Source organism: Periplaneta americana, chromosome 9 (genome assembly GCF_040183065.1).
Source record: "Periplaneta americana isolate PAMFEO1 chromosome 9, P.americana_PAMFEO1_priV1, whole genome shotgun sequence".
In the NCBI taxonomy this organism is placed as follows: Eukaryota; Metazoa; Arthropoda; class Insecta; order Blattodea; family Blattidae; genus Periplaneta; species Periplaneta americana.
Genome location: NC_091125.1, coordinates 85998105 through 86142283, shown reverse-complemented (window position 1 = coordinate 86142283; position 144179 = coordinate 85998105). Strand labels below are relative to the sequence as shown.

General features: G+C 34.9%; 5 protein-coding genes and 1 long non-coding RNA gene across 13 annotated transcripts in view; 3 read left to right on the top strand and 3 right to left on the bottom strand.

The window, feature by feature from the left end:
• The window catches only part of inc (BTB/POZ domain-containing protein inc), a 45856-nt gene extending 7291 nt beyond the window's left edge, over positions 1-38565 (bottom strand). Inside the window, exons 1-6 of one of the 3 annotated variants that reach the window (XR_011333922.1) lie at positions 38364-38565; positions 38169-38277; positions 37897-38084; positions 31383-31511; positions 3465-13724; positions 1063-3431 (exon numbers count right to left, since the gene is read on the bottom strand). Coding sequence is in view for 2 of the 3 variants with exons in the window: in XM_069835200.1 (XP_069691301.1) it covers positions 13695-13724; positions 31383-31511; positions 37897-38084; positions 38169-38277; positions 38364-38555 (648 nt within the window). In the remaining variant the exon portion in view is untranslated. Of the gene's footprint in view, positions 1-1062; positions 13725-31382; positions 31512-37896; positions 38085-38168; positions 38278-38363 lie in introns of those variants that run through there. The other 2 variants (XM_069835200.1, XM_069835198.1) reach the window with 2 other exon arrangements.
• Positions 38566-38803: 238 nt separating this feature from the next.
• Positions 38804-47120, top strand: LOC138706183 (glucose-induced degradation protein 4 homolog). Of its 3 annotated transcripts, XR_011333923.1 has the most exons (5): positions 38805-39064; positions 39155-39322; positions 41623-41855; positions 42688-42818; positions 46375-47120. XR_011333923.1 is itself a non-coding variant. In XM_069835201.1 (4 exons), the coding sequence occupies exons 1-4, from the start codon at positions 38918-38920 to the stop codon at positions 46436-46438; spliced, it is 657 nt and encodes a 218-aa protein (XP_069691302.1). In that variant the 5' UTR covers positions 38804-38917; the 3' UTR covers positions 46439-47120. The 3 variants fall into 3 exon arrangements, 2 of the variants coding, with proteins under 2 accessions (XP_069691302.1, XP_069691303.1); XM_069835201.1 differs by lacking the exon at positions 42688-42818 and having other exon boundaries at positions 38804-39064; positions 41623-41900; XM_069835202.1 differs by lacking the exon at positions 42688-42818.
• A 14334-nt stretch (positions 47121-61454) lies between these two features.
• Positions 61455-87034, bottom strand: Rab40 (RAS oncogene family member Rab40). The gene is made up of 4 exons (XM_069835197.1): positions 86645-87034; positions 86311-86504; positions 85160-85382; positions 61455-67096 (listed from the first exon to the last, which is right to left on the bottom strand). The coding sequence occupies exons 1-4, from the start codon at positions 86793-86795 to the stop codon at positions 66777-66779; spliced, it is 888 nt and encodes a 295-aa protein (XP_069691298.1). The 5' UTR covers positions 86796-87034; the 3' UTR covers positions 61455-66776.
• A 77-nt stretch (positions 87035-87111) lies between these two features.
• On the top strand, positions 87112-104808 carry LOC138706178 (AP-4 complex accessory subunit Tepsin-like). Of its 3 annotated transcripts, none has more exons than XM_069835193.1 (9): positions 87112-87411; positions 87615-87687; positions 90270-90361; positions 90448-90609; positions 93136-93304; positions 93920-94108; positions 95646-95766; positions 98204-98314; positions 99351-104808. In XM_069835193.1, exons 1-9 carry the CDS (start codon positions 87337-87339, stop codon positions 99622-99624), a joined length of 1266 nt encoding a protein of 421 aa, XP_069691294.1. In that variant the 5' UTR covers positions 87112-87336; the 3' UTR covers positions 99625-104808. The 3 variants fall into 3 exon arrangements, with proteins under 3 accessions (XP_069691294.1, XP_069691295.1, XP_069691296.1); XM_069835194.1 differs by having other exon boundaries at positions 87339-87411; positions 87615-87708; XM_069835195.1 differs by lacking the exon at positions 90270-90361 and having other exon boundaries at positions 87339-87411; positions 87615-87708.
• LOC138706180 (developmentally-regulated GTP-binding protein 2) lies at positions 97805-121081 on the bottom strand. Of its 2 annotated transcripts, XR_011333921.1 has the most exons (9): positions 120881-121081; positions 120613-120770; positions 118167-118337; positions 116095-116238; positions 113364-113471; positions 108657-108814; positions 105636-105837; positions 104844-105026; positions 97805-99655 (listed from the first exon to the last, which is right to left on the bottom strand). XR_011333921.1 is itself a non-coding variant. In XM_069835196.1 (8 exons), the coding sequence occupies exons 1-8, from the start codon at positions 120942-120944 to the stop codon at positions 104940-104942; spliced, it is 1092 nt and encodes a 363-aa protein (XP_069691297.1). In that variant the 5' UTR covers positions 120945-121081; the 3' UTR covers positions 104779-104939. The 2 variants fall into 2 exon arrangements, 1 of the variants encoding a protein (XP_069691297.1); XM_069835196.1 differs by lacking the exon at positions 97805-99655 and having other exon boundaries at positions 104779-105026.
• A 7263-nt stretch (positions 121082-128344) lies between these two features.
• On the top strand, positions 128345-130789 carry LOC138706177 (uncharacterized). The gene is made up of 3 exons (XR_011333920.1): positions 128345-128490; positions 130160-130275; positions 130769-130789. It is a non-coding gene; the product is annotated as an uncharacterized lncRNA (long non-coding RNA).
• Positions 130790-144179: the final 13390 nt, after the last annotated feature.

The following is a 144179-nucleotide window of genomic DNA, read 5'->3' as shown; positions in this document are numbered from 1 at the left end:
CAGACAAAATAGCAAAGTGGAATGAAGAAAATGCTAAAAAAAATGCTCCTCTTTGCTCAAAATGTAATCAAATTTTTTAAATTTTTCTCTGAAAAAATGATTCCCTGTGCACAACTCCGAAGTTGAACTATCTCTGTATCTTCCTGGAAGTAATTCTTCGGTCAAGAAAGTTTTTTCTTTTGTTAGCATTATGTGGAATGCCAAAAATGCAGAATGAATTTAAAAACTGTTCGAGTCAAGAATGCTATCACAACCAAATTCAACGTGACCTGTTAAGGATTTTTGCAAAACCGGAATCCAGCAAAGATCTGCTTAAAAATTCACTCTTCTGAAAAACAGCAGTAGTTTAAGTAGTATAATTAGAATGAATATTATAGTATGTAAATAGAATGAGTATATTTTAATTATATAGTGTTTAAAAAACAATAAAAGTGAATGGCAAACTAACGGCAGTGTTAAACATAGTTTTTCATGTCGATATCTGTCCCCGGAAATTGGGGGAAAAAAATCTGGTAACCTTAGTCTATGTAGATGTAATTAATATTTAATAAGTTCACAAGAAATAGCTATTCGGATACTGTAATTGCTTCTTATACTGTTATGTTATTTATGTAATCTAGACTTTAAAACTGATTAAATTATTTAAAAATTATTAATGGTTTATAATACCATACTGGTACATTACTAATTGTAACTAGATCCAGTATAAACAAATGTCTTTTCTAACTTGCCAAGGACAAATCATAACAATATTCTATTATCAGCATTTGACAGCATTACAAAATGTCATACGTGAGAGGGCATGGTAATCATCTAAAAAATACCTCTTACTAGGAAAGGCTCTGAATAGTCCTGCGTCACTTTTGAATTCCTTGTGGGGAGACATAAATACGAATTCTAAGAGTGCATTTAGGAATTTTATGGGGAAAGAAAGTCCCTTTTTTTTTCTTTATGCTATGCTAATTTTACACTGTAATATTCATGAATACAATAACTTCTCTGAAACAAACGATTTTGAAAATATATAGTTTACAGTCTGAGAATCATTAGAGCCAGTTTGAGTAAACTGTCATTATGTATCCTTTATTAAAATAAAGACCTGTTTTTTTGTGACGATTATATTTTCACGGAGTATTCAAATCAATTTGAATATGCTTACTGCATTGAAATCTTCATCAAAATGGGAATTCAAAATGATGAGTCTCAAGGTTGATACACCTAAAAAGTGTGATCAGATCGTATTCAATATGGATTGAGTTGCATCAAAATGGGTATCATATTCAAAACGATTTCAATACACTAAGCGCATGAAAGATCATCGTGTTTTACCAGGAGCGAGCACAATATTGTATGTTGAAAAGTCGTGTTATAATATACAGTAATTATTTTGTATTTTCCTGAAAGTCATTATTACCATTGCACATGGACACACTCAATAGTAAGATTTAATGAGCTTCATTTAGAAAATACAACGTTGTTCATAGTCAAAGACAGGATAACCAACAAGCTACGACATGTTAACCAACATTATTGCTTGTACTTTCGAAACTTCAGCTTCCGTATTCAAACCCATTTCAATATGTATCGAAAATTGAATGAAAACAGGAATTGAGGGAATTGTATTCAGTATGGTAAACATACTCAAATCGATTTGAATACTTCATGAAAATGCAGTAAATGTTTATATTTCTTGTATTATGTCCAACAGGCAGGAGAAAACGCTGTATACAAATGTTAACAACTTTTTCGACATGAAGAATGAAAATCTCGAAATTAACTTTTCGTATAATGAGAAAGTAAAATAAATTAACAGAGTTGTTATTATTAAGATTTGTTAGCAAGGAAATGTAGGAATATCTACTGGTTTTTAAGTACTGGTATGCAATTCCACTTACTTTCAAAATAATAAGGGGAGAAAACATGTTGCTTTAAATACATCTATTCTGAGTGTTATTTATTATACATCTCTCATCTGTCCACAAATTATTAAACCTTTGTGCACATTTAGAGGTAATTCTGGCACCAAGCCATTTGAAAATAACACCGTTTCCAAGCAAATATCTCATATTATTCTAACCATAAAAAGACTTGACATTCTTTCAACAAGAGAACACTTTCACTAGGTTAGTACTATAAATAAAACATCATTAAAAAAACATATACCACTGTCTTGTGAAATAACATTCAACATACCATAATATAAATATTAAAATGGCAAGGTCATGACTTGCATAGTCTTTGTCATATCCACATTTTTATACGATATCTCTTATTAACATTGTTAAAGGACACTGAACAATGACCACTATATACATAAATTCAAATTAATGGTATAAAAATTATTTCCAACGATTTATATAATATATGACTAAAGCTTGACAACAAATTGAATACTAATTACATTTACCCATAAATAATTTTAAATACGAGAATCAATTATAACCAGATCTAATATTTCAATGATGGCACAAGTGTTAACTGTAGAAATTCTTGAGAGTTCTTCCTGCAAACAATTGACTGACCTAAGCCGGATATTTGGTTGTAATTACTATAAGGACATCTTGTTCTAAGATTCCCTTTACAAACAGAAAGGTCTTAAATTGAAAATTAGATTAGGTTCTTTCCGCATTTTTTATTAATAAAATGAACTTGCATGCTTCTTTAAAATGTGCAGTTTGCTTGGTCTAAACAGATTCTATTATAAACTTAGAAATTATTACATACAAATGGAATGAACATAAAAAAAAAATACATCTCATAAATATTGTTTTGAAAACAGCTCAATATTTCTATCATTTGTCACGCAGGAATCTCATTTCTAACAGAAAGGATGTAATAACACATATCTTAATTCCAGAAACAGACGTCTTGATTTGAACGAGATGGTTTTTTTATGAACAAGAAGGAAGATAAAGTAAAGACATTGCTTTAAGAGTTGAAACAAATCATACCAATAGGTTTATTGATATGTAAGGGATACTGAAGTAAAATCTATAACACTTCCCATCCAAATCTTATGCCAATTATACCTTCTGCTTTCACAATTGAGGTTTTAGAAACCGAATCACAATAGCTAATTATTCCACCTGGTAAAGAAGAAATTCTGCATATCAAGCCTGTTTAAAGGCTTGAGATGGTATCCCACAATTTAAATTGTACTTTCTTGGTCAGGAAAGAGAACAACTTTTATTTCTCTGAAATGTGAACATAAGAAAGACTGAATGGGACAATTAGAGAATTTGTTATACAGGCTTCAGTACATAATGACTGAAGAGATTAAGAAGAAAAATATATGTACACATACTTTGTGCATTTTTGGACAACAAATATGGACGAAGTATTATGAGTTGTATAATTGAATTATGGGTGACTTTTATTGTTTCGAGGACAATAAATAATAACAAAAGAGAACTAAGGCTTTGTATGGCAGCCTACAAAAGAGAACTAAGGCTTTGTATGGCAGCCTTCCAGTAACAGCTATGCTTACCTGACGATATAAATTTGAGATGAATATTTTTTTACCAAGTTCACATACAAAATGTTAATTCATCCAATCATTTATATACACATACATGAATAAAAATTAAATAATAATATGCACTACCCAGGGGAAGACGAGACATGTGCTAAAAAGGAATATTTGTAATACAGTTTATTCCTCTGCACTTCACTTTGTAAACAACTACTGGACAGTTTCGTTATGAGTGAGTTCAACACTGAACAATCCTTGTATTCTAGTATGACAATAACACACACACAAACACACACACAGAGGACTTCAATTTGCAGAAGTTGTATGCAGACCAATAAATTTTATCTTAAAAAAACCTCTTTGTATATCAATATTCAATTTCATTTTCATGAAACTGGGTTATATGAATCACAAAAAAAATATTTAGAGGGAGGAGAAACTTATTTTTTATTGTCTAAAACATGCTTTCAATCTGAAAACAGGTTCTTAGAGATGGTAGTTTTTTTTTTTCATAGCTACAAAAGGAATCAATTCTTGATGGGAGGGGGGGGGGATCACACATTCAGAGTTCCACTCAGTATTTTTCTAATAATCTGTGCCATCAGTATAGCCCAGATATGTATGCAAAAATAAAATGTGCACACAAAAATTTATGAGAGTGATACTTAAAGAGTTAAAACACATTTAATATAATAGAACAGACATCATACCAATATGAATTTATCTTACTGTTTGCAGTTGCAATGTTCTAATGTATCATCTATATAATCAAAATGTTCTTTGTACATTACAAGGCATTACTGATACCACGCAGTATAGAACTAGAAACGAGCAGCCCATGTAGCTAATGGCTCCATAGTAAATCTCAAGTTTTAAAAAGTCAAATACAAATAAAAATACGTATTTTCTTATATTAAATAGTTATATCAGAAAATTATAGTTCAATTTTAATATGCATTTATATGCACAATTATTAAATTATGTAAAATTGCTGACAAAATCATAACTGTCGAAAAATATTACTGTTATACATATGCTGCAGAATATTATACTCTACATTTATTTTGCACATACACGCGGTTCTACTCATGAGATATGAAAGAATGAAATGGAATTATCAGAAGTTTTTCTTAACCACAAAGAAACTTCATGGAAATTTTTGTGACGTGAAACAAAAGAATATACTTGAGACAGTTTGTATATAATTTATAAACCATTAGTATACTGTATTTTACGTAATTTGTTGAAGTTTACAATTAAAATACAAAGTTAAAAAAAAAAAACATCAGATTCGTTCAGAAATCATAATCAAATATGATACACTACTCCTGTCATTCAGCTCCTAATCCCTTACTGATTCCATATTCTTAAAAAAAGACTTCAAGAAAGGATTATATGAAGCGTCACTTCGATGTTCGTAAATGAGAGCTTCCCTTCTATTGGATCTTCGATGGTATCACAAGGACTCTGCTTATTTCCTGCCCTTGTTGCAATGATTTTAGAACTTACAAATAAAAACCGTGAGGCTAATATCTTGGTTGAAGTTGTTTAGTCAACTGTCCGAAGACAGGTTTGAACCTCGTAAATGACACCATTATGGCATCACTAATGAGGCAATTAAGCCAGGAGATAATGGGGTAGAATGACCAGTTCCTTTCCCCCACCACTGCATACACATCGCTGACTAGTAATATATTACACTAATCTTGGTTGAAATAATGATCTAAAATATTAGCTCAATATTTGTTATACTAATTTATAGGCAGTGCAAACTATTAAAGTGATACTGTACATTATTTGAATTTCGAACATTAAAGTTTTTAAATGTTCAATGTTTCTTTAATAACGTTGTGTGTGTCTATATATGTAAAGTGGGAATCCTACCTAGAAGTCATGGCATGTATAAGTCAGTACTAAGGAAAGATTTGAGTAATATGCAATAAATGAAAAATATTTTCTTAGCTCTACTTAATGCACATATTGTCAGTGTCCAATAACAATGTCTGTTAAGTGCAGACTTCATGATAATGACATGGGAGTGAACAATTACATGGATTTACTGAGTCTCAAAAATAATGAGTAGAAACGTAAAAAGTCTTTGCAGTTCATTATTATTGCTCTGCTGCCAAAAGCATCAGTAGGGAAAAAATTACTGATGCTAAACTCTCCTTTCTTTTTTTCATTTTTGTTCTTTTCAAAACACTAAATCACACAATACACTAATAAAAGGTAAAATGTTAAAAATGCTTTACTTCTATATCATTCTGACATAGTAACGGAAGTTGCCAGAGCAATTACTGACTGTGGGTCATCTGCACATAGGGGAACCACACAAACAAGGGAAATCCACACTATCAATACAACAAACATCTCAAGATATTTGTGCTTACAATCAAGACAGAGGAGAGAAATGATACGTGTTGATTGCCAAGCTATAAAAACAGAGGCTCCCTAAATAGTAAAATACAAATGGACAGCAACCAACATTCAAAGAAATTTTCTCGGACTATGAACCATATCATGACAATTAATTCTACTGCAGTATCAGAATGGAATAAATATGTACAAAGGAAGAAAAATTTGGTTCACCTTATAATACTCCTTACTTCTTGCTATGCGTTTTCATTTTCAAGCATAGAAAGAATTACATGCTCGGAGGCAATTATAAAGTTTGTGAGGCCTTCAGTGAAAATCATACAAGACGTCAATGTAGAGAGAAAAGAATTAATTTTAAGCTAATTAAATCACTGACAAAGAATATAACAAGACACTTACTTTTTAGGTAGGTTAATTTGTAAAAGAGAATAATTCCAAAGACAAATAGAATCACCAAATAACAACTGGCTCTTAGGTACGTTTTTATCCATTTAAATTTCGTAAAATTCTTTCTGCTGAAGCTATTTTAACAGAAATTGTTAATAATTCGGAATGCTATTGTGTATATATAATGATACACTTTAACCTTATGTATCCTAGTGATCCACAAATACCTGAATTCTGGGATATAATCTTTGTAAAAATTGTTAGTTTCTCAAATAAAAATAATTCTTCCCTTTACATTAGACAAATTATTATCAGACTGCAAAAGTAGCTCCTGTATTTTGCTTGCATAACTATAATTGTTCAAGTTAACGAATTTGTAAAGTAAAAAAAAAATCATTGATTTGATTATAGTTGAAATAATAATATACATAAATTGTGCTAAGCCTCTACTGGTACAGGTCATAGGTGGCCTTGTTAATCTTACAGTGAAGCTAACTTTGCATGATGCTAATATAGTCGACCCTCGATTCAGCTTCTCCTGGTTGTAATGGTTTTCAGAAACAATGGGGCAAAATCGCCATGGATGAGGGGAGACTATGTAACTTAAGATGACACTCATAATAAGTTCTATGAAACTGAAACAGATCTAGGTTACCAGAGGGTGTTAAGGGACAAGAGGAAGAAGAGGAGGAGGAAAAGATGATAATGGAAACCGAGATATCTCATGTTCATGAGTGCACTAACACCCATATCACACTGCTGTACAAGACAATCATTTGATTAAGTATTATTGTTGACATCTGACATCTTTACGAGAGATTGTGACATGGAAGAAATAAATGAAAGACCTCAAACTTCAAACTATAACCTTTGCTCCTCTGTCAGTGTAAGCAGTCAAGTGAACCTGAGAAGCTGCAACTATCTTCTAACTCAGTACAATTAATTATCCAGTTCCATTACATGATCACGACAGCATATCTTCATCTGACTTCCACAAAAAATAAGTACATCATTTTAACATTTATTTATTCTACATTGAATTTTATATATAAATATCCACATAGTAATTTTATATTTTGAATATTCAATTATTGGTTTATTTTGCTATTTTCTATTTATTATTTAGACATATTTTAGGAACTACACACAATAGGCAATTACAGACACATATTCTCTCCCTCTTAGCCTACATAATCAAGGGTCAACTGCTACTATTGTTCAGAGTTTCGAATTGGTTAAGATTTCGGTGAAGATAGTTTATTCACGAGATTGTCTAATTTTCTTTGATAATGAAATGGGACTTTATGCTAAATATGTTTGATGAATACTCAAACTCACTGCAATTTAAGTCACACAGTGACTTTCCTACAAAGTGTGTGTTGTAACATGAAAGGTAACTCTTTAACGACCATTTTCAGAAGCAGTAAGTTAATGATATGTTGAGAACTTTGGCAATGATGGAACGAAAATAATACAAGAAATTAATGCATCATGAAGAAATTTGTACTTAAGTCGCTTTATCCATCACACATCTCACAGAACCTGTTGGAAATCAAAGGGAGGCCACACAGTTGGCTTATTTATAATCAGACTTCGAAGTTGAGATCCTGGCCAAAGATATACAGGTTAACTGACAACGGAATGTTGGACCAAGGTAGTGAGAAACAGGATAAGCCATTTTTACTTTTTCCATCTACCCATGTACGTACTAGCACTGAAGCTGGGACAATTGGGCCATTGCGATGTCAAAAACGAAATAAATATAAAAAAGAAGTTACAAGAAGAAATAAATTATATATATACACAGTAAAATCCCTCGTAACCAGCATCCAAATAACTGGCAATACCAAAACAACAGCACTTTTGTCTGGGGGAAAAAAAAAAAATTTAAATTTGCCACATTGCCACAGTCTGGACCGTCAGTTTTGTCACATTAGGAAGTTCGCACGAACTTTTATTTTCAGTGAATATTCGAACCTAAAATTAGTGTATTATATGGAAAATCCACACAGTTTTTATGTTTATTCAGTTACGAACAAGTGATAGAGAAATAAGCTTCACATGGCTGCAGTTTCAACAGTTGGCACCATGAAATACCAACTATTTTTTTTGTATATACCGGTATTTATTCAATTATCTGGCAAAATCTCGTATCTAGAACTAGTCTGGTCCCTTTGGTGCCGGATAAGAGGGATTCTACTGCATTTTTTTTTAAATCGACCTACCAAGAGGAGGGCATGATAAGAGGATGATGACATTTTTTGAAGAGGCAAAAATGCGTCACAACTGCTAGCAAAAAATACAGTCTTAATTATGGACTAAAAATGTATAAGGACATAATTTTGAAGTATCTATATTAAAAATTGTAACATGTAAATTCAAATTAAAAATAAAAGCTATATTTAGAATAGACCTTTTAAATTATTAATATTTTTGACTGATATACTCTAATTATCTTGTGATTTGGTGATACTTTATTTTAATTCATTTGATTCTCAGTTTACTCTTTTGTTATCAAGTTAACCTAGAAAACTTTCATTCTGACTTCTTATTAATATTACATTCTTAATAAATACAGTATTTGAGTTATTTTCATTTTCAGTACAATATTATCTTCCTAAAGCACTAAGGAAGACACTACTCAAGTGTTTTGTGTGGAATGTGGTATTGTATGGGGCAGATACATGGACATTATGATGAAGTGAAGAGAAGCAAATAGAAGCATTTGAAATGCGGATATGGAGAAGAATGGAGCATGTGAAATGGATAGACAGAATAAGAAACGAAGCTGTGTTGGAAAAAGTGGGTGAAGAAAGAATGATGCTGAAACTGATCAGAAAGAGAAAAAAGGAACTGGTTAGGTCACTGGCTGAAAAGAAACTGTCTACCGAGGGATGGACTGAAAGGAATGGGGAACGGGAGAAGAGTCTGGGACAAAAGAAATCAAATGATAGACGACATTAAGATATATTGATCATATGCGGAGACTAAGAGGAAGGCAGAAAATTGGAAAGATTGGAGAATACTGGGTTTACAGTGAAAGACCTGCCCTTGGGCAGGACTCTTATGTATATATGTATTACCTTCCTTTCTTCAAAATAATTTATTCAGCTATTGTATGCTCAATTCCCTCCGTCCCCCTTCCCTGAGCATGAGTTTTATTCATACCAGGGTTATTTTTCATAATGAAAAGAACATAATGTTATTTAAATGTTGCTTTTTAATAATAATCTTATTACACTGGTCAAAAAAAGTTAAGCATATTTCCAGTTTACCCAATAATACCTGATATTTATGTTTCTTTTGGTTTTATGTGGCACGTATTATGTTTACCAATTCAAACTCTTTCATTTGTTTTATTCTGCATCACTAGGTAACGTCCAAATCACGGCTAGTAAACAAAGCCTGTAATTCGAGCAAAGTTCAATCAGTGTCGTTTTGCTTCATAGTGCAGTACAATGGCTCGGAACACCCTTACAATGGCAGACCGCATCAAAATCATCACTTTGATGGAACAAAACATGAGACAAGTTGATGTTGCTAACATCCTTCATGTGAATCAGAGTACAGTATTGTCTCCAGACTGTGGAGAAAGTTCCAGGAAACCCAGTCAATAGCAGATCGACCTCGCGAGGGCCGTCCACGCAAAACAACACCAGGTCAGGACCGGTATGTAAGGTTATCTGCACCCTATAGCCTCAGCTACAACTCTGCGCCATGACCTGCGCGAAGCCACTGGTGTTGTTGTAAGTAGCCAAACTGTGCGCAATAGACTTCATGACATAGGGTTGTATGCTCGAAGACCACTCAAGACTCCAGCACTCCATCCACATCACAGGGGTGCTCGTGCAAGATGGGCTAGAGCACATGAGAATTGGACACAAGACCAATGGACCAGAACTTTATTCTCAGACGAAGTGAGAATGGGCCTACACCCTGACAACAATTCTATTCGCGTATGGAGACGAACAGGGGAACGAAATCATCCCTCAATGACCGTGGAACGTCACCAACAGTTTGGTGGTTCAATCTTGTTTTGGGCAGGTGTCATGTTTGGCCACTGCACACCACTGGTTTCAATAGAGGGAAACATGACTGCTGCCGTGTATGAGAACAACATCCTCCAACCCATAGTAAGTGGTTTTGCAGAGACTGTAGGAGAAGGGTTCACTCTACAGGACAATAATGCTCGGCCTCATCGTGCTCATAGTGTGCAGCGGTATCTGGTAGAACATGGGATCTGAAGAATGGATTGGCCAGCATGCTCACTGGATATGAACTGCATAGAGCATGCATGGAGCTTTCTCAGGAGAGCCATTTCCAATTGTCCACATCACCCATTAACGATTCAAGAACTCAGGAATGCTGCCTTGGAAGAATGGGACAATTTGCCTCAGGAGAGCTTAGATGCGTTGGTACTGAGTATGCCCCATCGCATACAAGAGTGCCTCAGGGTTTGTGGAGGACCAACACGTTATTAAACAGGGTACTGAAAGCACCATTTCCTTTTCTTTGATAATGTACGAATTTCAACTTCCCTTATCTTTTCCGTTGTTTCCAAACAATGCAACTTTTTCATTTCATATTGAGTCCATTGTTAACAAATAGTGTATTTCTACTTTTAAGTTTATTCTGTGGAACCAAGAAATCCAATTATAATTTATCTATTTTATTTTAATTAATAAAAACCGTTATATGCCTAATTATGTTTAACTTTTTTTGACCAGTGTATTTTAGACAAGTTTAATTTCTGTGACTTATTTTATAATTACTGTATTTATGTCACTTGTTTTTCTTGTACTGCAATTCATACACAGCTAAAAATGCATGTTCTGATAATAAATTATTATTATTATTATTATTATTATTATTATATTATTTTTACTTGGTTATTTAACGATGCTGTATCAACTACTGGTTATTTAGCATAGATGGAATTGGTTATGCCGAGATGATGACCGAGGATTTGCCATATATTACCTAACATTCGCCTTACAGTTCGAAAAATCTCGGAAAAAATTCAACCAAGAAATCAGCCCAAGCAGGAATTGAACCCACAGCCGAATGCAACTCTGGATCAGCAGGCAAATGCACTACTGCCTGAGCTATGCTGGAGGCTATTATTTATTATTATTATTATTATTATTATTATTATTATTATTATTATAAGAAGGTACTTTTGTAAATAGTGCTGCTCTGTATAACTGTTTATCGACCTAAGAAAAATGTTATTTTTCTACATCTGAGAAATGATAATACATTGTATTCTAGCGAACATACGAGTAATATTACATTTGTCCTTCAGGCAAACATTTATTTTCTTTTCCTTGCTGCGCCTGTATTACAATTGCTCCAACTGACATGGTGTGTGTATGAGGGCAGAGGACTACCTTGCCAGTTGCTTTCTAAACACTGTTCTATCTACTTATAACTTGTCTTGCACAAACTTCAGCTTAGATTACAATATTTCGATTAGGTTACATTACACATTTCTTAAGCGTTAAAAATATAACTTATCCAATCCAGATGAGATCAACGGATTTTTAAGATTGACATTACAGGCAAGTGTGGAACTAGTTAGTGATATTAAACATTTTGCTGACTGTTTTAAACGTGAACAATTTTAAAGATTTTCAGAATTCAGAAACTCCAGTATTTATGTACAACAATTTTATTACAAACTTTATGTAAATTGTATTAATTAATGACAATACTATGTTATATGGAGCAAAATGCTGATAAAGAATAAAATCGTACAAATTTATTTTTTAACATTAACACTAGACTATTAGAAAAAATGAGCACACTATAAATTATATTAGAGAAAAATGAGAAATAATCAGCCTAATGTGGAGTGGCGGAAACATTATCAATCAAAATAGGCCAGATACGAAAACACCCGATTTTCTAAACAGAGGCAAGAGTATTCAGACAAAAATGATATAGCCTACTGGTGAATTCCAAATCTTGGAGATGGATCTGTCTAGCAAGGGCCAAATCATGAAGATAAATATTTATTCACATAATACACAATAGTAACTCATTGTAAGTATAATTTTTAGTGGCAATTCATAACCACTCACTTAATTTCCTGTTTAATAAAAAGAGATGTCCCTGCTGCTTAACATATTGCAGAGATATCTAGGAAGCATAGTAAGAAATATCTAGGAATTCAAACATACTGCATGATCACTATAGATTTGTTTCTGCAGCGAGTTTGTGATGATTTGACAACTGTTTCAATCTCAACTATCGCGCATGATCAGCAATGATCAGTCTGAAACTAATTTCAAACCATCCCTACAGGAACACTCATGCACTAGTGATCCATTGTACTGAAGACTCAATTAAATTTCACAGTATATTTTAACAATATAGATAAGTATGGAAAAACAAAAGAGTAATGCAAAAAAGTCGTGTCTGCCAGTCCAGTGGATAACTACTGTGCAGCAAATCTATGTTAATGCGCATGCATCAGTGTGATTTCAGATTAGTTTGTGCTTAATCCACAAATCTTTCTAACCATCAGGAAATGATTCGGTGATGGTTTGATATGCTGCAAGAACATGTGACTCTTAATCAGCAAGTAATCAGAGTTTGAAGTTATCACTGCACAAATAGTGAAGTCAATGTGTGCATGCTCATGATGGTTGCAAAGTTGGAAACTGCTGCGAAAATTAACTTTACAGGAACGTCAGTTTTAGGTGAGGGTGCTACTGTTGTTGTTCTTAAGAGTAACAGTGAAGAACTGAAGAGTGATAAAAGGAAACTTTGTAACATAGGTCTTTTCTTTGTATAGTTCTAAAAAGAGAACACTAATCTACTCGCAATTAATTGAAGACTTGCTAGATGAGACCGCAATATATATCTGACAATGTAAGAGCTTGTTTCCATAGGCTGACACCCAGCAATCTTACAGTAAATGCACAGTAACATTTGAACAATACAGTACACCCACGTAATGTACAGCTAAAAAATAGACTACACTAACTCAGACAAGTGAAATAGGCAATCGGCATAATAGCCAAAGGATTGTGAAGAAACTAATCAATCAACCAACCAATATTGTCATGAATTTTGTCATAGTCCGAGAAAATTTACCTGAATAACACTGTTGTGGAAGTGTGAAACCAGGTATCAGCATGTTTACATTGTCCCATAGCTATGATCTATTAACCCATTGCACAGACCCTCTTAAACACAGGACAACCTTGGAGAATAAAATTCAATCTTATCTCACTGTGAACACTCCAACATAAAAAGTCATCTCCAGCAACACAGGTGTGGTTCTCTACAAGCAACTCGTTACCGTCTGGTAATCTCTTGGGGTTATCTTTTTTGTGCCCAACATATTTTAACCATATTTGTTAGACTGAAAGCTGCAGAAATAAAAATTATATAAAAAAAGAGAGTCCAGATTCCAATCACTGAAACTCTGGATGTCTACTCCAACCAAGATTCACATCCGGGATCCTTTCTGCTGCAAAACCTGTTGAAAGATTATCACACTATTCAATGACAGGCTCAAAGAAATACAGAAATCTAATACAGTGCTAACATGTACGTTCTTGAATTTTGTATACAGGGTGTTTCTGAACTCTACAAACTTTAAGATGTTCGAAAGATGAATCTGAATGTTTTGAGTTAGGAAACCCATGGGCAATAAAGTCTCCTTTGTAAGTTATCCAAAAACACACATGCTGGGTTATATGAAAAATCAACATAATTTTTAGGATCCATTTAATTATCATAAGATACATGAATTACAGGATATGTTCAAAATGTTGTCCATGAACATCATGACAAAGTGTCAAGTGTTGCACCATGGACTGAAGTATCTACCTTAGCATCCTAGGAGTAGTGTGCACCTCATAACAGGCAGCAATAATATGAACAAGATATAATTCATCTTCTACAGATGTTGTGTACACTACATTTTTGATGTGTTCCAACAAGAAAAGTGCATCAGTATAAGGTCAGGTGATCTGGCTGGCCATAAGATAGGACCACTCTTTCAACTATGAACCAGAACATGTTCTTTTATACTCAGAGCATGAAAGAGGAGGAGAGATAACATGAGCTAGTGATGACGTAGTTCTCAGACAGACCTCTACAACTCCAAAACATAACTTCGGTGCCCATTGATTTCTTATCTTAAAATGTTCAGATATCTCCGAGTATTCTCTTGAAATGTCAGTGAAGTTCAGAAATGCCCCTTATTCAGTAGAACCCCGATTATCTGTCACCCTATTAACCGATTGGTGGACTATTCATCTGTCTTTCTCTCGTTTTCTTTCTGCAGAAATATATGAAGTACTGTACATTGTATTAGCACGTTATTTTTTTCTAGAGTGTTATTACAAGCCTTTTCCCACACACCATATGATCTACTGTTCGAACTGTCATACTGTGTAACTTCTATATAAAATGTCTTCTGCAGATGTCAAAAGAAATCTTGTTGTGCTAAGTATCGCAAAAAAAAAAAAAAAAAAAGTAAATAATTGAGTGGTTTGGGGAAACAGAAACTGTGGTTCATCTTGCAACAGAATACAAGTTTGGAGTGTATAAAGTATGTAAATCTATAACACGAGACCTCCACTATTCATACATTTCCACACCCAGCCATTACAAGTTTCCTTGCTCCTTAAAAACCTGCCATTGACTACGAGACTTAAATTAGTGAACTTGTGACCCACTACCTAGCATGTTAAATAGGCCTACAAGGCCACAGAAGAAATTACCAAAGTGTAAGTATTATTCACTAAATTTAAGAAAATTTTTTATGGTACGGATTATCTGATTTTTTCGATTAACCGTTCAGCCCACCCCCTTCATTACCACAGATAATAGAGGTTCTACTGTACTTCACAATATTGCATGCTTACACACATGCACATACAAAGTAATTTACAAAGTTACGTATGTCCTTACAGAGCCTTTTTCTAAATTCGTTCTCAGTGAAAAAAGTTCATATGTAACATGCAACCCTGTATTTAGGTAGTGCTATATCCATAAGCCCAAAATAATTTTATGCTCCCCACCAACAAACTTATACAAATCTTCGACTTTTAGCAGTCAAACTGTAAAAAAGTGGCATATAATAACAATTTAATATAAATATGCTACTATCTAAAGCAGGCATCAATTTAATACACATATGCTACTATCTAAAGCAGGCATCTGTGAAGTAGAAAAATATCGAAAATTTATTTTCAGCTCGATTTTTCTTTCCTCAAAATTCTGCCACCCTGGGCCTATGCCTATGTGGTCCATGCGTAAATACGGGCCTGTGAACATGAGTTCGATTCCAAATAGTTAAATAATTTATTTTACACTCTAAATACACTATCACTGTGAATCAGGGTTTGTAGCTCGATTGCTTCTAAATCTGTGAGTCTATGAAATGTATTTTAACCATAAAAATTATATATGTAATATAACGTAGCATCAGTTGATTGGCTGCCATTTCTCTAGAGGTCATCTGACAATAACTGACACACATGGAGTCATGTACAATGAAACACAAAGTTTTGTTCACACAGAGCAAACTCTACCAGATACAAACTTACCACTCACAAAACAATCATTACTTTTTCATGCTTCGTGATATAAAATAATGAGAATATTAATTTTTCAATTAAAATATATTAAAAAAAAAAATTCTACAACTTCAAGAACAAAAAGCATCCAATATTGGATTACAAGTATCAGTACGTATGTGATTTAATTTTTCAGGCCATCTCTTCCAGCACTATTGTTTTGCAAGTGACACATCCACAACTATTACTCTTAAGGTTCAGATTATTAAGATACTGTAATTATTTAGAATCAAACTCACTTTCACATGAACTTGTTCACTCAAAATGGTTTCAAGAATAAGATCTGTAAATGCTGGTGTAGCTTCGTGAATCACCTTGTGTGCACAGCATGTTGATTTATAATAATACTATTGTATAGTAGTTGTAATAACAGAAGAAAGTAATGTTGATGTATCATTGACAAACGATTTTTCTTGAACTGTTTTCATTGTTGCAAAACACATTAAAAAACACTAGATGAAAAGGATGAAATTTATTCACTGGAAATATATCAGATATTTCAACTGATTATCAGCTTCCCTGCTCATTTCAAGACAAATGTTAACTTGATCTATGAATCATTTGTATTTTGAGACATTATTTACAGTAATGAAAATACACGCAAAATAAACATATTTTAAATAAGAGGTTGTTACCAAGTTCAACAATAAAATATGATGTGTTACTGTATGATAGCAGTATATTACAGAAACTCCACTGTTAACAACCGCTTCATTATGAATTTTCTATATTTAGTGAGGATGAGACTTGAGACTTTCATAGTGATGAAGTTGTTAGGTTTTGCAACAAAGTAAAGATCTCCAATTTCTTCAATGTTACATTACTGTTTATAGATTCCATCATCAGTATACTGGTAATGCATCACAAGCCCTGGAAGTTCACATGCTCTGTTGGATTCTCTATGATGTCTAGCATAATGAACTCAACATATTGTCTCCTGCAAGACAAAGTATCGTAAGCGCCACTTTGACCAAAAATGAGTTATAGTGCTTAGAATAAATTGCGCAGCTCTGTGCATCGACTGTAAAAGTTCCGTGAGCCCCAACAATTTTTTTTCCCTCTGATAAGTTGATTTAAACTTTGACTATTGTATTCACCATCATGTTGGGTAAGTATTGTAACTGCCTTTCCTGTGAGGTTAGCAAAATGGTGCTTACAATACTCTGCCTTGCAGGAAACAATATATGCTGCATTTGGATACTACCTATATCAACTACGAATAAATTTTGTATTTTTACAGTCTCCAAAAATACACTACTACATTATTATTGTTACTTCCATACCAACTATGGGACAGTGCAAATATTCACATTATGCAAGAACACTAAACACAAAATAAAAAAGTGCATTCTAATGAAAACCCAGCTATATGAACATCAGTGGCAACAAAAGGAAAATAAAATGGCCAAATTAAAGGAGCAGTCCGCGATAAAATTCCATATTTCGATTATATTATAGGATGTTTACCAAAGTAATCCTTAGATTAACGGCGTTTGTCGCATCACTTTACACCTTTTAGTTTGCGAAATATTAAAGGTCTTACTGCAAGCTCTGACGTCATAAACACTGATCGCTTCATAAGACTGCATTGTAGTTCCGTTTGACAGCATAGAACGAGTAAATATATATTCATACGTTACAGTCAGTTATTATTAACACACTTAGGACCTATCACATGCATATACTATAATAATAATAATAATAATAATAATAATAATAATAATAGTAATAATAATAATAATAATAATAATAATAATAATAATAATAATAATAATAATCATAACTTACCCATTTTGAATTTCTTACTCATAGTGAATAGAACAACTTGGGTCTGGTAAGGGTTCAAACTGAAAAGGTTTAATATGTCGATCCATTATAACCTAATTCAACGCCTTCACTGAGTGAGTGAATGTATGTGAAACGTGAAATATTCGCTATGAATGGACTGCAAATACGTGTTTATCTCACGTCAACAATAAATTAGTACATGGTTTATATTATTCTATTGCATCATAGTTGTTGAGTCACATGGTTTAGGCACGAAGTTATGTTTGGGGGAACCTCTAAAACATGTGGATCATCGAATTGCGGCAATTGATAACCAGAACTACTTCCAAGACATTTTTCTGTATAGTATCTTCTCTCCACACATTTTTCTTCCAGCTGTATGTTTTGTCTTCCACCCATCGTATAGTGGCTTTAGAGTAATGGAGTCCGGAGACAGTTACATCTCTTTTCACGTTGTAGTTATGGTCCATTATTGCAATCATAGTTCTTGTTACCATTCCACCATATGGAAAGTGTTTTCTCTTAGGAGTGTAAAGCAATCTCTCGTTATGGTATGATTCAAATTTGTTGGTGTGACAAAATTGATTAGTTTGATTCAGGTCTTTTAAAAGGGCAGGGTTACATACAACTTTTTTCAGAGCATTGTAATCGCTGGATCCAGGTTCGATCCATTCCCTCTCACTATTGTATAGGTGAATGTGTGCACATTTTTTATTATGTCTCTGTTTCTCCCCATTCGTCTATATTACAAACATGATTTAATACAGAAATGAATCTGTCTTCTAAGTCGTCAGAATCACCTTCACATGTAGCACAAGACCACATAGGTGATTTATGATGCTCTCTTTCCACAGTTGTGCGGCAGCTTTAAGCTTTTTGCCATGTGCCAAATGTCAAATTGATAGCCTATCCATTCATATTTGGTCCTTATCAATTTCCTAATTCCTCTATGGCGGTCCGATAGAAAGAGGGTAATGTTCATTTTTTCTTTTAGGCAATCTAGAACTTTTTCACATGCTGTTTCGCCTACAATTAGACCTTTTTGCAGAACTACGAAGTCTATAATCTTATCTGAATCGAGGTCCATTACCTGTAAGTCACATATTTTGCACTGTAACTAGGTGGCCATCACCGCGATTTGCACGTTTTTATCTTTTAGGGAATTGATAAGTTATTCATGAATCTGAAAATAAGTACATCTGACTGTTGGTCCTACGAATTTTGAAATTATTTTATAAAATGTTGTCTTGCCGATGAAACATAGTTGTAAAGTTTTTGAAAATTTTTCAAACTATTTGTATCTTATATTGCACAAGTATAATGCAGAACTCACTGCTATGCTTTACCTCTGTTCGGACTTCCACTCCCAATTACGGGCATTCTGGCACACTGCATTAACTTTCAGCAATGGTCCTATTGTTTCTACAAAATATTTGTAAAAGAGGAATGACAAATATTACAGACGAAAAACAAAATTTAACACTTTTTAACGTAAGACTAAGTAAATTTTATGTTTTTAACAAAGTGTTAATGAGAACTTTAATCAATGACAAAATCTGTAATGCTGACCAGAATACAAAAACACTTTTTGACTTCCTATTTACTTTCTGTTTCATGTGCAGTGTCCTCGGAACCTATGAATTAGAATTTGAAGTTTCTTCTTCTATTTGAAAATATGTCTCTAAGTCAATTTCTGCTTCTCCATATCTGATTCACCACACACATTTCTTAGCGTCTTGCACCCTATCTCACACTGCACAGCTTTGTTAATATTAGGTTCCTGTGAATTTTCAGCCTCATCGAGACTACACACACGTCAATATTTTCAGCTATAGGTGCATCACTGCAACTTGCTATTGCTTCTTCGACGACCTTCTTTCATATTTTATAAGCAGAGGAGTGCGTAAACTGTCTTGGGGAGATTCTCCTTTCAAAAATAGGAAAGGGACAGAAGTTTTCTTAATTTTAATAGGAGTTCTATTGTCTTTCATTAAACGTCTTTTTAGTAAAGACGATTCTTCAAAATCAGTTTCACGGAAATGACTGGAACACACAACAGTAGCTTTCGATAGTGTAAAACCTTTTCTGTTGATTTTCTTCACCCATGTTTTAAATCTTTGCAGTAACTTTTCTCTGTTCGGAAATACATGAAATGATACCCTATCTTCATGTTCTGTTTTTATTGTTCCCTCTGAACACGAAAAATCACAACACCACGGCATTTTAAACTGTTTTATGATACAATTTCTTCTGTTTAGTCTACTGTAGTTCAAAATCGTTCATATAAAAGAAAATACGTCTACATAAAACCACAAATTGGTATGTGCTGGTTTTATGATTAAATGAAAAGCAAAACATGACTTCACACAATCATAACTAAGTCCGAAATTCTGTTCACGTTTACTACGGCGAGAGAAGATTATTTATTTTAATACAAAGCGCTGCACTCGCCGATGTTCTCGGTCTATTACGCAATCACATCAGTTCAGTGGCTGTGACGTCATAAGTTTTTGTGCGGAGTCAGTAACTCAAGAACCATGCCTCGCATTGACATGCGGCAAATTACATTCTATTTAGATTGAAAAATGTGTTTGATTAAAGCCAACTTAATTTTATCGCGGACTGCTCCTTTAATAATCCTTTTCAAACCAACTCCACAGCCCTTATTCATACTATAACAAAACAATGTAATTCTGATAGCACAAGAATGAAAGAAAAATCATTCCAACATTGAAAAACTATAAATCCAACTAACATTTCATATCTGAAATTATATAAGAACAAAACAAGGCAACTAAACAAATCAGTGGTAACCTCAGTCATATCGTGGCCTTTACAAATTCAGATTCAGCTCAACCCTTCTTTGCAACTTACGTAAATCTGAAGAAGAAATTTTAGAACACAACCTAAGAATAATTCTATGTAGTTTCCTGAATGCAGCAATTATCAACTTATGAAGACATATTATGAGGTACTGCATCACTGGCATTGGGACTTGATGAATATAGAAAAAAATTAGCATTAAGAACTTCTAAGTAGTTCTGAAATGTTTAATGTTGGAGAACTCTATTTCCATACCAGAACCTTCGTCACAGATTTGACATTATTAATTTTAAATTAATTACTTAATGCATAAGCAAAAATTGTCATAATATGTATTTTATAACAGTATTCCTTACTTCTTCTCATTCCACTTTCTTGATGGCACTGGAATTTATGTTCACTCTTGGCAATGTTCTATATTCAATGAAGTAGAGACTGCCTACTGTTTACTTGCAAACAGATGTTCACACTTTTGTCACATACTGCTGGACTTTGATCATACATGTAGCAACATGAAGTGAATTTTTCTCATCACTACATAAGAGACATCATTGCAAATATAAAGTGCAAAAATAAGCATAAGACATTCGCGAAACTTAACCATTTCGAGCTAACATTACCAGTTTTCTGTTTGAAATATATATACTTTATTGTTCTAATATTACTATTAAGCAATACAGACAAATATAACAGCACATTATATTAAGACATCCTATTTCAGGTCGTTCTTTCTAAAAGACCAGAACTTTTAGACAGTTATACTGAACATGACTGACACTTTTGCAATGGAATACAGAATAAAATTCTAAGAAAAAGAGTGTCAAAATCTGCTGACTATACAGCCAGACACGTGACAGCATAAGGCTTAACTCACACAGACCACAGCACAACCACACCACACCACAAAACGGTGGTTCACTTGTGGGAAGTCAGGAATTCAGATCATAGTAACTCACACGGACCACTAACTGAGGTCAGTGTCGATTTCTGTCGCAATGAGTGGTCGATATCACCCACAGAACAACCACAGAATTGTCGCTGTCGGTGGTTAAGTGCAGTGTGACACACCGATCACTTGCTGCCGACATTTTATCCTTGGAAATGACAGTCGCTTAACTGCCGATGGCAAATAGCACATTTTGGTACTAAGCTTGTGGTGTGGTTGACTGTGGTCAATATGGACTTTGAGCGACCACTAGAAAGTGGTCCACATGTGGTTGGTTCTGCTGACAGCACAACAACACAAAACTGCGAAATAATCGCAAAGATGTGGTACGTGTGAATTCAGCCTGACCCCAGATATGTTGAAGTGAGGGCACCCCTACGGTGGATTTCATTATTCTCAATGATAGATCAGGAAGACTAGCACAGATGAAGTGGAGAAGAAATGATAAGTAAATTCTGTCTAATCACTCTCATTCAGGGACAGGGATTTTACATGCCACAAATCAAACATAGACTTCTTGGCTATATTTCTCTTCTAAAGGGAAATATCCCAAGGATTTTTATGATTCTTAAAAATCCACTGTCTTCAACCCATTTTCTACCCACGAATCTCAGATATAAGTATGATAACAATAAAAATAAATTTAAAAATATCATTAAGAGTGTGATTTTATGGCGATTATTTTACCCTGATTTCGGTGAATATTTTGTAAAAATGAACCAAGCAATTTCGTGCATATTTCGCACCCTCATTACTTACTTACTTACTGGCTTTTAAGGAACCCGGAAGTTCATTGCCGCCCTCACATAAGCCCACCATTGGTCCTATCCTGAGCAAGTTTAATCCAGTCTCTACCATCATATCCCTGCTCCCTCAAATCCATTTTAATATTATCTTCCCATCTACATTTCGGCCTCCCCAAAGGTCATTTTCCCTCCAGCCCTCTATATGCATTTCTGGATTCACCCATACATGCTACATGCTCTGCCCATCTGAAATGTCTGTATTTAATGTTCCTTATTTTGAGGTTTCGTAACAAGCTGTTTTTTTACGGTGATGGATTGTTAACCCTTCACCCAACCCCAAGCTGGAGGACCACCCCTCATCGGCTGTCCGCGACTGCTTATTCAATATATTCATAGCTATCTGGAGGCCGTCTCCTCGAGCCGCAATTTCGCACCCTCAATAAACTTAAAGAATAATAAAATAACATTTTCTTAAATTATTATTAAAACAACCCCTTTGAAACTAACAGAAAATTGTTTGCATCATTAATTAAATTCAGAATTCAATTTCATTCGACTCTGAAGGGGTGACGACACTGCCTTCTTGATTACATGAAAACAGTTGTTGCATGAGAGAGAAATGACCATTATCTGCTTGTGCTGTACATTGTTGACAAATACCACACGTATGTAATGCTGAACAATCAATTATGTAGAAATGTTCATGCTTATTTTGTAACAAAGGAAATTTAAATTTTTTATTTGAAAGAGTCATTTTTCGTGTGAATTCTCCATGACACCTGTTTTCTGTCGAAAATATCATGCTTACGAAGTAATTTCGTGGAATTTATATTAATTTCGCGAAAATTTGCGGATATATTTCACTTAATTTTTTAACTTTCATTAAGGTTATGGATTGGTGAAAATAACGAGAAAAAAAAAAAACATTAAAAATGGAAACTTTGTTTTTAACTCTAAAAAATTAAATGTTTTCAGTTTTATAAATCTGTGCTTATTTTGGCCCTACGACACTTTAAAGCCCCTCAGGACGAATTTGAAGGGACCAGCACATACATGGAGCTGTAGCCCTTTACACTGAGCTGTCATTTGATACTGATGCTTATGCTTGTCAGCTGTGTATTTAAATGGTTACTTTAAAGCAATAATTATCTAGACATGAGCTAGTGAATGAGGAAAGAAAATAAAATGCCTCCTAAAAATTCTGGTCCAACATCATAAGCATAACAATGTGACATAATACATTTCATCTGGAGAGGTTACTCCCATTTGTAAGTCTTAATAAACTAAATCTCTATTTTAGACATACACATCTGTTTGACTACTTCATGCATGATACAGTACACAGCGTTTCATCCATTGCTTTGTGGATAGTAGTGAGTTCATGCAATCTAATTGTTATACAGTAACTCAAAACTCTTCCATTTACACTACAACCATGCACTATGTGGATACTGTGGAAGCCTTCCTCTTATGAAATTTGTGTTAGACTACAATGCTTGGGAAACATGCTGAATGAATTTTAGTGATATTGAAAAGTGAAACTAATTAAAATTATAATCAAATTCCACTGTGACAAATGAGATTTTATAGTTACACACAGACAAAAATGTCTGGAAGTTTCAGGGGCTATGTACAATTTTTGTAGCAGTTATAACTATAATTATTATTACAATTCCTATATTCATTACATCTCTTTCTCTCGAGTAAAGTATTTGGTTAAAGTACATTTGAAATTCAACTTTTTTAATCCTAATGTCAACTATGATCGTAGATATAAGTAATGCATAATACTTATTGATTAAAGTTCTCGTTAACACTTTGTTAAAACCATAAAATTTACTTAGTCTTACGTTAAAAAAGTGTAAAATTGTTAAAAAAAGGCATATACCTTCGACAGACGGCCCGTTTCAACGCTATGTCACGTCATCTTCAGTGTCTCTTGAACCACGGGCCGTCTGTTGAAGGTATATGCCTTTTTTAACAATTTTACACTTTTTTAACGTAAGACTAAGTAAATTTTATGGCATAATACTTAATTACAACTTTAGTGGACCTAGTATCATTGCAAAATAGTTATCATTCATTATCCAGGTATAATAGAAAAATGACGTAGATGACTTCATTTCATTCAATGAATGAATGAAATCATAATCTAGTTATTTTTCGAGTGGATCTACCTTATCAGTTCTGTTTTTAAAAATTAGCGCATGCAAACTATAGCTCAAGGCATATGTTAGTACACGTTTTATTCATATACATTACATATCACGTGGGAAAAGAATGTGCCTTTAACAGCATGGTAAATATTCAGTGTGGGAGTGTAAAACAGCTTGGGCGAACTAGTTCCTTCTCACTGTCTATCCATTTCATGACTGTGGCGTGATATGCCCTTGCACCATGAGGTGACAATTGGCCAACAAAACAAACACTCTTACATCAGTCAACTCAGTTGATATTATCACTGAAGAAGTCCTTCAGATTACTTGCATGTTGTCACTAGTGCTAGGTCTGCAACTATAAATGTGCATAAATCTGCATAAGGAGAGTACTTAATATACAGGGTGAAAGTGATATAATTGTGCAGATTGAAGGGAGCAATAAAATACATTAACATAAATAAAAACCTATTATGTGTTTTGTAATCAAGTGCAGGATTAATTACAAAATTAGACAAAGTCTGTGTAGTTTGGCAACAGCATGTACACGCATAAGCACACGCGCGCACATGCACACACACGCACTCTCTCTCTCTCTCTCTCTCAATCTCAATCGGTCTGAACAGCTGGGTTCTGTTCCTTGTCACTAAAGTAGGCTGCCAGACTTCCTAATGGCAGGGAATAATGATGTGTGTTAATCTTTTTATTTAATTTGCAAGAAAACAGTCCATTTTATTTAAAAACTGCAAAGGGACGAATCATTCCTCATCAATATCTTTAGTGATAAGAAGATTCATAAGGTAAGTATTTATTGAATAAGTGTTAACATTTAGGGAATTTTTTTTTTTTCTGAGAAAAGTATTCATTTAGGACTAATATGATATTAGAATTTTTTGTTGTACTCTATCTAAGGACTTGGTTGTTAAAATCTGCACAGTTATATTACTTTCATCCTGTATTTGACTGTAGTTTTAAGTTATTGTATCTTACATATTTGAAACTACATACTTCTCTCTCTCTCTCTCTCTCTTTTTTTTTTGTCAATTACAAGTACTTGCATGGTGTTGTTAAAATGTCGGACAAAGGGAAAGTACATTAAGATCCATTCTCTACTGAAGATCTAAAGAATTTGTGTTTAATATTCGAGATTATTTTTAACAAAAAAAAAAATATATATATATATATATCAAAAGTACTTTACTTCCAATTACAAGTGTTTGATTATATTGGTGATGGGATCAAAATCTACTGCAATATAAGAAAGCTTTACAAAGGAAAAATATGTCAACACCAGTGGGCCTAGTCCAGGCATCAGTATCTTAACTACAAGTCAAATTCTTCAAATTTTTTACAATTGGTGCTGATATTGATTTATCATAAATTGAGTACGAACAAGAAATTTAGCTTATCTACCAATTCCATCAACTAAACCCTTTCCATGTGATGTAGCAAAGTACTTCCACATGAATGTCTTACTGAATTGTTACTGAGTTCTGTCCTGATTCCTCACGGGGTTTTAATATCGAAAACGAGTACCATAATCAATATACTACAAAGTGCAAACTGAATCATTCAAAACTATTAGTTAAAGTAAAATTGGCATTGTCAGTTCGAAGTAATTTATCGTCTTTATTTGATTACATAAACATCGAAGTGTATATTATTGTTCTACAGGGGTGGACTTTAATAGCACAAGTTCTTTTATCAAAGTTAAAATCTCGTCGAGAGTAAACATAAACTGTTGATTGCTACCAACAACAAATGCACCATAAAAAATGGGTCGCTGTTTTGGATAGGTTAGTAAATCGCCATATCAATCAATCAATCAATCAATCAAACTTCTTAATGTATCAGCTGTTTGCTGACAACATAAGGTCCACTATAGTCCACTGTAATCTTTTCAGTTCTTGTTTTTCATTAGAAATGAGGGATATTTTAATCGGTGTTCATTATTGAAGCCTGTTGCTAGTAGCCAGAATTGGGGTGTAGTCAATATATACTGCAGAGCTGTCTCTTCTGCAACTGGTATTGATGATTTTAATTTACTTCTTTTGTGGTTTACGGATGGACAGTATAAAAGAATCTGTTTCAGATCTTCATCATGATTATTACACCACAGGCAAGTAGGAGTATCAGAAAGGTGAAATTGGTGCAGGTGCAATTGTGGGACAATGTGAACTGTTCTGGCGCTTGTTAAAAATGTTTGAACATGTCTGAGCAAGTTTTTGTACATTTCCAAGTCTTTTGGTTTCTTTTGTACGGACTGTAAAATTTTTTCCTTGTCAGAAGAGAGCCAATTGTTGAGCCATAGGTTTGTAAAATGAAAGTTTACTGAAGCAAAGTCATAATGGATCTGTATGAATTTAGAATTGGAAAATAAAATAACCATAAAGAGAAACAACTTATTAAAAATAGAAGTTTGAGAGTTCAATTTTGTCAAGAACGTTCAAATGCCTTTTCCTCAAAAGTAATATTTTTTAATCAATGAGTTTTGCTTGTAAACCGATGTTATGCAAGTTTTATAATCCTGACTTCACATATTAAACATGATAAGAGTGGTATATGCATGTTCAACATCAATTTTCAGTTTTTACAATTCATATAGATTTTAAATACAGCAGCATTCATTTGCTGATAAAATCGCAGAACGAACTGTGCCATCAAAAAATGAAAACAAAAGACTGAACTTATTAAAATGTTATTTAAAAATACTTTATTGTTAAGATTTTGCAAATAAAACAAGTATTGCTGGAGTTCATTAAAAAAATAAAATTAATTTTTTTATCAAGTAATTATACAAATTCACGTCACTTCTCAATTCAGAAGTGCGTTTTTTTTTGGGTTTATGGGAAGAAGATAGTGCAAAAATTAGCAAAATGAGAACAATTTGCATAACTGCATCTTGGAAATTTTACAGAACCCTACACATGAGTCTCTGGATGAGCCGACATCTGATATACCAACTTACGAAAACATTATGCAGTTCATGAAGTGACGAAATATAAAACAGTATCTAAAATTACATAAGGAGAAGCCAAATCAATATTACTTTGAATTATGTGTGACCATTAGGGAGTAACACATGTGACAATGGTGTATCTCTAACCATGCTCTCAGCAAAAATGTGACAGATCTCTCTCCACAATAACTGTCAATCCTAAGGTAATTTTAATATCACTTAGAGAATTCATAGATAACAATTTTACGTGACTATTCAAGTGTTTATACGTCTATAAAAATATTTTAATACACTGATATATATGAAAACAAAAAGCTGCAACATTAAATAGATCAGGGTTAATTCACAAAGTTATATCAACACAAATGGAGATTATTCAATAGATAATTTTTAATTTAAAGAGGTCATGCGAAAATGGGTCTGATTCTCAATAATTAGTGTTACATCAATTTCAGTTTTGAGAAAAGTAATAATAAACATGTTAACTATGGGGGAACCAAATACTTGTAATATTGGACGTACTTTCTTCAAAATTGCACAAAACTTATATATTTATTTTAGTTTGGTGAGAGGAGAAGATGAATTCTTTTGCATCAGTTTATTTCACAAAGCATAAATGAATAGCTGGCGTTTCGTGATTAGAGACCGTGGAACTTCATACAATTGCATGTTTTTACTGATTTGGCATATTGAAAAATTGAATCTTTGCCAATCATGGTTTTTACGTTCAACTGAAGCCAACTTGATTTTGCATAAATGCATATTTCGAGAGTTTTCCCTTTTAAAGGCATATATATTTTTATTTTGCATATTTAAATTCATATATTAACATTTTTCCTGTTTTGCCCGATTTATTATGTAATTTAAAAATTTCTCTCTGATAAAAGTAAGTCCACACCTGTGGAGTAACGGTTAATGCATCTGGCCACGAAACCAGGTGGCCAGATTCGAATTCCGGTTGGGGCAAGTTACTTGGTTGAGATTTTTTTCCGGGGTTTTCCCTCAACCCAATTTGAGCAAATGCTTTGTAACTTTCGGTGATGGACCCTAGACTCATTTCACAGCATTATCACCTTCATCTCATTCAGAAGCTAAATAATGTACGATGTTGATACAGCATCATAAAATAACCTGATAAAAATAAGAATAATTCCCAAGAAATATAAAAATTATGTGAGAAATAAAAGCAATAATCAGTTAATTATTGAAATAGCTGCAACGACAATGGATACTTCTCCTGGTGTATAAGATGGGTTGTTTTTCAATTTAACATGAGACTAGCTGTGTAATATCGATGTACTTTCCTCATTAACCACTGGCAAGAGTCTTTTATTTTGTGATAATGGTCTTTTAGTCCGCCTGCTGCAATAGCAATCGGAGATTTGATCCTCTTTTAGTCTGGCCGCCCCAGTAATATTTTTCTGTGTAAATGTAATGTTTCAAGAGCCAGGGTGAAGAAATGCATCGCCTATATGTCATTCAGACTTTTACTCTGATTCTGTAGAACCAAAAATGTATGTATTTAGACCCCTACGACAATAAAGTCCTGTATTGTTGAGGTCATGAAATTGCTGCAACAACAATGGTGCTAGTAAGCTCTGATTTCATAGAAACAAAATTGAATGTAGTTAAACACCTGCGACAATGAAGTCACACGAAGTGTAAATTTTCATTTCAACAAAGTTTTATTGCACAACCAATGAATAACTAGTGCATGATCGATCTGCTTACAAGTTTAACTGCCAACATGCCGAAAGAAATTTAGTTATAATAACTAAGATGACTAACAGTGAAGTCGAAACTAGTCAACTAAGTTAATTTACCACTTAGTAAAAGGTATCCCCGTCACATGCCATGAAGGCACTTGGGGGGCATGGAGGTAGAGCCCCATGCTTTCCGTGACCTCGGTACTAGAATGAGGTGGTGTGGTCGACACCACGCTCTGACCGCCTTTTACCTACGGGAAAGACCAGGTACTCAATTTTATAGGAGGCTGAGTGAACCTCAGGGCCGTTCTGAAAGTTTGGCAACGAGAAAAAAATCCTGTCACCATCTGGGATCGAACCCCAGACCTTCTAGTCCGTAGCCAGCTGCTCTACCAACTGAGCTACCCAGCCGCCAATTTACCACTTAGTTTTCATTTTAACTCTAGAAACTTGTTGTTATTATAACCAAATCCTTAAGTATCATGCATATTTTCTGGTTTTTTAGTGCATAAAGTTCTATGGTCCAGTGATTAGTATATTTAGGCTATATGCGGTATTTTAGAATTTATCTTTTTGCAAAACAAAATTTAGTGAAGATTAAAAAAATTACTCTTCACACATTTAGATATCTTTCAAAGACATGTGACTAATCAGCTAAATGTACCTGGAGAGAATGCTTCAGAATTATTTATTTTAGCCGCACAGTGGGTTTACTGTATTTAGCACATATCAGTGGTAGCATCACAGAGACCATAATGCACTGTATTTTAGCCTCTACCAGAGCGTATTCCTGTAAATATTGCGAATTACAGATTAGAGCGGAGGTGTGTGGGAATAGGTACATGACATGAGACTGAGGAATGTGATAAGGTTCGAGTGGGTTAGACAATATGATAGCTAAGAGACATAAGGCTGATGAATGTGACAAGTTTTGAGTGGGTTAGATGAGAGGATAGGTATGTTGGTGCTAAAAATACACTTGTTTTCAGTTTGTACTATGAACTGCCTTGCTCTGAACAAACTATTTTTGAAACAATTGTGTAGACCCAAAGCCTTACACAATACCACAGATTTCAAAAAGAGAAATAATTATATAAATACTCAGAATCAGACCAACATATATTCAAAATAATCTTAAGAATAAGCCCTGTAAGTGCCAACATAACTTTGTGAATACCACAATCTATATAATCTAACCAAGGGAACCTAAAAATATTTGTGCACCTATTTTGGTTCAAGATATGGTTATAAATTATAATGTTGAAATGTGTAATGCCATCCTTATTACAATAGAAAAGGTTGCATTGTATAATAAGATCAATACTGAAAGTAGAGGGCAGAATAGCTATTTCTATAAAAGAAAAATAATTACCGGTACTTAAAATTCTAGAGGGTAGCGATTCCTTTTTACACATCCACATGAGTGTATCTTATTGTTTATTTAATACAGAACACCTTTACAAATGGTCAGGACATCATTATGTCCTTGCACAGAACAATTTATGTGCAATTTGCCAGTGCAGTATGAGTGATGTCTCAGATTCTGATGAAATGGAGATAAGAAAATTTTCGTGATTATATTCAATTTACAAATATTCATTGCGAATTTTCATGCTTATAACTGAAAATGAAAATGTTACAATGAAAATATCTTGTAGAAATAATGAATTTGTATTTATTACAACAAAAGAAAAATTGGAATATTTTTAAAAGAACAAGATGTAAATGTAGACATGGGAGTTTCAGTGTTCATTAAAAAAAATTAAGAATGAAGAAAGGGGACATTTATATTCTTTTTATACTGTTATGATTGAATATTAACATTTAAATAATCCGCATTAGATAATGGATTGCTGATACTAATTTAAACTCTCAACTAAGCTAATATGACCTAATCTAATCTACAAAAAATTACATAGTTACAGCAAGAATCATATTAATGGCAAATAATCCATTGATAAAAGTTCACATTTTATTCTTTTCCTTCCTCATATTCCCACGTCCATATTTAAGCAATGTTCTTCCATTATTCTGTATTATTTTTAGTTTCATTAAATATAGCACATTTGATATCAATAAGTACTTTCATAACATTTCTTTCATGTTTATGTTTACAACCGAGAAAATGATCACATCTTCACTTCAACAGAAGCAGAACCCAGAGAAAATGTAGAGGTAAAATAAATCAAGGAAGGCATCTTAAAAGCAAATACTTCTAATACAAATAATACCAAAATGAAAAATTACATATTTTCATTAAATGATTTCAAAAGTGATTATTATCATGCTATGTATGGTCCACATCCATTCTACAGTTATTCCCCACACAGACATGCATTTACATGCTAATCTGAAACATGTAGCACTGTTACACAAAACATTACACCACAATTAATGCTGCTGAGTAGTATTAAATTTCTTCACCTTTGCCCTGTCAGTTGGTTCTGTTTCTTTGGAGTTATGTGCTCTCATTCCATACTCCCTTGAAACCACACATAGAAACTCAGCATGGTCTTCATTCCCATAATTGTACTGCGACCCAATATTAATTAGCTGAAGCATAAAAGAAAACGCTGAAATCAGTAACAATATACACTAGTGCGGCCAGAAAAAAAAAAAAAAAACTTTTACACACAGACCATGTCTCAAAGTTCAAGTCTATACTACATGCTAATGACTCACTAATAAACTATAAGGAGCTTTGGACATGTATGCTTGAATCATGACCTTCTTCACAGCCTATTTTTCCAAACACCATAACATTACGGTACAGCATTGAATTAAGAAGGCAGTGTCCTAATGCAGTGTCATTACGAGTTAGTATGTGGAAAAGATAAAGGTCTAAAATATTACAATATTTAAAAAAAGTAAAGAAGGTATAACAATGTCAATGTTCAAAATTAGCGTGTTATTCTACATTATATTTACATTATTTTACTTTCAAGTATCTCTAAATTTCAAACCTTCATTTGCTAATGAGGTATCCATGTTTGTTTAGTGTACAAGTCAACAATCAAGCAAGCACTTTCGTTTACTAGCTAATACGGACTTGATTGCTACGCACTATGTAGCTTTGAATCATAACTTCTGATGTCACATCCAGCTATTTAGTCAACTATCTAATACACTTCAGCTGTAAATGTACCGGTAGCTTTGGAACACGGCCATAATACCTTACTCAGTTTCCCATATGCTCTTTTAACAAAGTACATGTTTTAATTCACTTTTATTAATAGTATTAATAGTGTACACCTTTTATTGGTTCCTAACACCTTCAGACATGGTACCTTCAAAACTGCTAGTCTATCAGTAAGAAAACGGGAATCCCTCACTCAAGTTGGGGACATCTCTAAGGAGGAATTCGTCCACCTCTCTGGAGTAAAAGTTAGCAGGTCCAACCACGAAACAAGTCGAGCCAGGTTCAAATCCTGGTTGGACTAAGTTGCCTGCAGTCGAAATTTTTTTCTGAGGTTTTCCCCTTCAACCAATTGAAGCAGAATTGCTGGGTAACCTTGAGAGTTGGATCTCGGACTCACATCACCTTCATTAATTTCGACTTCATTTATCTTCTTTAATAGTTTCAGGTCGACCAGGAGATGCAACAGACGTGGTGCTGTGATTCGCCTATAGATGTCATCTGTCTGTGGGGTACTACATAGATTTCAGGACGGTGGAGAGGCTTTCACAGTGGACTATGGCAGACCAAGGAGCTCCTTTGGACAGATGGCATGGTGAATCACGATACTGTGATTTTCAGATTAATATAGGATGCAGCAGGATGTAGTATGTGATTTGCAAACAGATGACATTGATCTGAGGAGACTACAGTACATCAACAGGGAAATGGTGAGGCGTTTCTGGACTCCATCAGATCGGGATGCTATAGCAGAATCAATAAGATGGCACCAAGCAGTCAATCACATACTAAAAGGAATGCAGTGTTAAGGACTTCAATAATCACCTCTTAATAAGGAGGTCGACACAATAAGCCTCAGTCTGTGGTACAAGCCTGGAGATCCTCCTCAAATCAAAAAGGGGGGAGGGAAGGCAGTGGGGAAGAAATTTAAGTCCTGAGGGTAGTATGATAGGTAAGGATGATCACTAGAAAAGTTGAGTTTGTTGTAAGCAAGATATAGCATGTAAATCTTGCTTGAAGCGTCTTCAATCACAGAATGGGTTTTTCATGCATCAAGCTGCTATGGATGGCCCTGTTTTCAAAAGAATGCAGGTTAGTCCTCCTTTAATGCCCTTCCAAAAGAAACCATGTTGAGAATGTTTTTCTTTCAAAATCTATTAGCCTCAACAAGACTCCAATGGACGACTACACGTGAAGAAATGTTTGTTTCCAAGAGATACCACTCTTGTGGTTTTATTTTCTGTCTGGTGTCCCAACATAAAGATGTTATATCTTACCCATTTTTAGTTACACCATCATATGTTGTCAGGTGACTATTGTTCGTTACATTAGCTTTACTACAGAGGTGAATGCAAAATTTTTTATTTATTTTTTTTTATAGATGTTTAAGCAAGGCAGTTGTGTCCTATTGGCAAACTGCATCTTGTTATGTTTTCTTTCTTGTCTTATGTACATTTTACAGCTATAATTCTTGTACTGGTACTGGAAGCTTGTTTCGTGTATTTGATAGCTTATCTTTAAAGGTTGTGCCTTATATTGCTCATGTAAGATGTTTCAAGGATATTAATGATAGTCTGCAAACTCCGCTTCTTACATGGATTTGAATAATATGAATAGTTAATCCCATTGCTATAAATACATTTCAAATATACATTACACAGACACATTCATTTCCATGTAAGGAATATTTATTTGGACTACTATAACTGCTCTAATTAACTAGCATCGTTAACCAGTAGGTTCTATCCTAGATCATTTACAGATAGATAGGTCGGCCTTATAGGTTTCGAAGTTAACAACTTTTGTCAGGTTTACTACGCTGCCATCTAGTTGTTACATAAGGAGTCACGTCATAATTCCCATTTGAATTGCATTAGTGACTGTACTGCCATCGGGTGGCGATCCTGGCGGTTGTTCTCTTCAAAGTGCAAACGATTTTAATATAGCAATGACTTATCTGTTACATATATGATCTAGGGTTCTATCCACCCAACTGAGAAGGAAGGCAAATAAATCATTAAAATGTTGTGAGATTTGAGATATTTAAAAGCAAGGAAATTATATACATGAAGAGTTTTATTCTAAAAAGATGTAACTTTGGAAAATGTACACCTATACAAGATATTATTATTCCTATTAGGCAAAATAATGTAATGCAACAGAATGAGAAGTAACTGAAACAGATAACATGTAACAGGAAATTTACAATGCGAGCAAAATCGCGTACCCAGAAGTTTTATTTTACGATGTACATAAAATGATGTTCTAGTGCTTAATATACGACTGCATCCCAAGATATAAATACAGTAGCGTGCAAATTAATCCGAACAATGTAATTACTTATGCAAAAACACTCAAACGGGATAAAAAAAAAGGATCTAAGACATACCTCAGTAATCTATGTGGCCTCCCTTGTTCCTAATAACAGCTTTGAGACGATTTGGCATGGATTCCACTAATTTCCCACAAATATTCTTCATTTCTTCACCGCGAAACCATACACCAATGAGGGCAGAAATCATCTTCTCCTTTGTAGAACAATCCATTTTTTGCATTCTTCTTTTGCAAATTGACCACAAGTTCTCAATGGGGTTGATGTCGGGTGAGTTGCCTGGCCAGGGGAGTACCTGAATATTCTTCTTGTTGAAGAATTCTGTAGTTTTTCGAGATCTATGGCATGGTGCCAGGTCTTGTTGGAACACACCTCTGCCATCCGGAAATGATTTTTGCAGCTGGGGTACGATTCTGGTTTCCAATAAGTAAATATATTTGTCAGAATTCATCATTCCTTTGATAGGTATTAATGCTCCAGGCCCTTCATGTGTAAAACAACCCCAAAACATTACTTTAGGGGGATATTTGGGTGCTTGTTGGAGATGAGCTGCTGTTACTTTTTCGGATCCTTTCCGTACATAAGAAACACGGTGGCTGTGCACCTCGAAATGAGACTCATCGGAAAAAAGTACATTCTTCCAGTCATTCACTGTCCAGTGTTGATGTAATTTTGCCCACATTAAGCGTTTTTTGCACATAACAGCGGTTAGCAGTTGCTTCATAATAGGCTTACGAGCCCTTCGTCCAGCGTCACTGTTGTGACGTGAATATTCGCCCCAGTGGTAGCCATTAACTCGCGGGTTAAGTCGACAGCAGTTAGTCTAGGATTTAATTTACTTTTCCTGACAAACTATCATCTGCAGGTGAAGTCTTCCTTTTCCGGCCACAGTTTCCTTCTTTTCTGGGGTGTAATGGATCCAGTCTTCCTGTATCGTTTTATGATCGAATTAACAGTAGCCAAACCGATGTGACATTCTGCAGCAATTTGCCTCTGTGTCATAGAAGAATGCTCTGCTAATGTTATAATTTTAGACCGTTTTCGTGGAGTTGTATCCATTTGTGAAGACGAAAGAATGTACACAGGATTGCAGTATTAAGTCTTCAACACAACTGAAATGCTTATAAGTACAAAACGACAGGCAAAATGTCACATATTATAAAAAAAAAAAATGACAGATCTTCAACAATGGAATTACAAGTACTACAGATGTCAATTAAAGCGGTATGAGCAGCTGTGAGGCCAATAATGACAGAAAATGTAAAAATATGTCGTGTTCGGATTAATTTGCACGCTACTGTAAACAGAGAGTGCGGACAAGTGTGCACGAATGATAATTTAATTTCTGTCACTGAATCGTGTCACAGTTTTGGTGCATCTGCTATGGTTCAGAACGTGGTAGTATTTGTCGCACTTTGAACTGCAAAATTTGCAAATGCACTTGTCATTTGCCAATCTAGTAATAACATGTCTCATTCGTTCATTCATACTGTTCAACTCGTCAACCACAGCACTGGTACTATAGAATTCTTCCTCAACTTCAATATTGTTCTCTACTTTCTTGGCACGTAGATTCTTAGGCATTAGTAGAAAGCAGGAGTAGGGTGATTCGCAGGTCTTCTATAAGGAAGAATTCTCAAGTTAATATGTAGCCTATACCAGTCTGGAAGACGCAAATTTCTAAACACTTAGTGCTCTCTTTAGGTACATGGATTTGACTTTCTCTCAAGCTTTTAGGCCTTTCTTCTTCAAGTGTTCTCACACCACATGTACACCGTAGGTCACGATCTGGACGATTTTTACTCGGAAGATCGTCATTGCTGTTTCCAGCAATATCACCTGAAGGTGAATTACGTTGTTCTTAGCTTGAATGGCTGTGATTGCCTTCTCTTTCACATGGTATCCAAAAGTCGTTCTGATAAGTTGGAATGTTAGGCCTACTTCCAAGTAAAAAAGAAGGTGATAATGCATAGGTTTTCTTCTCTGTAGAAGGTATGGTCATGAGCTTTTACACTGTCTCCTTTTCGGAAAAGTTTTAAAGTCCTATGTCATCTGTCTAGGTTACTATCAGTTGAAGCTTGGTGTTGAAAATCTTATATTTTTTTCGCAGTCATGACCATACTGTTGGCGTAAATGTACACTGTCATTGAGGTATGCTGGTATTAAAATGATGTAGTAGGCTTACAGCTCATGGCTGTATGTAAGAAGACCAGTTATGAATAAAAATGAATATAGGCCTAAAACCAGAACTCTTATGTTCAGGCCCATCTTCATTCCAATCTCAACTCTTGACAGCAGATGTTACCACATTGAGGATTGTGAAAATTCTTTAGTAGAGAATTATTGGAATAAACCAACTTTAAAATCTCATTGGTTCACACTCTGTGAATCGCGATACAGTAAAACTAGCGCTGAGGTAGTTCTGGTGATTTTGTAAGTGAAAAGCGTTGAATTTATCTGGACATTCTAGCATGTCAGTATGTGAGATGTATAAATTGAAAATTGGTATTAAATGAACAGAGATCATTGGCGTTGGAAATTAATCAACTAATTGGATGTAAATGACACGTTTAGAATTTAATTTTAAAGCAGTTTTTGTGGTGAAAATTAATATACAGGCCTAGAAATCGTATGTGAAGACTATGAGGAAGGCAGAAAAGGGGGAAGATTGGAGAATTCTGGATTTACAGTGAAGGACCTGTCCTTGGGTAGAAAACTATGAATGAAATGAATGTGTTGGAAAACATTCGCCATCGAATACAAAAACTAATTTTGGTGCTTCTGCAGAAATAATCTTAAGTAGATATTGAAGTTCAATACACAGTACAAAAACTGAATAATTTATGTAAAACATCAAATGTTATCTCACAGCTGAAATCAAAGATACTCTTATTGCATAGATTTAATTAAAAAATCATAGTAGGATAACTGTGATTTCACTTTAAAACAGCCAATTACTAATAAAATATCGGTGTGTCACCATAAGGTGAAACTTCGATTTCTCCCCACACTATACACGGGAGAGAAAACGTACATAAATAATTGAAAACTTTTCACATTCCTCAGTCTCATGTCACTTATATACAGTGCCTTTCGCTGTCGAGTCGCCCGTTGCATGGCAGCAGCTGGCGATAGCAACCCTTGATAACCGAACTCCCGCTGTGAGACTGACTGAATGACTTCCACTCCTACGAAGGGGTGAGGATTCAAGTCGGCTGCAGTGCTGGGAGCTCGGTCATCAACGGTTCCTACGCCAGCTATCATGCAACGGACGACTCGACAGCGAAAGACGCTGTATTATTCCCTCAACTAACTCACTAACCTTGTCACAGACCTCATGTCATTTAGCTATCCCCTCATTTAACCCATAGCGAAACACAAATCAAACGTCAGTCCTGTGTGTGGTGTGGGGAGATATCGAAGATTGCCCGACCATAATTATAAATATTATTTAAGATCTCTTATTCTACCTGCTCAAATTTCCATCCATCAGACATTGTGGAGACCATCTGTGTGAGTTCATCTTCATGACACTGTAATACTCTATACACATGCTTCTTTGAATCTCTTAATGGTCTATTATCACGGTGGCATATGCGTTCTTTAACAAGATGAATAAGTTCTGTTATATTATAGAACTCTGCTTCCTCTAGAACTCCTGTAAATTTATGATAACAGTAAGTACATAACAACTTCACAGTCACGAAACAAGCATATGTATTTTCATGTTTTCAATACTTACCTTCTTCTGCTAAATCTTTGTTTATAACCAGCTTTCCATGTCTCAAGTAATTTAAAACAGGACTGAAGTATGTAGGATCCCTGTCAATAAGGTATGCACCTGTTTCATCCTAAAACATTAATTTAACTCATACATAAATCTGTTAACATAAGGTTGATATTACAAAATTTGTGTGCAAAACAGTTGTTACCTCACCCTGTCAGAGATTAAATCTGAATCTTCTTGGCACAGTCTGAATAGAAAAGAGTTAGGATCACGTGACAGTGTTGTCTTTGTTGTTAAAAAATATGTACCCCCAACATTTAAACGGACCCATTGTTTACTACCCCGTACAGTTGTACTATTTTCTTTTACTTCATGTGAATTTGTTTCACTCACGTCCGCCATGATGGTAATCTGTTTTGTGGTATTTTACGAGATTTCTATGTACTTTTAATTCTTTTCTGATATTTAATGAAATATTGGATTATGAAAAAAGAGTAACATTTTATAAAATCTAAATAATATACTACATTTATAAGAACGCAATAACAAGAGAGAGATAATTTTCAAAAATATGGTTTTGACATTTATGTCCGGGTTTGAGATTCAAGATTTAAAAGTCGCGCCGGGTTCAAGTCTACAAAATGAAATCTTGGTTTTGGGCTCGAGATTAAACAGAAGCACAGCCATCTTTAGAGACATTACGTTAGGCGTTTTTGGTTTTTGTAAATTTAGAGACGCTACCAATAGTCAATGTAAATGATACAATGCCGGTTAAAGTAGATATAGTTCCACCACCTCCAGCAAATTCCAAACAACCAGGTGTCACACGATCTTTATTATACAATGGTTCAAAGTTTCAGGGTCACCAAAAGTCAAAAGGAAATAGTTACGAAGTTGAAGTAGTTTTGCAGGTTAGTGTGCTTTAATATTACTTTCTTTTACAACGTATGTAGATATGTATACAACGTGACATACAACTGTCACTGTATTTTTTGTTTTAGCACGTCGACGAAGAAAACTCTTACTTATGTGGCTACCTCAAAATTAAAGGCCTGACAGAAGAATTTCCAACGCTTACCACATTTTTTGATGGTGAGATTATTAGTAAGAAGTATCCATTTTTAACAAGAAAATGGGATGCAGACGAAGATGTAGACAAGAAGCATTGGGTAAGTAATTATGTACGGGTTTATTAAAATACCTTATTTCAAAATAGTGAACAACCATATTGAGTAAGTGAATAGTATTACTTTCATGCATATCAGATACCTATCCTTTGTGTCAGCATATTGACATAGGCTAAATTAGCGCTGAGGTAGTTCCCTTCGTACTTCGCTTATACATCTATACGAATCTGTGGCAGGTTAGGTTTGGTTGTCTTCTACTGTGCTTTGCATAACTTACAAATTCAGCGATTTTCATTTTCGAAATCACCGGAACTTACTTCAGCGCTAGTTTCACCTCTTAGCAGTTCTTGCTAAGTCATAATAGAGCATCAGAAGGTAAATAAACAGATACGTACAATTTTTCATTGAGTTTTGTGATAATTGTGAGTGAGGTATTTATGCTTAATTAATTTAGAAAGTAGCTACGTTACCAAATGTTTCTTAGAGAACGTGAAAGAGATCAGAGATTCTCTACATCAATAGTATATTTGCCTTGTAAATTTGTCCATCACCCGCATGTGTTGTATAAAGTGAACAAAGCAAATTGGAGTAGGGTGAAGCCAGTCTGCCAGTTACCATTGTTTGCATATATTCACTTATTTGAACTTGCAAATATGTATATTGTCTGACAGTATCATAAGTTTCCATGGAGGTATTTCTTTACAACTGCGTTTCCACGTTAAGGTACAAGTGTATTTACGTACTTGGATTCCAGTTGAGTCATATGTATCGTAAACAAAAGAAAGTTGAGTGCCGACACCAACTTCGTATCGAAATAAGGTTGAAAATTTGCTTTGAAAGTGGAAGCTGGCTGAGAGATGCAGGTAAGCGGGATCGCTCCATCGAGATAGATGGGGTACGGCCGGGATGGAGGGGCAGCACATCTCATTTCCGTGAGTTTCTTTACAGATCACAGAAAAAAAGCGAGTTTTCGTAAGGTCGAATCAGTGGCAGATTAAGTTAGGCTAGGCTTTTGGTATGGCTTGCATATAATCACAATTATGTGAATGTCACTATCCCACCCAAACCCCTTTCTCCCACGCTATCCCATAGTGTCTTTGTTGAGGGGTCCTTGCTATCTGCCTTCCTTTGATAATGCTGTTGTAAAGATTTACCAACATGAATTACATTACTCCATTGGTGTGTACAAATTCACATTTAATTTTGCATGATGCGTGTCGTATTGACTAGGGTGTTACCATAAGTATGATCTTATGATTTTTTTTAAATAGGCCACCATTATTGCAAACCTTTAACTGTAATACAAATTTGTAACAGTTCCAGTTCTTGAAGTATGTGGAATTATGTGCTTATAGGTTCACCACGTCTGACCTTGTAGAAGAACATCGATTCATTTCTAGTACAGCCAAAACTTTAAGGTAATAATACAGGTGGCTTCACTCAGCTCCAGATGAATTAGGTTTTCACTTTTCAGAGCAGTTTTGCTTTGTATTAGTAATGTAGAAAAGAAAACTCATAGCATGGCCTCTACCATAAAAAAAAAATTCCCCAATTTTTTCCAGTTTTCAAATGAAAATTAGACTGTATAATAAAGTGCTACTACCGAGGCGATAGTCTCTCAATCCCTCAGTTAGTTCGGTTAGTTTTTTAATATTCCAGTTCTTTCGAGGGTATTTTCTTCGGCCTTATACTTTCTATACTTAATGTTTTTACACTTTATCTGCAAGATGTCACTATTGTTTGACAAAGTGATATATCGATATAGTGGCATGCAAAGACATTTATCCACAAGGCAAAGAAGTTTGTGAAGCTAAAAATAGTTGATAAATTAGCTTGGAGCCCTATGATTTTGGGATAAGTGAGTAGTTTTTTTTTTTTTTTTGCATATTCTAATTAATGATATGAAAATCACTGTTTTATTTTCTTTCAAAGAAAGCCGTGCTAAGAATATTCATTGGAGTTCTCCAAAACTTAATAACCTCCGTCTAGGTATGAATATGTCAGATCTTAATGACAATTTTATTATGATAACCACTAGGCAATCAAAGTAGTCTTCCCCCTTTCTTTTTTTGTGGGGAGACATATGGCAGAGGCCATTCTAGGTTTTCCCAAATTCTCGTCCTTTTCCTTTAGAGTTTAAGGGTGGTATTCCAGACTTAGTTCTATATTGCACAATGAAGTCTGTTTATACTGTATAATGTAAAATTTTTATATTTATAAAAAATAAAAATAAAATGTTTAAATATGCTCGGTTTTATTTATTTATATATTTTTTTTAGTTTGCTTTTAGGTACGTGAATTGTTCTCATTTTAACTCTGAATTTCGTTTTTATTTCTGGCAGAGTAAATTTGGATCCTTCTACCAGTATGCAAAAACATTCAACTCTGACAGTTTCGACTACGAAGGCCTGAAGACTACAGACTACGTATTTATGAGATGGAAAGAGCATTTTCTTGTTCCTGATCATACAATAAAGGATATTAATGGAGCATCATTTGCAGGATTCTACTACATCTGCTTTCAGAAATCAGCAGCCACAATCGAAGGCTACTATTACCATAGGAGTTCGGAATGGTACGACTGTAAACTATGTGATAAGCTGTACCAACCCCAGCTCTGGTGTGTAGTAGGCATATATCGTATCATTACTAAACTGCAAATCACTATCCTGGCCTAGCTTCCTTGTACCAACAAATCATTACTTGAAACTTAGAAAGCTGTGTCATTTTTCATTATACCGTGACATTACAAGCTATCTTAGGGAATCTATAAGTATAATTTATAGTGGTGGCTTCCGTATAGGTTCTTTAAATCCCTTAGAAGACCTGTTGTATCCCACTTGTGCTTTTGTTTCACTGTTAGGGACCTTTGCAGAAACAGTCTGTAAAGCAAGGAAACGTGGTGGGAGAGGAACAGTTGGCTGGTCGTGTAATGTTATGTTATGTGCCATAAATCTGTTATGTAGGAACACGGGTTTTACTTCCGTTTTTGAAGAAGACGGTTAAAGATTTTTAATGCTCCAAATCACGAACTCAGGATCCAGTAGTAAGCATGGTTACCATTGAATGATATAGGACCACACTAATTCTGGTTAAAATTTCAGCCCCTCCCCCAAAGAAAAGTGTTGAAGCTTTCATAATATGGACATTAAAAGAAGCTTCACTACAAAGGAAAGAGCACTGGTATTTGGTAAGAAGTCCGAAAACACGAAAGGAATGTTACATATAATTAATTTCATGATGACATTCTTGTTGTCATCTGAAACATTCAAAATTTGCATATGTACCTTATCTCATCTTGATAAATTACTCAAGGATACAGTTACAATGAGCAATACTTCGTCCATTCAAAATTTGCTGGGTTCCCATGTTGTAGATTCAGAGCACATAAAAGAACACTGTTCCAGATTGAGAGGTTTCCATATGGCTGCAGATGACTCTGCAAGACACATCCCTTGAAACCACATATGCCTATGTACAAAGTGAGAAGTAAATTAGACAAGACAATATGCTGCAGTTATCCAAGACTGGATAGCAGGTGGGCTCATGAATCATGAAATTACTTTTAAAATTAGGAATTATGAAATGGGTATATAATATGATTAATAGAAAAAATTTCTCAGGGATCGAACCTGTTCTTTCAATAAGAAGGTGTATGCATTGACAGCTGGATCCAGTATAGGGAGGGAAAGCAGTTTAATGTAACTGGAACATTGGGGTATCGGACAAGAAAATTAATATCATGACTGTTCTCCCTCAAATAATTACTCTCATGCCAAACTATTTTATCAACAATGAATACTTCTGAAGTTTTAAAATTGCACGAGTATATTTTTAAAAAGAATATCAGTAATTTTTAGTGTGGATTTGGGATAAGTTGACAAATATTTATCAAACTGCAGTTTCACAATAACTAACTGCAGTTTACATTTTTGGTATAATCAGGTTGGTTGCTTGCTTATACCTGCAGATATAGTCAGTGAAGACCTTTCTGAGTTTTGCTAGCATTGCGTTATTTTGCATTTTGCTAAGGGCTTCTACAAGCTCTAATTTGTTATACCCGAGAAATGACAAATTTTTCCTGGAACCCTGTCATTCAAGCACAGTTGTTATACATGCTAGTATTTTTATAATCCTTAAAAACCCATTGTCCTCAGCTATAATTTGAATTCTTGAACCTCAAATCTAACTTCTCGATCATTATGGAGTTGAAAAAGGTTAAAATTTAGAGAGGAAAGATAGGTTGCATGTGTTTTTACTGGATTGTCAAAATAGAATTAAATAAAATAGTTTAACATGAAATTTTCTCATCTTAATCAGGTCAATATGCAAGTAAAGTTTTGAGTACTTCGATTTTTCCATTGTCTTTTACCATTACATACTCCAGTCTTTCACTGTTACTCCATCATCAACTCCGAATAATCTCTGCAGTTTCAAAGGACCAGTAGGTAAAGAATTATTATTGGAATATTTTTATATAATGCTCCTGTCGCTTTGACCAAAAATACCATTTTGTCTCGTCGTTTAAAGGAAATTTGAAATTTGTTGCAAATTGTATTTCTATGAAGATAATTCATTATTAAGAGACCAGAAATAATGCTTCAACACTTGTACACATGTAGGTGCATACATCATAGGGGTTTCTTCATTTGTTGTTTGATATTTATTGAAATGAATTTGGGACCAAAGCTCTGTATAGCATACAAAACAACGTTCCTTAATCAATCCGATGCTGCACTTGTTATGTAGCCAGAAACAAAACGTATTGTTATGCTGAGCTTTATATATTTATTAAATCTCATTATTATTATTATTATTGTTATTGTTATTATTATTATTATTATTATTATTAATTCCATTGGCATAGGGTTACCATGAGAAGAAATTCTATAGGAGGACATGGAATCTAAAATAAGAGGACAATGCTGAAAAAGGAGGACTTTTTAAAAACTGGTATGAACAAAATTAAAGATAAAAACAATGACTCACCTTAGTCAGTTTTCTCACTAGTTGCTGGATCAGTATTACATCTGTACCCTACTTATCGGTGGAGCTCACTTTGTGCATAAGAGCCTGAAAGGGCCAACTTATATCTTGTAACAAATAACTATGCAACTGTTCACAGGACATGGCCTTGAAATTATATTTCACCATGATGATACCTCTGACAGTCTCCGTTAGCATGCGATTTCGTTCTTTTGTCCATTGAGCAGATATTAGGGAAAATACTCTCTCAACACTTCCATTGTGACTTGGGATAAATAAATAGAATTGACATATTTTTTAAGAGTTCTGAGAAAGTTTCAGTACTTGCAGAACTATTGGAATTGAAGAATTTGCACCATTGTTTATCTAAACTTAAACCTTTGTCAAAATCAACTTGATTGGCATATCTTTGTACATTGCAGAATAAAACTGATAAAATAGCTTAGAATCATGAATAGTGACATTTTTAGAGTGTAAGAATTCAATGCATGTCAATAGGTCATCATATTTTATGTTTTTTTATATGCTCCAGCTTCAACCATTGAAAGCAGGTTAATTCTTTGATAGGTTTTCACCATTTATTTAGATATTCTATGCATAATATCGCATATTATTCAATATTCATATTAATTGTAATTGAAATGCGAAATGCTGAACATTTCATTTTTTTTTAAATGCCTGCCGGACAGGATAAAATGATTAAAAAAGAGGACATGTTCTCCTTTTTTGCTGGACGGATGGTAACCCTACATTGCCAAGACCCTTAACTTGTCACTATTCACGCCTATCCTATGAGCAGCTCATAGATGTCACTAACACGGAGAAGCATAGACCACTTAGTTCATCAGAGATTATCCAGAGTGGATCCACATTCAACTCCTAATCAATGATGATGGAGAATAATTGTTGGAATGTCACAGGGGAACCAGAGTATCTCTGTGTTGTCTGGACCAAAGACATGCCTAACACAGGTTATAAATTCAGGGTAGAAACAGAATTTGAACTCTGGCCCCCTGGCTTATAAGCTCAGCATTATAGTATTGAGCCACTGTAGCAGCCATTTCTCATTATCACTTCATTTCATTTACAGCAGTAAATTGAAAGAAATTGTTTGTTTCAAATAAACTATTCATGAGGGGGAAGAGATTTTAGTGCATAAGTATATACCTTCATAATATTTAAAACATACCTCTACAATTTTGAATTACCAGGCAAGAGGAAAGAAAACACTGGGATGACTTAAAAATTTTGACAAGACAACTTTAAATACTAGCCAAAATCTAGTCTAAATTTCGTGGTGGTGGTGATAACGATGATATGATGTATCTTGTCTGATGAGCTTATTTTCAGAAATGAGCTCAGAAAACTGTGATAATGTCCCATTTTTTTAAAGTCAAAACATGGTTACTCTAAGTAATGATTATCAACAAAGTAGACCATGTTCAGTTTCTGGTGAGCAAAGGGGAAATTATATTTAGTAAAATAAAATTCGTCTTGTCCAATGATCTCACATGTTGATTACATAATAAGGTATATTAGTCTTGTGAATGCCTAGCAATGTTCTATAATGTGAAATTGGGTTAGAAAGGAATAAAGGGCACACAACTTTGCAAAGATAAAGCTTTCATCACAATTATTTTATTACAATATAGCTAGTAGCCAGGCAATAGAAAATTTTTAACCAAATGAACATGTTTTATGTGAAATCTAATCTTTTCTCGCTCTGTTCTCTGCTTGCTAAGCAGCCAGAGGTATGAGATACATATAGATTATGTTCCAGGTGCCTTGTGTTCATATGCTTCACTTTTGCAAGATTTTGCATAGAATTCTGCCCTATTGATGAGTGTCAATGTAAAAAGTACACTTCAGGCCAGGCCTTGTTATAATATGATAAGAAGTGTATTATGAAGAGTCCCATAGCTTGTGATGAAACTTCAAAATCGAATATGATGATAAAAAAAAAAGAAGGGTGATATTATCAAGGATCTACAGTGACATTTAAAGCAATACAGCAAGGACATGTAATCCTGAACCTTGTAATTTAGCTCCCATCTGTTGATAAACATTCCAGTTGAACACACTTATGATTTTTCTTGTAATTTTTACAGGTATCAGTCCCTGACTTTGAGTCACGTTCCAGAACATAGCATACAGATCTACGAATTCAGGTGAAAGTGCTCTGAAGATCGAGTCTTTTCTAGACGAGCTACATCACCTGTTACATATTTGGACTTAATTTTGTGTCACAAGGTGCAGAAATCTGGTCAGTGTGTGTTAATTAAGAAAACGGAACAATGCATTGTTTTGCTAATTCTGTATTGGATAAATACACACGTAAATAAGCATTCGCAACAAAACCTAAACGTGTTTTGTAATTTTGATGTTAGTAAAATTGAAGAGTCGTTTATTTTTACTTTTAAGTAACTTTATTTTCTAAGCTGTAGTTTTTTTTTTCTTTAAAATCTCGATGTGTTTCATTTCAGTGTATAGTAACAGCATGTTGCACAGTGTTATGTTTATATAAACGCAGTATAAATATTCCATAAGTACTAAATGTAAAATATAGTATAATACTCAACATGGTGCAAGTATTTTAAATTATATGGTATGTGTAAATAGCTAATAGCATTTAGAATGTCCTTGTAAGAAAAAATGGTGAATTATATTCAAATAGGAAGATGGACAGATTGTGGAATCCTGTTTGCATGCAGTTCAGATCCGAGTGTATAATTTCACTAACCTCCTTGGCTAGGCTTACTTGGAATGTGTAGCTATTGGTAGCTATGGAGAATAAGAGTAACTTTTATTGCAATATCACTTACGATGCCAATAAAGGATTCAGTTTAGAAACAAGTATCTGATTCTTAGTTTCACGTTCCCTTCCCTTTTCATAAATAGAAAAATATTCCAGCACTGTTGGTTATGCAAGTGTCTCTAAATTACACTGACAAAGTTTGGGATCTTATAGATAACTTTTTTTAAAACACTTTTTGTAAGGAACAGAAGGGCTGTGACATTTTTTTCAGTGCAGCAAGGTTTTATGTCATGAATTGGGCGATCTTACAAGCTGAGATTAAGGTAATCAGTTATTTTTAAAATTAATTAGTGAATTTAATAAATAAACCGATCATTAATATTATAGGTATTCATTTGACCCAAAAAATACAGAAATACTTGAAGAAAAAGAAAATCCACTTACTACAGTGTTAAATTAGCAGTCTGAGCCCAATACACTGTCGTCTTTTCATCACCGCAGCAAGTACTGGAACACAAGATGCCAAAGTCTGTCTTGCTCTTTCAAAGACACCAGGCATTTCTCTGATTTGGGGAGCTGCACAGGCTATGCGTGCTACGAAATCTACAGAATCCACAGGAGTGTCATAAACTTCAAATTTCATGTGACCCCACAGGTGAGCATGTCAGCCAGGAAATAGGCCTATCTCGACCTACCCAATGATAGCAGTATGCAGCTGTAAGTGAGCTGGGTGGAAGCATGATACTGAGCTCAGGAAGTAAACAAACTGGGTGGAAACATTAATGATATAAAACCTTGTTGATGAATCAAAACATTTGTTCCTTAATACAAAGGGTTTTAAAAAAGTTTAGCTATCATATCCCTAAGTTTCAGTCTAATTTAGAGACACCCTGTACACTAACTATTTCACTAAAGATTCATCCTTGATGATAAGAGTGGTTCCTTGCTCGTCATTAGATTTGAAGTTTGCACATTCAAATACGACTGTAGGCAAAAGGCTAGATCATAAAGGATGATAAAAATCCTTAGCATAGCTTCCTTTAAACTCTGAGTTGAGTGTCTGTATCATAACTTGCAGCATATGAAAGAACGTCGAGTCTCAAAAAGAAAACCGAGACAATTCATTAGTGATTTCAGGGAAATCATTTCTCATCTCTCCTGATAAAAGAATTCATTATCTACTTCAGAAATGCTATCATAGTAAGTCCTCATGTAATAGAGAAAAAAAAATTTAATTTGCTGGTTATTGCCCGTGACTTATGATTTGTTTTCATTTTTATAGCAGCAATTAGTGCAGCAACAGGCCAAAATTGTGTCTGCGCAGTAGTTACACAATGTGACAATGAATTTCAATTAGATGTATTTTCAATGAATGGCGAAATTATAGTTGTAGCAATATTTATTTAATGGCACTTTGAACTGTAGAAGTTATTCAGCTTCAAAAATCAATGTTGACGAGAAATGGTCAACACATTTTTCTGGAGCCCTCTATCAAAGACTTTAGTTTTTCTTACGTGCTGTAAATCTATAACATAGAACTCGCAGCTATATTTCCCTCCTGGAAGTAGCCATGCTAAGGATTTTATTAACCTTTAAAATCCTTTCCCTATGGCCAGAATTGAACACATTCAAGAAGTTACAGTATCTTAAGTGACAGCCATTTATGAAAAGTTAAAACACAAAACTGCACTTTTGAAGGGTGCTGGATTTTTCTATTTTCTACTGCATTTGCAACTTCAAATTGACGATTACAGTTCTCATTGAATTTATGTAAAACATTTTTTATGCCCGGATTCCATTTTGGAAGCTAGGTAATCGCTCATTAGAACAGTTTTTTTAAAACTATAACATAAATATATGCCAAGTGAATCAACTATATGAAAAACTTACCCTAGTCCTCATTACAATATGGTAATGCAGAAGATACGTGAAGAAATTCTAAGATGATCTGGATCTCAATTGACACGACAATAGAGGCTGCAGGGTATTTCATTGTCAATTCACTGGTCCATTAGTTCCATCAGCAAGAGAAATTACCAACAGCAGAATGCCTGCAAGAAGTAAACAATCCAACTACCATATACCATACAACTATTTATCAGGTCATTCCAAGTTGATATTGCCAGAAGAAGCACATCACAGAAACATTATTTTTCATCTTAGATACTGCTTATATGAAAAATAATAGAAAACCTTTAAAAGCACTTTACCTGACACCACTTGCACTGCAAAAAGACACTACTTTTCAATGTGCAGACTTAAAACTTTCAGCATTTTTTCTTCTGATCCACTTCCCTACCCTTTATGTGGTAACTATTAGGTTACGTCCATTTTCGGCTCCTTATCTAGAACTCCTTCGGTGGAGCAGCAGAACTCTGAGTGAGACAAGTGGCCAACAGGCTTGGAGCTCCATGTTCAGTTTTTCTCAGTCCCGAATTCCCTTGGAAGGACGTATTTTCACATACCTTTTAAGTTTCTCCTCCCATTCCCCTCCCCTCATTCATTCAGCCCATCTTCTTCTGTGTGTGGTTCTTATTCTACTATATTTTTCATTCAGATCCCACATTGCGATCCTCAAGGTTCTTATCACCAAGAACATTTATCATCTGAACAAACATATTTTGGATTCGAAGCAGAACAGTCGAACTGAATCTGGTCACATCAGTTATCAGTAAATGTGCTCAGGTACGAAAACTTGTAACAGGATTAAAAAACTTGAATCAGAATTTAAACCAGCAAAGATATTAAAGCAGGCATATCAAAAAAGATCGCAAAAGTCTTGAAAGAATCAATATTCAAAGAGCAAATAGATTTCAGCTTATTAAAATGCCAAACTCATCACTTAAAATAAGTGTCGGAATATAAAGTACAACAAATCAAAGAATGTTTGTGTGACTGCAACAATTAAATTGGGATATCAAAATTTAAAAGTACAAGATTTTAATTCAAAACTACAAGGTGAAATAACTGCTTAATATTGACTGTAAGGCATTACAATCTTTACACATTCTAAGAGTAATTTCAGTACTGTGGTTTATTGCCTGAAAGAAACTTTTATGAATTGTACACATTTCCTTATAGACTTCCCAAAACTCGCAAAGTAGTGACTAAAATTTTTTCTGCATTGGTATTGTGACTGGGATGTTGACATTTCACTGAAATATAATTTGAAGTTTTCACTACAGACACAATTTATTTTGCGTGTGAAGCACTAGCTAGAGAAGCGTGAACTATACAACGAAGATGGCATGCATGTTACTGTTGTCAACTTGTGGAGTGCTATGCAATTCTTGTGGACTAAAGGACATAATCCCAGTGAAATTCACAGACATGTGTGGTGTGTACAGGGAAGACTGTATGGACCATAGCAACATCTCCAGGCGGTGTGCATTCTTCGCAGACGGCTGTGAAAATCTTTGTGATTCGCCACATTCTGGGTGGCCAGTAACAGCTGCAACCCAGTGGAATGTCACAGGCTTTGAGGAGGCAATTTTGAATGACCGGCGGATCCAACTGCGAACCTTATCTCAGCAGTTCACCATTTCATAAAGCTAGTGCCCGCTGGGTGTCTAAGAACCTGACAGACGGCCACAAGGGCCAGCAAATAGTGACATGCTTGGACCACTTAAGGCATGCTGCAGAAGGTCATGACTTTCTGAAAGAATTGTCACTGGTGATGAGTCCTGGGCATATCACTACATGCCCAAAACAAAGCAGGCCTCTGTGGAGCAGAAACATGCTGCTTCCCCAGTATTGAAAAAATTCAATATGACGCAATCTGCTAAGAAAGTGCTTGTGACAGTATTCTGGGATATTCATGGTGTTTTGTTGATGGACTTGGCTAAACATGGGACCACTGTGAATGCTGCAGCCTGGATTAAAATGTTGGTAAAGTTGTGTTGTGCCCTTCGTGACAAGCTGATGATGTCAAACTTCATGACAATGCTCGCCCCCATGTTGCGCCTTCTGTTCGTGAGAAGATCAACATATTTGGTTGGGAAGTGCTCCAGCACCCACCATACAGTCCAGACCTGGCATCGTCAGACTTTCATCTGTTGGTCCCATGAAGAAATTCCTGGCCAGCCATCGCTTTGCGACCGATGTAGAAGTGCAATCAACTGTCCATAGATGGTTATACTCAACTCTCTTCTGCAGTATAATGCCTTAAGTGGTTCAAGCATGTCATCATTCACTGGCCCTTGTGGTCGTCTGTCAGGTTCTTACGCACCCAGTGGGCACTAGCTTTATGAAATTTCAACGTGTCATGCACGATATACACCACACCATATGAAATGTTGAACTGCCAAGATAAGGTTCGCAGTAGGATCTGCTGGTCATTCAAAATTGCCTCCTCAATGCCTGACATTCCACTGGATTGCTTCTGTTACTGGCCGCCAGGAATGTGGCAAATCACGAAGGTTCTCAAGGCCGTCTGCGAAATGCACACTACCTGGAGATGTTGCTACAGTTCATACAGTCTTCCCCGTACATGCCACATATCCCTGTGCATTTCACTCGGGTTATGTCCTTTAGCCCACAAAAATCGCACAGCATTTCACTGCTCTTCACAAGCTGACGACAGTACCATGCGCGCCATCTTTGTTATGTAGTTCACGATTCTCTTGCTACAGCTGCACATGCAAAACAAATTGTGTCTGTAGTGAAAACTTCAACCTATATCTCGGTGAAATGTCGACATCCCAGCCACAATACCAACGCAGAAAAAAAATACTGTGCGTTACTTTCTGATCCACTCTCGTACATCAGATATCGAAGGAGAACTCAATTATGTAATTTCCCATTAGAATCTATCAAAAGAAAATGAAATGCAGATACAGGTAAATTATATAATAAACTTCTCCCTTTAGTAGTCGCTTCTGTTTACATTCTCCAAAGCATATCCAACATTTTACACCTCACTGACCTATTTCACATAAAAGTAACAATTTAAAATGTTAGCATGCCTGATTGACTACACTGTTACAAATGCCAAGATTCTGAACACAAAGCTATAACGTGCACGAAATTTGGTGTCAAACATCTCCAAATGAGCAATTTGCACACGAAATCATACTGCCAATGCACAAACACTTCGATCGTTCTGTGATGCATAAAGTGAGCAGGAACTTCGCATCAAAGGAGGCAAAAGTGAAGCAGAAATCAGACAGTTTCGTGTTAATGATGAAGCAGTTGTTCATCGATCATGGTTTCACTCCTTGTCAGATTTTCAACACATAATTATATAAAGCAACAATAACAGTAGTAAACTTTTAAACATAGTGTTGATATTACAAATTCAAGTTATTTTTCGCATCTTCATATGCAACTAATCGCTCTGTTCCAGTATTCTCAAGAACTGAAATGCAAAATGACAATCTCTTAATTCAAATTCCTTTCTACAAAACTTAAAAGAAATCCATTCATAAGGGAACTCAATAATACAGTGCTCTAAGTAAAGGATGAACTTGACTCAACCAGGATTTGAATCTGGACCTGCTCCTGATGGCATTTTAAAAGAACAGAATAAAAACCTATAATATTCTGGCTCAAACTGGAGAATCTGACATACACAGCACATGGTTCAGCTGCTGGTATGCAAGTTTGGGACCAGTGAAGCTAAACCGTCAGTCGCTGAAGATGGAAATGTCGTCACAAACCAGCACATCTTCTTATGCTTCCTCTCCTAGAAGAACCAGAAACATAGTCGATAAAGATTTCTGATTCGTTTTTTCAGGGTTTGATAATATGTAATGACATACTAGTTTTATATTCGAGAAAATTAACAAGCAAGACTTCAATCCATTCCTTAAAACATTAGCAATTCTTTTTATAGTAGAAAGTGTAAGTAAAAAAATACTAAAAAAAGTTGATTCTATATATTTATATTACATAACTTGCCTCTGAGACGAAGTACAACATATAAAATACTCGTACGTATATTTCAAGAGAATGGAATAAATGATCAGTTCAGAACATAAAATAGAAAATGCATAACAATAAAAAATTATAAAGATTTGAGTGCTTACAAAAAAAAACACCCCCTCCCCCACCCGGGGTATGATAAATGTAGAAGCAAATATTATTAAAGAGAACATAAATTACTACATGATGTCTGGCTACTACAGCCATGCTTTTTTAACAAATTGTCAGTGTCATCCTATTAATTTTATCATTTGTGTTTTTTAATATTGGTATCAGCGGAGATTGTTGGAGATTGATTTGTACTCTTGGCGGAGATTAATAGCTGAGAAGTATCCTGATCCAGACTGGTGGAGAGTGTATACTGATAGTTCAAGACTAGAGACTGAAAGAAATGCTGAAGTGGGAATTTACTGTAAAGAATTCGCACATTACATACCAATAGACAAAGATAAATCAGTCTTCAAAGGTAGCTATATAGCATTACTAAATTTAATGACCAAAATCCATAACTTCAGCAAAACACTCATCCTGGTAGACTCCAAAGCAGCTATAGAAGCAATAGCAACAAATACCACACCTAAAAATCCCATCAGGAAACTGCTAACAATGCTTACAAGACAACAAAAATATCATATTTCAATGGATCCCTTCACACATTATACATATTAGTGGGAAATAAATGTGCCGATCACCTGGCAAAATATTGCAACAACCCAAACCAACAAAGTCAACACACACAGTAATACAAGAAATTAAAACAAAACTTGATCAAACTTATATCAAGCACATTAAAACAACATACCAAGGAAAAAACTGGATCAATATAGATACCAAAGAAAAACCCCTACGTTCGTTATACTGCAACGATACCGTACCTGAATTTAGGATTCTAACAGGTCATGACTGCCTAGCATACCATTTGAACAGCACGTTTGAAATATTCGACACGGACATCTATATATTATGCAAGTCAGAAGCTGTAATGAATGCAGAACACCTACTTCAGTGCAGACAGACAAATTGCACAAGATATAACTAGCCTATATTGGGAAACAAGAAGGAAAATGGTTTAACTACCAAGATCCGGATCATTGGAAATAATAATAATAATAATAATAATAATAATAATAATAATAATAATACTTGGACTCTCACTTTGAGAGAGGAACAGATGTTAAGGGCGTTTGAGAATAAGGTGCTTAGGAAAATATTTTAGACTAAGAGGGATAAAGTTACAGGTTGAATGGAGAAAGTTACACAATGCAGAACTGCACACATAGTATTTTTCACATAACATAATTAGGAACATTAGATCCAGAAGTTTAGGGACTAATGGTGGGCTTATGTGAGAGCAGCAATGAACCTCCAGGTTATCTAAAAACCATTTGTAAGTAAGTAAGTAGTAGTAGAAATAATAATATAATAACAATATTTACAAATGGCTTTTAGAGAAGCCGAAGATTCATTGTCGTCCTCATATAAGCTGCCACTGGTCCCTATCGTGAGCAAGATTAATCAGTCCCTAGCATCATATCCCACCTCCCTCAAATTCATTTTAATATTATCCTCTCATCTAAGTCTCGGCCTCCCCAAAAGTCTTTTTCCCCTCAGGTCTTCCAACTAACACTATATACATTTCTGGATTCGCCCATATGTGCTACATGCCCTGCCCATCTCAAGTGTCTGGATTTAATGTTCCTAATTATGTTAGGTTAAGAATACAATACAGTGTGTTGTGTGTTGTATAACTTTCTCCATTCTCCAGTAACTTCATCCCTCTTAGCCACAAATATTTTCCTCAGCACCTTATTCTTGAACACTCATAACCTCTGCTTCTCTCTCAAAGCAAGAGTCCAAGTTTCACAACCGTACAGTACAACTGGTAATATAATTGTTTTATAAATTCTAACTTTCAGTATTTTTGGACAAAATCTTCTCACCGAATAATAGCAGGCATTTCCCATATTTATTCTGCGTTTAATTTCCTCTCACATGTTATTTATATTTGTTCTTTGTTGTTCCAAGATATATGATTTTTTCCACCTTTTCAACGGATAATAATGATATTACTTACTTACAAATGGCTTTAAAGAAACCCGGAAGATAATATCATTACTGTCCAACATTGTCATTCATATGATGAGGTCAATAAATGACGTTGCAAAGCTGTATACAGATTTCTGTTCAGATGTCGCCATGTAATTTGTCTGCAAGATGCACAGATGGTGACGGGAGGGTAGGCAGGCAGACGGAAGGATGGAACTTAGAGCCAGTGCTGAATTTAGGTCTAGGCAACCTAGGCAGTTGCCTAGGGCGGGATTTCTCTCTCTCTTACTTTCTTTTTTCCATTGTGGAAGTCGGATATTGCTTTGTTATCGCACCTGCATGATTATAATAATAATTGTAATGTTGGTATCACGTGATTATTTTATGAAATTGCATAAATTTAACTATTTGTTTAAACAACAGTGCATTATTGAAAATCAAATTGGATATATGTTTATTAGATTATCACTATGAATAGTAACCACAACTCTGAGTTACATTTCCAATATAATAATATATCAACAGTACTATTTAATCACTTTCCAGCATGTCTATTATATAATTAGATATGAAAGGTTTATTCCGTAAAGATTTGGAGTTCATTTTTCAATTTATTTATATATTTCCTACACTGCAGGACTCCCACGTTTACTGGGTCAGGGTACCCTGGGACCACTGCGAGACACCACACACACCTGGATAATGGACAGACAAGTCCCTGTGAAGAGGTCCGAATTAAAATCCCCCCTGACTTCACGACCGGGAATCGAACCCGGGAAGAAATACTCGTAATAATAATAATAATAATAATAATAATAATAATAATAATAATACTTACTTACATACTTACAAATGGCTTTTAAGGAACCCGAAGGTTCATTGCCACCCTCACATAAGCCCGCCATTGGTCCCTATCCTGAGCAAGATTAATCCAGTCTCTATCATCATATCCCACCTCCTTCAAACCCATTTTAATATTATCCTCCCATCTACGTCTCGGCCTCCCCAAAGGTCTTTTTTCCTCCGGTCTCCCAACTAACACTCTATATGCATTTCTGGATTCGCCCATATGTGCTACATGCCCTGCCCATCTCAAACGTCTGGATTTAATGTTCCTAATTATGTCAGGTGAAGAATACAATGCGTGCAGTTCTGCGTTGTGTAACTTTCTCCATTCTCCTGTAACTTCATCCCGCTTAGCCCCAAATATTTTCCTAAGCACCTTATTCTCAAACACCCTTAACCTATGTTCCTCTCTCAGAGTGAGAGTCCAAGTTTCACAACCATACAGGACAACCGGTAATATAACCGTTTTATATATTCTAACTTTCAGATCTTTTGACAGCAGACTAGATGATAAAAGCTTCTCAACCGAATAATAACACGCATTTCCCATATTTATTCTGCGTTTAATTTCCTCCCGAGTGTCATTTATATTTGTTACTGTTGCTCCAAGATATTTGAATTTTTCCACCCCTTCGAAGGATAAATCTCCAATTTTTATATTTCCATTTCGTACAATATTCTGGTCACGAGACATAATCATATACTTTGTCTCTTCGGGATTTACTTCCAAACCGATCGCTTTACTTGCTTCCAGTAAAATTCCCGTGTTTTCCCTAATCGTTTGTGGATTTTCTCCTAACATATTCACGTCATCCGCATAGACAAGAAGCTGATGTAACCCGTTCAATTCCAAACCCTGCCTGTTATCCTGAACTTTCCTAATGGCATATTCTAAAGCGAAGTTGAAAAGTAAAGGTAATAGTGCATCTCCCTGCTTTAGCCCACAATGAATTGGAAAAGCATGAGATAGAAACTGACCTATACGGACTCTGCTGTATGTATCACTGAGACACATTTTAATTAATCGAACTAGTTTCTTGGGAATACCAAATTCAACAAGAATATCATATAATACTTCCATCTTAACCGAGTCATATGCCTTTTTGAAATCTATGAATAACTGATGTACTGTATCCTTATACTCCCATTTTTTCTCCATTATCTGTCGAATACAAAAAATCTGATCAACAGTCGATCTATTACACCTAAAACCGCACTGATGATCCCCAATAATTTCATCTACGTACAGAGTTAATCTTCTCAAAAGAATAATGGACAAAATTTTGTACGACGTCAACAAAAGTGATATTCCTCGAAAGTTACCACAGTTGGTTTTGTCCCCCTTCTTAAAAATAGGTACAATTATGGACTCCTTCCATTGTTCTGGTACAATTTCCTTTTCCCAAATAGCAAGTACAAGTTTATAAATTTCGCTATATAATGCATTTCCACCCTCTTGTATTAATTCTGCTGGAATTTGATCGATACCTGGAGACTTGTACTTTTTCAGATTTTCTATCGCAATTTCGACTTCTGAAAGCGTGGGTTCGGGTATAAATGGCTCAGCAGTTTGTATTTCAATTTCGTCCCGATCATTTCTATATGGCCTATGTACATTTAGTAGTTGCGCAAAATAGTTTTTCCATCTGTTTAGGATCGATGGAGAGTCTGCAAGTAAGTCACCATTCTCATCCTTGATCATGTTTACCCTTGGCTGATATCCGTTCTTAAATTCCTTTATACCCTTATATAAATCTCTAATGTTTTTATTCTTACTATTTGTTTCTACCTCATTCAGTTTTTCCTTCAAGTAACCTCTCTTTTTATTCCTAAGTGTATGACTTGCTTCCTGTCTTTCATTGAAATAATTATCTCTCTACTCCTCAACTGGATCCTGTAAGAATTTCAATTTTGCCTGTTTCCTTCTTTCTACTGCAATGCAACAATCTTCATCAAACCACGGTTTCCTTTTCTTAGTTTCATAATAACCTATGCTCTGTTCAGCTGCAATTTTGATACTATCTCTGATATTTTCCCACACGCTGTTAACATCTAACTCTTTCTCAACTTCGTCGGAACTTTCTAAAGTGGCAAATCTCTTCGAAATTTCGACCTGATAATTTTGCTTAGTTTCCTCTTCCTTTAATTTCAAAATATTGAATTTAGTAATATTAACTTGTTGCTCTACTCGTTTGGCTACTGATAGTCTTTCTCTTAATTCTCCAATTACCAAATAATGGTCAGAATTAGTCTGAACCCCTGAAAGTTCGAATGTCTACTATACTAGTATGTCTCCGTTTATCTATCAAGATGTGATCTATTTGGTTGTGTGTCAATCCATCTGGAGAAGTCCAAGTATATTTATGTATATCCTTATGGGGGAATGTTGTACTTTTGACAATTAAATTTTTCGATGTGGCAAAGTTGACTAATCTAACTCCATTGTCACTACTAGTTACGTGTAGGCTCTCTTTTCCAATAGTTGGTCTAAAAATATCCTCCTGTCCTACTTTAGCGTTGAAATCCCCCAATAAAATTTTCATGTGATATCTAGGGAACTGATCAAAAGTATGTTCCAATTCCTCATAGAAGCTATCCTTTATATGGTCGTCTTTCTCTTCTGTAGGGGCTTGAGCATTTATAACGATGATGTCGCACCATCTACCCTTAAGTACTAAATATGATAACCTGTCACTGATAAATTCGACTTTTTTTACTGCTGATTTTATTCTTTCATGAACAAAGAATCCTGTTCCTAATTGGTGATTATTGTTTCCTTCCCCATAATACAACAAGTAATCTCCTATTTGTGATATGCCATTCCCATCTAACCTAACCTCTTGTACTCCCACGAAGTCTATTCTATATCTAGCTAGTTCTTTAGCTATTAATGTTACCCCTCCTGTTCTATAAAGACTAGTTACGTTCCAAGTGCCAAATCTCAAAACCTTATTCCTTTGCTGTGGTCGTGCCAGAGAATCAGTCCTATTCCGAGGCTTATTGTAGGGATTCGTAACAAGCTGTTTTTTTACGGTGATGGGTTGTTAGCCCTTCGCCCAACCCCCAAGCTGGAGGACCACCCCTTGTCGGCTGTCCACGACTGCGTATTCAATATATTCGCAGCTACCCTCCATATCTGGAGGCCGTCTCCTCTATCCGCAACCTGAGGATGCGCCATGCCGTGGAATAATAATAATAATACCACCAACAAAACCAATGCTTAACCCTCGCACCCTATCAGTTCTAAAATTACGTACAACTTGCTTGGGATCTTTTCTGATCCCAGACAATTGTTTTAATTTTCAGTTATATACTTGTTGTCTTCTTATTATTTTATATATACCATAAGATGTTATATAATTTATTATATTATATTTATTTATATTATTGTAGTGTTGTTTATCTCTTTTCATTGAATACAATCGAGTATTTCTTATGACTGAAACTGTATCCAGTACTGAACGTTATTGGAGCAGCATTCATTACAACAGTGGATTTTAGTATCAACTGCATATTGTAGCAACACCTGGAGCTAGTACTATATATATATATATATATATGTAATTATATAACTTCAGATGAACAAAACGAAATAAAATGGGAAGTAGCGCACAACCTAGCTGGGGTCTTTTGTGACTACAAGTTCAAATATTCGAAATTCAATTACAAATAAATATGTGTGTGTATATATATATATATATATATATATATATATATATATATATATATATATACATATATATACTGGGTGTTCATTTCAAAGTGTGTCATGACGTCACTGTTGTTGGGTCACTGATTTGAAGCGAGTTTCAGCTTATATGTTTGAGAAGTTGCCTATTATTTAAGGCGTTCTTCAATCTGAACTTGAGAACGTGTATGGTATAACTTGAACGTCGTAGCAACAGATGGCGGTCTGTACAGTCTGTGTGCTACCATAACCTCTTTCGAACTGTGTTTTGTGCCGGCAAGTCGTATGCAGGGTATTTGTTATCATCGGTTGCGTACGGTAACATTCCACAACCAATATATATATATATATGTAACACACGAACACAAACTAATTTAAAGAGAGTAATAACTAGAATACTGCATGAATAGAACAAAGTACATTCTGCCAACTTACAAGCGTATGTAAAATGTATGGGGTCAGAAAATAAACAACAGTCTGCCTTTCACAACTCAATTTTGTTTAAACAATGAATAAGTTTGAATATGTTGCTTTGGATCGAGTCTGATGTACTTCATCAGATCAATTTTGATGACATCATCAATGCTTTCTCTGTGAAGAAAGTGTGAAGGAAATATAATTCACAAGTAAGATGAATGTATTTTGATTCCAGTAATTTACAGTTTTCTGACTTGTAATATTTCATTTAAAACTAATTTAAACTAAACATGACCTATATAATAGCTGGTTATATATTTTGTGGGAGTTTGGGGGCAGCAAATTTTAGCACTGCACTATACCTAAATCCGGCCCTGCTTATAGCCTGATCAGTTTACGAGAATACAGCCCCTCTCACTTATTTTCATGCACTTGCAAAGGCAAGAAAGGAATTGGGATGAGATGGTTATCATGCTGATATAATTCCTGCACAAGGCTGGCACATCAGCAGACTGTGTCAGCCGCATATGAGCTCACCATATTGTCTGAGTGGCTGGGAGCAGTATCAAGGAGAAGAGTGTAGAAAGAGGAAGACTCCAGTCACGTAATCTGAAGGTAGGAGTGGCTGATCAGAAATTGGTCTCTGTGTCACTGACAAATTACATGGAGACATCTCTAGCACCATTTTTCTTGACAACAAAAACTATTTCTAGAATGAATCTGTAGTACATGGATGGGATTATATAATTAAGAACACATCCTAAACCACCCACAGACGACATGACTGTGAAAAAAATGATTAACAGCTAAGTAATGAGCAATTTTACTGCACACATATGACTATGCCCATATTAATCAGCTGTAATTACAAACCAGACCTTAATGTCAACATTCCTCGTACTTAACGTATCTTTGCTATTACAGTTCTATTCTGTAGAGAATAATCTCAACTTTATGTAAGTACTTGTGAAAAGCAATCAAAACGCATTCTGATACAGTGTAAATGAAACAATTTCACTATAAATCTTCATCAACCAATTTTATGATATTCAGCTTTAGATGTGCAGTGTTCTGTCAGTAAATAAAGATGTCAATAACATTTCATAAACCGATATTAAATGACACTGAACAAATGTCACATCAATCTCTTCATGATCCAAAACTTTTTCTGAAAATATTTTCAGTTTGGGACAGACTGTATTTTAGCATACTACAGTCATTATCCTGAAGTATATATATTTTAGAACATATATTTTTTCACTCTTCATCTTATATAGAATACAAAAATGAAATGAGTTATAAATGACACAAATTATACTATTACAATTTTCATACAACGAAATAACTACTGTTTTACATAAACCGGCAGATCGTCAAGACTACATTTCTCACTATATGTAAGACGTAGTAGAGCTCAGTGTTTGCAGGGGAAAAAGGAACAGAGGAAAAAGAAAAATTACTCAGCATGGTTTCTTTGAAAATGTTCGTAAGCATTTTACCCAACAAAGACAATAAATATTGCAAGTTGTGTTTAATTAAAATTCATGTCATTCATATTTTACAATATTATTAGCCATTAACTGCAACATGGATCATGCATTTCCTAACTGAAATATCAAATTTACACCCCTGTTAAGGTTTTACACTCTGAATTATATATAAATGTTATAAAAATAATTTTCACAAAAATGAACTATTGAACATCGAAAGAGAAGCTGATAAAAATACTGCAATTCGTATGAAAGTGTTTCCAAACCCTGGTACAGTCATCTAAAAGAAATAAACCAAGAAAACTCAACTTACGACTACCTTCATGTCTAAAATGAGTCAGGTAAGTTCTGCGGAAATTTAACTACAGTTGTTATTTGCAGTAATCAGCATTTGCACATTGTTATAGAAGTAGAAAAATTCTTATAGAAATTGCAATTGCATGCATAAAACACATTAATAACTTAAGCAAAAAATAAAAATAAAATAATTTAAATACAAAAATATTCTTGTGAATTCATTAACTAGAAGAAATAACTGCCTTGTAAAATTGAAACTGTACAGTTCAGAACAAAACAAAAACAAATATCTCCTTCAAATGAAACAGTATATGTACATACAAAGTACCAATTTTCTTACTTACATAAAAAAAAACTCACTGTTAAACAATACTCACAGATATTTTATGCTAATTTAATTTAGTGAATATTACGATGAGGTAGGAATTCACTTCCTATTACAAAATTGCCGAATACATTACAATTCATATTACACAAAAAAGGCTGTTTAAAGGATGATCCACTGAAACTGGCAGTTAAAAAATTTTAAATACTGGTATTCAAACCTGACATTTTGCTATTTATAATCTTGGTTTTGGTTGTCGGTCATGTTGTCAGGCTTATTTCAAACCTATCAAGTATCATACAATGTTTCCCGACAAGGGTCATTTTATTATAGTATCAGTCTCCAAATTTAATGAATACAATAAAAATCCAACAACCTTGAACTGGACTTCAGAAGCCATTAATGCAATTTCAAAATCAAGAATAAACTAAGGTTATTTCAGTTCAGCGTTCATATTAATACATTAACATTATTAATACTTCTTGAGGAATTATAAATAGGGTTATGTCGTCGTAAATATCAGAAATATGAATTATTTTCACGGGACTTCACTGAAAGCAATAACATGTGCTGTGGACTAATAGGAGGAGGAGGGAATTCCACTCAGTTATGCTTTGTACAACATTGGGATTATTCTCCCAGATTAAAAACACATCAACATAGCTTTGCTAAGTCTTCTCAAAGAAGAGCATATGTGAAAGTGACAGTAAAAATCATTACAAATCAACAAGTCTGAACATATATTTCTTAAATTGATCATTTTAGACAATAGAAGACCAGTATAAAAAAATGTATCTGTCTAGTCTTTAAAGAGGACGCGTATAAAAAATTCACTATTAACAATTATTCAAGATAAGCAAGACTTATGAATGGCCACGAAAACAACATGAAAAGTGGAACATTGTGCTATTGGTTCTCGTAACAGTGTTCAACAATCAAATGTCTTATATTCGAGGAAAAGCTGTAACTGCAGAGAACATTTTCATTGACTAGCATTATTTCCATCATATCGCTATAATATACTGCCTCAATACAAATTTTGTAAACTGTTAAGTCCTTGACTTTCAAATATAGTAATTCAGAACACGTACAATTAACTTTCCCTTAAAAAAATCAAGCAAAAGATATGAAAATATTATTCCCATTTTGATTATGCACCATGCCATGATACAGATGAAGATGTTATGTATCTTTCAGGCATTTATCTCAATCATTTGACAAAGACCTGTGCACTTCTGAATATTCAAAAGGCTGAATATTAATTCACGGGTTGGTAACCAGTGGCCCACAATGTATTCTGGCATTAAGAGGTTAAGCAATTAAATTGTGGCAGGCTTAAGAGAGCTTGAAGAAAAAAAAAAAGCTGTAGCGATAAAAAATTAGGACTTTACTTCAGTTTTTTTCTCAGATTTGGCAACACTGGCAAAGATAATATTTTTCCAACATTTCAATTTTAATGACATTCAAGTAAGCCAATTACTAACAATATAAGAATGATTAATAAATTTTCGTGCTTTAAAAAAAATTCCACAATTTTTCTTCACAAGCTTAATACAGAAATATTTGATTAGTAAATGAAATTTAGAGTAGTTCAATAACTATAATTATTGTTACACTTAAGGTACAATCACACATCACTACTTTTGCAGCGCTGCATACAAAATACTGCATAACTTGCATATTGCGATGTGTGATCAACAATGCAAGCTGGGAAGTAGCAGCTACCAAACCAACTGTTCAAAACTTTTTCATGCTTTAAAATAGCAACGTGTGAAAAGAGCTCTCAGGGTTGCAAGCAGTATGGCAATAATACTTTATAATGCATCTATGTATATTAGTGTTTGACATAATTAAAATAAATGATTGTTTAACTTTCCGTAGCAACAGAACAGTTGCCAACATCGTTTACGGCAAGTGTTGGACTTCTTTATTATTAAAATATACTGGCGTTTTTCTGATCACTTTATAAAGTTTGGATAAAAAAATAAATAGTAGACCACTAGATCCACGACAATTCTCTCAACAAAAAGTAAGAGACGTTAGGCTTAGAAAAATTGCTATAGTCCATCCAATTAAGACCAGCTCTTAACATAAACATGGGTATTACTCCACACTAACCCCCCTACTTCAGCCTGTTGTTATGTTGCGTTTATTGGTTTCAAATGTATTTTTCGCATGTTCTTTATTTTGTAAATAAATCAATTGATAAGTAAACAGTAGCTTGCACTTTATCTGAAAATCTAACACATACATAACCACAAAATACTGGTACAGTACAGAATAAACAAAGAAATGCAAAGCTGTACCTAAACTGTGGCTGTAGAGGTAGACCTCTGTGTGTGAACAGGATAGCAACTTTCGCAGCTCTCACGTTGTACAACACAAAAAAATAGCACAACAAATGTAGCGATGTGTCAGCATATCTTTAGAGTGCAATAGTTGTAACAAACTAGAAAAGTAGCAAATAGTAATAAATTTCACTTACATATTCCTTGAATAATAATTATATAATGATAATTTATAATGAACACTCCCGTGCTTCATTTTTATCAAATAAAATAACATCAATCCCTAAGAATAGGAGGATCTGAAATTCATATAATGTATTTACTCAAATATAATACTCCAATGTATGTAAGTGCTACCTCAATGTTGAACAGTCAAAAACAAAAAAAATATTTTGCACTGCAATCTAAGGATCTGGCAGTCACAGCCCAAGACAACTTTTTTTTTTTACACTTAAAACCCAGACAAATCAATGTCTCCAACTTCTTTCTTTAATCTTTTGTCATTACGTGCATGATAAGGCATAGAAATCAATGATGGAGAGATATGATCCAAACAATAAGACAATCGAAGCACTGTGGTTTTGTGGGTTTATCATGTGTAATAAACACATGAGTTGTTATATTTTTAATTGTGGTCTATTTTTGTACGGTATGTATTACACTGTATAATAAAATACCTGTGTTTAACATTTTTAAGTTATCTATAATATATTTTCAATGACTTCCTTCTCTTTTAATATTTAGATCATCATATGTAAGAACCTCCTCACTTTTCGACAATAAAAATCGGATAAAAGGTGTCTTATATACAAGTAAATAAGGTATATCATTTAATTTTCTTTAACACTGTACATATTTTAAAGTTATTAGTTTTCAGTCAAGCTATTAGTCAGATAGAACTTACTGATGTTTAAAAATTGCCCAGTTTTCTGCATCAGTCCATTTATAACATGAATTCTTATGTCAGGCATAAGAAAATTCTGAAATTCTCAGATCAAATCAAAATCTAAATAATTTTTTCTTAATAGAACCCAGAAACCCATTAATGTGACTTGGTAACACAGACAAAGGAAACTTAATTTCTTACCTTGAGAAATAATATTGCTGCTGTGAGCAGTTATTGCACCATTTCAAGATTTATCAGACAGAAGTATGTTTCCACTGTCCCTCAGTAACAAATGTCAAATAGAGAAGGAGAAGTAAGCACTGTTTTAAGGGGAAACGTCAGTTTCTTTCCCTCTCCTACAACTAATTGCTAACTGCTTTCTTTTATACAGAATTTGAACTTCATTCCATCACGTTTGGCACTGCCGTTAGTTTGGTTATCACTAAAGTGGAAGAAAAAATCTATTCTGGTTTGCTAATGACAGAGAATAATAACAATGTGAAATGTTAATTGTGTGTGAACAGTCACTAGTAATTATAATACACAAATATTACAATGGACGGTAATAATGTATTGAAAAAATATGATCCAATTTTGCAAATGCAAGATTGTGAAATGGATGGATTTACAAGTGATAATTTTGGACAAAAATCTCAAATGTCACATATCAATTAGAGAAGAAACACATAACTCTCTTAAGTCTCTTGCAAACTGATAAGGATGCTCAAAGCAACTAAGCTTTCTGCCTAAAAATGGGAAGTCCATTTGCTTATTTATCTACGACATTAAGACAGTGAAATAAAATTATTCCATACTGTAGTGTAGTGTAGACGAGAGGATTCTGTCTTGGATATACATAAAAAGATTAAATGATGATTATCAAAGTTTGCATGTTGGTCCAGACCTGATCCAACTCTGTTCCATCCATCAGACTATCTGTCACTTGTAATTCTGATAAACCACAACTCATCTAACTCTCATTAACTCATATTGCTTACTCTCTGCATAGTTTATTTACAACCTACATACTTTGGTTCTTTTACAAACTCTTTAAACAAGTCTATTATCTCTTTTCAAAGAAGTTGTCAATAACAAATTTAAAAAAAATCTCACATCAACCATTCGATGGACAGAACATTCACTCACACAGAAGACAAAGAGCAAAAATGTTGATACAAGACAGCAAATGCAAAACTGAGAAATAAAACTCACAATTACAAGGGGACACACGCGTTAAGAGACTGGAAAAGTAAAAAAGAAGGTAACCAAATGTGACACAGTCTAATATGCTCTGTTCCTACTCCAAGCATCTCATACTTTACATGACCAGAGTGTACGAGTGGAACCCGGTTGTTGCAAGAGGTAAAACACATTCCATACAATCAGACCATCTATATGAAGGCTTTACACTGACTTGCCTTCACATCACCCCAAAGCATTTCTTGAGCAATGAATTCAGTTACTCCCACCAGAAAAACAATACAACACCAGTCTGTTCCTCTCGTATAAAATAAATAACTTATCATCTGCACATCTTCCACTCTTATTGTTCATGAAATATTACAAGAATTGCGTCCTGTGCAGCTGGTTCGCGTAGAGTTCATGTCTGGAGGGGAGCCAGAGGATGAGGGTGATGTCGCACCCCCAACAAACTTCAACTTTTTGTGATGTGCTGATAATCCAGTCTTATTACCACCTGAACTTCTATTATGGTTTAAGACATAACGATGCTGCATCGATGTAGTGTAGCTTGTCATGGCATACGATTTCAGGTGAGATTTGATTGCAGTTGGAAGTGGAAGTTGGTCGATACCATAAACTGTAGTACGGGCCACAATCGCACGACAGCATAGCTCCTGCAAGCTCAGAACTGTTGGTAGATCAAAGCATGGAATCAAAAGATGATATAATCACAATAAATACTTTGGAAATAAAAACATTAGAGATATCAGAAGTAAGGTTTTTCCCGCGTTCATGCAAGTAACAGCTTTGATGCTATTTTACAAGGTGGATCCTCAGGATAAACTTGTGCACCACTATTACAGAACACTATGCATGTATAAATCATACCAACTTGAGAACTTAAAGCTGTACTCCATGGTACACAGCAAGTGCATTACAACTTAAAACATATCTTAATAATAATAAAAGTGAATGTATGTTTGTTTGTATGTTCTCTATACAAATCTACACGCTTTGACCAATATGTGTCAAAGTTTGCACATTTAACCTTCATAATCAGGAGTAAAACATAGGCTACATTAAAATTGTGCAAATAGACGTTAAATTAATTTTAAAAATTAAAATAAATATGATCAAACATTCATGTATAATATTAAAATGCAATCTTCTGTAGTCAATTGTTCTTTATTATTGTCTGTTGTATTTAGCATCGACTTTCACGAGGCCATGGAAATTATAACGCGAAATTAATTAACATTGTTGATACACATCATGAAGACTAAAACTAGATAATTCATAGAATAAGTATATTTAAGCAGTCTGGGATAGTATTATGAATTTCTCGATGCAGTTGTAGATAGTGAGCAGACTGTGTTTTATCAAACTGAATTCTTTGAAACCACAAGGATTGCTACCATGTAATTTAATACTTAATATTGAATCACCAATAGTACTATTGAGAAATATTGACTCACCAAAATTATGCAATGGAATAAGAATTGGTGTGAAAAAACTCATGCAAAACATGACAATATTAACTGGCAAAACGAAAGGAGAAGATGCTTTTATCCCACAGATTCCTATGATACCCGATGCCTTTCGATTTTAAGTAATAGCAATTTCAGTGCGACCAACATTTGTAATGGCTATATTGAAATAAAGCTCAAGGACAGTCACTCAAAGTTGCAGACATTAATTTAAAAACTCCCTGTTTTTCACATTCTCAACTATATTTTATACAAAGAAATAGGAAAAAAGATTTTACACATATCAAAAAGCAATTCAATTATACTTTTGTCATATTGCTAATGTAGTATGTGAATGTACGTAAGTCTATTGAAAATAACACTGTATTAATTCTAAAATATACGTCTCTCAAAATATTGTTGTTCATGTCAGAATTTTGCAGTAACACATTTTCGGACTGCATAATCACGTTGCCAATGTAGTATGTTACGTGTTGTGGAAATAATCTCTTAATTTCTAAGAAACTAGTATACGGCTCTCAGAATATTAGGCTTTATGTTGAAAAATGACTTAGTGCAAGTTTATATTGTATCTATATTCTGTGTATGTTCTGAATTTGTGAGATATAGTTTCTCAAGTCATATTAAGAAAAACAATAAGCATACAGCAGTCAAGGGGTAAAAAAATCTTCCAATATAAATTAAATTATATACGTATAATGGCAAAAAAATCCGGACTGACCCTTGTCACTTGTTTCAGAGCCTTGTTCACTCCAGAGCATGATAGACTGGTAACTAAGACTTTCGTGGTTCGAATTCTGCCTGGGAAGAAACTTTTTTTGTTCCTTATTCAAATTTATTTCCAGTACTTTTCAATTGCAGCAATATTTTACTGCTTAATTAACTTATTATTCCCAGAACATGAATTTTACCAGCAATCGGAAGTATTGGGAATAAATTTGAATAAGGAACAAAAAAAAGTTTCCTTCCCACGCAGAATTCGAACCACACAAGTCTTAGTTACCAATCTATCATGCTCTGGAGTGAACAAGGCTCTGAAATCAGCTACAAGGGTCGGTTCGGTTTTTTTGCCACTACTGTATATACTGACTCTTTGGTACAACCGATAGAGAGATCAATTTTGGCTCACGATGACACCCCAACAGGTTCAGACTGGGAACAAGGGAATTCCCTGTTTAATGTCAGCTGTCTCTGAAATTCAAGTGAAAACACACAGACATGAAACTACGTGAAATGCGCAGCTTCAGATCAATGTACAGATCTTATAATTATTTTACGTCTGCCTCTGTGCAATGCCACATTTTTGGGGGGGAAGGAAAGAAGATGGCAGAACGGTTTTTAATACATTGACTCCCATGACTAAGATAAGCCATTTGAAATTTAACAGTCACAGACCAGCAGAGATAAAATGCAATATCTGTAGAACATTGATACAATGGTAAGTGGGTGTATAGGAACCAAGGGGTATGTTTTTGTTTTGCTGAACTTCAGGACAATGCTAATTCATTTAAAGTTTGTGTGACTGTAGCCTATATATATTATGTATACATATATTCGTTTGGTTTTACTTGTAGTTTGATTTTTCTATTATTTTATTTGTATTTCTGGTGATGTGGAAGAGAAGGCCTGATGGTCTTAACCACGCCAGAATAAATAAATAAATAAACACAATACATACAGGGCTTTCATTTCAAAACTTCGCAGTCTAAATAACTATTATTTAAATTGAATTCAATTTAAACAAAAAAACACGTCAATTTAGATATTGAGGAGGAAGTAAGAAACCAGGCTTAATTGCATTTTAGATTTCACCCCCATCCCCAGTCACCCCGACTTTGAAATTTCAAGTGGCGCTCCTATATTTTTATACTTAAATATGAAAGAGCATTCAATTGTTTATACACCTCATTAATTTATTTCACATCTTTTGTTTTATATAGTTGCCTGGCAACCTCAATTATTGTTACTGTTGATTAGAGCTGAAGCTACAAATACCATTGAACATTAATTGTAATAGTTGTGTTCGTGTATTAAATTATTGTAAAATGGTGTATACCCTTCAAGAGAGAACAGAAATCATATTCATTTATGGAGCTGCAAACCATTGTGCTAGTAGAACTACTAGAGCTTTCAACAAGAGGCATCCTGAGAAAAATGTAAGTCATCGATATGTCATAGATCTAATACGGAAATTTGAAGAAACTGGTTCTGTGTGCAATAAAGCAAATGGCCAACCTAGAAAACTCGATGAAACTTTGCAGATTGAAAAATTAGGTCATTTCATTAACCCTGCAGTAGGCGCGTGGAGGACACTTGTCATCCAATATTAAAATTACGTTTTATTTGTTATTTATGAAATGAAATAATAACATTTAAGTGTGAATACATAATTTGAAATACAAGAGTGATAATTAGGAACATTTTGAAACAACAATTACATATAACTGTCACAATACAGTAATTCAATGTTATGTTATGTATCAGTGGCAACTTTTATAAACGTTTTGAAAATACATAGTGTCAGCGTGTTTATGAATACATATTTCAAATACAAGAAATCAATTAGGAACACACTGAAACAACAATACGTATAACTACCACAATACATTAATTCAATTATATTTTATATCAGTGGCAACTTTGATAAACGTTTTGAAAATACACAGTGTCAGCATGTTCGTGAATATATATTTCAAATACAAGAGATCAATTAGGAACATTTTGAAAGAACTACTTATAACTATCACAACACAATAATTCAATTTAATTTTATGTATCAGTGCCAAATTTTGTAAACGTTTTGAAAATGCACAGTGTCAGCATGCGTTACTGTCCAAAGCAGTTCACACACACACATCTTTCAGGTGATCAGGACAGGTCCAATTCTCGCACCATCTCCTTGTAGTCTTATTTCTGCTCCGTCCACATTCATAACACCGCCCTCTACCTCCACGGCGTTCGTTGATCAGTGCTGGAGTTGTAGTGTTTCCAAGTAACAACTACGTTTGTTTCCTAATCTCAGCTGAAATTTGAGGAATTGTTGCTCTCCTTATATTCTGTGACTTCACCATTTACCAAGCAAGACTCTGTAAAAAGTCTGTTCTTTTCAATTTCTCCTCGGGACGATGAGCTTTATAAATGCATAATGCATTTATTGAAGCAATATTAAGGAGGTCGTAGAAAATAACCATAGGCCAACGTCTTGTGTTCCTGGCTACATTGTTGTGTTGACAGATTTGGTCTACTAGATCGACTCCAACTTTGATCATATTGTAGAAACTTATCATTTCTGGTTTTCTTTTTTCACTAGTCTCTTCATCTACTGCTTTATCATGTTGCATAGTTGTTAAAAGTATAACAGTTTTATTCTTTTTTGGGCAATGACAAGAGTCATGTCTCTTTGAAATCCAAAGAGAGACGAATGTTGCAATCTTTGCTTGTTGGGTAAGAAATTCAGTGGAATTTCCCTCTTAGTTTTGCGAAGAATTCCCACATAAGTGAGTTTCTTTTCATGCAACAATTTATTTGCAAGAGATATGCTTAAAAACCAATTGTCACCGGTTATATTTCGATTTGTCCCACAGATAGGTTCAACTAAATGCAAAACTATTTCCTGGGAGCTATTGCTCTGCTGATAGGGACCTGCAGGTTGCATTCCAACGTATGTTTCAAGATTTATAGTGCAAGCTGTTTTAGCATCAACAAGAGCAAACATTTTCACGCCATAATTTGCCAGTTTATTTGGAATATACTGCCGAAAGGGACAATTTCCTCTGAAAGCCAGTAGTTGCTCGTCAATAGTGACATACTCGCTGGGAACAAAATATCTCTGAAAACTATCTACCATAAGCTCAAATAGTTCCCATTTTGGAGCTAACTTATCTATTTCCCTGCGAGTGGATCTATCTCTTACATCATCAAATCTAATACACCTCAACAGAAAGTGGAATCGTTTCTCGCTCATAGTCAAATAGCAAGATTCAAGTCCATTTCCTCTTGAGTTGTCCCATAGCTGATGAATGTTTTTCCTAGAGCATCTTAGACTGCCAATGAGGTACAAGAGACCTATAAATGCCCTAATTTCAAGACTATCAGTATGTCTGGCATCTCTAGCATGGTCAAAATTATTTCGTACAGTTCCAATGTATATGTTGATTGAAGTCACTATAATATTGATCACAGTATCGGTCAAAAACAAATCCAAAATTTCAATGTCTCTTTCGGTTTCTCGAGCTTTACCTTTGGGACCAGGTAGATGTTTCACCAAATTATGCGCAAGAGTACGAATATTGACCAGAGGTGTTACTTTGCTCCATTTCGTCTCACTATCCTTACCCAGGTAATAGTCTCCAGGAATATCATCATTAGTTACACTATCCTCACTTTCACTCAATTCTTGCTCAGTCGCTGAATTGTGGTCGCTCTCTATAACATGATCTCAATCGTGGTCACTTTCATCATTACTTTCTTCTTCGTCACTTTTTTCAAATACCCAATTCAGCAATGCATTGGGATCGTTAGTATGTTTCACTGTTCGTTTGTTTTGGTTATTCATTCTAAGTGATTAAAATGAATGCAGATAGCAATTCTATATGCCTGAAATGAAAAAAAAAAAAAATATCACTATAATATTTCAATAATATAGGCCTAACTATCAAGTAACAGACGTATTCTGCGTAAACATAAACATGATAGTGAGTATAATATAGGAATATAGGTATAATTTCTAATAAAACAGTCAAACATACTCGGATCTCATTGTCAGAATATTGCATAATTGACAAAAATCACATTGCAGATGCATTACGAGCAGTGGAAAGAAACATGGCACAGCGATAACTTCCAAAGAATAACAGACATTATAATAAACCAGTGTGTATTTACAATGAATTGTAGTTTGGTGCATGGATGACAATGATCATCCAGGTCAGTAAATCCGCTTCTCACAAGTGCGATGTTCAAGGTCTGCTGTTGGAATTGAACTGATTGGTAGTTCTAAAATCGTCCAAGAGGCACAGAGAACCGCGCATGCGTAGTTGCATTCAATTTCATAAAACAGTTATGAGAAATGGACTGGATGATGCCTGCCACCCACGCGCCTAACGTAGGGTTAATGAACCCATCACCTCCATTCCAAAAGTAACAAACATTTTGGTTGGTTCCATACATAAAGTGCTGAAAATGAACAAATTTTTCCCCTACAAAATACAAAGTCACCAACAGCTCAGCAAAGACTATTTTGATAGAAGAGTAGAATTTTGTGAACAGATGTCTCAGAGAATTGAAGATGACCCAAATTTGACACAAAATATTTGCTTTAGTGATGAGCGACTTTTTTTTAAATGGGTTTGTCGACAAACACAATATTGTAGATACTGGAACATTGAAAATCCTCATGTGTTTTGTGAAGATAATACCGTTTCCTCAGAAGATCAATGTGTGGGGTGAAATTTTTGGGGATATTGTTGGACCAATTTTCATTGAAGAAAACCTGACTGAAGAATTATATCTAAACATATTAGAAAATGAAATTCATCCACTTATCACACTGTCATTAGACAACCAAGTCAATGAAGGAAACCTGGTGTTGGACGAATAAAATTTGCATTTTCAACAGGATGGAACTCCTTCACACTATGCAGTATCTGTGCTGAATAGAAGATTTCCTGGAAAATAGATTGGTAGGAGAGGTGTTGTTGTAGAATGGCTGGTGAGATCTTCAAACCTGACGCTGCTTGACTTCTTCCTATGGGGTCATTTGAAATGAGTTGTTTATACTCCGTCTGAGAATATTTAAGAACTGAAACATAGAATAACCCAAGAATGTAATCGGATTAGTAAGAAAACACACCAAAACGTTTGCGAGGAGTTCCAAAATAGACTGTATTACTCTTAAACCAACAATGGAGCACATTTTGAACACTCGATTTAGTGCAAAATAAACTGTTTCTTGTCAGATTGCCAGGCAAAAGATGTGAAATAAATGAATGAGGTGTATAAACAATTGAATGTTCTTTCATATTTAAGTATAAAAATACAGGGGTGTCATTTTAAATTTCGAAGTGGGATGGCTGGAGGGTGTGGGGTGAAATCTAAAATGTAAGCCTGATTACTAAATTGACGTGTTTTTGTTTAAATTGAATTCAATTTAAATAATTAGTTATTTAGACTGGAAAAACTTGAAATGAAAGCCCTGTATATGTATACAGTATAATATATATATCGGGTGTTTCAGACCACCCGTATCAGCTTTTCTTCTCGAACAAACAGGAAGTAGGCGTACCTGTGGTCAACTTCGAAATTTCAAATGGGAAAATGAGTCACCGAAGGTGCCATTGGAAACTACTTTTAAAAAGAAACAACTTTTACTGAAACTTTTTTTTTCTAACTTTTATTGTTTACCCACAAAACAACAAAAATGGTATTTTCTGAGAAATGCTGTGTGTTGTTTATGTACATACCCTCTTCATAGTACGTGTTCAAAATGTCCGCCACCCTGTGCTAAACAATGTTCTGATCTCCTCCTAACATCCGTGATTGCACAGAGAACTTCAGCATAGCTGAGAGACACACATGGTGTGGCTTGTCTAATTCTTTGTTTCATGTCTTCTCTAGTTGTTGGACGCACCTGGTAGATCATGTCTTTAATTCTCTCCCACAAGAAGGATTGCCCGTGACTTAGGATTGCATCATAATACAGTGTTTAGAATTCTCAAAGACAACAAATGTCATTCATTTCATTCATACCATATTTATTTCCATCAGAAACTTGGGGGACATGACTTCCAGACTCGTGTTGATTTCTGCAACTGGTTTCCAAACATGGACCGTGATTTTGAGCTCAGAATTCTGTGGACTGATGAGGCAACTTTCAAAAGTAATGGTCAGGTGAATCTCTACAATGCCCATTACTGGTCTCCAGTTAATCCACACTGGCTATGTGCAGTGGATTACAAGCACGTGTGGAGCCTCAACACATGATGTGGCCTCCTCGGACATCGAGTCATAGGACAATACTTTTTTGAGCAGAACTTGAATGGTAGAACGCACGCTTCCTCCGAAACATTATGCACCAGTTGCTTCATGATGTTCCCCTTGTGCTTTGGTTAATGATGCGGCTTCAGCAGGGCAGCTGTCCGGCTCACTTTTCACGTAGGGCTCGGTGAGTTATTAACCGGTTATTCCCCTGCAGTGAATTGGACAGGAGGACCAGTAGCCTGGCCTGCCCTATCTCCTGACTTCGCTCCAAATTACTTCTTCTTGTGGGGGAGAATTAAAGACATGTTCTACCAGGTGCATCCAACAACTAGAGAAGATATGAAACATAGAATTCTGTATATCTCTCAGCTGTGCTGAAGGTCTCCATGCAATCACGGATGTTTGTAGGAGATCAGAAATACCTTTTTTGTTGGTTTGTGAGTAAACAATAAAAGTCAGAAAAAAAAAGTTTCAGTAAAAGTTGTTTCTTTTTAAAAGTAGTTTCCAACGGCACCTTTAATGACCTATGTTCTCATTTGAAATTTCGAAGTTGACCACAGGTACACCTACTTCCGGTTTGTTATGGAAAATGGTACTACCACCAATCGATTTTTTACATAGGTTTTGGTTATAAAAATTTTTTATGAACAACCAGTATATAGTTTTCGAGAAAAAGGCTGATACGGGTGGTCTGAAACACCTGGTATATACATACAAATTAAAAAACATTTGTAAGTAAGGCACGTGATGAAATGTTTTCTTTCATTGCCTGATCTGCAATTGTTATAAATTGAGTTAATCCTTTCCGGCATTTGGCTAAGAAGTTAATTCATGTAAGTGACGCTATGTAAAGATTCATCTTTATGGATGTGGAAAGCTTATTAAAGACAATTCGTTTTGGTTATCTATAGTTGAGTTTCTGAGATTGCCAAAAAGTCTAACAACCAGTTTAATGAGAAAAAGAAGCAAAAAGAACAACCCGGGCAATGCCAGGTGCTTTCAGCTAGTATCATATAAAAGTTCAAAAGTTTCAGTATAGTGTGTGGCAATTTCCACGACATATACAGTACATGTATCAAGTGCAGCACAAGATGTGTATATTGAGGGACAATGCTGTTCCCGTTCATAGCACTCCCTTGAGAGACATATGAGGGGGATCCAGGAAATAACGACCGTTTTGTTGTAATAATGAAAAAAAAAAATATTTATTTGAAAAAACAAAGTCTGTTACATAACTGAAGCTTCCTTTACTTCTCTACATAATCACTACCTACATTTAAACATTTGTCGTATCTGTTCACTAGCTTTAGAATTCCCGTGTTATACTCCTCTGCCGCCAGTTCATTAAGGGTGTTCACTGTCTTCTTCAACTCTTCATCACTTCCAAAACGCGTACCACCCAGAAAGTCTTTCAGCTTAGTGAAAAGGTGAAAATTGCTAGGAGCAAGGTCTGGACTATAGGGCGGATGATCCGAATTGATCCAGCAATTCTCGAGTTGAAGCAGCAGTGTGCGGGCTGGCGTTGTCGTGAAGAAGCACAACTCCTCTCGAAAGCATTCCTCACCTCTTGTTTTGAATGGCTCGCCGTAGTTTTCGTAAAGTCTCACAATAACGATTTGCATTGATCGTAGTGCCTTTTGGCATGAAATCCAGCAAAAGAACACCTTTGCGATCCCAAAAGACAGTAGCCATGACTTTTTGTGTTGAGAGAGTCTGTTTGAATTTTCTCGGTTTCTTGGGTGATGAGGGATGATGCCACTGACGTGATTGGCGCTTGGTCTCTGGGGTGTTGTGAGACACCCAGGTCTCATCACCAGTCACAATTTGATCAAGAAAGGCGTCTCCATCTGTGTGATATCGCATCAAGAATGTCAATGCTGAGGCCATTCTCTGAGTTTTGTGTTGGTGGAACCCATCGTGCACAGATTTTGTGGTAGCCAAGATGTTGCGACACAATTTCACCAAGCAAAGAACGAGAAATGTCAGGAAAGGCAATATGCAATTCGTCGAGTGATGTGCGCCTGTCTTGCAAGTCTGTCGTTCACTTTAGTCTTCAGGTCTTCTGTGATGAGTGATGGGCGTCCGGCTCGAGTTTCATCGTGGACATTTGTTTGCCCATTGTTGAACATTTCGCACCATTTTCTCACATTTCTTTCATTCATTACAGTATCACCATACACTTCTTTCAATTGCCGGTAAATTTCTGCAGGTTTCAAATGTCGGGCATTCAAAAATCGAATCACACTCCTCACCTCACAGTCGGCGGGATTATCAATCACGTCGTTCATTTTGAAGTAACACAAAATGCACAATGGCGACTTGTTGCAACCAGTACTCACAACATTATGAGAACACATGTTAAGGAAGCCAGTTGACCTTCAAACAAGGAAGGGGAGTCAGCTGCGCGGCGGGTATGCACGAACGGTCGTTATTTCCTGGATCCCCCTCGTACATGTGTCCCCTGGATGGCACTAAATGCACAACAATATGGGCCAACTTCAGTGCAGCACCCAAAGTGCATAAGATATAACTAGCCTATATTGGGAAGCAAGAAGGAAAATAATGTAACTACCAAGATCCAGGTCACTGGAAACCATTATCACAAAATGTGCATACAGGGTGTAAATGATTTAAATTGCCAAAATTATACAGACAGTAGAGGAAAAGGTGTTAATATGGGAACGTATTTTTATTAGACTGTAAATAAAACATTATTGTAACAATATCATTATTGGATAATAGCACAGCTCTTTAATGTAATATGTTGCCATAGTGTTTAGAAAGTACCAAACTAAAAATATTAAAACATAAAAAAAATATAGCAAGAAAATACGAAGTACTGCAAACTTTATGTCTGAGTAAATCATATGGTAATATGGGAATAGCATAAAGTTCTGTTGAAACATTACAATTTTAATGAAAATATTATACATGAACTGTTTTAATACAAATGAAAAATTAAATTACGGAAACTAGACTAATAATGTTGCTCCTTCTGTAGAAACTGATATGTTGTCTTCATCTTTATCCAACTGATCTTCAGGGACAAAATGTAGTTTCTTTCTCGCCTGGACACTCCTCTTTTTCTGCAGTCTTGTCTTTGTGGAGAATGCAGTTGGTTCTCTAGGCCCTGGAATTGGTTCTATGAAATTTCGTGATTGCCATATTCCCACCAGTCATCATGTTTGTGCATAACCTAAAATATGTTAACCTAACAAATGTGATATTTGGAAAAATAAGTATCTCATTTTAAAGCACTGTTTAAGTACTACATAAAACACTAGGTATCAATATATTACCTCATTTACTTAGTAAAGAAAAATGAGCTGGTCTTACCTTACAAAAACATTTGACTCCCACGAAAACAATTCTATCCTACTGCCTTCGCATCACTCACTACAATGAGTTGCTGTTTGGCCGAGAGACGAGGGTGCACCTTTAGAAGTAGTTCAGTGGGGGCCACCACTAGATAGCATTGGAATGTCAAAAGTTATGGCAATTCCCATATTACAACCTTCTTCCATATTCCACCTTCTCCTCTACATATCTGTCTACCGAACATAATGTCTAGTGAAATTTAATTATTCTTATAATTTTATTTTTAATTTGTAAAATGCCACATTTTTAAGATTGATAGTAGTCCAATTATTATTTGTTTACATTTCGACTCAACGTGAATGCCATTGCCAATGACCTTGCACCCAACACATACCAATACATAACAGAGTAACAAATGTCTGCTTCAGAGTATGTAAGCCTATCAGGCAAAGAAAATAATGACTGTCTATTCTCACTTTCAAAAAAGTTAAGACTCACAAAACACATTTCTGAAAACCTTGACAGTTACAAAAAAAACATTATTTGGCTTCTTCCTACAGTTATTTATACTGTACCACCAGAACTGTTTTGGCAGTTTAATAGTTTACATCCTGTACACAAGTGACTCTTCTTCACAGAGGTGGCCAACATTTGATTTTATGGTGTTCACTTACACCTTACTACTTTCGGAATATTTATATATTTTGCCTCATTCATACTTTTCAAAGCTATCCTTCACCCTGTTCACTTGCTGATGATAAAACTAAAATAATGTAAAACATAAGCAATTGCACTTTCATCATGACCCAACTTGACAATATTCAAAGATTTCTATCTAGAATTTAAATGAAAGCACCACTCCATTCTTCTCCTTTCTGTATACATTATTATTTTAGACCACAGAAGTCATTAGGAATCAGTGAGCCTTCGTCAGTGAATTAATAGTAATCATGTTTACTAACAAACACAACTTCTCTTGATTAAAAATTGAGTCAGATTTAACTTTTAAGAGGTAATAACAATCCTTGCACAACTACCTTCGAAAGGAAAGGAATAATAGTGTCGTAGTGGCATATATGAGAACTGTCTGACCCTGAAAGAGCCAGCTTCAGATAAAATTTACTGGCCAGCTGTTGCTTGTCTTATCAAGTTCCCTGCTATGTAGAAGGAGTCCTTGCAGACCAAGCAGGAAACAAAGTACAGAGAGGATGGACATAATAAACCAATATGCTACAATGAATCTGAATTTGGAGGAAAAACCCTCAAAATAAGAGGAGTCAATAAAATTATAACATGGTGATTATGAAACAATGGTGGATTATTGACAGGGGACTCAAAGTCTTCATTGAAAAGCTGCTACATAGCTGTTTTGTCCACAAATATTAATTTTTCATGAAATGTAACAGTTAACTCGATCCATGGTTGTGTCCATTTAAATAACATTCCTTCATCACAATACAAATTTTGAGAACAAAAGCACATGTTGAAGGAAAAGATCACAATAAAAAAACTTGTGGAATTCTTTTATTTGAACCAATATTTAAGTAAGCTGAAAGTAGACTTTCTGTTAATGGAATTTCTATGCTCCATTAGTAATTAATAAACTTTCGGACTGTTCAATATTAAATATTTTCAAGAGATTTTACAGAACAGGTCTTGGAGGGCCTAAGCTGGATTGGTTTATGATGATGATAAAATATTATCAAATTTAGTGCTAAGTAAATAAGAGCTAGTTACCTTTCAGCAAGAAACATTAACACTGTAAAATATACACGTTGTCAAAACTTGTAACAGTGTGTTTACATAAAATACTCCACACTTCATGCAAATTTTAAAATATAAACATTCACAGTCATATTCTTTTGTTCCTCAGTTTGAACGTAATATTCTTTATTCACTAATTTAGTTTTGAAGCCCTTTCAAAGCAAAGTTTGTTCCTTAATTTGGAGCAAACTGTATTACTCCAGATCACATATAACAGAATGATCAGCCTTATGGGCTTTGAAGGCAACAACTTTTATCAATTTCACTATGCCATCAAGTGACTGAAAGAAGTCATGTTATAACTCTCATTTGAATTGTATGGAGAAACTGTACTTCCATGTAGCAGTTGTTACCAATCAACAGTGGCAATCCTGATGGTTGTTCTCTTCCACATGTTACCATTTTTAACATGAGGATGGCCAATCTGTTTCACAGTATATGCGATCAGGTGTAATGCGTAAGATCCACATACGCATAAGATGTCCTTGCTGGTAATAGCACTATAAACATCAATCATCAACATTACAAACATTAATAACTGTCTTAGGAACACTGGTTTCCTGAGATTTCCATTATTGTGATAGAGACATATTCTAAATCATCTGCTGCATAAAAGGATGTTTTCTATTTCCACAAATATCAAATAATTAAGAAGACAAAAATATTTTAATCTATCAAAGCTTGATTTTATTGCTAAAAAAACTGCTGTTTTAATTTTGTTTATTATTTTTCTTTATTGTGTTCAGTCTTTTTTAACCATTTTTCAGTTTTATTCAAGGCACTACTATTTTACAATTTACAATCATTTTCTTGGCATTTCTCTTCTGATTTTTCTTTTCCTTAACAGATTACACAATATACGAAGAGAAATTTGAGGAGATGTGAACCTTACACAGCATTAGTAGTGGTAGTGCATTTTGTCATATTTCTTTGATTTACTAGTGATGATACAACTTTATCACCACAATCTTTGTTTTCTATTTCAGTTTATATTCATTTTCATTCATAGTTTTCTGTCCAAGGACAAGTCCTTCACTGCAAACTCAGAATTCTATAATCCTTCCTATTTTCCACCTTCCTCTTGGTCATGGCATATGATCCATATATCTTAATGTTGTTAAACTGTTCAGAAGGATGCTTTGGAAGGAATGGTGAATAGCAGAGAAATTTGGGGGCAGAAGACCCTAAATTTAAGTTTGCACTTATCACTTAAGTGACGATTCTTTCACATAAACGACAAAGTTTAAGTAACGAAAATTGAAAAAGAAAAAAAAAAAAAAAAATGTTATGTAATGCAATGACTACCGGTATTAAAAGGGAAGAAAAGAGTTGGAAAATTTAAACAAGTGTTTTCAGGAAAAAAATGAAAATATGAGTATCAATTAATCTACAGTTTATTTCTGGGGCATTAATAAAAGCTTTTACAAGTAATATAACTAGTTAATATTTGTTTTCTAAATATATGCTTTCGTGTTGTTAATGATTGTAATTTTAGTTTAAGTTAAAATATGTATTTTAATATCTGCATGTGAAGCTCCCACAGTGGTCTAGTGGCTAGAGTGCTGGACTTACAATCCTGTGAACACGGGTTCGATCCCCAGTGTACCCCTGATTTACAACTTGTGTTGGGCAAGCCCGTAGTCCCGGTAACACAAGTGTTTTCTCTGGGAGCTCTGGTTCCCCTGTGGTATCCCAACAAATTTAAATTGGTCTACATAACTGGCTTCATATGGGTGAATGACGTAAGTCAAGTACCCATCATTAGTACTAAAAAAAATCTGCATGTAAATCTGCAGAGTTAGCACTGTGGTAGCACATCTGCCTCCAAACTAGTTCGCCCAGGTTTGATTCTCATCAGGGTCAGAAATTTTCGTGTAAAATTTCTACCTTGAGGCTAGGAGAGGTAGAGGTGCACAACTTCTAATCACTAGATTGTGCACCAATATACCTGGGTTAAGTTCCAAATCTCTCCACAGTGCATATGTCACTGTTGATAGTGACTCATCCATCGAACAGAGATGTTAAGCCTGCTATTCGACAGGAGTAGGCTATGTACCAGCACTGGGTTTCCCCTTCTCTCTTCCTCATCTTCATCATCCTCACCCATTCCCTGCACACACTTACATAGTGAGGGAAGTGAGACGGTATGCGATGCTATGGAATACCGCCACTGGTTTCTATGGCCAGAAAACATACTGCTAGTGAAAAATGACATACCGTCACTGAAAAAATGTGATCCATAAAAATTTGTTTATATATTTCTTCACAGCAAAGAGTATTACCTGTTTGCTATGTAAATCTAAACCACAGCCTTCTCGAACTGTACTCAACGTGTATTTAGACACGTTTGTTTGATAAGTCAACCCCTGAAATACTTACAACAGCAGTATTTCAAGTATAGAAGACTGTGGTCTGTAGTTTGTGGTGGTCATTGTTGCTAATTTAGTGACTATCATTTTTGTTGTTGTTGCACTTTTTATTGACAATTGAGTAAGGCACTTTGAAGCTTTAACATTATTTTAAATGATAAGTCTTAATGGACATTGCAAAATAATCTAGTAAATAATTGGATTAACTTGAAATTATTTTATTAAGAAATTTAATGTGTTGCGTAAGCTAAAAAATTCGCGTTACTGACTGCACGAAACAATTTATTGTATACATCATGTATGTGTATGTTGTAAGGGAGAGGGTATGCCTTTTTTAAATCGGGGTATGCCAAGGGAAAATCTTGGGGTAGCATACCGCCTCTGGTTTTTTTCCACTTCCCTCACTACACTTACATGAACACTTACACATACATTAACCCTAGTACACGACATAACTCTCCACAGATACACATTATGGAGAGCATTGCCTGTCGATATGGTGTGCAACTTGAAAATTGGTCACAGTCTTGCCATCTATTCACAACTTGCAGAACCCAAATCACGCAAGTGAAGTGGATAGGCACTGGGTACATACATATATATGCTTGTATTTCTGATGACAAATGACACTTTTGAGTCAATTTTAATGCTTTTGTGACCTATTTTAGACGTCTAAAATGATGTTTTTTATAGCCTTCAAATCCGAGATCTAGCGATTATACATATAGTACTACATTAATGATTCCTTAAAAAAAATAAACTATTTAAAATCAATGAGATCACAAGTCAATAAAGGAAAAAGGAAGAAATGAAAATGAGTGAATGTTAAGAAACAGACTCTGTAGTAAGAAATAAATAAACTCAAATCAATGTCCGTAAGTATCTGTCACGATAACTTGATGTACAAGATAAAGATTAAAGAAAAGCTACATTCCACAAATAACTTAGTACTTCCAAACAGGTCTAACATGGGACTTACTTTTTATTAAGAAATATCAGAGAATAGATCACAAATTCTAATGTAATTGATGCAATTATTATATAATTCACTGTAACAATTCTTTTATAAACATTGTATATTTAACAATGTAGTTGTGCTCTTTAATTCAAAGACATTCATGCTGTAGTATATGCTTCAACTCCAGAAACAAATAAAATAAATGTATAATATAGTTAAACACATAGAAAATTTCAGGAAGAAAATTATTTTGTAACGAATAAAACCACACTGTGGAGTCTATGAAAATGAGGTTGAATATAACAAAAAGAGAATTCCAACGAGAAATAAAAATGCCTCACAAATCTGTGAAACATCTGAGTAAACACTAAACTTACAACTGTTCGCCGAGTTAGCTCTGTGGTAGCATGTCTGCCTCCAGACTAGCTGGCCCGAGTTCGATTTCTGGCAGGGTCAGAAATTTTCATGTAAAATTTCTACCTCTGGACTAGGAGAGATGGCAGTGCGCAACTTCTAATCACCAGATTGTGCACCAATATGTCTGGGTTAGATCCCAAATCTCTTCACAATGCATATGAAGAGAAGGCATATGTCACTGTTGATAGTGATTCATCAGTTGGATGGGGATGTTAGGCCTGGCGGCCCCCTTGATTCTATTCAACAGGAGTAGGCTACGTGCTGGTACTGGGTTTCCCCTTCTTCCTTCCTCATCTTCGTCATCATCACTCATTCCACACACTACACTTACACGAACACATACACTCACCCTAGTACACGACATAACTCTCAACATCATGTACAGTGTGGCCCATCAAAGTGGTGTACAACTAGAAAAGGGTCACAGTCCTGCCATCTATCCGCAATAGGCAGAACCCGAATCACGTAGGCTAGTGAAGTGGGTAGGCATTGGATACATACATACATACATACATACATACCACTCAAATTTAATTCCTCATTATCCTAGAAGATCAAATGTTGCAAAATTTAGACTTTACACTGAACACAACATCTTTCAAAATATTTTGATTATTAATTTCAATATATCTAAATCATATGTTATTTTATGAGTCGGGAAAAAAATGATAAACAAACAAAACAACTAAAAAATCCAAAAAAGGTTTGTTATTCCAAAATGATTCAGTGATATAGTAAAGAATCGAATAGCCTAACTATGACCACCATGCTATTAACAACGATGATAATAACAGTAACAGTAACAGTAACTGCTGTTTGGCAGTAGAGGTTCTATTTCCAAATTCACATGGAATTATCTGAAGGAACTTCACATTCCTTTTGATTATGTAATGTCTGTCCTTATAAATATTATCAAGGATTCTCTTCAAATATTACATCATCATCTCTATTTCAATTAATCCACTTATATTTGCCTTAAACAATTAACTTTCTTTTTTCTTTAATGTATCACATCACATTATATTGTACATGTTTATTGTATTCAGGACCCTTGTGGTCACTCAAATTCTTTGAGCTGATGTCTAAAATTTAGAAAATATATATAATAGCAGGATCAACAATATGTCATGCTTGAAAATTCATTGTACATCAAAATAAATCACGGAATTCTATGGTGGTTCATTGCTTCATAAAACATATCTCAGTTCGAAATACTATGGAGTTGGCTCTTGTAGAAGTGGTACTGTTTCCTGTTTCAGTGATAAGGATGATGGCGTAAATTTTATATACAAAAAAAGTGAAATAATGGGACAGGAAATGTGAGTATTCTACAAAAAATTTGATCCGAAACTTCTTGGAAATCATAAATTTAATTTGGTCTTGTGAAGATTTGAACCAATCCTATTCTCCAACGGAATCCACCAATGGATGTAGGCTACCACACAAAGGCTCTACCTCACCTTTATTTGATCTCCAGAGTCTTTCCATGCCATTGCGATGAAGGGCCATGCGAGACAGCTCGCTAAAACTCTCACGGATGTTGAAGTCACACAGTGGACTAACTTCAAAGAAAGCCATGCGGTTCTTTGCAGCATAGGTCTCAGCTTCTCGGGCCCCCACTTGTCTCTTGAAGGCTAGATGAAGCCGATTACCGACTAGTACCTTTGGAACACCAGGTGCATGCTGCAAGAAATATTACACAAATAAAAATTTATCCACAATTGGTCATACACATAAATGAACTTGAAAATATGAGAGACCATAGCTATTTATGGTAATGGTGTAGAAAACATCTGTGTCCATGTACTACTGGATCATCATGATCATAAGTAAAGCTTGGTAACGAGGTTCTTTAAAATGCTAACGATGTAGGATATGTGCAATGGAGAATTTAAATGGGTAAGAGACTATGCATATTCACGTAAAATTACTCCATATAAAATTTCTTACCTTAAACAGTAAATATAATACAATGCCACAATTAGTATATGGTTATCAATACTTCTGTACATTAACCTCTACAACTACAACTTGTTTTGTCTAACTTCTACTAGATAAATGACCAGATTACATTGTGGAAGTCTTGGTTAATTATACTTTATTTCAATAGAGTATTCTGCACGACATGGGCGCATACACCAAGAACTAAGAAAGAGGTCGAGTACTGTGACAAGATTAAAACAGGTTATGAGGAGATAACTAAATGACAGGAGGTTGAGAAGTGATAAGATTAGAATGGATTAGAAGAGGATAACTAAGTAACAGGAGACCGAGGACTGTGACAGGGTTAGTTGAGGTTACGTATAGCTAAGTGACATAAGTTAAGCCTATATTACTTCGTCACTTTTATATTTTCCAGCCTATTTCAGCAGGTAAAACAAAAATATCTACACATCCTCATATTTTAAACAACATGCTACTAAAAAATCATGCTTTTTAGGAAATCTTTTTACCATGTGCTCATCTTGTACCGAATCACCCGTCATATCTTTTTCCTACGATATAGCTAGGTCTATATTAAGTATTTGGTAGCACAAAAACAATGCTAATGTCAACTCAAAGTTGGTCACCAGTAAGTGTAAATTTAAAACAATTTTGCCGTAATTCTCACCTCTTCAACTTCTTTCAGCCAACGGTCAATACCATCAAATGACCATTTATTTGTGATATCATACACCAACAAAATACCCTGTGCTCCACGAGAATACGATCGAATAATAGTACAAAATCGACCCTGCCCAGAAGTGTCCCATAGCTGCAATTTCACCCGCTTTCCATCCAAGAGTATTGTTGTTGTTTTGTATGCTGTGGGAATACAAATACAATTAATACAAGTGAGTCAGTTGAAAGATGATCGTTATTCCAAGCACTGTCTCACTACACTAAATATTTTGTGAATATATTATCCCCGTCAGTAAACATACATGCAAGGCTAGTATTCTTACCACCTCCACTGCAAAAAGGCGATTCTGATGATCCATCTTCAAGACCACTTAAGATTTCTTGTTTCCCTACATCACTGTCACCAACTAATAAAAATTTCAACAAGTAATCATATTGTTTTTGTTGAGAAGTTGGTCTTGGCTCCAAAGCCATAACACAGTCTTTTGTTTCTCTTGCGCATAATAAACTTTTTCTTCAGCTCCTACACCTAAACCAGGTAAATACTATCACTTCACTGATTATTCGTTATATAGTATTTTGTGATGATACTTTCAATATACATAAAGTTGTATGCAAAACTATGCAATTCAATATAAAAATTTTCTTCCTAAAGTCACTGTCCTACTTCGTTTGACACGGCATTCTAGACGTTGCAATGACAATTGAACTACGATGTGCAAAATTCCATAACTGAGAATGTATCTAAAAGGCCTTGGAAATGTCTGTCTTCTCTGTAATTATATATGACTCCGCATGAGGGCGTTAAAATTCCAATAATAAAATTATTTAATTCTTTTTTATGAATAAAGACAATAAGCTGCAAGAAATTCCTATTATTTCACTTATTGCACATCTATGTGCACTATTACACAGCCTTTGTCAGTTCAAAGTTGATATATCGGTTTTTTCTGTACATTTGGTTGACATAACCTAATACTCCAGAACTACACAAATCTGAAATTTCAAGCACAGTATGGAGCCAGGAAAGTGGGTGCCAGCAGGAGGAGTTTTGTCTGAAATTGTTGACAAAGTATCGTTCGCAAATTTTGTAAGTTTGAAATACAAACAAGTTATTGCACTTCCACAATAAAAATAATATGCATAAATATTGTACCAATACATTATGGTCAGCCGTTTACTTCGCTTTTCTTTTCAACTTCCGGGTTTAAAACCACTTCATGCTTGAAACGTTTGTCACACACTAATATCTTTTATAATAATAAAATGTTCTTTAAAATGTTTGCTCCACAGCTCCCTCTACTCACTCGAGCAACGGCAGAGACTGATGATCCAACTGCAGGATATATGTTCATAGAAATAGAAAGTATCCTTTGAATTTTTATAGGTAATATAAAAATAGCGAAATGAATTCATTATTCACATTTTTTTTCGACACTTCACCGAGGCAGTTTCTCCAGATTTGTTGAATCTCTTCCTTTATCACATTGACTAAATTTTTATAAACCGTAGTCTACACAATAATCAATGTCTCTCTCTCTCTCTCTATCTCTCATATATATATATATATATATATATATATATATATATATATATATATATATGTCTATATGTCTAACCATTAGAAATAAAATTGAAAAATATATCACTCAAAAGCACTTTCAGTATACAATGACTGTAGAAGAAATTGTAAGTAGTGTTGTAAGGTCACCACCATCAACAACTTCTTCAGTCATCTAAAATGGTTGGAAGCATTTAAACCAATTATTTTGACCCAGTGTGCGTCCTATTCATAGGAATTAAATGGGTGAACAGTTCTCTTTAGTCAGTAACAGATTGCATGTTTGTCAAAGTTGTAAAAGAACTGGCTTTCTTTCTTTTTTTTTTTTTTTTAACTATATATACAGTATTTATCAGTGCCCATACGGTGGTCTAATGGCTAGAGCACTGGATTTATAATCCTGTCGATATGAGCTCTATCTCCGACGTACCCCCAATTTATAACTTGTATTGGGGAAGTCCGTGGTTCAGATAACACAGGGTTTTCTCTGAGAGTTCCGGTTTCTCTGTGGCAACCCAACAAACCATATATCTCATCGCAGTTGTAGCGTAGACCAGCCTCCTATGGCGCACCTTTGTGCAACGACTCTGTCGATAAATTTATCTATACAACTGGCTACATATGGGTGAATGACAAACAGTCAAGTACCCGCCATTAGTTAAAAATATATAATTAAGGGTATATATTTATCAGTTGGTGAAGTTTTTATTTAATAAGAAAGGTCCACCCATTAGTAGATCTAAACACCATACACACATTGGAACTTGACAGTACAGGCTCAGAAAAGGCGGACAAGATGTCCGACTTCGGAACAAATTCCACACCAACACACCAATGCCAAAATATGATAGTTGACATCAGGGTCTTATATAGTGCATGTTATTTTTTTACTTGGTTATTTAATGACGCTGTATAAACTACGAGTTTATTTAGCATCGATGGAATTGATGATAGCGAGATGAGACCGAGGATTTGCCATAGATTACCTGACATTTGCCTTATGGTTGGGGAAAACCTAACCAGATAATCAGCCCAAGTATGAATCGAACCCATTCCCAAGCACAATTCCAGATCAGCAGGCAAATGCCTTAGCTGACTGAGCTATGCTGGTGGCTAGTGCATGTTATAGGAATTAATAAAAACATAGGAATCTTCATCCCATACAATTAGAGAAACAACTGTAACAATATAGGGAATTTCAAATACAACAAATTCAGTGAATTAATTGAAATAGGTTGAAATAGAATTCATAAAGATGTCAGATGCTAATAAATTCAGATATTCTAAAATTGTTGGACAGCAAAGCTATTATTCCATGCTTATATGTTCAAATGAATAGGTTAGGCATTATTCCAGGAATTCCCAGTGATGTTTCTAATAATTATATTACAGAGCATTCACTTACATAATGTAAGTCGACCAGGTGGCACACAACACGCGGCAAACCATATTCTGCACGCTTGGGAGTCCAGTTCAGTCTCTCTGTAGGAGCGGTTGTGTTGACGTTAGATTGTGTGTTATTCTTCTGATTGTGTTAGTGAAGTGTTTATATTTAGATTTAGAAGTGACCTTTTGCTGCTGTGGAATGGTGACATTAAAAAATATTCTTATAATTCATCTTTTTACCTTTCCTCAATCACTCCTTTTCACAGAAGTCTCTACCTTGAAAATCCTTTGCTCGAATGTAAATTTCTGTGTTATATCATGTGAACAAACTAATTTAAACACTTCACTAACACAATCAGAAACTGAACTGAGCTGCTGAGCATGCGGGAGATAGTTTGTCATGTGTTGCATGGTCTTCATGCCAGTCGCACAGCGAATTTTAGTTTTGTCCAGTAAATATGGAGGAATTTGATCCAAACAAGCGTTACAATGTAAAATTTCTTTGCAGAAGGAAAAGTTATATTTATTCAGATCAAATTTCTGCACATTTAAAGGACAAAACTAAAATTCTTTCAATCATTTATTATCATAATACACTACCGGTAGTCTCTCAAATTGACTGAGCATATTGGGAATTAAATCAATCCCAAAACACACTATGAAATTTTTCATATAAAACAATTTTTATCTCCAAAAAGAAGTAAAAACGAGCAAAACTGCATTAAACTTTTTTGTTTGAAAGATCTCAAAGAATAATTTTCTGAAATTAATGACATTACTTACAGTCCACCCTGTATAAACCACTAAAAAAATGGCTGACCATCTTTTCAATACATTCATGTATGTCTTGTATATCCTATCCAATTCCATTTTCGATTCTTTATTTCTAATTTAATTTCTTTTTGGCCTGTTTTTCACCCAAGATGAAATATGTATGGGTAACTATAAATATGTACCAGTATATCTAGTAGCACTGCTCAGATACTTAACTTACTTGTTAGAAATCACGCTGCAGCCAGCACCTCACTGTCAGCAGTTGGCTGAATACTTAAACAGGAGATTGGAGAAACCTTCAGCATGTGTAAAACTGAAGGTAGGCTTTAATGAATACCAAGCAATCTGTAACATTAGAGCACTTTCTCTTTCATTTAATCAGTATTTTCACTATTTCTATTTCAGGTCTTGAAAATTATGCTTCATTTGATCAGTAATGGCCATATAAGTTTCCGACAGTATTTGAGAAGGAATGATAGCTCAATAAAATTGGCAACAATGTACAATGGACCACCTGATCCTTTACTTGGTGTGACTCCATACGAAAATGTGAGAAGAAGTGCACAGGTAACAACTGTAAATTTGGACAGCACTGAATGATTTTAGTTCTTAATTGAAATAAATTGTATATACGTTCTTCTCATACAATATATTGCTTTTTTTTTAGTTGATTATTTAACGACGCTGTATCAACTACTAGATTGTTTAGCGTCAATGAGATTGGTGATAGCGAGATGAGGCCGAGGATTTGCCATAGATTACGTGGCATTCACCTTACGGTTGGGGAAAACCTCGGAAAAAACCCAACCAGGTAATCAGCCCAAGCAGGGATCGAACCCGCTCCCAAGCGCAACTTCAGACCAGCAGGCAAGCGCCTTAACCAACTGAGCCACGCTGGTGGCTAATATGTTGTTCTTGATGGTGTACAGACCTATGTCATTCAAATAATCTCCTGAAAATTATCTGATAATGAAGCAGGTGTTAATGTGTTTTCAGTGTTTTTTGTTGCATTAAGATTAACGGTATATTCTCGTTCACTAAGGTGTGTTTTCGTATTATTGTCATTAAATGGCTCTCTTTGTTTACTATGTTCACAGTTATTATCATCATGTATTAAATAACTACACATGAGTTTAGCGCTCGCTCTCATTTCAGATAAAGCTCTCGCTTTTAGCTTTCTGTTTTGTGCACCAGACGGTTTAGGAGTCATATTCTACTCAGATAACACAAATTAAAACAAACCTAAAACTAGAAACCACAGTCCACAGTTTACCACAATATTGTTTGAAGTACCCAGATAATATAGCAAACTAAGTTCCAGTCTCACAATAAATATAAAATCGCATTGGGAACTTGCACATTGTTACATCACTATGTAAACTGTTACTCATAGAATGTCAAAATACATTGGAATTTCATTTTTCTTAAAAATATTCATGTTGACAGATTAACGCTTTAAAGATATTATAACATAAATTATATTAATTAGTTGTCCCATTGTAACATTTTTTTTGTAAATTGTTTCAAATTATGTAACTGCTTAATTTAATAATACTTGTTAGGCGATTATGAACTTTACAGCAGTTGCCCATAAGAAGAATTTAGAGTAACAAGATAAAGTGTTGTACATATACGCGACGTGATGTAAGCTCCATCTGTGTACTGAAGCAATGTTAAATGCAGAAGGTGTAACGGTAAATGTAGGATACAATATATTATTCATAATCATCATCATGTCCTTCACATGTTAGACTCTAGTGGATCCATTATGGTCTCATGCCAGCGTTTTTGTGGTCTTCCCAAATTTCTCCTTCCTCTTGGTATATACATAGGCAAGAATTTGTCTAGTCATCTAGTGCAATCCATTCTTTTGACATGTTTCTTCCACGGAAATCTATATTGTTGAACAAAATGAACTATAGGATCTATTTTTAGTTATTTCAGTATGTCTTCATTTTTACGGTGTTCAAGCAATGAGCATCCCACTGTCCGTCTTATAAATTTCATTTCATAAATTAATTACGGTATTTAATTTACAAGTGTGAAATAACTTAATAAAAGGTCTCAACTACTGGAAGTAACTTTTACTATAAAAATATAAATGTTTCATTAAATACATAAAGCGATATGATTTTTCATTATTTTGGCCCCCCTCAATTCGGTGCCCCGGGCCATGGCCCGCCTTGCCTGCCCCTGTCTCCAGGATTGTAAATATCCTACAAAACTTCATGCATCTTGTTGTCTCTCCTTTCGAAGGATATGAGCTAGTACAATAGGTCGCAGTGCAGAAGAACTTCAGTATGTCACTCCGAGAATAAATGAATAAGTATGTAAGTAGGTACGTAAATAAGTAGGCAAGTAAGTAGAGGTAAGTAATGAACAAACATATAACACTTCAAGAGCTAAAATATGAGTTAACAAGTATGTTTTCTCATTTTGGCCATGCACAAGTTCTCTCTTTTACTGCACATATTTTTTTTTTTCCTGTTACTAAGGAGGGGTCTGAAGATTAGCACTGCAGTCTATAGTGAGCTTATCGTACCTTACTACTCTTATCATAGGAATAACGTTTGCAATATGAACAGCTGCACTCTTGTAGATATCGTGACTCAGCTGCGTGGTGCCATCTGTTGATTCAGCTTGCATGTCTTTATGGTTTCGATGGAGTCCCATTGCAGTGCTCTCTACTCCACGAAAACCTACTACAGCCTCCTCAGGTTGATGCCCATCTGTACAGCAGTTGCAATACTACATCACTCTGGCACCATTTTATGTAATGCTATTGCAATGATGATAATGAATATTGAAATAAAATTGAGAGTGACAATGGGATGACAGGGAATTGGAAAACCCTTAGAAAAAACATTCAGGAACTGATTTCGCCATTACCGGGACTCGAACTGGAGTCCAGTCATCGTAAACCTGTGCTCTGCTAATTGAACTATCAAGGTGACTTTCATTGCACTTATTAAATTGTCAAAGTGCATCATGTTAAAAATAAAAGTTCCTGTTTTTGTAAGGTCATGCATTGTCCAGTGATGTCTCTTCCATCCAGCATCCAGCCACAATTTATTAACGTTTGTCTGTTCTAAGGAACTGTTGGACCTTTTGTTCAATCCTGCCTTGATTCAGCAAGATGAATCACTTGGAGACACATCCTACAGTGAGGATAAGGGAAGACTGCAACTTGGAGGTCTAGGAACAACGGGATCTAATAGGGGAAAGTACGAGGGTTTCGGAAGTAGTCCTCTGGAGAAGGAAGGTAATAACATATACAAAGTTAATATTCGTTACTTAGATCAGTCGACTGGTCGACGACTTTCTGCTAAAGAGATTCGACAAATTGTGATTCTTGTAATGAACAAAGTGCCATTAGATCAAGATTTCTTTGAGTATTTTGATCATCAGTCATTATTTTACTTTTTTTTTTTTTTTCTGCCACAGAAATGATGGAGGCCAGGTAGCTCCATTGGTAGATAATTGGCTGTGGATAGGAAAAGTCCTGTAATCAACCCTAGGCATGACAGGATTTTTCTCATTGCCAAAACTTCCAGAAGGGCCCCGACATTCACTCAGCTTCCTATGAAATTGAGTAAAAGGAGATTAGGGCATGGTGCCAACTACAATACCTCATCCTAGATAGTGCCAAGATCATGAAAACGTGGAGTTCTGCCTCCATGCCTCCCAAGAGCCTTTATGGAGTTTAAAGGGGATACTGTTACTTTTTAATGAGAAATGATGGCAAGGAAAATATTCCAAGAAAATCCAACCCAGAAATGTGACACTGTACTATCTGTTCAGCCTGGTATAATAAATAAAACATTAAAACTGATGTGTCAGTGATAAGAACAATATTCTCTTTCTTGTATTTTTGCAGAGACAATTAAAGACAAGATGATAGATATGCTAGAGAAACTGATGAACCCAACAGATGAAACAGCAGAGAAGATCAAGTCCGCACTAACGAGCTCACCAGGCAACTATGAGGCTGTTCTTGTCGATCCACTGATAGTATCCAATTCTGACGTCCCATCTCCACAAGCTCGCACATCAGTTAAAATAAGAGGTGCTTGAAAACTTTTTTACATTTAAATATACAGTATGTCCGTAAATAGCAGGAAACAATGTTTGCATAACTAAATGGTGGTTAATTGTTCAGAACGACATATCCACGATTTTTGTCCCCCCCCCCCCCCCCCACCGAAAAGCCTAATTTTTAGCTCTGCTTTTCAAAAAGAGAGTGAAAAATTTTTTCGGTAACGTTTATTTTCTACTATTTTTTACTTCACAAGAGACACATTTTAACAATTTAAAAAAAAAACACTCAATTTTAAGCCTGTATTGAAAAAGAAAGTGAATAAACTTATTGGAAATGTGTAGTTTCAACAACTATTTTTGACTTCATAAATATAATTCAACTGAGCTAACAAAAACTAACATAACACACCACAATCTAACCTATTGAGCCTATAGCCTAATACAGTACAAAGAAAGGTAAGCATGTTATCATATGTAATTAAGAAGATACTGTAACTTACAGACAGACATATCTCTTCTGAACAACATTTTTAAAATGTCCAAAATGAAAATATATTCCACGAAATTTAAAACTTCTTTTAGAAAAAACAACATGCAAGATGATAACAAAAAATAAAAATATTAAAATGAGTAGATGTGATCACTAGAAACTAGATTTATATGCACTAGAAGTTAAGAGCGACAAAAAGTATAGTTGAGTGGATGTGATGTTTGTTAAGAGAGTTTTTCAGTCTGGTTCATAAGACTCTGAAATGTAATAATAGAAAACTCAGTCATTAGAACTAGACAACTACTGCATCTTGTAAACTGTACACTGATTTGTAAGTGGAGGTTAGGATGATTAAGGACCGTTAATAGTACCCAAAGGAAAGTACTGAATGACAAGAATGGCATCTGAAGGAAGTGGGGGCATGCCTTTTATATTTATAAACTATACCATCTTACAATATTAACTTTTAGTGTATATAAATCTAGGCTCTATTGATCACATATCTCAATTGCTAGCTGCCATCTTATTGGGTAAAGAGATTTTCAAACTAATATAATTAAAATATCAACAAATATTAGAACTGTTGTATAAAATTTTCAAACCTAATTAATAAAATACAAGAAGACAAGTTGTAACACTACTGTAGAGCCAGTGGAATTTGGATCTTCGTAATCTAGAATAAGGTTAAGCGCAGCAGAGAATAACTAGATATACTTTTTTAAATTACAAAAGAAATGACGAAATTCTATACAAACTAGAAATTACGTCCATTCTCAACAAAATAAATACGAGGTAATTGGATACATGTTACAAGAATGAACACAGACTATCTCTGCAAATGTTGGATTACCAGCCGAGAAAGAAATCAAATTAGAAATATTTATGAAATGTTTCATAACATTCATTTGTTCGTCAGAACAGATTATCAGGTCTAGCATTTGTTATAATCACCAACACACTGACTACCACTACCACTACTATTTTAGTCTCCATCTAGAGATATTTATTTGCCTTGTGCCTAATATTATTGTTATAAATTAAAAGGTCTTGGACGAAATGTATTAATATGTTGCAGCCCATGTGCCAGGACGAGCAGGTGGAGGGTGGGAATCTGAAGATGATGACACGCAGCAAGAGGAAGTGGTGCACTCATCTCCTAATAGTGGCAGCACTGTTTCTGTGGATTCACTTGAAAAGTAAGCTTCGATGGAAAATACTGTTGAAGTTATTAAGAAATCTATCAGGGATGAAAATTAAATGAAATTGCGGTACTTTGTTTCAAAGATGGCTGGTAATCTATTCAAAGACAACATTCTGGAATGCCTTCAACAAGCAGAACACTCGAAAATTTTGAATGCATGTGGATGCCAATCAACGAAAATCGACGATTGAGTGTCATAATTAGAAAATCTGAAGATTCACGAATTACTGTATCTGAGAATTTGACAGAAGATCTTGGCATGAAACATATACTGGCAAACTTAGTTCCATAGCTTCTTATACGAAAGTAGAAGGAATTTCGCGGTCAGTTGTACAGGAGTTGCTTGAAACCACTAATGATGACCTAGATTTCTCATAGGTCATAACTAGATGTGATTCATGGGTCTACAGCTTTCTAAATGAAGTCACCTGAGCCTCCGCATATGAAGAAACCATAGCAAAAACAAGGTCATGTTGAAAGGTCATAACTAGATATGATTCATGGGTCTACAGCTATGACACTGAAACACATGTCCAGCTTTCTAAATGAAGTCATCTGAGCCTCCGCATATGAAGAAAGCATAGCAAAGTCAAGCAAAATCAAGGTCATTTTGAAAGGTCATAACTAGATATGATTCATGGGTCTACAGCTATGACCCTGAAACAAATGTCCAGCTTTCTAAATGAAGTCACCTGTGCCTCCGCATATGAAGAAAGCATAGCAAAGTCAAGGTCATTTTGAAAGGTCATAACTAGATATGATTCATGAGTCTACAGCTGTGTCCTTGAAACAAATGTCCAGCTTTCCAAATGAAGTCACCTGAGCCTCCGCATATGAAGAAAGCATAGCAAAGTCAAGCAAAATCAAGGTCATGTTGAAAGGTCCTAACTAGATTATGATTCACGGGTCTGCAGCTATGTCCCTGAAACAAATGTCCATCATTTCTAATTGAAGTCACCTGGGCAAAGTCAAGCAAAATCAAGGTCATGTTGAAGGTATTTATTTTATCATGAAGGCATCGTCTACTATGAATACATTCCCTGAGGCCATACAATAAATATTACCATATCGAAGATCTTCACTAGCTGAGGAATGCAAAGAAAATAGCTAAGCAAGGGATGACTGACAGCTTACGACTCTGCACCTGCCTATTTATCACGTCTCATGCAAGTGTTTTGGTAAAACTGTGGACTTGTCGGCATGCCTCAATGGAAGCCATGTAAAACATCAGATAAGTTTGCCCTTGTGAATTGATTGTTAACCTGCAGTCAGGTGTGGTTCTAAAAAGCACAGACAGATGTGCAGATCTGTTGTAAATGCCTTTCTCCTTTTTTAAAACCATACTCCTGACTCTCACAGCGCTGGCCTTCTATGCCCAAGGTTGCGGGTTCGATCCTGGGCCAGGTCGATGGCATTTAAGTGTGCTTAAATGCGACAGACTCATGTCAGTAGATTTACTGGCATGTAAAAGAACTCCTGCGGGACAAAATTCTGGCACATCCAGCGATGCTGATATAACCTCTGCAGTTGCGAGCATCGTTAAATAAAAAACATAACATAACAATCCTGACTCTCACAGAGTTATCTGCTTGTAAATCTCATCTTAGGTGTGGCCTTCATTAGAGTGCTGACAAATCTGAACATATAAAAGCTGCTAATCATATCACTCAGGTCTGCCAGCCCTTATACAGCCTATATTTAGCTTTCTGCAACTTTTTGCTTTTGCCAAAGTTAAAATCGCTGTTAGAAGATAGTAGATGGCGTACAGTGGGCTAGATTAATGAGATTATGATGAGGCAGCTGAAGGCAATCCTGATAGAGAACTACTTTGCATACTGCTTTGGAAAATTGAATGGTCTTTAGGATTAAGTGTATGAGGTTCCAAGGGGAACAATTTGAATGAGATTAAGGGCTACTTTTTAAAATTAAATTGTTGGATACTTTCCAGAAGATCTTGTATTAAGTTTGTTAAATGAAATTCAATTATAACTATAGTAATTATTACAGTGCTTTGTAGCTTATTAGTACATTAATTCAAATAATTCAATACTTTATTCAACACAAGAACAACCACCACACCAACAACAGAAGCTGCCACTACATTGCCACTATTACTGCCACCACCACCACAATGCAACCACGACTTCATAAAACTGTTTTGAATTGCAGCCAAACTTTTAAATACTAATGGAGACAATTTCAATTTGCATCATAAACAAATCACCAAACATTCCTTATCTCCAAAATATGGTAATTGTGTTTTCTTCCATCAGGGATCAGCTTCAGCTGACCCTACTCATCTATCATTCTTTCGTCTGGTATAATAATTTCATTTTAGAAATTCAATTCTGTCAGACAAGCAAAAGTCCAGAATGCTTCCTAGCTACTGTTAAAGTTGCGGTATGCGGAAAATTTTCTACTTTTATTTCCAGGATTGACCCCGCAACAACAGAACTAACACCTGCAAGGGAATATGTGAATGAATTTTGCAGTGTTCAACAATGGCCAGTCAGTCTGTCACATCTAAATGAGACTTGCAAAAAGTAAGTACTAAATGTCTTTAACTAGAGAATATAAATTATTAGTTACTTATAGAAGAAGAGGGAATAGTTTGTGATTTTGTTGTTGGTGCATAATTTGTTGAATGGCTTAACTTTCCATGCTATAATTCATGCCTTCCATGGTGCACTGAGGGCAACACTATGGCATCAAAAAGATATACAATTGCATTTATTAAATATACCATTTGTAGTCCTGTTAAGCATGGCTTGACAATAAGTGCCAGTTACATACAGTACTTCATTCATAGAGGAGGATGCTGGGGAAAATTATTGCAAAGTACCCAGATGAAAAATTATTTTTTTAAAGAGATTGCATTGGCCCTGTGACATACAGTCCACGAGAATGTTTCCCATTTTCACTCCAGTGAAAAATTTTTTCCCTTAAACTGTTTCGAAAATTTATTTTGAAAACTGGACTTCCTGTTATCAAGTTAGAAAACAATAAATTAGAACAAAAAAGAATATAATTAGACATAGTCTTGATAAGCCCTATGCACGTCAGTACCAATAGACCCATTGCGTTTACCTCTTTCATATGAAAAAAATATAGATTAATTAAAGACTCTGACACAGTCTCTTTCATAATCTCTTTAAATAGATTTTTTATTTCTACCCATATTATTTACAATGCCAAACAAAGAAGCTGAGGCTTAAAAAGTCACATTATATGCCAGGCAGTGTCTTCATATAACCCAGAAAATTTCTACTTGAGTTTTATATCATGAAGTTACATTCTGTCCATGACAATTCTCAAATGAATCTTTTCAGGACCAAAACCCGCATAATGATATTCTTAAAGGATCTTTCAATCATTCCTTTATTATGTCTCGCATCAACTGTTAAAAAAAAAAAAAAACCTACTTGCGGGGATCCTTGCAACAAGCTATTCCAATTTAGTGGGTACATGAGAAGGTTCCTTTTTCACTTGATGAAAGTAACATTTTTTAAGACAATGTAAATCGTACTATTATTGGCTCCCTTCAAAACTATACGATTAAAATGTTATTTCTGTCTACAGATGTGCCACTTTGAACTGCAGTGACATTTTGCACGCCCTTGGCAACATACTGCTGCAGTCACCTGACAGCACATCTGATGTGACGCGAATGAGAGCTCTGCTCATGTTGGAGTGGTTTGTGAGAACAGACCTCATCACACCTGGCACTTTCTCACGAATCTTGTCAGTACCTCTAAATCATGTATTAACATCAGAATCGATAGGACAGGATGTGAAGGTGAAGGCCCAGAAAGTCAGACTCATCTTGGACAAGCTGCAACCCAGGCGAGGCTGAATCTATATCACTGTGCTCTCTTCTACTTAATCTGAAATAGGAAAATGGGAATATGGTAAAGATAAAGAATGTTCAAGAAATGACTGCATACCATATGAGCAAAATATTTCAAACCTCGAGCTAAATAGAATAGTCCTTAGAATGACTGCAGTATAAGACACATTTGGATAATTCAAGTGACATGCTGCAGATGTGAAGATAGATGCCAGACTAATTCAGTATTTTAGCATTCCAAATTACAATATATCATCTAGAAGCACTGCACAACGCACTAGGAACACAGCTATCATTGCTAACTATGTGAAAACAAATTATTTTATTCACAAATTGTTTATAGAACATATATCAATACCTACAAGGGATAATTTTGATTTAATGTCACCAGAAAGTACTCAGATACATTCTGTCTTTGTACAGAGTTACAGTACATAAATTCGTGCAGATATAATGGGAATATATCAGAAGACGTCCCAAACTGCCGTTTCAAATTCCAATTTGTCTGCATCCATACATTCTACACATTTTACGAATTTCCGCATTATTGGGATCAATGAAATTGAGTTCATGAATACAGTATATTCTGGCTCAAATTACATTGATGTTTCTGTATGTTTTCTGCTCATCTGAAGGATATGAGTACCTGGTAGAATAAACTGCTGTATAATGTCCCCCAAGGTACCAGCATTCCTATTCTCCACCTCAATCAAGAAGCACCACTACCGCTCTCAATTTCACTGAAGACTCCAGTGACCTTCTCTCTATTGGCCGCCATCGTACTTTCGGTGGAAGTATTAATAAGTAGTTTTGCCAATTTCAACAATGATTTGATTTCCATTATCGTTGAATCCACCCACCTCCAGCAACTCCTCACACTCTCCTCTGTAGAAATTGTATCTCATGCTCGTCACAAGTCTCAGGCATATAATATAATATCAAACAATAAATAATAATAATAATAATAATAATAATAATAATAATAATCATCATCATCATCATCATCATCAGTTTCAGAGAATGTGCTACCAGAAAATAAAGAATCTTCCAAATGCTTTTCTTTGTACCACATACTCTACGGATACACCTCTTACCATCTATCTCTTTTTCGTAAAGAATAAGACTGCAAATAGCATATTGTACTCTATTTCTGATCAGACACCTAATCGACTAACCATTTCATTGCCAATACCACTTCATGCAATTCTGACCCAAGAGTTGACAAAAGCCATTTTTCTTCTGAAATTTCCGCAGTATCCAATAACTCATCTTCTATGATGCACTTTCTACCTTTCTACCTACCTACCATTTTCTTATACTGTTCTGGGGCTTGGAGGTTAGTGCACATACTGTCTGACCATGTGGTTATGTCGCATCTTGATTTCCCCTACCCGTTTCTGCTGGACTCTCTGTAAACACTAGGGGCTGGGGTGTTAAGCTCTTTCCTAAAAATATTTGCTGTTCGAAATTGGAAGTCTATGTAATATTATATGACTGTTTAAAATAATTTAAAGAAAAGGGTCCCATAAAGTAAGTGTCACGGAACTTCCCCCGTTTCGCCAACCCTCAGTCGGACAGTACCTACGTTATTGATAAGTTTTCAGATGCCATTCTGAAGTGAATGTATATAATTCTGTTTATTGCTTTGCACCATATCACTGCATGTGTCATATCATCCTTCATAATTACTGCCACTCGATTTTGTTTTTGTGTAATATATATCATATTTTCGTCTTGCTTATACTTAGAGAACTAATGTTTCCTTCCATTTCTTTCTGTGCTATGTCCAAATTTCCTGCATACATAATTTCTAACATCCCCTGTTCTGATGATAATGTGCTATTATGTCATATTAGAAAACTGCTGTACCTAGGATTTGTCCTTTTTCTATTGAGCTACACTCTCCGATAGCTGTCCCATCTTCTGAAACAAAATGGCCATGCAATTATTACCATAGGTCATAAACTATCTTTGTCTACAGACTTTGCTGATGCGTAAGGAATTTGTATTTTATAGTATTTGGTCGTGGCATAAGAGCTCATAATGTTCACATACAACATTCCCTTTTGCTCCATTTGTTTACAAGAAGAGCACAGTGTCTTCAGATTCTCTCTTACTATCTGGTCTGTCAACATATCTCCATGCCAGTCTGGGAGCTGCGTGAATTATTGCTAACTACCCTATTGCTTCTGTTCTAGTGTCCGTTTTCTTTTCTCTACTGCATTCCACTGTTCTGGTATCACTTGTGGATCCTTTGATTGTCTTTTTCTTTCTGAGCTAGGATTTTTTTTTAGTCTGTTACTTAAGAGTGCTGTAACAACTACTAGATTATTTAGCATCAATGGAATTGGTGATAGCAAGATGGTTATGTGGCAAGATGAGGCCGAGGATTCACAATTACCTGAGATTTGCCTTACAGTTGAGGAAAACCTCGGAAAATGCCCAACCACGTAATCAACCCACGCCCAAGAGCAGGCAATCACACTACTACCTGAAATACAGTGAGCTAGGATTGCCATTTGGTTGTTTTCTTCCCTTTTTTTGTATATCTGCCCCACCTTTGCGAATACTCCTCCCTTACTTATCAGTTATGCCTGTTGCCAAATCGCATTCCAGAAGCTTGTTACTTTTTACTTCCCTGATGTAGTCTGTATCTTGTTGTTCTGTGCTGCCTGCCAGATTGTGTTGATTTTGTTGCTGTTCTTGTTTCTCTATGTGAAAGTTTCCATCCGTTTATTTTCTTTAGTGACCTGTTGCTATGTCTTAGACAAGATTTCCGATTCTTCTTCTATTTACGAATTTTTCATATTTCATAGGACAATCTCTAGTTCCACACCAATTGTGTATTTTTGATGGGAATACACCTATAAGTTCGGTCCATTACTATGATGCCACTCCAGAAAGCCCGACATACTTTAGGCGAGTTTTGTCGTGTCTATAATTTCTAAATTACACAACATACTCCAATGAAGTAAATGACAATCAACAGACGAAGGATCAATGTATCCAATGTGACCTAGAGTGAAGCAGGTGCGATATGTGGAAGGAGGGAAGTTGAGGCACAAATTGGCAGGTCAAGCTACAGCTGAGGCAGTGTAACTCGGGAATGCAGAGCGATATAACGTTCGCAGTGGTGTCAAATGATTCGTAATGAATCAGGCTATGTTCTAATTTGAGCAACAATGAACAGTCAACAAGTTAAATTGAAAAAAATCGCAAATGAAATTGAGCGAAGCAAGAAAATTCACAATGTCAAGAGTATGCAGTGCAAATGGGAGCAGGCATATGAGCTACAGGTAGCAATCAATAGAGTACAATGATTGCTATAGCAACTGACATGTTTACTCTCATTGCATACAAAATGATTACTCCCAAGAGTCCCAGCACAGCAAAGATATACCAGGTTTACAGGGTGTTTGAAAAGAAGATATATTGATTGTCACTGATGACGTTTACCTTAACAGCAATTCTATCAGTGATGTATTCATGCACAAAACTTGCGGCTGTGTCTCTGATACAGCTTACCCCAATATTTTTTCTCCTGTTAGTTCTTCTAGCACCCTGTCCCTTATTCTTTCTCTCATTTCGTGGAATTTGTTATTCTTTTCTGGTCTCATGTGCTTTAATTCTTTTTGCATATTTTTTCCTGGTTTATACAGTAGGTAATCTTCACAGTCATAACAACTTCAATTTTCTTTTTGTAGTTGATTTTAGAGCGTTGAATTCACTCTTCTCTAATTGTGTGCACTCTTGTCAATATCAATGAGGACATATTCTGCTGCAAGCTACCACTTTGTCATTCTCTTCCATTCTGCAGTTGCACACTGGACTTATGTTACTGTTGATTGTGCTGACTCCAAGCAGTGCAATCTTTGTACTGTAGTAGATCATCTCCTATGTTTGCCCCTAGGTATACATTTTTGGTCACCTTGGATATTGTGAGTTCCCTTAACGTCACTTCTCACTTGGTGGTTGTGTTCTGCAACTTTTAATAGCTCCTCACCAGATTACACTTTTCAGATATTCCAGACGTTCTGTGCATGCTAAACTCTTCTTGATGTACTATACCTCTGTTTAATTTGACACTTCACTCGCATTCTATCATCTTACTCTACTTTCACTTAGTCCCTTTAACAAACATATCATATCTTTCAAATAGCAAAAATCACTTCCACTCTTCATTAACCATAAATCCAATGAGAGAATAACTTTTTTTTAAATCCGCTAATGGAAATATTACAATCTGAAACAAACTTTCAATAAAAACTTCATACAACAAATTCATAAAATGCTACCACCATAAAAATACTACAAAAATATCCTACTTGAGCACTAGAAAAACTTATTTTTAATACTCTAATTCATGCAGAAACAAAGATTTCCAGAAACAGTGCAGCTAGGCACTCTGAATGTGCCATACAGGTACATATTAAGACTACAGATTATGGAGACCACTAAAACATTGTTCATGTGTATAGAAGTGCAAATATCCTAAATTTTACTAATATGGCATTAAATTTATTAATAAATACCTCACATATAAAGACCAAATTCTATTTCTTCCTTATATTCGAACAACTGCAAGCTACAATCGAAAATCGAACTGCATTAAAAAACTGAGACCCAATCAAGAACATCACATCCATTATCTATGTATAAAAATATATCAAATATAGGTGTTACTTTCTCAGAGGTAAAAATCATATTCTGTACCATTATCATTCAGAAACAATAATTAAAAAAAAAGTCTTATATACCGAAATAAAGAATATTCCTTTCATACTCTGCAAGATATGAGAATGTAAAATAGCTAATGTAACCAAGAAAGCAAATTCATTTCTCCTTCCCTCCCCATAATATGTGTTGTAAGTATAAATAAAGACTAATGGTCATCCAAAAAATTACATTTTTAGGTTTCTGGTTCCAACACAATCTATGGTGTAGATACACATTTGTCCAGCATTTGGAAAGGGTTTAAATGATGAGAAAAGAATACATCTGCAAGAAAAACCCGACATATCCAAGTATTTTTTGTAATTAAATTTCTTGGACAGACAGGGCTTCTCAAATGACTGATTCAGTAATTGTAGGCCTATAACACTGACTAATTTGTCCACCATGCTGGTTCTGTATAATAAATGAAATAGAGATAATAAGCAATCTGAATAAACCCTATTTATTTTGTACAAAGGGATATTTTTATAATACAATTTCCTTCCTTCTACCTGTGCACAGTTAGAATTCAATATTATTGCCTTCTTCTCCTCCTGGTGTATTATGGAAGATTACAATGCAATAAGCGAATTAATCAACATGGGCTTTTACTTCTTCACAATCTGGATGACATCTTCGTCGTGCATCACATGATGCAAACCCACACGCTGTGGTGAGTATTTGGTACTTGTTCCCTGCAACAGCAAAAATCCTTAGAGTTAACACTAAAAGTTACTCACAGTGGTCTTGCTAGAATTAAGGTTCATGAGGTCAGACCTGCCATTTTCTCGCCTCATGTCATAATAATGTATCTGTATTTCAATGACAATATGAAGAAGATACTTCTAATTAGTAATTTAATGACAGTGTATAAATTGTGATAAAATATTTTGATGAGATTACCGGACACTCACCTTCCAGTTCAGAAAAACTATGAAAAGAAACCAACCAATCCACCTAAATAGGATTCAAACACATGCCGGGGCTGCACCTTGGAGCATGAGTCCTATTTGTTACCTTATACATGCTAGATGATAATTTAACTAAAATTAACCTGGCTTAATATCTCTTTATAATATATTGAGCCACAAAGCATTTTTCACATAAAATTTGTTTGTATTGTCATACTCTATGAATAGAAAATGTGAAATGTATCATCTCAAGAGTTGAGTCAATATTATGTCATCATAATCCATTTGACTCATCCAACAGCTTTTAGAGACTGAGATTGGTCTGACATACAAAACATATCTCCTTACACTTGATCTACTACAATAATTGCAATTGTAAACACAGGAACTTACCCAAACAAGAGCATACTTGAATGCAGCTGCAAGTGTACGATGAATAGCATGACACACATGCTCTACTGTTACACCACGACGTAGGATGAGACCATCGTCGAAGTCTGGAGGCTGGCCTGGCTTCTTGGTGTACACCCTTATCAGAGAAAGGTACTCCCACAGTTGCTCTAGTAAGTAGTCCAGGTTCAGTTTCATGTTGCAACTTGAAAGCAAATAAGATGATGTTCAAGAACAAATGGAACGAACATGATGCCAGAAGCCGATATACTGATATGTCTCCAGCAGGACGAGTTAGAAGTGGAAGCTAGAAAGAGGTGCATTTTATTACCCAACCAGTCCTCTGCCTCATGTGCAGATCAATATGGTTAGGGATCAAGCGTCAGCGTCATTGTCATGCGAGATATGTCTTTATATGGCGAGTGACAAAAGATTGTTGATTAAAAAATAATCTTAATGTTTTCAAGAAACGCAAATTTTATTGATAAAAAATATAAACCTTTTTGTTCAATGGCAGGTCCTTAATGAAATAATTTCTCTAACAAAACTGAGAAAAATTATCTACATCATTTCATACCATTTTATTACGGGGCTACACAAAATAAATAAATAAATAAATAAATAAATAAATAAATAAATAATCGCTGAAGGTGACTTTAGTAAATTTCTATTTTATATACATATATATATATATATATATATATATATATTTTTTAATAAAGATCCATTAACTTGGGCATATACCTCTGATTGAGATTCTGGGCTGATATGTGTATCTATTTATCAGGTAGTAAATCTCACTTGACGATATGTGTCAGAGGAAGAACAATTGTTTGTATACATCTGAAGTCTGGTTAGTGTATATGTAGCTAGTCAGTGATGTATGCAATGGAGGGGGAAAGAAACTGGCTACCATACCCCATTATCATTTGGCTTAATTGCCTCATAAGTGGCACCTTATTGGTGTCACTTGTGAGGTTCAAACCTCTCTTCAGACAGTTGACTAAACAACAATTAGTTTACTTGTATATAAGCCTGCCAACTATGAACAAAATGCATGCTGTATCAACTGAATGGAAAAAGTCATTTCAATATAGCTGCATCAACTGAATGGAATAAGTCATTTCAATATAAAGTTTATAAAGTTATGTCACAGATATACTGTAATCTCAATACCCGAAAACAACTTGATCTAGTAGATGTATAACATAGATTCATGTTTTTATTAAAAAAAATTAAGTTACGAACACATATATGGCCTAATATATTTGAATTATGGGTATAATACACAATTAACAATAGGTTATCTTTCAGTAGTAGTAGTAATAGTAGTAATAATAATAATAATAATAATAATAATACCTTACGCATGCAACAGCAGGTAATATTCTTATGGTAAAAATAAAAACGTACCGTATATTAGCTACCAGAAAATGTTTCTTCTCACCTTCATTTAACTATAGCTGTATTACTTTATCTGCTATTTTACGTTTGACTCATTAAAAAGAAGTATATTCCTTACTCACTTGTCATAAGTACTGATTGAAAGGGCTACTCACGTGATATATATATATATATATATACAGTTAGCTAAAAGTCCCGCACCACTTAAATAACTGTTGAAGCATGTGGTTCAGTGACATGAAACTTAGTGTGTGGGGATAACCATAGGCTATACTAAGAACTCAATAATGGTATTACCTAGTTTTTTCTACTTCCAGTTTAATCGGAAGTAACTCCAACTCTCTCATTTTAAATGGAACACCCAACATATATATTTTTTTTTATTTTTCAATAATGCTCATTAAGAGCTTTTCAAAATGTACCCACACTTGACGCTTCTGTATAATATATATATGAGCATTTCAAAATGTACCCACACTTGACACACATATATATATATATATATATATATATATATATATATATATATATATAGTGCTTTTCTTTCACACAGCGACTCGTACGTCGGCCACAGCAGGTCGGACTCCCACCGAAACAGTTATAATATACCTGCAGCTGGGACGTGCTGCCCGCGCATAAGATTCGTTCCTGTTCCATGTGTGTAAATGTACGAGTTTTAAGTGCTAATTAACTTACGAGTGTTATCAATTTGTTTAGTTCCTGTTCCATGCATATATGAAGCCATTGTCTAGTTTGTTTTGTTCCTGTTCCAGGCATATAAATGTACGAGTTTTAAGTGCTAATTAAGTTACGAGTTTTATTAGTGCTTGCGCAGTTTTCCATAATGCCTCGACACGATTACACATTACCACAAAAGATTTTTATGTACGACACATATGTGATAATAAACCTTGTAGGGAAGTTAGAAGGCGATTTGAAACATAATTTCCCTGTTTACCTATCCCACACAGAGAAACCATGCGAAGACTTGTGAGCAGATTCAGAGAAATGGGGTCGATTCGCGATAGAAAGTGAAAAGTAACAGGATCCCCTGATTTAACTGTAGGCGATTTTTACCTATGGGGTAACTTGAAAAATAAAGTGTATGCAACAAACCCCCATACATTGGAAGAACTAAAAGAAAACATCAGGCGAGAAATTGACTCAATTTCTGATATTGCACTCTCGAGTGTGACTGAAAATTTCCTGAGAAGATGCCAGATGTGTGGAGAGAGAAGGACATCATTTCCACCATCTCTCATGATAAGGTATGTGCTTATTATCATTGTAATTGTAACTGTAACTATGAAAACTTGAAGCGGTTGCGGGGATATTATAACTGTTTCGGCGGGAGTTTGAGGCTGCTGTGCCAGCGTGCGAGCTGCAGTGTGAAAGAAAAGCACTGTATACAAATTCCTTGCCAGATACAGAGAGAGGTGTGTGTCTCAGAATATTATGGGTTTAATGGTCAAGAACTGTAAGACATACAGTATGCATTTAATTCAGCATACTGTACTTATGTGAAGAGTCCTATGAGTAGAGTCATTCATTCAAAGAATGTCAGCTCAAGAGCACACAAGGTTTTTGAAAGTGAAACAGTAGTGACATATCCACACTTACCTCACAACCAAACTGTTCGGCTGGCGGGCAATTCGATCCACTTCTTCTATTGATATTTGATCAATTTTGTTGTAAACATAAAGGCACGGTAGATAAACACGGTTTGCAGATATTACATCAATTAGTTCATCAGCATTGCAATCCTCACGAAACAAAACCTGTTGGAAAAAGAAGAAATTCTATTCTCCAAGGACATACCGGTAGATTGATTTGTAATGTCATTCTTCATTAGATGATCTAAAGTTCTAAATGTTTCCTATTATAATAATTCATGGGTGTCTGACTTAGGAGATTTTCTGCGAACTTCATCACTGCCCTAATGGTGGAAAGTACTGAGCTGTTCTGCAGTTAAGAATTGCTGTTTTTGTAGACACAAAAATTTGCACTCACTGATCTTAATTTAAAGTAGAGCCTAGAAATATTGTCTTTCTGCTAAGATGCCTCCATCACATCATTTAAAAATGCGAATACCAACACAGCAAAGTTCTTGTTCTAGGTTGTTATGTTAACTTACAAATAGATTTTCTCGGACTGACTTCTAAACAGGCACCTATTTCATTCAATTTATCTTAAGTACGAACATGTCTACACTAGTTATCTTTCTATTCAGTAGTGATCCCAATGAAAGTTCTAACATTAATGAGTGTACCTCTGTACATAGTGTGTTGGACATTGTGCCATTGTCACATATTCTGTGACACAGTACATGTGGGTAGGCAACCTAAGGGAAACAGAGAAGGTAGAACTTAAACTGAGAAGGATTCAATCCAGCATCAGAAATGAAATCCGGTATGACTTAGTGGATAAATCATTAGCTCGTAGAGCTGAAAACCTGGGTTCGAGTCCTGATGCCAGAGAGAATTTTACTCCATTCTACCCATTCTTCACCATATGGTAATGCAGAATTCCTGCACTGAAATATCATATGTACTTCAGTACATCAGAGTAATGTGATAACGCATAAGTAATCACTTTGTGATTCAAGATGGCGCTCATTCTGTCGGATCCTGACCACTTAGTCACTCGTAATGTGTGCATTCTTTATTTTAGTAGGTTATTTTACGATACTTTATCAACAGCTTAAGTTATTTAGCGTCTGAATGAGATGAAGGTGATAATGCCGGTGAAATGAGTCCGGGATCCAGCACTGATAGTTACCCAGCATTTGCTCGTAATGGGTTGAGGGAAAACCCCTGAAAAAACCTCAACCAGGTAACTTGCCCCGACCAGAAATCGAACCCAGGCCACCTGGTTTCACGGCCAGACGTGCTAACCGTTACTCCCAACGAGTTGGATACTATAGAGAGGCTGAAGACCTCTGACAAGCACTCCCTGAGGAGGCCAACAGTACTATGGATTGTTCCCTACAAAACATGGCGGTCTATAGTACCGCCAGCTTCCGCAAGGAGTGCTTATCAAAGGTATACTGCCTCTCAGCTGCTTCTCTACACTAAACTCTGAAACTGAAACAACAGCGTAGTGAAGTGAAAGTAACTCTTGTTAGTTATGGTTATATGCACAACTTGTGCACATTTCTGTAATGTTATACTATAATATTTTAACTCGTTGGCTTTAACATGTGTTGACATTGTAAGCTTGTCAGTATATTTAATTACAATAAAATTCTTGATCCGAATAAATATTATGAAAACAAATAGTCCTTTAACACCACCTTAAACTTATTACAAATTTGAAATTATGTCAAGTAGTAATTTGGTTATAATGTTGCAAGCGGAAACAACGGGAGACTTTGAATAATAAGGTGTCCCGTAGTTTCCAATGAATTCTTTATTTCATATTCTTGTATGATACAGTTTCAATAATAATATTTCACAACATATTTAATATTGTTATTATTATTATTATTATTATTATTATTATTATTATTATGTATTTGTATTAATTGTAGACTTGGGTCAGTGGAAGAGCAGGCCTTAACTCTACCAGGTAAAATAAAATAAATTATTATATTTTTCGGATACATCAATATTTAATTTAAACATTTCGCTATAGGTTTTTTTTAGTAGGTTATTTTACGACGCTTTATCAACATCTCAGGTTATTTAGCATCTGAATGAGATGAAGGTGATAATGCTGGTGAAATGAGTCCAGGGTCCAGCACCGAAAGTTACCCAGCATTTGCTCATATTGGGTTGAGGGAAAACCCCGGGAAAACTATAGGTTTTGTAAAAAGCTGATTTATAAATGAAAAAGTAATAATTAAGACTTTAAAATTTCCAAAAATGTCTCATTCCCTCAGATTTAAATGAAATGTACTGTAAATCATAATATTCGTTTCTGGATAATTAAACCCTCTCAATACAGGTACCATTGCCCCAGAGAATTATAAGATAAGACGGACTGAGCATAAGCAAAATATCTGTATTAATAAGTTTGTACCATCAAGAGTTTAGTATTTATTGTGTTTATACGGCCTATACCAATTTTCTTTTTATTAATGTGTAGGGCTCTTTTTGTTTACAAAGAGGAAAATTAGCAGCATCATACACAATTTGTCATTATTGTGTCAAATGTAAGAACAGTTTTATTCTGAAAAAGCCTCTGGCTAGTTGCGAGACACATGTGAGATCAATATTTGTTTCAAATTATATTAGACTACATGATGTCTCCATCACGCGAAAAGAAGTGTAGCTAGCTGTGGCTCCTGTTGTTTCTGATAACAATGTTAATCGTAAGTATCTTATCGTTTCAATAAATGTGGTGAGTTATGATCATGAGTAACTGTCTATTAGTGTCATTCTTTAATTATTATGTTGCATGCTAAGAGGTTATTTGTAGTTTTAATAATTGCAGTTTTCAAAAGTTCTCTGTGTTAATTCCAATTTCAAATTAATTTTTCTCAATAATTTAACTATTGGATTTTTTTTTAATTTTCGCCACTACCTTTCCTATACTTTACTCCTATTAGTTACATACATCGTCTCTCTTGAAATCACCTGGTGAGCACTGAATTACATGATTTCATATTAGGTTAGATTAGCTGTAAGGTAATTAAATTTGTGACGAAGCCAAAAAATTATTTATTTTTCTTCTGCCGAATACATTCATCCGTCTTTAGGTGCTTTGCTTTGGTTGCATTGAGTATAGCTTGTCATTTAATATCTGGGCTATATTTAGTGAAACTAATCAAACATAGGCCTACAGCTGTTATAAAACGTAAAGTTTTGTGTGTATTTTACTTTTTACTTATTAACATAGTCTTAATATGTAACTCAATTCACAATAATACTAACTTCATCACAGTCATTTTCTACAACATCCGAGCCACGCCCCTTTGTTTTGACTAACCAAAATATGGCGGACCAATGTTCAATTGTCTTCAACTTTCAGAGGTCTTCCGCCTCTCTATAGTATCTAGCTCGTTGGTTACTCCACAGGTGTGGACCTAATGAGTGCACCTCTGTACATAGTGTGTTGGGCATTATGCCACGTCACATATTCTGTAACATAGTACATGAGGGTAGGCCACCAAAGGGAAACAGAGAAGGTAGAACTTAACTGAGAAGGATTAAATCCAGCATTGGAACTGTAATCCGGTGTGGCTTAGTGGATAAAGCATCAGCATGTCGAACTGAAAACCCAGGTTCGAGTCCCAGTGATGGAGAGAATTTTTCTCCATTCTTCACCATAATAACCACAGGTTCGGTTAAGGATGCAGTCACAACTAGCCGTCCATTCATGTCTCAGTCTGAGAAGAATGTGGTGATTGTGCGGAAAATGTTCAATTGTAGCCTGCTAAATCAATATGTCAGACAGCTCGCGAAAGTGAACTCACAAGGTACGCAGTACATCAGGTGTTGCAGAAAGAATTGAATTACCAGCCATGAAACCATTATGTGCAGCAGCTGACACCATAAGACTGTGATTGCAGAATGGAGTATAGGAAGTTGATGCTGGGTTGGTACAAGGACATAACATAATCATAACAATCCTCTGGAGTGACAAGGCCATATTTTATGTGTGGGAAAACATCAACGACATTATCTTCCAGTATGTGTGTGTGTGTGCGCGCGCGCATGTGCGTGTGTGTGTGTGTTTTTTTCACAACTAATGATCCGCACTTTAGTAATAATCCGTTCTATAGGTCATTTTGAGCATAAAATGTCATATGAACATGGATCCGATCATCAACCTTTGAGTTGCAGCTGATAGAATCCTACGAAAGTAGCAGTGGTTTTGAGCAGAACTAGGAAGTATTCACTTAAAATAGGTCTACATAGAAATATTAATTCAATATTCTGTATTAATCATAAAATAAACATACCTCATCTTAGAAGCAGATTTTCAAATACGGTGTCCCTCTTTCCACTTCAATGTACTTGGCCGCATGGATATGAATGGCACATGGTGTGCCTAGCTGTGATAATCACCAGACCTATCCTTCCCTTCTCTCCCGTACTCCATGTCACAGCGCAACCCTCTGTTCGGTTTACGTTTTAATGTTTGTATTACGTTATAAGCAACTCCATTATGATATTTTAAGTTGGAAATGGCCTACAGAACTAATTCCTAAAGTGCAGGTAATTAGTCGTAAATCATCTGGTATGTATATACATATATATGGGCTCATGGACACAGTACACTAAAGGTTGCATACTGTATTCAATGAAAGGTTTGTAATGTGCAACGATAAGCAATATCCAATGAAATAAAAAAATGATCTCTCAATTCTTATCACGAACTCACCTCTGCATTGAAGATCTTGTATTCATGAAGAATCATCTGTACCAGCTTCTCATCTATTCGAGTCAGAAGGCAGGTGGAGTTGAAAGAGAGACCTCCTCCTTTTTTCACCTGAATACAAAAATTTCGTTCTGCTTTAACTTTGAAACTTAATAGCAAAAAATATATAGCTATTGCGTATTTTTTCTTTGTTCAATGGCAGGGCCCTTAACTTGCCACTTGCCCAACTCTATGAGTGTGCTCAGAAATGTCGCTAGTGGCGAGAAGTGTGTAGACCACTTAGTTCATCAGAGACTATCAAGGGTGCACCACATGCAGCAGAGTCTACAATGCACTTTTAATGAATGAATGGATGATGATGATGATGATGATGATGATGATGACGATGACGATGATGATGATGATGATGATGATGATGATGATGATGATGATGATGGAGAATTGTTGGGACATCACAGGGAAATCAGAGTGCACGTAAAAAACTGTGTTGCCTGGACCACAAACATGTCCAACACTAGTTATGAATTCAGGATGAAGCAGGATTAAAACTCATTCCTCCTGACTTGTAAGTCCAATGTGCTAGCATTAAGTCAGCATGGCGGTTGCATAAAAAAACGATATGCTAAAAGATAAATATGTTGTTTGCTGTTTTCTAATGCCAGGCATTTGACAATAAAGTCATTTGACCTCTTGCACTCCAATATTTTTCAAAGATATTGTCATGGTTAGCCACTAACAGATTTTGAGATGTTCTGAATCCATTTCTTGATTTGAGTTGCACAATGGACAGTTAGGAGACTGATATATTCCAATTCTATGCAGATGCTTGGCCAAACAGTCATGGCCTGTTGCCAATCTAAATGCAGCTACAGACGATTTGTGTGGTAAATCGGGAATCAACTGTGGATTATGATGCAGAGAGATACATTTTTTCCGTTGAGATTGTGTTATCAAATTTTGTTTGTTGAAGTCTAAGTATGTAGATTTAATCAATCTTTTCACAGAGGAATACGTAGATTTAGTAACAGGTCTGTATGTAGCAGTGCTGCCCTTCTTTGCTAAAGCATCCGCATTCTCATTTCCCAGGATTCCACAATGGGATGGTATCCATTGGAATACAATTCTTTTATTGAGTGTTATTAGTTGAGAGAACATTTTATTTATTTCTGCTATTTGAGATGAAGGTGTGTGTCTAGAGACTATTGATAGAATAGCTGCTTTGGAGTCTGACAATATAACTGCATTTTTAAATTTATTGATGTGGCAGAGAAGATTCCTGAGACTTTCACTTACTGCAGTGATTTCTCCATCAAAACTTGTTGTTCCATATCCAAGAGATCTATAAAGTGAGAAGAGACAGCACGTAACATCTGCACCTGTACCTTGTTCCCTGGAGATCAAGGATCCATCGGTGTATAAATGAAGCCAATTTTGTGGAGGGTACCTAATATTAATTGTCTCTAAAGACAATTGTTTCATTATTTCAGTGTTTACTTCTGATTTCAGTATTTCTTCTGTTAAATTTAGAATATACTCTATATTTAATAGTGTTAAAGGGTTTGATTTAATTTGTAAGTTTTCTTTTAAATTCGGGATGTTGATTTTCTGTTTTAATTCTTGAACCATGGATATGAAACTTTTTTGAGTTTTTAATATATTTATGCTGTGAGCAACTATGGTGAATGAACAAATGAACGAATTCATTAATTAATGAAGGAACAAATGAACAAATAAGGCACCAGTAAAATAAACATTAAAAGTACTTCCAAAAACCAATACCAAAAAGCAGTTTATAATGCAATGACTGGAAACAATCAGATTATAAGCCAATTGAAGAAGAAAAATTACATGGAACTATTTCTTCTCAATGGTGCACCTGGCGGATCAAACTGGAATTTGTGGTGGACAAGAATGGTGTTTGGTGCAAGATTTCGTAGGGTACTCCCATTTCCCCCACTATTACTTCATTAATCACTGCTAATGGCTTCATTGCCAAATGTAAGGCACTGGACAACAACTTCATTAATCATCATACGGTGTCATGTAGTTCGACTCCTATGTTGCACCAAGGGCAGTGCCTTCAGCTGATGCTTGGATGAATGAGAGAAGCCAAGTGTTCACTATTAGTTAAAAAAAAATAAATAAATAAATAAATAAAAAAGTCTTCTCAATTTAAAAATTCACTAGTTTTTCGAACACTTCACCACCATTAGAGACACATTTCTGCTCTTGTTCCATTTTCCATTTCGACAGTAAATTCTTCCTACTCTCTTCATCAAAGACTTGATACTTTACTTTAAAACATTTTAATACAAAGTGAAAAAGAAACACATGTTTATTCAAGAATATCAATCCTGTCATTGCTGTTAACACAGTACTTAAAATAAAATTAATGAAGGATTGTTGAAGCGAAAATTAACTTATTTTATATATAGACACACGTTACTTAAAAATGACTGAAGACTTCAGTGAGTCAAATTACATTGTTGTTAATAGAAAGCAAATAAACAAGTTAAGTCAGACAATTGGTTTAAGTTTATGAGAGAAACTAGAAAGTTAGAAAAAGAAAATGGAGAAAGGAAAACAAATGAGGAGTAGACAGAAGACGAAGAAAAATAAGACTAGGAAAACAAGACAGAAGAAAAAGAATAAAAGGGTGATAGTACGGAGCACTGCTTGCATATCTTACACTTTCATAATTGAAAACATTCTGAAGGCAAGGTAGTTCTCTAACCTTAAAATAAATGTTTGGTTTTTTCTTGTTGAGGCGAATGCCCACACTCTCCAACTCTTTCTCCAGCAACCCACGTTGCACATCTTGTTTGGTAGCATCCAGCATCATCAGCACCAGGTCTGCAGTACGTGCCACTGAAATTACCTGAACAGATGTTCAAGAAAGAAATCAGATTTCAAGTCTCAGTGATTTAGTAACCACCATGCTTGTATCTAGACCCAAATACTTCATGATGAAATATTATCATGGTTGGTGTATACTTTTCTAATGAAAAAATACAGCAGTAACATTGTGGAAGGAAGTGAAACTGGATGTCATATATGGTACATGAAAAAATCCTATCATATTCAATCAAATAACATCATAAGAAAAATTCTCAAAACTCTCATTGCATCATTTGACTATATATCTTATCAGGGGCAAATGACTCTACCACTTAGCCTACGGTAGTAGTGCTTAAAAAGTAGCAATGATTACGAAAAATTCAGTAAATGAGAAGTTATTAACATAAGTGACGTGAGTGAGCACAGCTCCATGGAAATATCTATGTAGCAGGTTGATGTATAAGTTGTATAAGTTCGTCATTTTAGTGTCATAGTATTGTGTTACTGAATATGTCTTCAATTTTTAACAAAATTTACGTTAATTATGGGTAAAAGAAATTGTAGTGTCAAATAGAAAAAAATTAATATTTCCAACATACCCTTTTGAGTTTAACTGAAGAACAAAGGCATCAGAGGCCATTTATAGGGAGAATGCCATTCGAAAAGTATGGCACGAAAATGGCTTTCTCATTTCAAACAGGGTCATTTTCACAAGAATGATTCTCCATATTCAGAAAGACTGTGCGACCTTGATGAAGACTATTTAAATGCTTTCATTCACTATGATCCATGTCGACTAATTCATGAATTCGCCAATATGATGAACTGTGACCAATCAACCATCGCACAACATTTGCATTCTATAGACAAAGTTAAAAAATTGGTGTATAGGTACCATACAGCAACAAAAAAACAGTGTGTTAACATTTGTGCTTCTTTGCTTGCTCGTCAACAACATCGATCGTTTTTGTCCCAGATTGTTAATGACGACAAAAAATGATACCTTTACATCAGCATCACAGAAAGGAATGGCTGAGCACTAACAAAAGAACGATTTCCAATGCAAAAGCTGGTGCCCATCCAGCTAACGTTGTGCATCTGGTGGAACAAAGGTGTTATGTACTACGATTTGCTCCTAAGGTTTGCAACCATTACTACTGAGATTTAATGGCAACAGCTCAGTTGCTTTGAGAGCGCAATTCAAGAAAAACAACTAGGAAGACTGCATCAAGTGATTTTACATGATAATGCCTGTCCGCATACTGCTAACATTACAAAAGCAATTATTCAAGAGCTCGATTGGGAAGTTATTCCATATCCACCCTATTCTCCCGATCTTGACCCATCAGATTTTCATCTTCTCTGCTCTCTTTCAACAATCTCAAGGGAACTGGAAAATCTCCTTCAATAAAAAATCTTATCTTCAAAATTGGCCACCAAAACATACCTCATGTCTAGAATGTGATTCTTGGATAATGCTTTCATTCCGTACTATAAAAATATCAGGCAGGGAAGACGATGAAAACTAGCATAATTAGAGAGGGAGAGGACACTAACAGAAATCCCTGTCCTCTAGAGTTGAAAGCAATGTCGTGGGCTCGAGAAAAATAATTTTCTCATAAGACTCATAACTGAAAAGACTGAATTGTGGTGGTCAAACCAATTCTGAGCTTTGAACACGTACTGGTTGTCCAATTCCTTAATTATGAAGAAGAAAAGGGCAGAAATTAAAGAAAGAGGAGAAAAACAAAGAAAAGGGGCACAAACACGAAGATGATCATAAGGATGAGATGACAATGGTCGAAAAGAAGACAAAGAATGTGAAAGAAGAGCAGTAGCAGTAGTAAAAAAGAAAAAGATGAAAAAGAGATTACATCTCACTGTGACTATGAACTTCACAATGCACAGCAAGTCTCTATCTGTTCACTCAATATTTCTACAAAATTAATAGTTCTAATGTGTTATTACCTGTCTTCCACGTCCCTTGCCCTGTGAAGCTCCTTCAATGATACCTGGCAAGTCCAGCAGCTGAATGTTAGCACCTCTGTACTCAATGACGCCTGGGATGCATGTGAGTGTGGTGAACTCATATGATGCTGCCTCACTCTCAGTTGCAGTCAGAGTGCTCAGAAGTGTCGACTGTACAACAAAACAAAATTTCAAACACTTTGATAAACTAAAACATGATCAACAGTCATTAATAGAATATATATAAAGTGAATTTTTCCATGATTATCTACAACAGTTCTTAATCTCTCATTCCTTTCTCTCTTATTTTTTTTACACTTGTTTAGTTGTTGTTTTCTAATGCCAGGCGTTTGACAATAAAGTCATTTGACCTCTTGCACTCCAATATTTTTCAAAGATATTATCATGGCCAGCCACTGAAGGACAGATTTTGAGGTGTTCCGAATCCATTTCTTGGTTTGAGTTGCACAATGGGCAGTTAGGGGACTGATATATTCCAATTCTATGCAGGTGTTTGGCCAAACAATCATGGCTAAACACTTGTTTAGTTATTTCATTGACAAGGAACATACTATTTAGTCCACCTCTATGGAGTAACGGCTAACATGTCTGATTGTGAAACGAGCGGGCTCAGGTTCAAATCCTATCACCTGGTTGAGGTTTCTTCTGGGGTTTTCCCTCAACCCATTAAGAGCAAATGCTGAGTAGCTTTCGGCGTTAGACCCTGGACTCTTTCTCTGGCATTATCACCTTCATCTCACTCAGTCACAAGATAACCAAAGCAATTGATAAAGCATCGTAAAATAACCCATTAAATTCTGAAACATCCTGTACATACTCGTAGATTTAATGGTTTTAATGTGTAACAATTCTACCCATAAGTATGCTATACAGATTTAAACCCATGAAAAATGAATAAATTCCAGAAATGTTACGTGAGTATGTTACGTTAGATACTTAAATTTTATTTTGCAGAGGATAAGATACATTTTTATTGATGCATAGGCTAGGCTACTATGTGATTTTTTTTAAGGAAAATGTGAAGCGCTGCAGCAAGACCGTTCTTTTATTACATTTGCTTTACGAGTTTGCTGCATAATCCATCATGGCGGAATGCGTGTTTTGGTCTTTTGCAACGTTTATTATTATTAAAATCATCTAGTAATAATAATTATTTTAAAAACTTCAATTGTGTAGTTTCATGATTATATTTCAAATAATCCTGATGTTTTGCGTAATATTAATTCTTCAGAGAGGTATAATTGATGAAGTTCATTGATAATTTTGTGTGTTTGAATATTTTAAGAAAATATATATATGATAGGCTACATATATTTAGTTGCATTTTAGATTCTGATATTCGATTTTACTACATTATCTACAAAGGCCTACATTTTCGTGTAATGCCCTACATTTTAAACCATTGTGTCCTACATTTCATTAAAATAATCTGATAACCCTAGCAAGACATCCATTATGATTAGCCAAGAATACATATTTAAAGAGATTAAACGTCATATCCCCGTTGTAACATGAAAATTTAAATTGATAATATAATTATTCGCAATAATTATACAGGGTGGAAGTGAAATAATTCTGCAGATTGAAAGGGATGATAGGGTACACTTAAAAATGAATAGAAAACCTATATTACGTTTTGTGATTAAATGCATAGTTAATTAAAAAATTCAGTAGAAAGTTTCAGCAGCCTGACATTGCCACTAACACACTACTCTTTCTTCTCAAAATACAGACGTAAGAGGTCAACAACTCAGGTCAGTCTGCCTTAGTGAACTACTATCTCCCTTCCTGGCTACAATGTTGCAAGCTGGTCGCAACAGTCAGGCTTCAAATTAGTGGTATTTAAATTAAATTTACACGAAAACTGTCCACCCTATTGAAATACGCCAGAGGAATAAATGATTCTTTATTAGACTTTCTATTGATATGGCCAAAAATCACAAAACAGCTCACCCAATAAGAGGATGTTAAACATTTGAGAAAAAGTATTTTTTCCTGAGGAAACTATGAATCTTCCACCAATATGACATTACACTTTGTTACATACAACATGAGCTATTCGCTCTGAAAATCTGAACGGTTATTTCACTTCCGCCCTGTATAATATAGTCATAAGTATGACTAAGTCAGGCACATAAGTCAATATCGGATGCTCTCCTTGGATGGTGGCACCTATAAATAAAGCAAGGAAGCAAGCTTTAATGCATTCTAGTTCAGTGTAGCAGGTGGTTATTAATAGTAACGCATATACAAAAAGATTTTTTAAATGTAATTAAATGTTAGACGTCTACAAAATATTGGAAGAGTATAATGTAATGTATCGCATTTCTGCAAGTTATTCTACTCTTAACATAGACGTAACTGTGAATCACTAATCACTATAATGTACCCTAAAACAAGACATACATAAAACATTGTCAAATACCTTTCCAACTGAAGGAAATCCAATTAAGGCAACTCGGGCATCACCTGATTTCAAGACATCAAAACCTTCTCCCTTTTCAGACTTCTTTGGAGGTTCAAGAAGTTGAGATCTGTATTTCGCAAGTTTAGCTTTTAGCAATCCAAGATGGTATTCGGTTGCTGTAATAAATGTTAGTTATAATATGTTTGTACACTAGTTTCTACATCTATTAAAATAGAACCCGTCCATATAACATCCCACTGCATTTCTAACCTTAAACATTATTCACCTTTATTTTTCTGCGTTCTTGCGATTTCTTTTTCTATTTCTGATATTTTTTCCAAAATACCCATTTTGATTAATTTTATTAGAGACGGATTCTAATATAAGCAGCGATTTGGAATTATTATATAATTAAAAATTCGTTCACGAACACCTCATGTACTAACCCGCACTACTCCATTTTCGTCTCTCTTAACAATCATCCAGTGTTGCCAATACATAAAATGTATCACCGTCAGTATAATACCAGGAAATCCGTCAGAATCCGTCAAAATTAAAAAATATATGACCTATATATAATATATAAAGCAAATTTTAGCACAACTTACTCACCAATCCTGATTAAAATAACAATTCGTCAATATCTAACTTGATTAGGAGGAAATCTAAAACAGGGGATTCTTAAAAATAGTACGAAACAGGCAGGGCTGTTCAAATAAAAAGTAAAATCTCCCAAAAATCAAACAATTAAAAATGACAGCAGTTAAAAATGTCAAAAGACGATGTAAATCATAATTTCCGCCAGAAAATCCGTCACCCGTCAAAGTCATTTTTTTCCCGTCCGCTACGTTGAAATTCCGTCAGTTTTGACAGAATTTCCGTCCAGTTGCCAACACTGCAATCCTCTACGATCGTCAGTCATGCCAACATATATGTTATTGGCTTTATTTATAGACATCTCCATCCAACGAAAGCGTTCGGATAATGATGTCTGTATATTATTTCTAATTTATAAATCTGTAGGCATAATATTTGAAAATGAGAGTAGTCGATCTAGATTTTCATTTTACAACGTCTAGTCTCTTAAACAGCCGGAGAAATTAGACTTCAAAATTGGCAGCGAGCAGAGTAGCCAATATACAGAAAATTCAGCTAAATTTGTTATAATCAAAAGGGGAAAAAATTTGGTGTCAAGAAGAGATATACAGTAAAATCTAGGATTACGAATAACTTGGTTTGCGAGTGTTTTGCAAAACGAGAACAATGAGGAAACATTTTTGTTTGATAACCGAGCGATCTCTTGCAATACGAGCATCATTTCCATATCGTGAACTGCCTCAAGATTACTGACAGCGCCTGGGATGGAGTCACCAAGAAGATCCTCAATTCTGCTTGGCTTGAAGATTACTCAGAGGAGCCACCAGTAGAAATTGTTACATTAGGGACTGGAAGTGAATGAGAACGACATTCAAGAACTGGTGGAAGAACATAACAAAGAGCTGGCACTGACGAGCTGATGGATCTGCATTGCGAGCAACAGCCTCCTCGTCTGAGGTGAAAAGAGCGGACGAATTCCTCACTTCAAATGAGATGAAAGAAGTGTGTAAAAAGTGGGAAGCAGTACAAAATTTTGTTCAAATTCACCACCCTGATAAGGTTGTAGCAGTACGTGCGATAAATCTGTTTAATGACAACTCAATGTCACATTTCCGCAAAATCCTCAAAAAGAGGCAAAATCTGGTGTCATTGATAGGTTCTTAGTCAAAGCAAAATATTCCAGTCAGTCAAGCAGTCAGAATTGATTTCGTAGCATAGTGAAAATATTTTCTTTAAATGTTCAATAAGTTTATGTCTACTAAGGAGTAAAACAGGTGAAAGACACTCAAAAACAAAATACAGTAAATTAATTTGTGTTGCACTATATTATTGTATTGAACTTTACCTAAATTATACTATATTTTATATGAATAAAAGGTTGTGAAACAAATTAATCTGAGTTTGCATTGTTTTTTTTTATGGGGAAAGTTGCTTTGAAATGCGAGTGTTTTGGATTAGAGCATGTTTTCAAAACTCTAGGTCAAAACGAATTATACTCGTAATCCATAGTTTTACTGTACTTGAATATTTCAGCTTTACAGGAAGCTAAACCTGGAAGCCAGATTCGTGTAAGAGACATACTTTTCCATTATACGGGTTACGCGTTTCTAAACAATTCTGTTTTACCTATTGCAAATAAATTCATGTTTGTATTTTATTGATATATAAATAAAATAACGTCATGTACATCCAAATAAGGAAATACCGTAAATTTACGTTTTTTGAATTGCAAACAAATATCATTCATTATAACGCAAAAGTAAAACATCCGACTTCATTTTATACCTACAGTATACTGTTTTAATAAACATTTGTCACGATTCTGCACAAATTCCTATAACATAAGCTGCGTAACTTTCGTATATTTTGATCATTTCTTACATGATCATATTGTTGTTTAGTCAACTGTCCGAAGACAGATTTGAACTTTACACGTAGCACCAATAAGACACCACTCATGAAGCAACTAAGCCAGGAGATGTCTGCCGCTATGAGTAACGAATAGTGCGTCTGATCGTGAAACGAGCGGGCCGGGTTCAAATTCTGGTTGGCACATGTTTTTTTCTTCTCTTGCATGGAGAAGGGACCCGAAAGCGTGCACTGCAGCCTGAGACTACAAGTACAGCAGCCGCACCATGAACTTAACCTGGGCTATTGTATGGATGTTACCTGATTGGATTTTTTTTTCGGAGTTTTCTTTTCGATGTTGGATCTCAAACTTATTTCGCCATCATTAATTCACATAATATCATCATCAGCCACATCATAGTCCGTGTTAAGTTCACAGTGCAGCATGCTGTACTTGTACAAGAGCACGGCAATTCGACTACCCAATCGTTCACAGAAAAGGAGTTATAAGCACAATAAGCCTCAGGCTGCAGTGCAAATCTTCGGGTCCCTCCTCCGTACAAGAGAGAAAGAAGTCAGGAGATAATGGGGTAGGGTGACCAGTTCCTTTCCCCCTGCATTGCATACATCGCTGACTAGTTACACCATAGTTCGAAAACCACAGCTCCAAGAAACCACCATCTCCGTTCAATATGTGACTCATATCAATGATGGCGAATGTGATTATATGTGACTGCTCCAGACAATTCCAAGTCAGAAAATTGAAAATTGATACTAATTTGAATAAGAATATATCTGGGATATATTATCGTCCCACTCAAATGGTTAACATCGTACACAGTTCACTGCAGTATTGTTGGTACAGTAGTGGCAAACTATGTCTCATCATATACTATAGTTCGGTTACATTCGTGAAAACTCGGCAACATTTCAATCGCCATGAATCAGCAGAACACAAAAATCACACAGTGCCATTACAGGTTAAGCGAAAGATTTGCTAAAATTATCACTAAGTTTCTCTAAATGGGTCTTGATTGCTTCTCGCGGGTGGCCTCATTAATAATTTGTTAGGCCAATGGATTATACTGCAGTGGCGGCTCGTAGTCAAATGTCCAGGGTAGGCAAAATTTACAGAACATTTTTATGTAATTCCCGCGATTCAATGACAGCTCGCTTTCATCATGCCCCCCGAAAACTTAACTCTTGCTTACATAACAATACTGTTACAACAATGAGCCGCCTCATAATTTGTCGGTTTTTTCTAGTTTATTGTTATACTGTTGTCTTGCAACCCTTGTTGTTCAGACAACATTTCCGAAATTGGATTCAAATTCATTTCAAGTCTCTTTAGACTTACCGAGTTACAAATATGATATGATTCCAAGTACCTTCTTTAGATTACAATAACAAACGTGACCACCTACAGCTTAGCTTTAACTTCACTTCCTGTTAGCCATTTATGTGTTTCATACCATACTTACTTACAAATGGCTTTTAAAGAATCCGCAGGTTCATTGCCGCCCTCACGTAAGCCCGCCATCGGTCCCTACACTGTGCAAGGTTAATCCAGTCTCTATCATCATATCTCACCTCCCTAAAATCCATTTTAATATTATCCTCCCATCTACGTCTCGACCTCCCCAAATGTCTTTTTTCCTCCGGCCTCCCAACTAACACACTATATGCATTTCTGGATTCGCCCATACGTGCTACATGCCCTGCCCATTTCAAACGTCTGGATTTAATGTTCCTAATTATGTCAGGTGAAGAATACAATGCGTGCAGTTCTGCGTTACGTAACTTTCTTCATTCTCCTGTAACTTCATCCCGCTTAGCCCCAAATATTTTCCTAAGAACCTTATTCTGAAACACCCTTAATGTTCCTCTCTCAAAGTGAGAGTCCAAGTTTCACTACCATACAGAACAACCGGTAATATAACTGTTTTATAAATTCTAACTTTCAGATTTTTTGACAGCAGACTAGATGACAAAAGCTTCTCAATCGAATAATAACAGGCATTTCCCATATTTATTCTGTGTTTAATTTCCTCCCGAGTATCATTTATATTTGTTACTGTTGCTCCAAGATATTTGAATTTTTCCACCTGTTCGAAAGATAAATCTCCAATTTTTATATTTCCATTTCATAGTGTTTCATACCATGAAGGATTAAATTTTCTTGCACCTTTAGCACTGACTTTATGAACAATAGAGCTTAATACAGGAGTGGGTCGTCCATTGTCCAAAATACTTCTCTTTTCAATGTCATTACGACGCGAAAACGGACAACGTAACAGTTTACTTATTATATCAGTCATAATATAATATTATTGTCATCACTTACATTAACTATAAATCACCAGATATACGTAACATTAATATACAGTACGTACTTGCAAAAATCACATTTTCTAAAATACACTGTTTAAAAAAACATCTTTTAAAAACACACTGTTTAAAAACTGTTATACTACTCGTAACAATCTACGTTCCAACTCGTGAAACTTTCAAACAGAAATTTCGCAAATCGTAGGTGTTCGATAATGCTCGTGGGTTCTCGTTAGGGCAGGCAGAATTCAAGCGCGCTGGCTTAAGCATAGAACGCATGCGCTAAGAAAGCATTTAGAATAGCGATCTCTTTTAATGCTTACTCCAGGGCCAGCTTTGAAGTTACGTGGAAGGTCGGCTAACTTCGCTTCTGCCTACCTTCTGACGCATTGTGATCTGTCCAGTGTATTCTTGTCGCATAAATCGAACTGCCAGCAGTAAGCAACGTCCAACTAACCCTAAAAAAATCCCATTCATAGTTAATTGAAGAATTTCTAAGAACCTAGACAAGAGTATATAATTAGGTAAGGTTTTCCAAATGTGTTGGGGTAGTTAATAAATATCCACTTTTAGGTTTTTCTAAATGTGTTGAGGTAGGCTTAGCCTACCCTGCCTGCCCTGAGGAGCCGCCTCTGTTATACTGTTAAAGAAGCCATAATATATGAAGTAGAGACATGGAGCCAATATTACCTTTGTTACTGGTAGTAACAGATAAAGATTTTGGTGCTAGTAACTTTAGTATTATGCTATTTGGTATTATCTAGATCATATTATGCTTTGGGTGGGTGAAGAGGCGCTCTAGTCATGGGACTCCACCAGAACACACGCAGACTGAATCGACACAACTGAGTCATGTTACCTACAAAAGTGCGACCATTCAGACTTAGAAATCCATAGCAAAGGAGGTACAAGCACAGTCTACTATATACATTCGCGAAGCTCTATATGTAGTAAAAATGCAAACATGGGTAGTTGCCCACCACTAGGATCGCTACTATCGCAGATCTCTCTCCTAGCAGCCGACAAAATATGTTACACTTTCGTTGTCGTGTTCTTTTGGAAAAATTAACACCTTCCTTCCATTATTGAAATATTAAATGCATAAAGTTAATTTATTATTTTAATGAAGTATATTAAATTCAACCATAAACTCGAAGATACCTGCAAGAAATAAGTTAATATAATTTTTGTTTGTGCAAAACGAACTGAAATTGACTATAATAGCTTCACTCATTCAGGATTATAGCGATAATTAACTATGAAACCAATAAATATTAATTTGCATTTCTCTTTACAACAATAATAATGGAAATATGAATTAATGGAGTAACTTACGTGTACCGGTACTTGTAGTGTAGGCTTACGTAGTTAACAAAGTGGGATGAGGTTAAGCAATAATAATCACACCAGGATTGGAAATAAAACGTGATCAATAAATTTTATTGTAACAGACTTTTTCTACGTCTCTAGTAAAGCAACGAATAAAAATAACAACAAAATTAACAGCTATAATTAAAAGCATATCCTTTGAAGAAAAAAGAAAGCCTAAGCAATAATAATCCCACCAGAAGTGAAAATAAAACGTGATCAATAAATTTCATTAAATCAAACTTAATTTTTCTACGTATTTAGTAAAATAACACATAAAAATAATAACAAAATTAATAGCTACAATTAAAAATATATCCTCTGGAAAAAAAAAAGTAGACCTAACCTTTATTTCTCTGGAAATTTAGCAGCCTAAGTGACAGAACTTTAACCGGTATCTAATGTCCTTTCGGTTAGACTGAAACATTTCATTGTAAAATTTAAGGATATAATGTATGTATTCTAACAGTCACAAAGAACTTCAAATTAACAGTTTTGTTTCTGCACAGCATTCTTGTGGAAACCCAGGAACATTTCTGAATCTTTCGGAAATCGGAAAAAGGATAACTCTGGCCTCTTTCGCTTACTGTTGCTACAATTTATAGCACTACAAACGTCTCCTCCTTGTCCCATATTATTATTCCAATTATTATATTTTAGCCATTAACATTTTCATTATAACCAATAACGAACATTTCACAAGCATCAATGTGAAACACGCAACGAGCTAGCACTCGATAGAAATACGACACAGTCCAAAGTCGACCATGGACAGTCTATTGTTTCTAGTTGCTAACCGCTTGGAGCGCTTTATCACGAGATTTGCAAAAAAAAAAACACCTCAAGCTTCGCGACTGTATATAGTAGACTGTAGTAAAAGCTCACGAAAGACTGGAGTACTAGCCTTCGGACCTCTCCTCTGTACCAAAGAAAAAAATCATCTATAGAACATGGGTGTCATAAAAGACTAGCAAGGATGTGCCTCATTCAATAATTTTCTGTATCATGTCGGTATATTTGTGATAAATAACTTACTTATGGTGAAGAATTTGTGTGTAAAAATTTTATTCATGTTACAAAACCATGTTCCATGCCCAAAACTAAAATTTAACATTTTCTTAGAGAAACTTTTATTCAAATGAACTGCAGCAAAAACAGAAGAAGAAACATTTTTGAGATTTGATAACATATACGGTAATATTATAACAATAATATGTTTGAAATAATTTGAATTTATGGGTAATTGAATATCTTCTCATATGAGGGGATCAGAAGCAAAGGGGTACAAGTGACATTTCTAAGAACATGAGTTAAGTGCATCCAGGGCAAGTTAAAACATGTAAAATTTTAGTGGGAAAGGGATATATATCTTTTAACCACAGCACACACTAAAACTGAAATAATAATAATAAAAAAAAATTCACGGAATTTACTAAATCTTGAGTACTTTCAACCACATTTCCTCATAAATAACTTAAGTGCATTTATACCCTTTTGCTTCTGATTCCCTCATATTCACATACAATTTTCCAACATTTCAACAAATTTTAGGTTTTGTTTAGTGGGAAGATTATCTTTAAGTTGGCGACACCTATTGCGATATTTGTCCTATATTTGTACTCTGTATATTTGTATCAATAACAGTACTGCCAATATCACAGTGTTTCAGAGGTATATTCGGATGTGGTGAAAATGCCTTTTTTCTCAAATAAATTTTTGCCCAAAAAGGCTTCTCCACGAAAAGCAGATTTGTCAGTAAGTAATAAAGAATTGGAGCCTGAAAAAGCTTTACAAGAATTAGGAATAGAAGCTGGACCAATCAAATTGAAGTTGGGAGACCAGGAATCACTCTTTGACAATGGAGAGTGGGTACCGGGTAAGATAGGCCTGTAGCGTAAAATTATATTATAATGCTTGTATCTAACCTTTTTTTTTTTAAATTGCCTTTTTATGATATTGTTGTAATACGCCCTAAATCTATACTAGACATTATAATCAATCACTACAACCATCATTGAAACTTTGATCCCACTGTGCTCCACACTGACGTCTGATTTGTGGCGAGTTATTTCACGATGAAATGAAACAAAGCTGATAAATAAACGTAAGATATGAAAGAATAAATAAGCGAGTTTCCGTAAAATCGAGGATTATTGACAAATTAGGTTTGGCTCATTCAGGCATTGCATATACGATTTTTGGTAGATAGCAAGTCTTCGCAAGGTCGAGGATCAGAGACATTAGGTTAGGTTTGTTCAAATTTTAGGTATGCCATGCATATACGCTTTCCGATAGGTAGGTAGATAGCCAGACAGAAAGGAAGTTTTCGCAAGGTTTAGTATCAATAACAGGTGAGGTCTAGTTTGTTCAGGCTTTTAGTATATCTTGCACACACGCTTTTTGGCAAACAAAATAGATTTACTCTGAACTGAAGAAAGGAGTGCTTTCCCGCGCAGTGCAAATATATATATATATAGTGGTACCATTGGTTTACGTGATGGTTTTGTGTGAAAATGTCTGAGAAAATCATCTGTCGGTATATAAGAAACAAAAGCATTTGGGGCAGAATGGTTGGGTTTATAGCTTTCGGAGTGACACATCGTGTTTCTGCAGTTACGTGCTAAAAATTCTGACGTTATATTCAGTTATTTAAGTATGTTTTTTTCTCCCACATGTGGCGCATAGTGAGATCGACATTTCACCCCCTATATCCAGTTTTTTTGGGTACTCTTCCCGAATCTAGCCCTTTGGACGAACTCTTTCTCATGTAAAATTTATTATTCTGTGTGTAAATATTTGGTTATATATATATATATATATATATATATATATATATATATATATATATATATATGTAATACAATGTATATTAGTTTATATAACTCCATCATATACACATCTTATAATACTTCCACAGTCTACTATATACAGTCACGAAGCTTGAGTTTTGAGGGTGCTAGAAACAATAGACTGTGACGGTACTATTTTGCATTGCCTGTAATGAGGCGATATTAGCGATCCTAGTGGTGAACAACTATCTAATGTTTGCATTTTTACTACGTATTGAGCTTCGCGACTGTATATACTAGACTGTGATACTTCTACTAAAGTAAGTTATAAGTAATATAGTCAAAGTTTTAAAACAGGTTACATTCTTTGGATTAAACTTCAACTTTATTGGGAATTTGTTTAACAGTACACAGAACTCAAAATAATTTATTTCTGAGGAAAGATGTCTTAGCCTTGTCACCCCTGTATCCTAGTTTCGTACATTTCAGTACTAAGGGTAGGTGAAGAAAGGAGAGTGACATTACCGCGAAAATAACCTGACAATTCATGTGAACCAATCATCGTGAAAATAAACTCTCATATCACTGTAAATTTGTCACTACTAAATCATGCCATTTGAAATGTATCTTTACAGAATCTGGGCCTGTGAGTGGAACACATAAAGAAAACCAAAAGCTGAGGAGATATGTGCAACAACTTAAAGATGAAAACAGTTTGTTAAAATTGAAGTCTGAAATATTACTTGATATGGTAATTATTAATATTAATTCTGTATGAAACCCGGATCCTAGGTACTTTTTCATAATAAATTATCACTTATTATTCATCAGTAAAAAATATAGCCTATAGCATAGGCAAATAAATAGAGCCTATAGTATGGCAAAAAAATGTCGGCCACAGAGAGATCAGAGTTCCCATTTTATTTAATGTCTATATCAAGAGGATCTGGTCCACTGCTGTGGAGTAATGATTACCATAGCTGACCAGCAAGAAAGTAGAAATTTATTACTTGTGTGTGTGAGTGAGTGAGTGGGAGTGTGTGTGTGTGTGTGTGTGTGCGCGTGCGTGCGCACCTTTGAAGTTTAATTTTTTTCAGTGTCCAGTGTTTTTGTTCCTTACACAAGTATTAATTATATGAAGATCATTGCAAACCTTTCCACAACAGTAAATTAAAACCGTATATTAGTGTTATTTATGTCAATTTAATTTTCGGTGTGATATCTGTAAATATTATTGTTTCCAGCTTACACAAACAACAGCAGAGTCACATTTACAAGAGAAACAAATTGAACAACTGAAGAAGACAATGGAAATGTCTCGAACCTCTAGTAGAAGAAAATAAAGATAATATACATCATTTTTCCTATTTTACTTGTACATATTAGATCTTTCAAATAAATAAAACTACATAATGAGTCTGTTGTGTTATTGTTGTGAAATACACCAAAATTATCAATCTTGACTTTAATTAGTTCTCAGTTAAAAGAAATGTTGCTAATGGTGTAAATAATATTTATGCATATAGGGTACGATTATTTAGTTCTGACAGTTGCTGGAGATATGCGCCTGGGTTAGGCAAGTCCATTTAGTTACAGCAAGGAGTGTTTGGGTTAGTCACTTGCTTGCCTTCGGAGCGATCGATCTCATGCGTGCAGTAGAGTGGTATGTTTCTAGTACAGTTAAACTGTACTGTATTCCTTTACCGACCACTCACCCTTATCTCTACTCCGGAGCTCTCCCAACTACTCCTATTACTTCCCCTCTTTTGCATCGCTGAACTGTCAGGACTAAATAATCGGTCTGTACCTATGTAACTTAAAGCATCCCAATACTAAATTAAAATGATAACAATAAAAATGAAGAGTCCACTGCAAGAATGATGGATGTCATTTTCTTGTCGAAAATGAACCAAGACTGTCAATGCATAGCTTAAGACATATAGAATGTACATAGAGAGATATATGACATTAACACTGATAGTCATTGTCCAGTAATGATCGGAAAATCACAGTTAAGCTTTGAGCGCTAAGCATTTCAAACTTTCAATTGCTTCTCCTGCAAAATGTATTCCAAATCACATCCATCATTCTTGCAGTGAACTCTTCAAATCATATTGAGATATAACAATACTTAAAGAGTTTATATGAGTCATTCCATGTCAAATCGCACAGCAATAAAACACGACTTTCTCGGAAATGGTCGAACTTTTTTTCATGAATTCCAGACATCAAATAAGAAGACCCGTATTTTTTTATTTTCACAATTATTAATTATTTGTGTAGTTATGAATATTTGAAGTTACGCAAATTATGCGCTCACTGTTACATAAACTCGCTTGGAACTCTGTGTCTACATATAATTGAGATTTGCGGTTTGGCGCATTTGAAAGACGAAATACAACACTTTTTATTACTTTAGGTCTATCACAAATAAATTTAAAATTTGGCCTATTTTTTTAATCGTTTCTTTTTCAAAGCAAAATTACTATATTAAATAGCCAAGTTAAAAATCTGAAAAAAATATAGACTTGTTCGCTGATGTATTATCTGTAAACTATTGCATTTATAAATGTGGGATCGGCACCCATACATTTGTAACAATTTATTTTCCGGAGGCATGCATGCGCTCGCGATGCCCAGCTAATGAAATGCTTGCAGCCATAGGCTAGAAGGCTGCCCATGGAAATTCCCCGTTGCATCTGATGTCACCATACTAATCATCAAATGATTAATACCTTAAGGAACAGTAAATATCTTATCTAAAATTATTTTATTATTGTCAGCTCAGCTAAGAGGGAAAGCCATTCACAGTGCTATATGTTTATACTGTAATATAGCCAAGTGTTTGATAGCAAGGCTGGGTAAGGCAGTAAACTTTATGGCAGTAAACAGATGGCAGGAGAGAAAAATAATCAGTTTGGGTTTGAATTTCGCGCAGTGACGTGACTTCTATACAACATGAGTGATGGAAAATATCGCGTAATATATAACAAGTGTTTAAATCCATTTACCTTCCTAATCACGCTTTTAAAAAGAAAAGTACACTAAGAGGCGTAAGTCGCGACTTATTGATAAAGCTGAATTTAAAGGAGTCTTTGAGTGTGCAAATATGAGATTTGTTCCGTAAAAATCAATCAATTTCCGCATAGGTCAGGTGAAATTATATGTGAAGCCGGTAGTTCTTGTGATATTAATAAACATGAATCAAATGAAAGTGTGAACAGAAAAAGTGATTATCCCAGTACTTCTTCTAGCAGTTCTATGGATACAGTGCTAGAAATCAGTAATATTGAGGAATTAAACAAGAGTTTGATGTCAATAGAATCCCCTATCAAGAAAAGAAAGATACGACAAAACGATACCCCCGTGAAAAGTTTCAAAAGTCAGCCATATTTTATTTTTGACGGAATGCAAAGAAAGGTACAACCTGAAAATTACATAGTTATTGCAGACTTTTCTGAAAATTATTCATTTGTAATACAAGATTCAATACAAGGTGTGCAATGGAACATGTGCCAAGCCACAATACAATACAATTTTAATTTTACTTCCTACTTTATTTTATTTTATATTCTCTTATAGGCCTATTAATATTATATCTAAACTGTGACCGAACACGAGCGCTGCTCATTTGGTCTCAAATTTTGTTAATACTACTGCATCTCCTTTTTTATATTGATTGTATTATTTTATTTCTATTTCTCTTGTTTGTAATTATATTCTTTATTCTGTAGCCTATATTTAAATAAATAAATAAATCCTTTCCTAGTATATTTCAAAGGAGATACAGAAATTCGTTACAAAAGTAATGTCATCTCAGAAACCATGAAACATGACACCGATCCCTTTCACTTTTTTCAATCCGAAGCAATCAATTTCTTAAAGCAAGAATTCAACGATATGAAAAAAATCATCTACTTTCCCAATGGATCAAGTTCACAATAAAAAAAAAAAAAAGAATTTTAAAAATAATTGCTTACGTGAAGACGATTATGGAATTAGTGCTGAATGACACTTCTTTGCAATGTCGCATGGTAAAGGTCCATGTGCTGGCATTGGAGATACTGTTAAAAGACTTGCCACGAGAGTTAGCGTATACAAAATCCTATAACACACCAAAAAAAAAAACTGTTTGATTAGTCACAAAAAACATTTCTAACGTGTCATTTATATTTTGTCCATTCAATAAGCACAAAAACCACACTGAAAATTTGCAGGCCAGATACCATAATCTAAAGCCAATAACTGGTACATTAAAATCATATTCTTTCATTCCGTTGTCAAAAATTGAAGATTTAGTAAAACAATTTTCTTTCAAGAAAGAAGGTAGGCGAATGAAAATTTAAAGTGTGAATGAAAAGAAACATTTGAAAAACATAATGTATAATTATTTGAAGATATCATAATAAGCAGGGAACGGATTTATATGGACTAAAAATATATGAAATATGTAAATATATATGTAGTTATTTTTACCAAAATATGGAATTAAATATGGATTTTTACCAAAATATGGAATTAAATATGGACTTAAAATTATAAAAAAATGACTATGTACGTTAAATATTGGTACATTTTAATCAAACTAAACAAAAAATATAATGGACGTACCTTATCTTCCAATGTAGTTTCAACAAAACACAATTTTTATTGTCTGTTACCATAACAATAGGTTACAAACATTTCTTTCAAGTGCTGAAAAGTGAATCTTCTTCTATTGTCTCTGAGGATAGATTTATACTGACTAAAAGAGCGTTCGACGTCACAAGAAGTAACTGGTACATAATTCAATTTCACAATGTCTGCTGGGGATAAGTCCAAGTTAATCTTCACTGTTGATTCACCACTCATCACAGCAACAACCTTTTGTAGTTCTTCATATCCAGGGTTTTTTGAAAGTACAGTGTCCACCTTAGCTCTTACTGCATCTGCAACTTTACCTCTACCACGATTCAGTTGTTCCACAGTACTATTTATAATTTCAAAACTTTCAGATAGTGAAAGGTGCCTATTTTGGAGACTTTTGAGCGTTTTTATGATGCATGAAAATGTATGCTGAATGTGAGCTAAGTCATTCTTCACACTTATGTCACAGGTAACTGTTTTCGCAGTATCAATTGAGACTGCATCTTCAGAGTCCAATGCAAGGAGAACATTGTTAATAGAGTCTATATGTTCGGCATAATATTCAACTGCTTCTAGCCATGTACCCCATCTAGTTAAAATTGGCTTTGGTGGCAATGGAATTTCAGGGTACATTTCTTTCAACACGTTAACTCTACTGGGAGCTTTGAGAAATACTTTTTTCACTGATGAAATCAACAAATCTACTTTAGGGAAATTGTCTCTGACCACTTCTGCCACACGATGAAATGCATGCGCCACACAAGTAAAATGAGTCAATTTAGGATATACAACAGATAATGCTTGTCCAGCTTTGACCATATAAGGGGCAGCATCGCTAATAAAGAATAACACATTATCGTACATAATACCCTTTGGCCACAGGATACCCATAGCTTCGTTGAACAGTTTAACTATAGTTTTGTTATTGCACTTTTCTAGAACATCACAATGTAAAAGAATTCGTTCAGAATATTGTTCACTTAACAAACCGATAACTACATTACCAACAAGTCTACCTTCTTTGTCGGGAGTCTCATCAATGGAAACCCAAATTGAACTATCTTTAATTTCATCTCTTATCTTCTGTATTGTCTCATCGTAGATGGATGGAGCATACGTCTTCCTAAGTGTTGACTCATCCGGGATTGTATGTTGAGTATATTTTTCAAGGAATTCCCTGAAGACCTTATTCTTTAGTTTGTAGAGAGGAATATCAGCAGAGATGAGAGAACGGCACAGGTCGATGTTAAACTCAGATCTTACATTCGATGTTGTTGGTTGTGTTAAAAACAATTGTCTCTGCTTGGAATTTAGTTGTTTGTTGGCCTGATGTTTACTAGTTGTAATGTGTTGTTGCACCAGGAACTTTTGTGTAGATGATACTGCACACTGACACAAATTACAAAATAATATTTTATTGTCAGTTGATAAACCATCTTCTTTAAATTCTGAAATGTAACTTGTTAGTTTTGATTTTAAATTGACTGAATGACGTACTTTTGGCATATTTACCGTCTTTATAGTATGATTTACAAAACTGAACCTATGTGTACTCTGACTGGCATTTAACTGTTGAGCTGCACAACTGAAGTCTGTTAAAAATTTTAAATTAAATTAATACAGTTTTGTAACTTACTTTCCCATTGTTGATAGGACTGCTAATTTTCAAATAACTCTGATGTTAAAGGGATTACTGAACATGTGTTTAAATCTCTATTGTTGAAATGTATTTTTAAAAGTTAATGGAATTTTGTTTTGTTTTATTGTTAAACCTAATATAATATGGACTGTTTTATATGAAATATATAATATATGGAAATTAACGAAAATATGTACTAAACTCTAAAATATGGAAAAATATGGAAAATAAAAGTAGGATTTTTCAACCCTACACATTGTGAAACATAAAGATAATGCAAAATATAAATTATATTAGCTTTATAAGTAAATATGTATTTACATATAAATCCTTTCCCTGATAATAAGTAAATTAGCAGTGTTTCCTCAAGTAACTTGATCCGTACTGGGTGTAATGTTACAACGTTCAGTCAATTATCCAGCGCCGATAAACCTCTTAGCGCATTTTAACGCTTCCCGTCCACTGCTGCTGTGCCGACCGCTACACATTGTCATAAGTAATTAAATTTCCATTAAACTATTGGAGATCCCATTCTGATTTTTTCTGGAATTATTAAGAATACTTCACTGCACCTAGTAGGCATTTTTTTAGATTTTTAATAGGGCTATTTCACATTGATGTATATGTTTTAAAAATTGAATTATAAAAAAAATATTTGAAATAATTATATTAAAATTAGTTAGTAAATATTTAATAAAAGACAGTACTTTAAGCTTTTAAATGCATTTTTCAAAAAAATTTTAACATCAATATCGTCAGAAATATGACGCTTTAAATGTTGTATTGTGCGACATTTTTAACGAATTTTAACATGTAATATTTTAAAAACATGTGGACTTAGGATGAAATAAAAATACACTTGTTGGTTTATGAGACCCATAGAGTTGGTAAAAAAAATATAAACGCAATCAGAAATATGAAGGTCAAAATTTGTATAATTTTGTGCGATTTGACGTGGAATGACTCATATTCTTAAACTCATTACTTCCTATAGTTAGACATAACTATTTAATTTTTTTTTTTTGGACTTTAGTGTCATCATTGTGAATAATACGTGATATTACCACCTCCTGCACTCAGAACTGCTCTGCATCTTTCTGGTCTCAGGAAATGAGATTTCTACTTAACATTGAATGAACAAGTGATGGCTAAGGGGAGGGAGATCATATCTTACCCTTCCGCCCTGCTTGTGTATTAAGAGGTTAACTTGCGAGTTAAGAAATGCTGATCACTACTCTGGATCAAAGAGACAGAAATCATAAGAATTTGCTGAATTGCTTAAAACATAAATGAGCAATAATTGTAAATTACACACCACTGCAAAAGAATAAATGAAAATTTCGAAAAACAAGTCTAAAATTATGGCATTTATAGGAAAGAATTCACTCAGGATAAAAATAACAACAGATAATTACATTATAGAACAGATAAACATTTTCGATTATATGTAGGCTGCAATATATCTCATATTCATAGCAATACAGACAAATTAGCAGCATTTCAACAATTCCTGGAAACTTTAAAAATAACACTGATTAAAAAAGTAAGATGTGAAACAGTTCTACAATTTTACAAAACCCTGGCAGACTACCTCACAGACCACCTGGCAAGAGAAATATCAGCCATCTCAGAAAACGCTGGAAGGCTTAGAACAAAAAGCAGGTGACATTATTAAAAAAAATGAGGTAAGTGCGTGTTGTGATGGCCCAAAAGGATGTTTCTTTGGGATAAAATCAGGTAAGTGATCACACTGTGCAGTGCTGCTATATGGGCATCACTTCACCAAACTAGTGTATAATATTTCATTGCATGTAGAACTTTAACTGTAATTTCCTCAAAACTAGGTTTCCGTCACTTACCTGCTTTTTGTTCTAAGCCCCTCAATTTGTGTCGAATTATGAGAATGGAACAGACTAGCCATCCTAATCCACACTATTATTGATGACTTAATTAAATGGACATGTCTCTTATCAGTTTACCTTTTTAAACTCGAATTTTTGGAGAACAATGTGTGAAAGAATATAAGAAAAAAAATTATGTTAGAGTCTTCACCGTATGCCAACATCTCTGCACAAGAACAACGAAATTCCACACTTCATAGCGTGCAGCAACCTGTGCTCGCTTGCGAACAGACAGGCAATCGGCCACCTTTGCTATTGTTGTGCATACTTCCTCTCATGGCCACCGTCTCTACTACCGACACACGGAAGTTTAAATCCTATTTAATGACCTATATGTACACACTATTTTCATTATGATTCCACCGATATTAAAAATTCTATAGCCATTTAATAATACCTATTACTTTCTTCCCATGAGGTATAGGTAGGTATGTATGTGTGTGTGTGTGTGTGTGTGTGTGTATATATATATATATATATATATATATATATCAGAATAGGCTGCATTTTCATGAACTGAATTTCGGGAATATAAAAGTTCTTTAAAAAATCTGAAAAAAATTAACATGAACTACCAGATGTTCATAAGCAAGTCTTTAGCAGTAGCAGAGCTAAATACTCAAAATTTAATTTTATTTCACATTTTGAAATTTTGAGTGTCCATGCTAAGGACGAAGTGCCCATGCTAAAGACTTTGTGTTAGAAACCAGAATGTTAATTAAAGAAAAAAGAGTAGAAGTTGCCTTGTATATAAAAACTTTATTAGTCAAATGGATATGAATTACAACTTACTTTTAAAAATGTACTTCACAATATTTAAGCAAAAACTAAATTACGAATGGAAATTGGGAAAAGTGAAGGTAGCTGCTCGAGAACTACATGGAACAGGACTTCCAATCTTTTTCACCACATCATCAAATGGATATGTCATTTTGTCCCTTTGTGCTGGCCATTTGTATTTTCCTCCAACTGTAGGATGCATTACCATAACCTCGACGTAATCAATACCCACTGCTGTCACTTCTCCCAGGTAGTGAATTCCGTCATAGGTCACAACTACCCAATCTCCAATTTCATAGGAAGCTGTTGAGCTCTTGGAGGTTTCAGTACAATCTGAAACATGATTTTACAAATTAATGAAACTTGCCGAACTTGTTCTTTTTTTTTTTTTATTTTAAAATATTTATTACTGGTATTACTGTCTTATGACTTGATTTTTATAATAATAATAATTTTACTTAAATACAAAATATATTTATAGGCTAATATTTTATGAAAAATCTAAAAAATTAGCTTCACCACTAGTTTAAAAGTAACTGGCTATGTTTATGAATAAACATTCATAAATAATTGTTCAATTACCTTGTTTTGTTGATGAAGATGGAATCTGTGTGCCCATATGGTAGTGCTTACATACTGCATCTGCTGCACATTCAAAGCACTCTAATTCTCGAAACATGAGATGACCACTTGCTTTTGTCCAGCAGACTTGATGAACTTTCATAGATCCAGCAAATAATAATATAATTCTTTTATCAGTCTTACATTCAATATCTGTTATGGCTTCCTCACTCACGGGTTCCATGTATACACCAGAAATGTTCGCCCTCAATGAACTTAAAAGAACCTCAAAGCTCGAAATGTCATTGCCTTCTGCAACAAGGCGGTCAGCAGTACGTTTTAAAAGACCTCCTATGCCATCTGGGGCTCCCTTTCCATGCCCAGACTCAGAATAATTCCAAGTAATATTTTCAATGCAAGGAAAGGTGCTAGGAATGTACGATTTTATCATTGCATACATGGTTTTGTTACGGTACTGCGTACTTGGACTGTCAGAGTAGAAATGTAGATTTTTGACATTTGGAAATTTATCTAAGTACTTTTGTATAATTGGAGACATATGTGCAACTATGGGAAAGGCATCATGGCGTAGGCTTTTAGATAAAGTGCAAAATGACTCTTTTATGCCACCTTCTGCATAAACTACACCAGTGTGAAGCGTAACTTGCTCCCTCGAAGCTTCAAAGTGCACAGACTGCTTCAGCAGAATATTTGCACATATAATTTTCAGAAAAATGAATGTGAAAAAGTAGGTCTGTAGACTGTAAGTCCTCCTTTAATTTTGACATGATTGAATACTCATGTTTGATGTTGAACTTATGTTGCATGAAACCCACTATACTATTTTCAAACATATCTACCAAATTACCTACATTTAAATGTACTTCATCTTTCACAGTCTTTTTTACTTCAGTCTCTAATTTTGACTTTTTACTTATAACTTTTTCCTTCTTAGTGATCCACTGCTTAACAGACACTTGTTGGTGATAGTCAAAGTCGTTGTAACAAACACTTTTGTGCTCACAAGAAGTGCACACTCTTCTGTAACAATCTTCCTTTTCTTCCTCACACATCATCATTTTAATTAGATCATTCGTGTCAACTATTTTTAAAGCATGTATTTTCTATACTATCATTTTGAAGTTCTCATGTTTAACACAGAGACAGGTATTTCGTTCACTCAGCTTTGGTGGCACTATCCAAAAGGGACGTAGTCTACAAAAGACAGGATAGCTTATTTGGAAACTTACGGTGGAGATTTTTGATTGTGTCTGTGAAGTATCTTTTTTGCTTCTGAATGCCTTTTCTTGAAATGACGTCTTTCTTCCCAGGACATACACCTGAGTTATCATCCTTTTCCAAAAAAGTTGTTACCACATTTCTTATGTACTCCACTCTATTTCTTTTCATTCTTTCATGATGTAAGTTCTTGGATCGTTTTGAGTTAGACTTTACAATTGAACGAGAAAGAAACATTTTGACTTCCTTTGCCAGTCTATATTTCTTGATAATCTTTCCAGATATAGCTTTAGTAAATATGTGCTTCTCTTTCTCATTTGTCTTTAATTTCTTGTAATTTTCTGATAACTCTTTGGAAATTACTTCACGAAACAGAAGCTTTCTTCTTATATCCTTTTCTATATTTCTTCCTCTCAGCAATTTTTTTACTGTAGTTTTAGGTGTTAAATCTTGCTGGCTGCTCACCCCTGACCTAGCTCTTTGCCATCGTTTCTTGTACTTATTGCATTTTTCCCCGAGTTTCTCATTTTCAGCCTTCAGTTTATTTATGTCACAGTAAGCCTTTGCTCTGTCCCGGCGAACAAGTTTTCTACCCCTTTTTTTCTGACTACTTTCACTTTTGTTTATACCCTGGGATGTGTTCAGGGTTTCTGCAACTGTTGGTGTAAGTGGCATATATGTAGGCTCGCTTATCTCTTCATCGCTGTCGGAAGTTTCTGGCGTATTTTCTCTGACAAAAGAGTTAATTTTTTCTTGTGCCTGTAATTTCTTTTTTCTGTTTTCCACTTTCTTCTATACATTCTTTTTTCACGAGAATCCATGTCATTCACCAATTTAACTCTTCCTGACTCCTTTGCCTTTAAATAAATTTCATGCTTTTTGTCTTTCAGTTCTTTCAATTTTTCTGCATTTTTCTTTATATTTTCACACCTCCTTTTCTCACACTCTCTCTTCCTTTTCAATCTTTCTTCATTGCTTATACGCCCCTTGGTTCTAGCCATTACCTATAAAAATTATATAGCCATTTAAGATCTAAATGCAATAAAACATAAATTTGGTCCATAGCATGGATTCTAAGTCTTTAGCATGGCTGAAAAAATCCATGCTAAAGACAACTCAGTGTGTCCATGCTAAGGACAAAAGTTATGTTAACCTAACTTATCTTTCATATGCAAAGTTCAATCAGTATGAAACGTTTCACGCAGGTACTACTTTCACATGGTTTTTAAATCATTAGTAACATTTTAATTTAATAATAATAACTTAGCCATAATTCGATCTATACTAAAGACATATAATTTTCCTACTCATCTGAAAAATGCACTAACAAGGAGTAAAAACACAGTTCTAATCACTTTTCCCTCCAATTTGAACACAATGTAGCCAACCTGGTGTACAGCCAAATATATCTACACCAGAAAAAATATAAAACTAAATATCCTCACTTAGTGAGGGACTTTTAAATACTGTCCATGCTAAAGACATGAGACTTAGGGGACAATGTTTCAGACACATGTAATAATTATTATCAAAATAAAAAAAATACAACAATTATACAAATCAGTCCTCAAAACATATTTTTATATATATGGCCCTTATTCATTATTTTAAATTAAATGTCAACACTTACAATGTATACATATATCTATAAAAGTGTAGTCAGGGACATCCATGCTACTGGACATTTTATGACATTTAAAAATTACAGCTTTCTTAAGATAACTTAAACAAATCTAATAACCATTTAAAATCATTCACAATAATGTGTGCATCTATTAAAAAAAATAATAAAGTTTGAAAACTTGTAAGTTGATAGAGAAATTATATCGGGACGCAAAATGCAGCCTATTCTGATATTCACCCATATATATATATATATATATATATATATATATATATATATATATATATATATATATATATATAACGAATGAATACCAATTGAAACACGACATTAAAGCCAGCCAATGAGATGGGCTGACAGGACATCTCTAAGTAAACCGAAGAAGAAGAATTCAGTAATATATTATTATATATCCCAAAACTAATAAGTAATAACGTTTATATGAATACACATAATCCAAAACTTTCACAGTACGTTAACGCAAGTAAAAAGAGCTTTGATAGTTAGTAATTTACTAGTATATATATTTTTTTGTGTTATTTTACGACGCTGTATCAACATCTAGGTTATTTTAGCTTCTGAATGAAATGAAGGTGATAATGCCGGTGAAATGAGTCCGGGGTCCAGCACCGAAAGTTACCCAGCATTTGCTCGTATTGGGTTGAGGGAAAACCCCGGAAAAAATCTCAACCAGGTAACTTGCCCCGACCGGGATTCGAACCCAGGCCACCTGGTTTCGCAGCCAGACGCGCTGACCGTTACTCCACAGGTGTGGACTTTACTAGTATACTGATGAGATGAACAATGATAGGATGATAAATCAACATGTCTGCACTTTACTTAAACAGACCGATAATTCCTAACCCAACCTAATCTCTCACATAATAATACAAACCTAATCCATTGTTTCCAATGTTGCCGTCTCTGCTATGCCGAGTCGGGAGCTACCTAATGGATGAAATGGAAAGCATGCCAAGAAGGAGACAACAGGGCGACTCATTCGAACCACTGCTATTACTTTTACGTTTTGTGCAATAATTAATGTGTTAACGTACTTAACATCCCATATATAATGCAATAAGAAATTAAATGTATTGTGGGAAGTGATAAGATTGTGAAAAAATAGTTTACAGTGATGCGAACATATTCAACCTTCAATTTTTTTCTCTCCTTGTTGGTTGAGTATAAGCATTTCGTGTCAAAAATCACGTGCGGCTCACGACAGAAAGATCTTGGCTGTGAGATCAAACTGCGCATGCATGGACTTTGTTAAATGTGCACGCGAAAATAAATCCAGCTAAAGAACACGCTGACAGTGCATGAAAAGTCTGCGCATGCGCAGTTTGATCTCACAGCCAGTGAACCCCTCCTAAAATTCTGATTAATAGATAGATTTATTCGTTCCATAATATTCTTACAGTTGCTTTATACCACAGAATAAAGAATATGTCCAATTCCTATGTTTAACATATAAAAATCGAAGTATGAAATAAATGTTAAAAAATGTTATGTTTTATTTAACGATGCTCGCAACTACAGAGGTTATACCAGCGTCGCCAGATGTGCCGGAATTTTGTCCTGCATGAGTTCTTTTACATGCCAGTAAATCTACTGACATTAGCCTGTCACATTTAAGCACACGTAAGTGCCATCGACCTGGCCCGGGATCGAACCCGCAACCTTGGGCATAGAAGGCCAGCGCTATACCAACTCGCCAACCAGGTCGACAATATGAAATATATACAGAATTAATATCTTAATAACAATAACATATTATATCATATGTTTACCATTTTATACTATTAAAATATTTATACAGTAATTACTGTGAAATTTCAAGAATTCATCTACAGAATAGGAAGTGTGAGATTTTAAGTAATTTTTTTAGTTTTACCTTAAATAATGCTGGGTTTTGGTTATGATTCTTAATGTCTTCAGGAAGACTATTGAAAATTTTCATTGCCATGTAACGTACTCCCCTTTGATAGCATGATAATGATGGCGTACAGAAATCTTCTTTCTACAGGTATTTATACTATGTATGGCTGAATTAGTTGGAAAATTTTCTTTATTACCTAAGAGGAAATTTATTAAAGAGTATATGTACTGATTTGTTACGGTCAGAATCTGTAATTAAAAAAAATGGTCTACACATTCTCTAGCCTTTGCTCCAACTATTATTCTAATTGCTCTTTTTTTTGTAATAAGAATATATTTTTGCTATATGCAGAACTCCCCCAAAATATTATTCTGTACAGCATAATGGCATGAAAATAGGCAAAACT

What these genes read in the sequence shown, in the direction of transcription:
- LOC138706183 (XM_069835201.1), top strand. Translation starts at nt 38,918, where the DNA reads ATGCCGGTTAAAGTAGATATAGTTCCACCACCTCCAGCAAATTCCAAA. An exon ending in ATGTAGACAAGAAGCATTGG is followed by an intron (nt 39,323 to 41,622) that starts GTAAGTAATTAT and finishes TATTTCTGGCAG; the next exon opens with AGTAAATTTGGATCCTTCTA. An exon ending in CTGTACCAACCCCAGCTCTG is followed by an intron (nt 41,901 to 46,374) that starts GTGTGTAGTAGG and finishes TAATTTTTACAG; the next exon opens with GTATCAGTCCCTGACTTTGA.
- Rab40 (XM_069835197.1), bottom strand. Translation starts at nt 86,795, where the DNA reads ATGGCTTTGGAGCCAAGACCAACTTCTCAACAAAAACAATATGATTAC. An exon ending in GCCTTTTTGCAGTGGAGGTG is followed by an intron (nt 86,505 to 86,644) that starts GTAAGAATACTA and finishes GTATTCCCACAG; the next exon opens with CATACAAAACAACAACAATA. An exon ending in GGCTGAAAGAAGTTGAAGAG is followed by an intron (nt 85,383 to 86,310) that starts GTGAGAATTACG and finishes TATTTCTTGCAG; the next exon opens with CATGCACCTGGTGTTCCAAA.
- LOC138706178 (XM_069835193.1), top strand. Translation starts at nt 87,337, where the DNA reads ATGGAGCCAGGAAAGTGGGTGCCAGCAGGAGGAGTTTTGTCTGAAATT. An exon ending in TAGTCCTCTGGAGAAGGAAG is followed by an intron (nt 93,305 to 93,919) that starts GTAATAACATAT and finishes GTATTTTTGCAG; the next exon opens with AGACAATTAAAGACAAGATG. An exon ending in CTAAATGAGACTTGCAAAAA is followed by an intron (nt 98,315 to 99,350) that starts GTAAGTACTAAA and finishes TTCTGTCTACAG; the next exon opens with ATGTGCCACTTTGAACTGCA.
- LOC138706180 (XM_069835196.1), bottom strand. Translation starts at nt 120,944, where the DNA reads ATGGGTATTTTGGAAAAAATATCAGAAATAGAAAAAGAAATCGCAAGA. An exon ending in AAGAACGCAGAAAAATAAAG is followed by an intron (nt 120,771 to 120,880) that starts GTGAATAATGTT and finishes CATTTATTACAG; the next exon opens with CAACCGAATACCATCTTGGA. An exon ending in ACAAGATCTTCAATGCAGAG is followed by an intron (nt 108,815 to 113,363) that starts GTGAGTTCGTGA and finishes TTTTTCCAACAG; the next exon opens with GTTTTGTTTCGTGAGGATTG.